This window comes from Oncorhynchus mykiss, chromosome 10 (assembly GCF_013265735.2).
Source record: "Oncorhynchus mykiss isolate Arlee chromosome 10, USDA_OmykA_1.1, whole genome shotgun sequence".
Classification (NCBI taxonomy): domain Eukaryota; kingdom Metazoa; phylum Chordata; class Actinopteri; order Salmoniformes; family Salmonidae; genus Oncorhynchus; species Oncorhynchus mykiss.
The window spans coordinates 26,594,835-26,737,726 of NC_048574.1; the positions used below are offsets into that span (position 1 = coordinate 26,594,835).

Genomic DNA, 142,892 nt, shown 5'->3' on the forward strand with positions numbered 1-142,892 from the left:
CAGCTATCTGTGTACCTAGACTATTGACAAAAGACATGTGAGGAAAACAATCATGGTATTTCGTCTGGTCCATTCTATTTTAGACTTATGAGGTTGGTTGTATTCACAGACATGGGGAGCAGCATCAAAGGATGAGAAGCTTTACAATAAATTGGGTTAACTGGTCTAAATATACAGTTTTTAGCGATAGGCAGGGCATCGTCCACCTAGCAGGATAAACGACCCTGGTGAATGTCTACTTTTAAATTATCCATAGACTATATGGACTATTGTTTTCCCCCATTGACTCCAGAAATGACTGTCTAATGCTATTGTTCCTCTCGTTGTTTCTTCCACACTTTTAGTCAATATCTCTGTGGTGATGGATCACTTATACCAACCACTATTTATTTCACCTTTATTTAACCAGGTAGGCAAGTTGAGAACAAGTTCTCATTTACAATTGCGACCTGTGTAGCAATACCTGTAAACACCCACCTTACACATTCACTGTCGGACCCCCTCACACAGCTGTGGCACCACCATATTCACCACCTTCATCATCCATCAGCACCCTGTCCACACACCTGTTGACCCGATGAACACAAATGAAATGCTCCTGAAACTACTCTTCCTTGATCTCCCTGCTTCTTTCATCTCTTTATCGTCTGGCATCTCTAGGGAGACCTGCATGGGCCGTGTCTCGGGGGCTGGGGAATACATTGCTTTTGTCAGGCTCCATTTCACCTAGCAGCCTGATCTCATAGACTAGCGTAACATAGTAAACATAAATCTGATATAGTGAAATTAGAATGTTACGTTTGGCATGGCTACATAAGACAGAAGGTTACTTAAGGCAAACAATGAAAGGAGGGTGGTTGGTTGGTTGTAACATTCTCTGTTTCATGGAAACATGGCTCACTTGGGATATGTTGTCAGAGTCGGTACAGCCACTGGGTTTCTTCATGCGTCGCACCGACAGAAACAAACATCTCTGGTAAGAAGAAGGGCGGTGGTGTATTCCACATGACTAACGACTCATGGTGTAACAATAGCAACATACAGGAAGTCAAGTCCTTTTGTTCACCTAACCTAGAATTCCTTACAATCAAATTCTGACAGCAGAATTATCTCTGATTATCTCGTCGGCCCTGAAGGAACTTCACTGGACTCTATGTAAACTGGAAACCATATATCCTGAGGCTGCATTTATTGTAGCTGGAGATTTTTAAAACTTTGTAGTTTAATAGCGATTAAATAAATCACTTACTTTTGAAGATCTTCCTCTGTTTGCAATCCAAAGGGTCCCAGCTACAACATGAATGATCGTTTTGTTAGGTAAAATCCTTCTTTATATCCCCAAAAGTCAGTTTAGTTGGCACCATCAATTTCAGTAATACACTTGTTCAACATGCAGACAAAGGAGTCCAAAAAGCTACAGCTAAACTTCGGCCAAACAAGTCTAATGACGTTTCTATTCAATCCTCAGGTACTCTAAAATGTAAATAAACTATAATATTTCATGCGGAAAGTAGTATGTTCAATAGGAATGGAAAATTAGGAAGTGCGCGCCCTCTCCCTCGCGCACCGAAATAATGATTTTGTTCCGGTGCTCTTCTCACGAAAACTCAAAATTCTTGCTTGTTTTTCAAAAAACAAGCCTGAAACCTTGAATAAAGACTGTTGACATCTAGTGGAAGCCATAGGAATTGCAATCTGGGAGACGGATTTACATAGAAACAATTGGTTTCCATTGTAAGAACCTGGGACCCCAAAAAAACATTTTTTTTGCCTGCCATATCAATTCTGTTATAGTCTCAGACATTATTTTAACAGTTTTAGAAACTTAAAAGTGTTTTCTATCTGCATATCCTGGCTTCTGGGCCTGAGTAACAGGCAGTTTACTTTGGGCACATCAGTCAGGCAGAAATTCAGGAAACTGGACCCTATCCCTAACAAGTTTTAACAAAGCTAATTTGAGAACAAGACTACCTAAATTCTACCAGCACATTGACTGTTGTACCTGCTCGAGCAAACACTCGACCACTGCTACTCTAACTTCCATGATGCATACAAGGCCCTCCCCCGCCCTCCCTTTTGAAAATCCAACCACGACTCCATCTGGTTCGTACCGTCCTATAGGCAGAAACTCAAACAGTATGTACCTGTGACTAGAACCATTCAACGCTGGTCTTACCAATCGGAATGCACGCTTCAAGATTGTTTTGATCACGTGGACTGGAAAATGTTCCGGGAAGCCTCAGACAATAACATTGATTTATATGCTTACTCGGTGAGTGAGTTTATTAGGAAGTGCATTGGAGATGTTGTACCCACTGTGACTATTAAAACCTACTCCAACCAGAAACCGTGAACCACCCCATTCAACCATGGAAAGAGGTTGTGGAATATGGCCGAATATAAACAGTGTAGTTATTCCCTCCGCAAGGCAATCAAACAAGTGAAATGTCGGTATAGGGACAAAATGGAGTCGCAATGTTGTATTCTATGTTTGTATTTCTGTGTTTGGCCTGGTATGATTCCCAATCAGAGGCAGCTGTTTATCGTTGTCTCTGATTGAGAACCATACTTAGGCAGCCTGTTTTCCCACTATGATTTGAATGAGTGAATTGCATGAGAATTATGTGGAAATTACGGACTATTACGGACTACAAAAAGAAAACCAGCCACGTCACGAACCCCGACGTCTTGCTTCCTGTCACATCCTGACCTTAGTTCCTTTTTTATGTCTCTGTTTTAGTTTGGTCAGGGCATGAGTTGGGATGGGCATTCTATGTTTTGTATTCTATGTTTGTATTTCTGTGTTTGGCCTGGTATGGTTCCCAATCAGAGGCAGCTGTTTATCGTTGTCTCTGATTGAGAACCATACTTAGGCAGCCTGTTTTCCCACTATGATTTGTGGGTAGTTGCTTTCTGTCTATGTATGTAGTTTACCAGACGGAACTGTTTCGGTTGGTCTTTTGTTACTTTGTATTTTTTGTGTTCAGTTCAGTTGAATAAAATGACGAACACTTACCACGCTGCATATTGGTCCGATCCTTCCTACTCCTCCTCAAAAGAGGAAGGAAACTGTTACACTTCCAGACAAGCTAAACACCTTCTTTGCCCGCTTTGAGGATAATACAGTGACACCGACGCAGCCCGCTACCAAGCACTGCAGCCCCCCCCCCCCCCCCTCTCCTTCTCCGTGGCCGAAGTGAGTAAGACATTTAAACGTGTTAACCCTCACAAGGCTGCTGGCCCAGACGGCATCCCTAGCCGCATCCTCAGAGCATGCGCAGACCAGCTGGCTGGTGTGTTTATGGACATATTCAATCGCTCCCTATCCCAGTCTGCTGTCCCCACATGCTTCATTGTGGCCACCATTGTTCCTGTACCAAAGAAGGTAAAGATAACTGAACAAAATAACTATTGCCCCGTGGCACTCACTTCTGTCATCATGAAGTGCTTTGAGAGACTAGTCAAGGATTATATCGCCTCCACCCTACCTGCCACCCTAGAACCACTTCAATTTGCATACCGCCCCAACAGGTCCACAGACAATGCAATCGCCATCACACTGCACACTGTACTATCCCATCTGGATAGGAAGTTAACATACACATAGTTTGGAGTCATTAAAACTCATTTTTCAACCACTCCACACATTTCCTGTTAACAAACTATAGTTTTGGCAAGTCGGTTAGGACATCTACTTTGTGCATGAATCAAGTCATTTTCCCAACAATTGTTTACAGACAGATTATTTCACTTATAATTCACTGTATCACAATTCCAGTGGGTCAGAAGTTTACATACACTAAGTTGACTGTGCCTTTAAACAGCTTGGAAACAGCTTGTAAAATTCCAGAAAAGGAGGTCATGGCTTTAGAAGCTTCTGATAGGCTAAGTGACATCATTTGAGTCAACTGGAGGTGTACCTGTGGATGTATTTCAAGGCCTACCTTCAAACTCAGCACCCCTTTGCTTGACATCAAGGGTAAATCAAAAGAAATCAGCCAGGACCTCAGAAAAATAATTGTAGACCTCTACATGTCTGGTTCATCCTTGGGAGCAATTTCTAAATGCCTGAAGGTACCACGTTCATCTGTACAAACAATAGTATGCAAGTATAAACAGCATGGGAACACGCAGCCTTCATACCGCTCAGAAAAGAGATGCGTTCTGTCTCCAAGAGATGAATGTACTTTTGTGCAAAAAGTGTAAATCAATCCCAGATCAACAGCAAAGGACCTTGTGAAGATGCTGGAGGTACAAACAGCTACAAAATATCAGCAAGGAAGAAGCCATTGCTCCAAACCGCCATAAAAAAAGCCAGACTATGGTTTGCAACTGCACATGGGAACAAAGATCCCACTTTTTGGAGAAATGTCCTCTGGTCTGATGAAACAATAGAACTGTTTGGCCATAATTACCATCGTTATGTTTGGAGGAAAAAGGGGGCAGCTTGCAAGCCGAAGAACACCCTCCCAACCGTGAAGCACGGGTGTAGCAGCATCATGTTGTGGGGGTGCTTTACTGCAGGAGGGACTGGTGCACTTCACAAAATAGATGGTGTCATGAGGGAGGAAAATTATGTGTATATTGAAGCAACAGCTCAAGACATCAGTCAGGAAGTTAAAGCTTGGTCGCAAATGGGTCTTCCAAATGAACAATGACCCCAAGCATACTTCCAAAGTTGTGGCTAAATGGCTGAAGGACAACAGAGTCAAGGTATTAGAGTGGCCATCACAAAGCCCTGACCTCAATCCTATATGAAATTTGTGGGCAGAACTGAAAAAGTGTGTGCGAGCAAGGAAGCCTACAAACTTTACTCAGTTACACCAGCTCTGTCAGGAGGAATGGGCCAAAATTCACCAAATTTATTGTGGGAAGCTTGTGGAAGGCTACCCAAAACGTTTGACCCAAGTTAAACAATTTAAAGGCAATGCTAGCAAATACTAATTGAGTGTATGTAAACTTCTGACCCACTGGGAATGTGATGAAAGAAAGAAAAGCTGAAATAAATCATTCTCTCTACTATTATTCTGACATTTCACATTCTTAAAATAAAGTAGTGATCCTAATTGACCTAAGACAGGGTATTTTTTACTAGGATTAAATGTTAGTAATTGTGAAAGACTGAGTTCAAATGTATTTGGCTAAGGTGTATGTAAACATCCGACTTCAACTGTATATATTTGAATGGGAAAAGACTGTCACTGGCAGACATGGTTACAGAACCAACAACAATATCCCCTGCTTGTGAAGGAAAGCACATGAGCTAATTATAATACACAAAGTCAGCAAAACAATGAAATCATTCTGTCATTTCCTAAAATTATGAATAAGATACTAATGACATAGGCCTACACCACATGACCAAAAGTATGTGGACACCTGCTCGTCTACGATCTCATTCCAAATTCATGGCGGCTGCTCGGCCATTGAAACCCATTTCATGAAGCTCTCGATGAACACTTATTCTGCTGATGTTGTTTCCAGAGGCCGTTTGGAACTGGCTAGTGAGTGTTGCAACCGAGGACAGACCATTTTCACGCGCTACACGCTTCAGCACTCGGCGGTCCCGCGGCTAAGCTGTTGTTGCTCCTAAATGTTTCCTCTTCACCATAACAATAACAGCACTTACAGTTGACCTGCTCCAGCAGGGTAAAAATTTGACAAACTAACTTGTTGGAAAAGTGACATCCTCAGACGGTGAAACGTTGAAAGTCACTGAGCTATTCAGTAAGAACATTCTACTGCCAATTTTTGGCTATGGAGTTTGCATAGCTGTGTGCTCAATTGTATACACCTGTCAGCAACAGGTGTGGCTGAAATAGCAAAATCCACTCATTTGAAGGGGTTTCCACATACTTTTGAATATACAGTGCCTTGCGAAAGTATTCGGCCCCCTTGAACTTTGCGACCTTTTGCCATATTTCAGGCTTCAAACATAAAGATATAAAACTGTATTTTTTTGTGAAGAATCAACAACAAGTGGGACACAATCATGAAGTGGAACGACATTTATTGGATATTTCAAACTTTTTTAACAAATCAAAAACTGAAAAATTGGGCGTGTAAAATTATTCAGCCCCTTTACTTTCAGTGCAGCAAACTCTCTCCAGAAGTTCAGTGAGGATCTCTGAATGATCCAATGTTGACCTAAATGACTAATGATGATAAATACAATCCACCTGTGTGTAATCAAGTCTCCGTATAAATGCACCTGCACTGTGATAGACTCCGAGCGCAGAGAGCATCATGAAGAACAAGGAACACACCAGGCAGGTCCGAGATACTGTTGTGAAGAAGTTTAAAGCCTGGATTTGGATACAAAAAGATTTCCCAAGCTTCAAACATCCCAAGGAGCACTGTGCAAGCGATAATATTGAAATGGAAGGAGTATCAGACCACTGCAAATATACCAAGACCTGGCCGTCCCTCTAAACTTTCAGCTCATACAAGGAGAAGACTGATCAGAGATGCAGCCAAGAGGCCCATGATCACTCTGGATGAACTGCAGAGATCTACAGCTGAGGTGGGAGACTCTGTCCATAGGACAACAATCAGTCGTATATTGCACAAATCTGGCCTTTATGGAAGAGTGGCAAGAAGAAAGACATTTCTTAAAGATATCCATAAAAAGTGTTGTTTAAAGTTTGCCACAAGCCACCTGGGAGACACACCAAACATGTGGAAGAAGGTGCTCTGGTCAGATGAAACCAAAATTGCCAAACTTTTTGGCAACAATGCAAAACATTATGTTTGGCGTAAAAGCAACACAGCTCATCACCCTGAACACACCATACCCACTGTCAAACATGGTGGTGGCAGCATCATGGTTTGGGCCTGCTTTTCTTCAGCAGGGACAGGGAAGATGGTTAAAATTGATGGGAAGATGGATGGAGCCAAATACAGGACCATTCTGGAAGAAAACCTGATGGAGTCTGCAAAAGACCTGAGACTGGGACGGAGATTTGTCTTCCAACAAGACAATGATCCAAAACATAAAGCAAAATCTACAATGGAATGGTTAAAAAAATAAACATATCCAGGTGTTAGAATGGCCAAGTCAAAGTCCAGACCTGAATCCAATTGAGAATCTGTGGAAAGAACTGAAAACTGCTGTTCACAAATGCTCTCCATCCAACCTCACTGAGCTCGAGCTGTTTTGCAAGGAGGAATGGGAAAAAATGTCAGTCTCTCGATGTGCAAAACTGATAGAGACATACCCCAAGCGTCTTACAGCTGTAATCGCAGCAAAAGGTGGCGCTACAAAGTATTAACTTAAGGGGGCTGAATAATTTTGCACGCCCAATTTTTCAGTTTTTGATTTGTTAAAAAAGTTTGAAATATCCAATAAATGTCGTTCCACTTCATGATTGTGTCCCACTTGTTGTTGATTCTTCACACAAAAATACAGTTTTATATCTTAATGTTTGAAGCCTGAAATATGGCAAAAGGTCGCAAAGTTCAAGGGGGCCGAATACTTTTGCAAGGCACTGTATGGTGTATATAAGCAATATAACAATTGAGATGTACAAACAATGGCATAAGGGAATGATGAGCTGATAAGAGGCATGCTGTAATTTCGAATAAGACATTAATGAGTGAGCTACGATGGACGTCTTGAGATGGTTTGGGATAAGTTGGACCACAGAGTGAAGAAAAAGTAGCCAACAAGTGCTCAGCATGTGTGGGATCTCCTTCAAGACTGTTGGAAAAGCATTCCTCATGAAGCTGGTTGAGAGAATGCCAAGAGCGTGAAAAGCTGTCGTCAAGGCAAATTGTGGCTACTTTGAAGAATCTCAAAACTCAAATATATTTTGATTTGTTTATCACTTTTTGGGTTACTACATGATTCCATATGTGTTATTTCATAGTTTGTATGTCTTCACTATTATTCTACAATGTAGAAAATAGTAAAAATAAAGAAAAACCCTTGAATGAGTAGGTGTGTCCAAACTTTTGACTGGTACTGTGTATACTATTTTATTTTTAGCTAAACAGGTGGGGCTTGAAAAAGGTAACATATCATATGTTCTGCAAATTCGTAAAATATTGTATATTTTGCAAATTCGTAACGAATATCATACAAATTGTAATCACAAATTAATAGACTTCTCAGGTTTACGTAGAGAATAATATGAAATGCTCTAAGACCAGGTTGCCCTTTCCCTCTCCACTCCACTCCCGTCCCCTCCCCTCCACCACACTGGGGAAGCAGGCTGATTTGTGAATTTAACAATTGGTTAAGATCAAGGCAGAAGGCTCCCTTTAACTTCTTTGTCTGGGCCAACTTATCTCCGCCGCTGACCTATAAAATAGATGTGAGGGCCGGCGGTGCGGCGCTCTACTGAGTGCCGACAAACTGACTTTCTCATTTAATGATCTATTCAGCTCTGCCCACTTAGATAAAGATACTCTTGCAAATGAATGTCTTTGCTTCAGGCCATGCCGACTGTGTGTGTGTGTGTGTGTGTGTGTGTGTGTGTGTGTGTGTGTGTGTACAGCCGCACAGGATGCATTAGCTATTAACTGTCTTTATAAATGTGTAACTGATCCTTAGTCATTGGTTGCATATCTCAAAGTGCAGGGTGCTTGGTTATGAAAGTTAATGAGGATAATGTCCCCACACACACACAGAAACATTAAGCCATTTCTGGCCTGATAGCTACTGAGCAGATAATAAAAGTGAAATAATTAAATTCAACATGAGTATGAATATGAATAGAATTAACATGTCAGTGAACCATACACTGACACTGAACCACACACTGACACAGATAAAAGGAAAAGCAGACACAAAACTGACAATATATCAAGGGCTTGACACCCTTCCACAGTCCAGTGTTCATATATCTTGGTAGCAGCAGCCCTCAGCTCAGTTAATGACAAACGCAAGGAGCTCTTATCTGCACATCTTGTAACTTAATCCAAGGTCACAGAGCAATAGTTACACAGAGGATTGCATTAAATCTGGAGAGACACTTCTTGTGTTTTCCAATTACACAGATTCCTCATTGGCTAGACATGGGTTATGGGTCCCCACTCCCTATTTCCCTACATACATGCACTTTGCAAAACAATTGCTGTATTTTTTATGTGATGATTTTAGACATGGTGTGATTGTGACTTGACTAGCCAATTTACTAATTAAATAAATGTAATTATATTTAACACAATTCCGTTGACAATTTTCCATTTGTCTTTAGCAACAACATCACACAGTATCTTCCCTTTCAATTTCTGGTCAATGATTTAGAATGTCTGACAGTACATAATTAGTCATTGGAGATAGTAAATCAGGGTGTGTATAAAGCAACAACAATCATATATGGAACTACAAAACAAACCATGAGGTCAGAGAAGGAAAAAAATGTGACAAGGAGCACTTGTTGCCATACCTACCCCTGGTTTGGTGGGGTAGATAGGTGGAGTTTGTCCTACACCTGAAATATAAGCTGACCTACAGGTAGCCAAGAACTCATTGAAGGAGTTTTCTTCCTTCTCTCTCCTTTTTGTTCTCACAAACTGTCCTAAATATAATTATGCCAAAGTTCAATGTGCATAAGCAAGGGCAATAGAGGAGTGGGGACATTGTGGAACTCTCCAGGAAGGGTATTACAGCAGGTTCATGTTGCAGATTATAACTACTGAGAACAAGTGAAGCCACACACCTGAGAAGGCAATAACACTAAATGTGAGTATACACCTTCCTTGTATTTTTAAGATCTAGAGGGGTAAAAGTAATTTAATGACATAAAACATTCTACAACAAGTGTTGCTGCCCGCTGAGTTAATTTACAACTTCACATAATTGCTTATTAACCCTGGAAAACAATAAGGAAAATAATATTCCTAAACTTTCCGTCACAAGGAGCTCTATTTTTGTACTTGCGGTGTCATGCTAACTGGCAAATAAAGAATCTTAGATTTACAACAATGTAATGGTTTTGCATATAATATTAAAGAGACCCTGTTTGAATGTACAGTGGGGAATACATACAGTATTACACAATATTTAGACATTTGAGGAAATGTTTTTGGCTCAGTGATGTACTATACATATGTCAACATCAGATGGAGGACATATCTAAAAGGTTAGTCACATATGCTCGTTGTGAAATTAGGTGTGTGGAGATATTTTATCAATCTCCTAATTCCTGGATTAAACCAACTAACTACCATAGCTCCAGTGAGAATGTTCTTGTTACTGACATTTGTCCAAATGCCAGTTAATGCTTGAACTATTCCTGAACTGTGTTACCTACTGTGTCCTAGTTTGTTGCCATTGACTAACATTGTTACTTCTTCTTTTTCAGCCTCACTCCTTGCTATGCAAATAGGGTGACAAACTACCAACCAAAGAGAACACACTTAAGACCAAGATGACCACCAAGAAGGCAGATTTCCAGCGGAGGATTGTCTCCAAGGATGGACACAACCAAGTGCGCATTGACAATGTGGAGGGCATGGTAAAGCTCTATCTCCACGACATCTGGACCACGGTGGTGGACATGAAGTGGCGCTACAAGCTCACACTGTTCTCCTCCACCTTCGTCATGACCTGGTTCCTCTTTGGCGTAATCTTCTACTTCATCGGCATGGGCAACGGTGACTTCAAGGGTGAGCTGCTGTCCAACCACACACCGTGCATCATGAATGTTGAGACCCTTACCGGCGCCTTCCTCTTCTCCCTGGAGTCGCAGACCACCATTGGCTACGGTTTCCGCTACATTACCGACGAGTGTCCGCTGGCCATCTTCGTCCTGGTGGTCCAGCTTGTCACCACGGGCCTGGCTGAGATCTTTGTGACCGGGGCCTTCCTGGCCAAGCTGGCACGACCCAAGAAGCGGGCCGAGACTATCAAGTTCAGCCAGTCGGCGGTGATCTGCCGGCACGATGGCAAGCTATGTCTGATGGTGCGTGTGGCCAACATGAGAAAAAGCCTGCTGATCCAGTGCCAGCTGATTGGAAAGCTGCTTTCGCCCAACGTGACCGAGGAGGGCGAGAAGACTCTGATCCACCAGACAGCTGTGGACTTCTACATGGACTCATGCGGGGAGTGCCCCTTCCTAATCCTGCCCCTCACATTCTATCACGTGTTGGATGAGAGCAGCCCGCTGGTGGGGCTGACCGCTGAGAGGTTGCGGACGCGCGACTTTGAGCTGCTGGTCACCCTCAACGCCACCATGGAGTCCACGGCAGCCACGTGTCAGAGCCGCACATCGTTCGTTCCCCAGGAGATCCTGTGGGGCTACGAGTTCAAGCCCGTGCTCTTCAGCACCCCCAGTGGCCGGTATGTGGCCGACTTTAACTTCTTTGACAAGGTGCAGTTAAGCAGCGACCCGACACTCCTCAGCAACAACACAGAGAAGCTGAAACTGGAGGAGGTGTACAAGAAGGAATAATGGAGGACACTAAAACATGTTGGACACACTGGTAAAGAACATGATACACTTTAATGGTTGTTTTACCATAGTTACTGTCTAGAAACAATTTGGAAATACACCCAGCTAGCAAATTTGGTTCCTTGGAAGTTGTGGGAACGTATGTTTTTGGTTTCACATTGGTTATGGGAACGAAGCCATATGTTTCCATAAGTTTAAAGTTTTACCTGTTCTGGGAACATTTATTTTTAGGTTGCAGGAGGTTTTATTAAACCTAGCTTATTTTGTGTTAATGTTTTTGAACTCCAAGCATTTCCTTAAGCATTAATCATGTGAACACATGCATTTTTCATTATGGCACAGCATCAGTGGGATTTGAACCTTCGATCTTCTGTTCTCTATCTATGGAATTAGTCCACTGCGCCATCAAGAAGGAGCTAACATGGCATATGGCATTTTACACATACAAAGCTGTTAATTCTAGTATGCTCATACAGACCTAATTTCAAAGGAAACGAGAACTCATTAAGATCAGACGTGGCCAATTAGTGGCCGCAGCCAACACACCTGAACACACTTAACAAGATACAGGCTAGAGAGAGTTTTGTAGATGCTGAGAACAGAATGTATATGTTTTTAAATATCAATCTTAGAACATTCTCTAAACGTTACAAAAGTTTACTTGAGGATTTGGATAGAATGTATTCTTAACATTCTCTGGACATTTTAAGAACATGACTTTAAATATAACCATGAGGAAGCCTGTAGGAAACATTATACTGAAGTCCTGAAATTCCCACAGAATAACATTGTTTCTTAATGTTCTTGGAACAATTCGATAATGTGACTTTGAACATGACCATGACCACACATTGACTCTGTACCGGTACCCCCTGTATATAGTCTCGCTATTGTTATTTTACTGCTGCTCTTTAATTACTTGTTCCTTTTATTTCTTATTGTTATTAATATTTTTTTTAACTGCATTGTTGTTTAGGGGTTTGTAAGTAAGCATTTCACTTTAAGGTCTACACCTGTTGTATTCGGTGCATCTGACTAATGCAATTTGATTTGATTTGAGGAACTGTAATGCTGAAATACTGAAATTCCCACAGAAGAACGTTGTTTCTTAACATTCTCTGAACTATTTGAGAACATTCCCAATGTCAAACCAGTTGGAGAACGTTTCTAGAACATTACCACCATTAAAATGAAATGTAACCATGTTTGAACTTTTAGGAAACGTTCTGTTAAAGTAATGAAATACCAAGAAAATAAGTTCCTTAAATGTGCTGAGAATGTTCCAAAGAAACTATCTTGCATCAATCCCAGAAAGTTGTGGGAAGGTTGTTTCTAAAATAACCATAGGACAACCACACTCTCAACAAGCTCTAATAACCATATGGTTCTCTGAACGTTATGTGCTAGCTGGGCATAGTACAGAAATATATATGTTTGTATAACTCATAAACCTAATGAGTGAATGCTGACAAATGTACGCAAAAATAAATAATGTACCTGATCAGTGTGCATCTGGTCAGAGTACATTCATGTGCTGTGTACCGTATATTTGGCATATTGTTTGTATTTACAAGCTTTATAATAGGAGTATGTGGACATGCATTCAGAATAAGGACTGCGTCTCAGGTGCTGGTGTTTGTGTAATTGAATTTGTGGCAGTAACTGTTGCTGTATTAGAAACAAATTATGGAGGATTCCAGGAAAACAGAACAAGATGTTGTTACTTTTTATCACGCAAGTTGTATATTTGAATGAATTATACATATTTCACTCAAAAGGTAGATGGGGATATAACAAAACTAGTTTGAGATAATGGCTGTGTAATGCTTAAAAGCTGTGTTCCATCTGTATCTCTGAATAAACCATTGGCTTTCAAGAATATATGATCCATACACCATAATGAGATTGAAGGGATGTTTTATCTATAAACAAGCTCTATAAGATTCCATTACCCCCCATCCCACACTGCTCTACTCCTCATCTCTGTTGTTGTGGCAACACTCAGGGTAGAGCCAAAGGAGGTTTGTCGTTTGGTTGTTGGAACACATCGACTGTGTTGGGTCAAAATAATGGGGGCAATTCCTCTTTATACTGTATGCAGACAGGGCACAATAACACACAATCTGTCACCTTCCGAGACAAGAGAGGACAGCACTTTGGTTGAAGATACTTTATTAGAAATGACACAGTAGAAAATCTATCAAAGTATATCATTTTTATGGTCCCTTTAGTAAACAATCTCAGTATCTCAGTCCTGTTTCTCAGCTTACAAGGCTGGCAGCTTATAAGTGTTCTACCCAAGCCTGCATCCCATAAAATAATACTGAACAGGTCTGAAATGACTTGCCTGGCCGACACAATCAGTTTTATATTAGTATATATAGTTTATGTTGTAAACTGTTTACAGAGCATAAAGTTCAAAGGCCACAACTGCCTTCTTTAGTCTATTTCAATGACTTTTTTGTCACTATATCTATTATAAAAACATTGTCTGTGTCTTTGGCTGGCTGAGATCAACTCGTAGTGTATATATTGCATAAGTTATAAATGTATCATATAAAAAGAAATATAACACTGACTTGTATACTTCAATCTAACAAACGCACAGCGTTCGCGACTCAGAAAAACAATAATACAAAATTGGAACTTTGTAAAATCTCTTCAGCTGAACTGGGAGTTTCTGTGGTAAGTCACTGTGGTCAAGAAAACTCCTCATCCCTTATAAAAAGATTTGAGGTCACACACAACATTTTACGAATCGTGCTTAATTCCAGTTTTTCAAAATTTCCAAAACACAGATGAATTGATTTCAAGGCACTCTCTTTAAGAATAACAGTCAAGTAAAACAATCTTCCCTTTACGTTCAATAATGCCATATGCACTACTATGTAGTATAATAATACTGATAAGACATAAGGCAGTTTATATCCAAAGGAATAATACTTCATTTTTCACATGTTTCAGTGTCTTTCATGATCCGCCGTCCTCTCTGATGTTGCCCCACCTTTGTTCACAAACAGTCTGTGAGTACATGCATGGTCATGTGACATGACCATCTAGCACACATCTACCCAAGGTGTTTCCTGCTGGTGCTTGTTTCACAGTTTACTAAAGCCAAGTTTAGTACTTCTCCCTACTTCCTCTGAAGTACACACTCATCTGCCACACCACACCCCTCTCCACACTTACATCTTACTTATCTTGCCTCATCTTTACAGTCTTTGATATGTTTACTTCATTAAATAAGGTAGTTTAATAGTTTTAAAACATATATAATAAGTAACTGTTCATGCAGCTATTGTATTTTTTGGGGTATATTTAGCGACCTTTATAAAAAGGACATGATCATGTTATATAGTCCACTGATAACTCCCTTTTAATTCTACTCAAAGACTTATCTTTCACTGTTCTCAGAAGCTACATGTCACACAATGCCCTTGCTCATAGTAACGTCCACTATTGCCCTTTTTACATTTACAGTTTTCCCTCCTATATCATCTTATAGCGACATGTCTGTAGCCCTCCTCTTAATCCTTTACAGAACCTTGAGTTCCCTCACCTGCTCATGCCCTAGACTTACACCAGTTACCCTACCTCTACCAAATTTCTTCATTATTGACCCTGCCCCTGTTTTTGTTTGGTTCTGACACTATCCAAACAGAAACCCTTTGTGTTTTCCCGTTTTTCCCGTTTCGTCCTCCAGTTTTAGCATAGCAAGATGCCCTTCCCTTGGCAGGTCTAATAGTACGTGCCCAGGTGGGAGGGCATGTGAGCGCCTGGGTGCCGGGTGTTGGGGTAGATACCTCCAGTGGGAGAGTTCCAGTAGGGGTTGGGGCCAGCAAAGAAGCTGGAGGAGTTGACGGGTAGCGCTTGGGGGTGGGGCGTGACGAAGTTGACCTTCTGCTGGTGTGTATGGTAGGTGCTCATGTAGGACAGATCGGAAGGGTACTTGTACATGGAGGACTCTGGCGGGTGGGGCTGCAGGGCCTGGGCGATGCCGTGGAAGTCAAACTTGTAGGCGTAGCGCTTGCCGTGCACCTTGGTCATGATGTTCTTGTCGTAGTAGTAGCGCAAGGCACGGCTCAGCTTGTCGTAGTTCATGTTGGGCTTGCTCTTCCTCTCGCCCCAGCGCCTCGCCACCTCGTCAGGGTCGGTCATCTTGAACTCGCCATTGGTGCCCTCCCAGGTGATGCAGCCAGAGTTGGTGCTGTCTGACAGGAGCTCCAGCAGGAACTGCCACAACTGTATCTGTCCCGAGCCTGCAGGCAGAAAAGGTGTCAACACAGTTAAAATGACTAATACAGGCCGGGATTCAAACCGCACTACGTCGACGTCGCACTGCACTTCACTTTCAAAGGCAATTCCTTGATGTTCACGATCGCATTCAGGGTAAACGCTGCGGATGTCAGCTCAAGCGTAAATTACCTTTAAAGCTCAAGAGTAGTGCGATGTCGGCGGATTGCGGTTTGTTTGAGTCCCGGCCAACGTCTGGACAGAGACAGGAAGTCAACAGGTGTAACAGTTACTTATACAGTCGGGACAGAGTCAGGGAGTCAATATTGTAACAATTATAATACAGTCTGGACAGAGAAAAGGAATCAGCACGTAATTATGTATAATACAGTCTGGAGAGAGACAGGTGGTCATCACCATAACAACTACATACAGACATGTTACAGTCAAGACCACAACAACAACTTATTGCAACAGTCACCATCATATAAATGGTTCCTTTGTTAATGTATTTCTAAAATCGTACATTTTATCTAATGAAGTGATAATCACTCACACCATCCATAAAACTCACCGGGGTTTGCCAGCCTGCTGCTCGTGGGCCCCAGGATCTGGTAAGGATCTAGGAAAGGAAAAACATTCACATTAGTAGGAGAAAATATTTTATTCAGCTCAATCACCATCTATTTCAGAGTACTGTTCAAGCTAATATCTTACCTAGCTGAGGCCTCTGCTCCTCTGTTTTGGTGACAATGACTGGGGAGGGCTGGGAACCTTGAGGGATAAAGTTCCCAAAATATTAACAGGGGGTTGGTTTCCTTGAGGGCAATGTTCCAAGTGTATACAGTGGAGAAATATATTATTATCTTGAGGTATACAATTTCCTGTTCTCTGATTCTGCCCAGCCTGTTTTGTTTACGTCTAGTCCACAGGCTTGTAAAGATGTACCCTCTTAAATTAATTGTGATGTACGTTGACACATTTCCCAATAGATTAAAAGCAAAGAGAGTGCCATCTTTTGACAAACGACTGATGTACAGGACATTGTGACTCCTTACCTTTGGTGGAAGACACAGCTTGTGTAGGCCATCCAGCTCTTCTGGCTGCTTCATATGCCAGGTCTGTAAAATAACAGTAATGACAAGTCAACCTGCTGCCTGCAGTTATGAACCTTACCCCTAGATGGCCCTATGATAAAAACAAAAACATGATGTGGAAAAGGTGTTGACACCTTTTCTGCCTGCAGGCTTGGGACAGATACAGTGCATTTCAGTGGGTCACCTCATCAGTCTGAGGTGAGAGTGGTTGATTGCCAGAAACGTTCCACAATACAAGGGGCCTAAACACATAGGCACAACTACTGCAGCCTGGATGATTATTTTAAAGGCAGAGGATGCTTGTGTTCAATATAAACAAAATATTATTTTGACGAATGTCTTCTAAACATACCTTTGTATATGAGTATTTTTGTACAATAATCAAAATGTAGTACTTTGTCTGCAAGGTATGTGGTTCCTTGTTTCTCCTTTACCCATGTACCTTGCTCCTCTAAGTGTAATTGGATGTGCTCACAGTAAGCTCTTATGCCTCATCTACATAAACTTGTAGGAGTGATGAATCACCCACCTGGCCTAGTGGAGACTCTGGGGGAGTTGTCAGTGGGATAAACGGGAGTGTTGGGGAAAATAAAACTTGCACCTCCTGTGGAGAGTGAAAGAGAGGATAATTAATGAATTACGTAAATTATTATGTACCCGTAATGTCACAACTTTTCATGACACATTGACTGAACGTTCCATATCCATGTGGGGAGGGATTTCGTGCAGCACATGGGTAATTACAGCACTATGCATCAACGTTAGACTTTAGCACATGCCTTCATCTACGCTCTACAGCCACAATGCATTACTGCACCAGCATACAGTAACTTCTGCACCACATAACAAAAACACATTAGAAATAATAACAACCAGTATCAGATTAGATGACTTGATGCATAATCTGATAATCATATGAATACAAAAAAAGCAGTGTGCATGTACAGTATATAAAAAGTGCACTGTATATACATAGGTGGGCACTGTGTGAGTGTGAGGATACTGTGGTGGCGGGAGCAAAGCCAGAGGTAGAGAAGGGGGGGCAGGGGTCTCCTTACCTGTGTTGCGAGCATGCATTAACCGCGGGGAGTTTTGTAAGGCTTTGTCAACATCATCGGAAGTCAAGTGAGGAAGTGGAGCTGAGAAATAAAACATTCTTTTGAAAAAGAGATGAACCAAAAAAAGAAAACAGCTCAAAACAACCTATGATGTGCAGGGAGTGATGCGTTGGGGGGCGTCAGCCATGATAAACACAGACCTTTAGCGATGCACTAAGGTAAGGGCTGCTCTCAGAACTGCCATAGAGGCAACATTCAACAGGCAAGGAGCAGTACAGGGAGATAGTGGGTAAGGAGAGGGGAAATGGAGTGGGAAAGAGAGAGCGAGAAAGAGAGAGAGCATGTAAGTGTGGAACACATCGCCATAGCGAGAGGGGAGACAGGGAGGGAGGACCAACCCAAATAAACAGTTAATCACTCGTGCCCACATTCGTCTGTGAGAATCCATCGCTTTTCCCAATTTTCCCTCCTCCAGAGTAAATTCGGCGAGCGTGTGTACACACAAGGGGGAAAGAGGAGCAGAAACCATTACCAAAAACAAAAGGAGGAGAGGGCATTCTTCCTTTCCCTCCCATCACTAGTGTTTTTTCCAGTCGAAGAGACCTCAAATTCAAAGCCAGCCACCGTCAGGGTCTGTGAATAGTGTAGGTGTGCCTACCCACTCCCTTCAGACCATTTTACATCTAAAGCCAAACGAAAATAAGTAGGCCTATTGGCAAATCTCTCATCTCAATTTCAAACTGCCCACAGTATTTAAATGAGGGGGTGGGAACTGTTGATTGCACTAAAAGGAATGTATAAGAAAAGGTCATTCAAAAGATTTTGATGAGATGTGTTTCAAGAGAGTTTCAAGCACAGGATTGTGGAATAACACAAACAACAGCCCAGTTCAGAACGTGGTGGTACGCAAATCTAAACTCTGGACTCCTCCAGCTATCTGTCTGTCTGTGTGGTCTGTGTGTCTGGCTATCTTTCTGTTTTGTTCCTCTCTTTCTCCCATCACTTACCTCATCTGTACATCTGTGGCTAAACCCTACCAAAACCAACACTGATATCAAACAAACAAAACCATTAGCAGTCATCATGAGAAGAGTAATGGTTCATTGGAAAGTTGTCTGCACGATCAAATGGAACTTGGACTACCCTATTCTTAGAGAGCAGAGAGAGACAGACTATCAAAGATACACATAATCTCAAGAGTCTGACAAACCTTCTCCAATGACTATAAACAGATACTTATCTTAAGATGGGTGTCAATTAGGACTTTGATGTAGTATATCTACTCCTCTTCAAAAACATCTTAATGATTTTATTATTGTTACACTACTGCCACCATTAATCCTACTACTACTACCCAACTACTACTACTGTCACATCTACTGTTAACAATTTAAAAACGGTGTGTGTGTGTGTGTGTGTGTGTGTGTGTGTGTGTGTGTGTGTGTGTGTGTGTGTGTGTGTGTGTGTGTGTGTGTGTGTGTGTGTGTGTGTGTGTGTGTGTGTGTGTGTGTGTGTGTGTGTGTGTGCGCAAGTGAACGAGCATGTGGATGACATGCACAAAAAACGTGTGTGTGTAGAGGGGAGGTGAGGTGCAGTGGACAGGAAAGCAGGCCTTGGAGCAGTGAGTCATTCAGCCAAAGCAGCAGAAGCAACAGCAACAGGGACTCCTTCACCAGGTTGCATTCTAATCTGTAGTCAAGCAAAATAGCTAAGGCCCTCTGGAGTACGTCAGTGAGAGCTAAGTTTGATTCACACAACACACAGACAGGACTACTGAGGCTCGCTACTGGAAGGCTGCAGGATCTGCCCTTTCCCCTAACTTTAACAAGCAGACACTTTGTTAATGGAACAAGTGTATCATGTATCTCACATTCCCTTTCTCCTTAATAATCTAGGCAAGTCTGGTTTTAGAGAGCCAGAGTGTGTACAGGCTTTGGTTTCAGGTCAAAATTTAAAGCACCTTATGCCTGCTTACCTTATAACCCCCCAGGACAAGTTTCCTACCTTACCCCTGGTATAGAGGTAAAGAATGGACCACCAGACTACAGCAGCCCTTCAGTAGTAGCCCTTTGTAGCATTTCTCTTTACCACCTGCCAACGCATTGTGTTGGTCAGCTGGGGAAAAAGGACAGAAGGCGGGAGCACGGAGAGGGAGGAGAGGAGAGAGGGATCATGAGGAGGAGAAGGAAGATACTAGACTCACTCTCTCTGAGGTAGTGCAGGTGGGAGAGCAGGATGTCTGCATTGTAGCTGAGCGTGAGCCTCTGAAAGTCCTCCTTGCTCATCTTGCACAGGTCCTTGCCGTCCATGTTGTGGAAGAGAGCCACGTCCACGTCCAGCAAGCCATACTCCTTAACTGCCCACTCCAGCCACTGGCGCACATGCTCCGTGGACCAGAGTGTGGGATCTGCAAGGCCATGGACACAACATAGGAAGCGGGATGTGTTAACACTATAGAAGGGGTAAGATGCAGTGAGTAGCAATATTTAACTGGAGCAACTTATCCCACCACAGAGAAAAGAGAATGGAAACTCTCATAGTAAACTCTCACGTTTATACTTACTTATTTTCTTACAGTTCATACTTACTCTCATTCTTTATATGATAATAGTTGAGAATACATTTGCAATGAAACTGGTTTTAACAACCAACATTTTATAAATAAATGTTAATTTGTGCAAATACAGTCCAATTACATGAGTACTGTATTTAGAACGATGACATTCTCTTTTCCAGAGATAAGACCACTGTTACCAAACACACACACACCTAACAAACTTAACAGGATCCAAAAAACAGCTGACAGGTACAGAAACAAACCACACTGTCGTCTGGTCCTCCGTTCCAGCAATATTTAACAGTACCTGTAACTCTGTGTCTGTGTCCCAAATGGCACCCTATTCCCTACATAGTGCACTACTTATGAGCAGAGCCTTATGTGCTCTGGTCAAAAGTAGTGCATCGTATATGGGATAGAGTGCTATTTAGAACGCAGATGTAACCCTAGCTCTCTGAGAACGAGACTACGAGCCTCTAAATATTTTTTTGGGGGGGGCCTGGAAGCCAGAGTACTTACACAGGCTCAGAGAGCAAGGGGCAACGGTAACTCATCCCGCGCTACAGAGACACGAGGCAATGATCAGTTGGGCGAAGGGGAGGCTGGCCAGCACTCGCTCTCCTCAGCCCTCAGGTCTGTCTCAGTGCAATATTGGAGGACTTAACCATCCAAACAATATAGTGGATGTGGCATTAAGCAGTGAATGCACTGTAATGCAGATGGAATTCAGATGGGACAGAAACTATAGAGGGGTGGACCCAAGTACTACATATTATAAACCGGGTGGTTAGAGCCCTGAATGCTGATTGGCTGACATCCGTGGTATATCAGACCATATACCACGGGTATGACAAAATATTTATTTTTACTGCTCTAATTACGTTGATAACCAGTTTATAATAGCAATAAGGCACCTCAGAGGTTTGTGGTATATGGCCAATATACCACGGCTAAGGGCTGTGTCCAGGCACTCCGCGATGCATTGTGCCTAAGAACAGCCCTTAGCTGTGGTATATTGGTCATACAGTATACCACACCCACCAATCAGCATTCAGGGCTCTAACCACCCGTGCCTCATTGCTTAATTATATCATAGGCAATACACTTTTGCATAACGTTTCTGTATTCTCTCCAACAATATATTATCCTATATGGCAGAGATGTTGGGTGGGGCTCTAGGGCCTCTTAAAATGCACTAAGGGGTGCATTGCGCATCATATAGGAACAGATCTGTATGTATTTGAAGTTGAAATGCCCTCCCCAAGTCCCTATACCAAAACATCAGGAATGTGTTTCCTATACGTAGAGCAGAGAAGCCAGTTTAATATTGACCTCCCATTACATTCCGTGGAGCAGTGTGTGGCTATTGTCTCTAAATTAACAGCAAAAACAGGATGTTCTAACATGTCGCGTCATTGTCCTTGTCAGCTTCAGTTGGAGAGGAAGTTGCACTATGCCAGAAAAACTGTGTTGCACAACCTCCAGATAGAGAGTACAGTGCCCCGGGCAGTCAATGGACAGGTTTGTCTTTGGGAAAATGACTCTAAACTACGTTTCTCTATGGTTATTTTCCATTGGATACATTACTGTGGGGTGGCATGAATCCTAGTGGTTAGAGAGTTGGGCCAGTAATCGAAAGGTTTCTGGATCAAATCCCAAAGCTGACAAGGAAAAAAATCTGTTGTTCTGCCACTGAACAAGGCAGTTAACCCACTGTTCCCCGGTTCGCCGTCATTGTAAATAAGAATTTGTTCTTAACTGACTTGCCTAGTTAAATAAAGGTTACACTGTGACAAAGGCTAAGATAGTATCAAGTGTGACCTTTGGTTTGAGCTTCATGTACACTATGGGTCAAATGTTTAAGAATATTCAAGGGTTTTTCTTTATTTTTACTATTTTCTATTTTCATCAAAACTATGAAATAACACATATGGAATCATGTAATGAACAGAAAGATTTGAGATTCTTCAAATAGCCACCCTTTGCCTTGATGACAGCCTTGCATACTCTTGCATTTTCTCAACCAGCTTCATGAGGTAGTCAGTCACCTGGAATGCATTTCAATTAACAGGTGTTAATCTTAAAAGTTAATTTGTGGAATTGATTTACTTCTAATGCGTTTGAGCCAATCAGTAGTGGTGTGACAAGGTAGGGGGGTATATAGAAGATAGCCCTATTTGGTAAAAGACCAAGTCCATATTATGGCAAGAACAGCTAAAATAAGCAAAGATAAAAGGCAGTCCATCATTACTTTAAGACATGAAGATCAGTCAAACGGAAGATTTCAAGAACTTTGAAAGTTTCTACAAGTGCAGTTGCAAAAACCATCAAGCGCTATGATGAAACTGGCTCTAATGAGGACCGCCACAGGAATGGAAGACTCAGAGTTACCTGTGCTGGAGAGGATAAGTTCATTATAGTTACCAGCTTCAGAAATTGCAGCCCAAATAAATGCTTCACAGAGTTCAAGTAACAGACACATCTCAACATCAACTGTTCAGAAGAGACTGTGTGAATCAGGCCTTCATGGTCGAATTGCTGCAAAGTAACAACTACTTAAGGATACCAATAAGAAGAAGAGACTTGCTTGGGCCAAGCAACACAAGCAATGGACATTAGACAGGTGGAAATGTGTCCTTTGGTCTGGAGTTCAAATTGGACATTTTTGGTTCCAACCGCTGTGTCTTTGTGAGACGTGGAGTAGGTGAACGGATGATCTCTGCATGTGTATTTCCCACCGTAAAGCATGGATGAGGAGATGTTATGGTGTGGGGGGTCTTTGCTGGTGACACTCTCTGAGATTTATTTAGAATTCAAGGCACACTTAACCAACATGGCTACCACAGCATTCTGCAGCGATACGCCATCCCATCTGGTTTGGGCTTAGTGGGACTATCATTTGTTTTTCAACAGGACAACGACCCAACACACCTCCAGGCTATGCAAGGGATATTTAACCAAGAAGGAGAGCGATAGAGTGCTGCATCAGATGACCTGACCTCCACAATCCCCCGACCTCAACCAAATTTAAATGGTTTGGGATGAATCGGACCGGAGAGTGAAGGAAAAGCAGCTAACATACGCTCAGCATATGTGGGAAATCCTTCAAGACTGTTAGAAAAGCATTCCAGGTGAAGTTGGTTAATAGAATGCCAAGAGTGTGCAAAGCTGTCATCAAGGAAAAGGGTGGCTATTTGAAGAATCTCAAATATAAAATATATTTTGATTTGTTTAACACTTTTTTGGTTACTACATGATTCCATATCTGTTATTTCATAGTTTTGATGTCTTCACTATTATTCTACAATGTAGAAAATAGTAAAAATAAAGAAAAACCCTTGGATGAGTTGGTGTTCTAAAACTTTTGACCGGTAGTGTAGTTCACAAAAAGTGTAGTCATTAAAACCCCTATGCACGGCCTCTTGGGATACGCAGTGGTTAAGGGCGCTATACTTCAGCTGCACCACCAGAGACTCTGGGTTCGCGCCCAGGCTCTGTCGTAACCGGCCGCGACCAGGAAGTCCGTGGGGCGACGCATAATTGGCCTAACGTCGTCCGGGTTAGGTAGGGTTTGGCCGGTAGGGAATCCTTGTCCTTGCATGACTTTCAACCTTCGTCTCTCCCGAGCCCGTACGGGAGTTGTAGCGATGAGACAAGATAGTAGCTACTAAACAATTGGATACCATGAAATTGGGGAGAAAAAGGGGTAAAATTCACACAAAAAAAGAAAGAAAACCTATGCACATAGGCCAGGATTTTATTTATTTTTGATGCATCAAGAAGTGACTATATAATGCAGATCTATGACTTTATATCAAAGAAAAATATGAAATATTTACTGAAATATTTATGAAGTTAGCACCTAATTTCAAAGGTGCTTTATTTTGGCTATTCTGATACCTCTTTTTACCCAAAAGACACAGCACAGCCTCATGGATGTTCCAGTCAGGATTCAGTGCTGTATTCTAGGTGTGTGTCTTTGAATGGGGAACTGATAAGAATACTTTTCTCCCATTTGGCAGGGACTCACATCCCCCCTCTACCCTGCTCCTTACTCCACCCAGTTGGACCGACACCATAGGAAACCGTCTAGACAAGGAAAAGCACACTCTGCAACAAAACGCTGGGGCTTCTGTGCTGCAGATAACAGGAAGTCTCCCCTTGTGACAGATGAATGTATGTGAGAGACATGAGGTCCCCCAATCGAAAGCAGTGAGTGACTCACATGACTGATTGGGACTGGTATTGAAGGCTCCTTTAACCGCAGAGGACCACGCCCTGCTTCTCATTCTAAAGCAGGTCCTCTTTAGCTATGTTTACATGTGTACATAGGACACATGAGCTCGTGAGCTAGTTCACATCAGACGAGATATCCATTTTTATTATCATCTCAAATGAAGACAGGTGAGTCGACCCAAGGTAATTGAGAAGATCTAACTAAGAGCTTCAGCTGTCTAAAGAAAAGTGTTCTGGTGTTCAAATCACTGTGGTGTCATTTAATGTGTTACGGTGCTCTGTTACCTGCGGGAACAATGACGCGGCGCTCATTGGTGGTCATGTTGGGGGGAGCGATGTGCTTGTCCTCCAGGTAACTGCTGTAAGTGACAGGGGTGCTGCCCTCTCCTCCACTGGACAGCTTCCCGTTCTTCCCCACGCTGCATTCGTCAGGAGAGTTTCTGTCAGGACAAAACACAGAGGGGAGGAGTTGGGTCAGTCACAGGGAGGCGCAGTCATCCACATATGGGCGGAGTCAACCACACCTACAATGCTCATCAAGACTATTGGTTTACCTAACTGGTAACACTACACTGGAACATCTGTTAAAATACTGTTTATAAACCATTAGTAATTTGTTTGTAAATTGTTAGTAAAATGTTGGTTGATGATTATCTATCTGAATCTATGTATTATCCCATGCATTCATGTTGACCCAAAAATCTCCCCATAACATTGCTAGTGTGTGCCTTGATGCTCAAACAGAGGAGACCGTGTAATTGTGATGTCAACTCTCCTCCCACCATAGATTGCGAAACAAAGTATTCTCAGATTTTTCGTATCTACCATTCCAATCCATTATTCTTTCAAATATCCCAGCTATGGCTGCAACTTGTGCCCCACAGCTCTCCTGAAGCCACATTAAAAGACGAATCTCCACTAAAATAAAGTGGAGGGAGGGAGGCGTGCCAGGGGCCCTGGGCCCCATAAGTGACCCCATTCCAAATGACTCTTCTGCCATTATCATAGCTTCTGATTCCCCTGGGGCGCGGCCACCAGATGGGATGGATTACCCATGGAATGTCATATAAATTCATATCAACCTGTTGTGGCCAAGATATGAACCATTTTGGAACCATTTCTTGGAATCTAAGTCATGTGTCAACCAACTGTTGGCCTCTCCTGACCCAGCCTTGATGGAGAATATGTCCTTGCCACGGGTACAGCCCCCAGATGCATGTGATTTGGGAATAGCTGTTTCAAAGTAAAAACACATACAAGTGATTTATTCTCAGATCTGCTGGAGGAGGGATTTTTTAATCCAGTCGTATTTCAATAAGTAACTATTTTATGGCACTTTCATAAAGAGACATTTTATACTTCTTCTGTGAATTAATTGCCTATACTGCTGTTAGTCTCAGACTGTCCATTGACAAAATGTTGATGGCCAATTTATTTTTCCTACAGGATTATTCTAATAACCGGAATGATCCAGTTTCCAGATTGTAATGTTAACATGAGACTTTGAACTGAAATTACCACATTGCTGCAAAGTGGACCACCTTAAATACCTTGTTTTTCACTTGGCAGAAGTTCTGCCTCCCAAAGCGGGTCTCACTTGTGTCCATAAATGTTAGCAACTTGACTGCAGAAACTAGAGACCCCATTCAATGGGGTTCAGAAGGTCAACATAAAAAATCAGGTGAAAGCTTCACTACAAATATTTCCCGTGGAAGACAATAGCCGCTTTCAGCCAAACAGCATAACCTGAGTGATTGCCTTCCTCTTCCCAGAAGATGGAACTCTCATCATTAGGGAATCCATCATTAAGCCATAAAGATATGGTATCTGGATCTACGAGTTGAGCAAGGGGTGAGAGATGTCCAAGGTGTGACTTGTACTGAAAAGTCCCTCGGAATTTGTCTGATTGAAAAACATTCTGGCAGTTTGAGTTTGACAAAACAAATTGAAAAGAACGTCTGGTACTAAGCCAAAATAAAACGTTAAATATGAACAGGAAATTGGGGGGAATCAATGGTCTTATTTACTATCGCGACCCTGTTTTAAGGATCAAAACAAGCCTAGACCAATTAGTTTTATAGACCATTTGCTCATGCACAAATCATACTTTACATGCATTCCCAAAATGTAATGCACAATGCCCATACTTCTACAGTTTTTATCATATTTCATTTCAATCAATATAGAGAGAGCGAGAGAGAGAGAGAAAATAAGCAACAGAATTCATCTTTGCTAATTCAAAATGCATGCTTTTTTCTTGCGTCCCAGTTTCAGAAGAAAAACCAAGTATCTTTTGCAACTGGAGAGGGAGACAACGAGATTTCCTTTATGTAAACAATTTAAGCATGATTGAGGTTAACAGTTTGGGCAGAAGATTATACTACTGCACCCTTCCAAAATGTTATTGTGAAAGTATCTGATGTTCATTTGACTATGGAGAGCTGCCATGTCACCACATGTGCTGTTCGAAAAATATCACAAGAACTGGGGATGTTATCTATTATTTTGAAATGAATTGAGATTGTATTCAAAGGGCGGCGACTGTGGTAAATTTGAGCTAATTAGCCAAAACAAATTAACTATGTTGGGTTAGAATGTCTGACTGAAGATTAACGCAATGGGATCGATGGAAAACTAGTATATCTGTGTTTCTACTGTGGAAGTCTCAGTGTCTGTGTGTAGACACATGCATTTGTATGTGATGCAGCGAAGTGTGCTGCAGTTCAGCCCTGATTAGTGTGTGTGTGTGTGTGTGTGTGTATGTGTGTGTGTGTGTGTGTGTGTGTGTGTGTGTGTGTGTGTGTGTGTGTGTGTGTGTGTGTGTGTGTGTCCGAGCCCATTGGACACAAGTTCACTTACTCTATTGTCTCCCACCCAGTATGAGTCACCATCAGAGGCTTACGGAGGCCAAGCAACTGTAAACTGCTCTCCACTGGGCCCAGACACATGCTAAAACACATTCAACCCTCTATCACTGTAGAGAGAAAGAAAGAGACAGATACAGAGAGGCAAAGACTAGAGACAGATATCAAGATAAGAATGAGCGAGAGAGAGAGAGACATAGCGAGGTAGACAGAAAGAACAAACAATCCAAGGGAATCCTAGCGTAGAGGAGTGCAGGCGTCTCGTCGACCTTGTCTTGAAGCTAACTTGTTCATTGTTCTCCAGGTTTGGGTCAGCTAATTAATCTGCCAAGAGGTTGGGCTCCCGGGCCCACTTCACTTCCCATAAACCCTGCTGCTGCTCACTGAGGGTACTGGGTGGGTGGGGGGGGGGGGGGGGGGGGGGGGGGTGGAGAGGGGCATGGGAGGGGAGGTCCACAAACCCATTAAATCCAGATAATGAGGGTAGCCTCAGGACCCCTGCTAGCCCCCATGTCAACATTCCCCGTAATAATTTCCATCGCTGAGGCTATCTGTCACCCAGCTGTACCCTTACGCAACCTCCCTTTTCTAAAGCTTCAGCCATAAAACCCCCATTGCCATGCCATGTAACACAATCTTTAAGATTATCAACTCTGGAAACTAGGACCAAACTCCTGGGATGTTGGAGTGCTTTGGAACACTCTGGGTTGAGCTTTGGGTCCCCAGATGCTAGCATACACATGGTGTGCGCACACACAGACACACACACACACACACACACCTGTCTTCCCCCCTCCAAACACACACATACATTTATGTGGCAGTACAGTAGGCCTCCCTCTAGTAGCCTAGTGAATGGAGGGGAGGATGGTGGTGTGTGCAGGAGCAGCAGTGTTGTCTGTGTTGATCTCCGCTGTAAATCTTCCTCTGCTCCCTGACTCGTCACTAATTGGAACAATCTTTCCCATGTCTCACAGCCAGATAAATAAGGCCCTCTGCCGGGGTGTCTGTGGGGAGGCCTGCTCCAAAGATGGAGATGGCTGTGTGGTGATTGGAGGGTGGCTAGATGGATGGAGGGGGGGTTCTTGCGCGTGTGAGATGTGTTAGAAATATGAATGCAGTGGCGGTCCTTCTATATTTTTTTGTGGTACAGCTGTTTTGAGTTTGGGTTTCCAACAGCAGCAACTCTGTCTTGGATTGGGTCTCAGGCAGCTTTGCCAGTTTTTTTTCACCCACTGAAAACCTCAGTCAAGTTCCTTGTCTGTTTGGCAAGTAGCTTGGCTGCTGGCTGTTACTGTGTAAGCCAGGCGAGACTCTTTACTATTGATGGGCGTAAACAGCAGACGTCCCTTTAACTGACTCTATACCACCGCATTGAATTTTCTGACCCCGTAATTCAAAATATTTACATTATGACGTTCGATTTCAGGCCGCATCGACCCACTTGTTTAAAGTACATTAATAGAAATGCAGACAATAGACAGGAAATCAGGTCCACAGGCAGCCTGGCTGCAGCCCAGTGCACAGTGGACCCCAGGGTGTAAAGCACTGTGTCACTTCGCCCCTTCTAATGCTAGCACTCTCCAGAGCTCACACGATATGGGCCAGACATATGTAAAAGTGAAGCTAAAAGTGGACTGCTGTACCTGTTGCCGTTGACTTGTCCACTGTTGCACTCCATCTTGATGGTGACGCGGGCGGGCGGCTGGGACAGCCAGTCCTGCTGGTGCACCCTGGGGCTCATCTTGGCCGTCTGGCCGTACTCGCTGGCCGCCGCCGCCGCCATCTCAGCCTTGGCGTGGTGGGGCGTTCCGTAGGTGCACTCGAACAGCGACTGGTCCTCACTCACCACCGACAACGCTTCCTGTACGCAGAAAGAAAGCGCAAAGACATATCCCTCTTAGATTTCTATTACAATCAAAGCTCCATTCACTTGGTTTACAATCAACTGGTTCAGATTCATTAAGTGTGGATTTTGGCATGAACCGAGTATGATTGATTTGTGATCCTAGGGGCTCTGCTCAAATTGCAGGTAATTTGGGACCGGTCTGTGATTTAAACCCTAAGCTCTATGCACATATGTGGTGGATATAACATTAGATTGCAGTCTGATGAATACCTCCTTGTGAGCTCATTGTTTTGTGGGTAAAATGGCAGACAGAATGACCCCTGGAAAACTCACCTGAAAACCAGGCCCCCTCATTATAGAGGGATTACCATGGCCAGTAAAAGTGCTCCAGTTTCATTCACTTCTACCTGGGTTGAATTAGAGCACAGAAGTATACGCTATGATTAAACCAGCTGGGTGTCTACCAGGCTCTATATGATCGACAACATGGGCAAAGAGTACCAATATTAACCAACCTGACCCTCTAAACTACCACATGCTAACCCTCTTGATCATTAACGTTTCACAGGCATTTTGTCCAACTTTTTGTCTTCCTCACAGGACAATTGCTACATCCTGGCATCACAGGTCTGAGGTAAGTTCACCCGGTGCCATCTAGATGGGATAGGCCTCCTAAAGAGTCTGGGTTACTTCCTGTAATTTTTTGGGATGTTTTCCCCTCTATTTATACAGGTTATTCATATTGAAATTAAATATATTTTACATGAGAAATCTGTTAGGTTCCCCTGCTAGCCACTGTCGCCCAAAGCCTGCTTTAAGGGGTTTACACTTTTGATTTCTAATTAAATACTCTGTGCCAATGGCATAAAAAAGTTCAAAATCAACAAACATTTTATTAAGACCCCCAATTTAGCTGTAGAAAGACCTGAGAGTTAAAAAAAAAAATCCAGGTATTCTTTAGGTTATTGGGTTAGGTCAAGGCATTCTAAGCATATTCAGCCATTCTTGGGGGAAATGTAATTTGAGACTCTACTTCAACTTTCATTCCAACATCCATTTGTTGTGATGTCAGGAGACCACAGTGCAGACCACACTCATGATTATCTCATCACTGGGTATACTCCCTGTAACCACAAGGCCTCAGTCAGGTCCCCATGTGTCCTTCATCCAAGAAAGATGGAATCATATGCAATTCAAAACGCTTTTAGGATTTGTACATTTAAAGATTAAAAGCATGTTCTAGCCAAGGAGTTAATTAAATCTTGATTAATCTAGTGTTTATCCTTCATTTATTTCAAAGCCATTCCTGTCTCCTCCCATCAACCTCAAATGAATGGGATCCAACAGTAAAAATCCATTCAACACCAATGACTAACACAAACACATATTTTCCCACAAATGCCATGACATGGCAACCTGTCTCTAATTTTCCCAGTATTGTTCATAAAATCTCTTAGCCAAATCCTGTATTGCTACATATACTTCAGAGGGCTTCCATCTGAGTCTAACACCAACCCTTCTCTTCTCTTTTTCCTCTGAGCTCGTCAGCCCTTCTCAACCTGCCCTCCTCTCTCTCTCTCGTGGAAGGAGTGCCCCTCCAACATCTCGGTGTAAGTGACCCACCCTGATCTCAAATCACTTAGGAGGAAAAGGAAGCTGTGTCGGAAAGCAGATTAATCTAGTGGGGACTGGTCCTCCCTGATATGTCAGCTGCAAACCACATTACAGAGCAGGCTCGGCTCATTGACCGTCATCTGAGAGCGGGTCCAGGGGTTAGAGATAGAGGAGAGCAGAGCATAATATACACGAGGTGACCCCAGCCAGCATGAATAAGGGGCACACACACACAGCTTTTGTTCACCCAATGCAAACAAAACAAAACCACATCCATTCACAGCTAATGTTCAGCCACACAGCTCCATACTTCCTGAGCTTTGATCCTATGGAAAAGACCATAAAGCCAGGAACTGACCAAAAAACAACCAAATGATAGGCCACAAAGAGATCCATCATCAATCACAGCTGGGATTTCTGATAGATGTGTAGCCATTGAGTGCCATTTTAATGCAGCCTGTTTACATTGTGTCCGGGAACAATTTAGAGATTTAAGATTTAGATGTGATCACCCTGTTGCAGGAGAACTTGCCTGAAATGTAGAAAATGCTAAACTTGTACTGTATTTGAGGTTTAAAAAGGCTTCAGAAGTTTGTCATTTCCACTATGAAAATTCAGAGTTGATTTACCCTTATGAAAAATGTATCAACCCCTACAAAAATGTCCACTAATTATAATCCACATAATAATTCACATTTCTTGTTGCTGTAGGACTATTATTTTCCTGCTGTAGCAAACTGGATCAATTTAAGATCCTGCAACTGTAAACACTGGAAACCAGTTATAAAATATTTGGCCATCCTGAAGCCAACAGAAATATGTGACAAAATAACATGACACTAAATACTAGAGTTGGCGATCACAACATAGAGAAGATTCAGATATTCCATAAACACCAAGACAAAATGAAGCAAACATAATTCGCCTTTAGATTTAAACTAAACTAGCTTAGATCACAACAACACAAGAGTCTGGCCAGGTCTCCATCTTGCCCCAACTCAGTACAGTACATTCCTCTAAGGTCCATTATTCCTCTTCTACGGAAAGTGAGAGATAGTTTCACAACCTTAGTGTCATGGTCAAAGAAAATGGGAAGAATGAGGCTGTGCTGAGCCCAGTTTTCCTACCGAACAGTGTCCACCATAGAATAAGTCATATACAGTGCCTTGCGAAAGTATTCGGCCCCCTTGAACTTTGCAACCTTTTGCCACATTTCAGGCTTCAAACATAAATATATAAAACTGTATTTTTTTGTGAAGAATCAACAACAAGTGGGACACAATCATGAAGTGGAACGACATTTATTGGATATTTAAAACTTTTTTAACAAATCAAAAACTGAAAAATTGGGCGTGCAAAATTATTCAGCCCCCTTAAGTTAATACTTTGTAGCGCCACCTTTTGCTGCGATTACAGCTGTAAGTCGCTTGGGGTATGTCTCTATCAGTTTTGCACATCGAGAGACTGAAATTCTTTCCCATTCCTCCTTGCAAAACAGCTCGAGCTCAGTGAGGTTGGATGGAGAGCATTTGTGAACAGCAGTTTTCAGTTCTTTCCACAGATTCTCGATTGGATTCAGGTCCGGACTTTGACTTGGCCATTCTAACACCTGGATATGTTTATTTTTGAACCATTCCATTGTAGATTTTGCTTTATGTTTTGGATCATTGTCTTGTTGGAAGACAAATCTCCGTCCCAGTCTCAGGTCTTTTGCAGACTCCATCAGGTTTTCTTCCAGAATGGTCCTGTATTTGGCTCCATCCATCTTCCCATCAATTTTAACCATCTTCCCTGTCCCTGCTGAAGAAAAGCAGGCCCAAACCATGATGCTGCCACCACCATGTTTGACAGTGGGAATGGTGCGTTCAGGGTGATGAGCTGTGTTGCTTTTACGCCAAACATAACGTTTTGCATTGTTGCCAAAAAGTTCAATTTTGGTTTCATCTGACCAGAGCACCTTCTTCCACATGTTTGGTGTGTCTCCCAGGTGGCTTATGGCAAACTTTAAACAACACTTTTTATGGATATCTTTAAGAAATGGCTTTCTTCTTGCCACTCTTCCATAAAGGCCAGATTTGTGCAATATATGACTGATTGTTGTCCTATGGACAGAGTCTCCCACCTCAGCTGTAGATCTCTGCAGTTCATCCAGAGTGATCATGGGCCTCTTGGCTGCATCTCTGATCAGTCTTCTCCTTGTATGAGCTGAAAGTTTAGAGGGACGGCCAGGTCTTGGTAGATTTGCAGTGGTCTGATACTCCTTCCATTTCAATATTATCGCTTGCACGGTGCTCCTTGGGATGTTTAAAGCTTGGGAAATCTTTTTGTATCCAAATCCGGCTTTAAACTTCTTCACAACAGTATCTCGGACCTGCCTGGTGTGTTCCTTGTTCTTCATGATGCTCTCTGCGCTTTTGACGGACCTCTGAGACTATCACAGTGCAGGTGCATTTATACGGAGACTTGATTACACACAGGTGGATTGTATTTATCATCATTAGTCATTTAGGTCAACATTGGATCATTCAGAGATCCTCACTGAACTTCTGGAGAGAGTTTGCTGCACTGAAAGTAAAGGGGCTGAATAATTTTGCACGCCCAATTTTTCAGTTTTTGATTTGTTAAAAAAGTTTGAAATATCCAATAAATGTCGTTCCACTTCATGATTGTGTCCCACTTGTTGTTGATTCTTCACAAAAAAATACAGTTTTATATCTTTATGTTTGAAGCCTGAAATGTGGCAAAGGGTCGCAAAGTTCAAGGGGGCCGAATACTTTCGCAAGCCACTGTAATGTACACATTCAGGGAGGTCCTCTATGGGAGTGTGTAGTGGAGTTCCAGGGGCTGCAGCATGGCCGTCTGGGTAGGGAAATGAACTGCTGACCAGAGGGCAGCTGGTTCAAATCAGAACTTGAGCCCCTCTGAGGCAGTATAGTAAATTACCCTCCATAAATATTGTGCTTTATAAGTGGAAATTGGTATAGTAAACTTAATTTCACCTCATATAATGTTGTGTATATCACATTTAACAACAGTCAAAATCATGTTAGCCTGAGCTGGTTTACAGTACTTTATGGTGGACATTTTGTCCTAAAAGAATTCTTCCTAAACATGCTCCAGTGTCTCCAGGGTGATTCTGACCTTATAAAGTGACATAGAGAGCCATATTCACAGTGTATGAGTAGCTCTAGTCCTGTACTCCCTCTCAATGGAGCCATTGGACCCATTCATGGAGAATGTCCCAGGCAGCTTTCCCAATGAGACATGGTGTGGTGTGGCTGAAGACAGGAAGCTCCCCTTCTCCCAGCATTTCCTGTGTTTAAAGTTCCTTTTAGGGGGAGGGATATCGGGAGGTGGGGAGCGCATAACAGGAAGTGCTCATCGTTGGCATTTTGATTGTGGCTGAGATTTGGAACACTAATGGAGTTGATGGCCGGATGAAGAGAGGGAGAAATAGAAAGAGGGAGTGGGAGGGAGTTCGCCCTGCAATTTCTACACAGCAGGCCATTGGGCAGTTCACCGCAGGTTGGCGTTTATTTTAGTCTTGTCCTGGAGGCAGAACTGAGCAATTTCCCCTTAGATAGGCCAGCTGCAACATTGGCAATTGTAATAATTTGCTTTTTGGTCTAAAGGGTTAGGGTTAAGGTTAGGTTTGAAATCAGATGTCATGGCTTTGTGGTATGAGAGCTAGTGACCACTTTGCAGGGCTGCCTCCAGAACAAGATGCAGTAACATCAGTAGTGCAGGTTATGGCCTTCAATCGGGGGCAGCCATTCTGGATGTTGTTTTAGCAGCTCCCTCCCTGATTCCACCAATTAAGACCACCTTAATTTTCATTTGGTCAGACAAGCAATATTGGGGTGTCCTACTATGAATTGACAGAGACAAACCTTCCCAGTCCAAAACACAAGATCTGTTATTTTTCAAACAGGAAGAACACCTGTGTTACGTTTCCACGAAAGCCGTTTTGTTAGCATTGAAAAGCAGTCTGATGTGTACATGACTGCTGGAAAACATGTTTTGTTTCGCAATAGGATACCACATAGAGAATGTTTTTGCCTAGTAGAGATCCTATGATGAATAACTTCCAGGGGCCTTGATTTGGCAGTAACACGTGTTATGGAGAAAGAGACGGAGCTTATGTGTGAAACTATAGTACAGGATGAAACTTGGAACGTAAAAAGCCTGGAGAGTTTCAATTTGAAAAATGATGGGTATTTTTATTTCCATAGGTCAGTGACAAAGGTTGGCCAGAGCCTCAGACCTCACAAAGACACAGAGGTTGGTTGGCCACAACTTCCTGGATCCCCCTCTGGTATGTGTATTACACACACATATACACACTATCTGCATTGTTTGCCTCAGTTCTGTCCATAGGCGGGCATGATAAACTGTTTTGTTTGTGTCCTGATATCCTGATGTGGTTGACTCAATGAACTGAATGCTACACTCTTCATTGTGTAATTAATTGTACATTGTATTACGTGTATTTCTATTTTTTTTTAAACACATTTAGGATTAAAGAAGTGGCTATGGACCAGCAAAGTTAACAGGTTGGTCTACCAAGAACATTTATGATTGGTAAGGGATGAGAACTGTTCTCTGATTTTTTTCTCACTTATGTTCTGTGAACATTGCTTTCTAGGTGTGTACTATATACTAGAGGACCCAACTCACTGACCCCAGGTGAACTGTCTAAGATTATAGACTGTCCTCTGGTGCCATAACGTGTCTTCAAGCTGAGAATAGTGTGACTAGTGTAACACTATCAAAACAACATGACGCAGCTTTTCAGTTGGTTGCGTTATGCTCATTTCAGCAAAACTATTCCCCAATCGTCTTGTGCTATTGTGACAGAGACTATCTATGTCAGTTGTTCAGAATACTGTTATAGTCATCCATAATAATCTCAATCAGTTGCAATGAAGTTTACCACCACCAAAGCTGTTCCACAAAAAGCCAGCCAGTGCATCGAGAAGGCGTTTATAAACAGTAGTCACTCTCCTCTCTGCCTGGGACTTCAACTCAACCACGGTCCCAGTGCCACAATATCACGGGTCACAAAGGAGCAAGCTCCCTCGCCAAACATTTGGGTTCTACTTCCAAACTGTACCTGTTTGCATTGAATACCAGCAAGACAGCTGATTATGTAATTATGGCTTCCCTGCTTTTGTTTTATTGCTCACACTGTGATTTGGCTGTAAACATCTTGTGCTGCCACTGGCAGACACAGAGGGTGGACATATTAGACGCCATGTTGAATTAGGTTTGCAGGTGACTGACTCCCTAGCAGGACTCTAAATTAAAACATGTAATGCGTAGCACTGGAGCTCCCAACTTTAAAGTTAGGAGCACAACATAAAATGTAGGAGCACCAGAAAAAATATTTTTGTTATATTGATTGAGATATAGCCTATGAGTTCCAGCTACTTATGAAGCATGTTGTGCCCTAGATTATTTGATTATTATAAAAAGCAAAAAATGCTTTTGTCCTCTGTCCATTGTCTAATTGGTGTTGTTACAGTAACTACACAGGGGTAATTACTTGATAGACTAACACTAGGATAGCCATGTCAAAGTATTAACTATTTACTACTACTAGTTACCATTCATTTTGATTATGATGTTAACATAGGCATAGGCAACAATAACAGTAGCATGATAAAATGTCTTCAGAGAATTTAAACCTCCCATTATTTCAGTTCCTTCAGCACAGGATTGCATTTTTCATTTCAAAGTATAATTTTCGCAGATGGTTCTTTGACAAGACAAATACCTATGATTCAAACCCCCCCCCCCCCCCCCACCCCAAAAAGACCAATACATAAGAATTTCAATTTCTTTTTCTTATTCTTATTCTATTATGTTTCAAAAACATAATAGACGTTAAAATTGGTGCCTCTCCATAATGGATCAAATGTTCAAGAAATGTAAATTCCTGTTTGTTTCATTTGTTTGTAAGACAAGCCAGGTCAAATCAATTCAGCGTCCGAAAGTACGAAATCTCAGATTTTGTCATTAACCCAAAGATTTTTGAAACCGTACAACCCATCCGCATAGGAAAAAGGAAATTTGCAAGGAAATCTTGTCGCACCTCTATGGCAGATGGGTGTTACCCTTCGCCTGCCTGGTCAGTGTTTCTTTAAAGTGCCACGAAAACTAAAACAATGCCCAAGCACTACAGAAAATAACCAATAAAAAGCCAAAACTTTGGCGAAAAAAAAAACATTTTTTACTTACCTTAATGGTGCTGGCCATATTTGTTCAGGACCTCTCAGTCCTGGTAAAATACACTGGTATAAATTCTAATATAATTTTTTTCTGGACAGCAAGCTAGTTGAGGTTCCACTAAGCGGTGTTTGGAGCGGATGAGATTGTGCTAACGTTGGGAAGTGAAGTCAGCCAATAGCAGGAAGAGGTTTCTATTGGTTCTGGCCACCGCAACTCGAAGAAACAGGATATTTGGGAGAGAGGAGATAAGAAGGGCTAAAAACAATGTTGTTATTCTTGATGATGTGTGTTAGTAGTTTTTATTTTTAAGTAAGGAGGGGTAAGGTTGTAGAGGGGAGACTAACTAAAGGCTGATCTAAGAGTAGGTTCTCTACTGAGGCAGGCAGATGTGAAGTGTGTGTGTGTGTGTGTGTGTCACACACATAAACCGGTGACAGGATGCAAATGTCTGATCATACGATCCATACTTGATACGCTTGCCTGCCATGTGCCTCTATAGATGGCTACAGTGAGTACAGCACCAACCTCTCTTGCACAGAGCACTCAACACTGTTAAGATAATTTCACCACTTTAGAAAAAGGGGCATTTCAACATTACTACACTTAAACCATTTTTTAAATCAGGTTTAAGTATATTCCAGTAGAAATTAACCTTTATAAACTCACTTAAATAACAGGTTACATGTATGCGTCAATTTAGTAGGCTACCTGCATAATAAACAGAAAAACTGAATGTCCACACAATGAATGAATATTAATTGAATGGAGAATGAGATGTGAGCAGCCCGGCCCTCCTTTCTTCAGGGGGGTCTGGTTGGGTCTGGATACTAGAGGTGAGAAAGCAGCAAACCTGAGCAGGCCTGATAAGGAGGTGAAGTCAAGGAGAAAGTCAAAGAGAAAGTAAGAGAGGAAATCAGAGCACAGCCTGACATCCTGCTGCCGACCTCTGTCAAAACACACCCGTGACTGACCACCCCTGGTCCTGTACGTTGATTACACGCACACATACAAAAAACACACACACAAACAGGCAGGGGCAGACCCACTGCACTGTGACCTCTGACTTGTGACCACTCTCAGGTGTACAGTTGAACCACAGTTCAGAACAGAAAGCCCTCGAGGTAGTACTCCATTCAACTGACCACTGTGAGGCCCAGGGCCATAGCCAGGGTCAAAAATTCTGTGTCCTTATATGTAGCTAAAGCCGTGAGGTTCACAGTGTTTGTAAACCGATCGTGGCGTGGCATCATATCATTTACACAGAGGAATTATTTTCCAAGATGGCGTAATAGTAGGACGTGTGTGTTTGTCTTTGTCTTATCCAGTGTAAATAGCCGGTCTTTTTCGTATATATCTTCATCTCACTTTCTATCTACGAACTAAATATACTTTCCTGCAACCCGCCTCACCCAATGTGGTACGGATCAGCCTCACCCAGAGCATATCAGACTGCTTCTCTCTACCACATCACCGGATTCCTGCCGCCCTGGATCATTACACCGGATTATCACAGCTAGCTAGCTGCAAACGAGTGACTACTGTTAGCTAACGCCTCTGTCCCGAAGCAAGCACCAGCTAGCCTTAATTTATTTATTTTTATTTCACCTTTACTTAACCAGGTAGGCAAGTCGAGAACAAGTTCTCATTTACAATTGCGACCTGGCCAAGATAACGCAAAGCAGTTTGACACATACAACACAGAGTTACACATGGAGTAAAACAAACAGTCAATAATACAGTAGAAAAATAAGTCTATATACAATGTGAGCAAATGAGGTGAGATAAGGGAGGTAAAGGCAAAAAAGGCCATGGTGGCGAAGTAAATACAATATAGCAAGTAAAACACTGGAATGGTAGATTTGCAGTGGAAGAATGTGCAAAGTAGAGATAGACATAATGGGGTGCAAAGGAGCTAAATAAATAAATACAGTAGGGGGAGAGGTAGTTGTTTGGGCTAAATTATAGATGGGCTATGTACAGGTGCAGTAATCTGTGAGCCGCTCTGTCAGCTGGTGCTTAAAGCTAGTGAGGGAGATAAGTGTTTCCAGTTTCAGAGATTTTTGTAGTTCGTTCCAGTCATTGGCAGCAGAGAACTGGAAGGAGAGGCGGCCAAAGGAAGAATTGGTGTTGGGGGTGATCAGAGAAATATACCTGCTGGAGTGCGTGCTACAGGTGGGTGCTGCTATGGTGACCAGCAAGCTGAGATAAGGGGGGACTTGTAGATGACCTGGAGCCAGTGGGTTTGGCGACCAGTATGAAGCGAGGGCCAGCCAACGAGAGCGTAGAGGTCGCAGTGGTGGGTAGTATATGGGGCTTTGGTGACAAAACAGATGGCACTGTGATAAACTGCATCCAATTTATTGAGTAGAGTATTGGAGGCTATTTTGTAAATGACATCGCTGAAGTCGAGGATCGGTAGGATGGTCAGTTTTACAGCATGAGTGAAGGATGCTTTGTTTTGCGAAATAGGAAGCCAATTCTAGAAATAACTTTGGATTGGAGATGTTTGATGCGAGTCTGGAAGGAGAGTTTAGTCTAACCAGACACCTAGGTATTTGTAGTTGTCCACATATTCTAAGTCAGAACCATCCAGAGTAGTGATGTTGGATGGGCGGGCAGGTGCAGGCAGCGATCGGTTGAAGAGCATGCATTTAGTTTTACTTGTATTTAAGAGCAATTGGATGCCACGAGAGTTGTATGGCATTGAAGCTCATCTGGAGGGTTGATAAGTGTCCAAAGGGACAGAAGTATACAGAATGGGTTTGTCTGCGTAGAGGTGGATCAGAGACTCACCAGCAGCAAGAGCGATATCATTGATGTATACAGAGAAAAGAGTCGGTCCAAGAATTGAACCCTGTGGCACCCCCATAGAGACTGCCAGAGGCCCGGACAACAGGCCCTCCGATTTGACACACTGAACTCTCAGAGAAGTAGTTGGTGAACCAGGTACTACGCACGCCTGTGAAGAGGGAACGCAACAAACACCCTACTACAACTCAACTCCCCGTGAAGTGAAAGAAGTATGGGACTGTAGGTGCGAGTAAAGATGACAAAGGCAGAGAGGAAGGAATTTATTCTGTCACACGGTAATAGGGGGAAAAGGGGCTGGACGGAACCAAAGCAAAGAAAGTAAATCTCAAAGCCCTTTCTCCTACCTTACCTGCCTACCCACTATTTACCTAATTTAGCACCACCTGGTGCCCTTACTAAAATACATAGGGTGGTCCGCCCAGGTCTTACCTAGTGTGCCTAGACAGTGAATATACTACAGGTATATGTATATTTCCGCGGGCCTCTTGCCTAAGCACTCCCTAGTTACCTTCCCCTTCCCCCCTGGGAACAAATGAAACAGAATTTTACAAACAATTTCACAATCAAAAACAGTCCTTTTGTCATAGACATACCTTAGTAGGATCGGCTACAAAATACTGGCAACAAATTATACCACTGCGCAACAACGAAAACAGGACATACTAATCATCTCCCTCTGAGAACAACCAACACATTATATAACCCACAGCCATCAGCCTCCTCTCTCAGCAATCATCTCTCTATAGCACAATCAAACTCTCTCCTGAGCAACAGAACACTTGCTTATATAGCTTCAGAAGGAATTGATAATTGGAGACAGCTGCGTCCTGACGAGGGGGCGGGGTAAGCTCTCCAATCAATGGGGGCCAACCAATCAGCTGCTTGGGGAGAATTCAGGAAGCCTAGGGAAGGTAACATCAGGAGAGGCAATCATTTGAGAAAACAAGGCTATCGAGTCTGCCGATGAGGATGTGGTGATTGACAGAGTCGAAAGCCTTGGCCAGGTCAATGAATACGGATGCACAGTATTGTTTCTTATCGATGGCGGTTAAGATATTGTTTAGGACCTTGAGCATAGCTGAGGTGCACAAATGACCAGCTCTGAAAACCAGATTGCATAGCAGAGAAGGTATGGTGGGATTCGAAATGGTCGGTAATCTGTTTGTTGACTTGGCTTTCGAAGACCTTAGAAAGGCAGGGTAGGATAGATATAGGTCTGTAGCATATAGGTCTGTAGCAGTTTGGGTCAGGAGTGACCGCAGCTGCTTTCCAATCTTTGGGAATCTCAGACGACACGAGAGAGAGTTTGAACAGGCTAATAGGGGTTGCAACAATTTCGGCAGATCATTTTAGAAAGAAAGGGTCCAGATTGTCTAGCCCGGCGGATTTGTAGGGGTCCAGATTTTGCAGCTCTTTCAGAACATCAGCTGACTGGATTTGGGAGAAGGAAAAATGGGGAAGGCTTGGGCGAGTTGCTGTGGGGGGTGCAGTGCTGTTGACCGGGGTAGGGGTAGCCAGGTGGAAAGCATGGCCAGCCGTAGAAAAATGCTTATTTAAATTCTCAATTACAGTGGATTTATCGGTGGTGACAGTATTTCCTATCCTCAGTGCAGTGGGCAGCTGGGAGGAGGTGTTTTTATTCTCCATGGACTTTACAGTGTCCCAGAACCTTTTTGAGTTTGTGTTGCAGGGAGCAAATTTCTGCTTGAAAAAGCTAGCCTTGGCTTTTCTAAATGCCTGTGTATATTGGTTTCTAGCTTCCCTGAAAAGTTGCATATCATGGGGGCTGTTCGATGCTAATGCAGAACGCCATAGGATGGTTTTGTGTTGGTTAAGGGCAGTCAGGTCTGGAGAGAACCAAGGGCTATATCTATTGCTGGTTCTAAATTTCTTGAATGGGGCATGCTTATTTAAGATGGTGAGGAAGGCATTTTTTTTAAATAACCAGGCATCCTCTACTGACGGGATGAGATCAATATCCTTCCAGGATACCCCAGCCAGGCCTTGAGCTAGCCTCGAGCTAGGCCCATATACCAGCTAATTCTTGGGCTACAATACCTTCTTTGCCAATTGGCCTGGACCCTTTATTGTCGACACGGAACCCCACAGATCCATCACGACTGGACTGCCGACGTGATCGCCCGATGTGGTCTTAACAGGCTATTCTGTTACGATGTTGCCGAAAAACCATCTACTATCCCCGGCCCGCTAGCTTTTCTGAGCGCTGTGTCTCCTGCTTGCATAGTGTAGTAGTGACTACTGAACGGCACCCTGACTCACCTATTGCTGCTCTTTTGACCCTATGATCACTCGGCTACACAGCTGATGCCCCCTGGACTGTTTCAATAACACGGTACCTCATTTTGTTTACCTGTCGGCCCCAGCCTCAAACTCAGGTCCTGTATGTACCTAACTGACCCGCTCTGCCCATTCATCGCCATTTACCCATTGTTGTCTTAGCTCTCCTGATCAACACCTGTTATTGCTTTATGTCTCTCTCTAATGTCAATATGTCTAGTCTACTGCTGTCTTGGCTAGTTCTTATTGTTTTATTTCACTGTAGAGCCCTCAGTCCCGCTCAAAATGCCTTAGATGGCTCTTTTGTCCCAACCCACACACATGCGGAGACCTCACCTGGCTTAACTGGTGCCTCTAGAGACGAAATCTCTCTCATCATCACTCAACGCCTAGGTTTACCTCCACTCTACTCACATCCTACCATACCATTGTCTGTACATTATGCCCTGAATCTATTCTACAACGCCCAGAAATCTGCTCCTTTTATTCTCTGTCCCCAACGCACTAGACGACCAGTCCTTATCCTACTCCTCCTCTGTTCCTCTTGTGATGTAGAGGTTAACCCAGGCCCTGTAGCCCCCAGTTCCACTCCTATTCCCCAGGCGCTATCATTTGTTGACTTCTGTAACCGTAAAAGCCTTGGTTTCATGCATGTTAACATCAGAAGCCTCCTCCCTAAGTTTGTTCTATTCACTGCTTTAGCACACTCCGCCAACCCTGATGTCCTTGCCATGTCTGAATCCTGGCTTAGGAAGGCCACCTGTAGAGAGAGCCTGCAGAGTTATGTCATGCTATTCAGGTCTGTGCCCAAATAGTTTGAGCTTCTACTTTTAAAAATCCACCTTTCCAGAAATCAGTCTCTCACTGTTGCAGCTTGTTATAGTTATAGACCCTCAGCACCCCAGCTGTGCACTGGACACCATATGTGAATTAATTGCCCCCCTTTATCTTCAGAGTTTGTACTGTTAGGTGACCTAAACTGGGATATGCTTATCACCCCAGCAGTCCTACAATCTAAGCTAGATGCCCTCAATCTCACCCAAATTATCAAGGAACCTACCAGGTACAACCCTAAATCCGTAAACACGGGCACCCTCATAGATATCATCCTGACCAACCTGCCCTCTAAATACAACTCTGCTGTCTTCAACTAGGATCTCAGCGATCACTGCCTCATTGCCTGAGTCCGTAATGGGTCCCCGGTCAAATGACCAGAGGATCACTGTCAAACGCTCCCTAAAAGAAAAGCAGGCCTTTCTAATCGACCTGGCCCGAGTATCCTGGAAGGATATTGACCTCATTCTGTGAGTAGAGGATGCCTGGTTGTTCTTTAAAAGTGCTTTCCTCACCATCTTAAATAAGCATGCCCCATTCTAAAATGTGAATTAAGAACAGATATAGCCCTTGTTTCACTCCAGACTTGACTGCCCTTGACCAGCACAAAGACATCCTGTGGCGTACTGCATTATCAGTGAATAGCTCCCGGGATATGCAACTTTTCAGGGAAGTCAGGAACCAACATACACAGGCAGTTAGGAAAGCAAAGGCTAGCTTTTTCAAACAAATTAGCATCCTGTAGCACAAACTCCAAAAAGTTATGGGACACTGTAAAGTCCATGGAGAATAAGAGCACCTCCTCCCAGATGCCCACTGCACTGAGGCTAGGAAACACTATCACCACCGATTAATCTACAATAATCGAGAATTTCAATAAGCATTTTCCTACGACTGGCCATGCTTTCCACCTGGCTACGGTCTTCCACCCGCCCGCTCGTCTAGCATTACTCTGGACAGTCCTGACTTAGAATATGTGGACAACTACAAATACCTAGGTGTCTGGTTAGACTGTAAACTCTCCCTCCAACATCTCCAATCCAAAATTAAATCTAGAATTGGCTTCCTATTTTGCAACAAAGCATCCTTCACTCACGCTGCTAAACATACCCTCGTAAAACTGACTATCCTACCGATCCTTGACTTCAGCGATGTAATTTACAAAATAGCCTCCAACACTCTACTCAGCAAATTGGATGTAGTCTATCACAGTTCCATCCGTTTTGTCACCAAAGTCCCATATACTACCCACCACTGCGACCTGTATGCTCTCGTTGGCTGGCCCTTGCTTCATATTCGTTGCCAAACCCACTGGCTCCAGGTGACCTATAAGGCAGGGCTTTACCTAGCAAAGACTTATCTCAGCTCACTGGTCACCATAGCAGCACCCACCTGTAGAACATGCTCCAGCAGGTATATTTCACTGGTCATCCCCAAAGCCAACTCCTCCTTTGGCTGTTTTTCCTTCCAGTTCTCGCTGCCAATGACTGGAACAAATTGCAAAAATCACTGTAGCTGGAGTCTTATATCTCCCTCACTAACTTTAAGCATCAGCTGCCAGAGCAGCTTACACAGCCCATCTGTAAATAGCCCATCCAACTACCTCATCCCCATGTTGTTGTTCTTTTCTCCTTTGCACCCCAGTATCTCTACTTGCATATTCATCTTCTGCACATCTACCACTCCAGTGTTTCATTGATAAATTGTAATTATTTCGCTACTATGGCCTATTTATTGCCTCACCTCCTAATCTTACTACATTTGCACACACTGTATATAGATTTTTCTATTGTGTTATTGACTGTACGTTTGTTAATCCCATGTGTAACTCTGTGTTGTTTGTGTCATACTGCTTTGCTTTATCTTGGCCAGGTCGCAGTTGTAGTATTTTGTACCAAAACCAACAAACATATGATAGCACTTTTAACTTGTGTTACAAGTATTATTGGTGGGTGTGCATTTTTGGAAATGTCTTTTTTACGGTCTATGGGTGTACATTTTGTAAGACTGAAATGTTGCAATTATTTTGCGTATTGTCTTTCAACAGATGATCACAAGATGTACCCAAATAGCATTAAGAAAAACAGGAGGATGTTGTGTTGCTCAAATTGTGCTGGTTTTCACAAGTTTCTGCTGTTTGTTGTTGCATCACCAAATGAAGAAATACTATGAAGTGTGTGAGAATCTCCAACAGCCAAATTAGGCCTACATCTATAGTCTTTCATTTTATTTCAGTTTTCAGTCTCTTTCTCTCTCTTTCTCCCTCCTCCCCCATCCATATCTCCTGTTGTCTGACTGGTTTTATGGCCTCCTGCAGGAAGTCAGTAGGATGTGACCCCTGTTCTCCTCTCACACTAAATCTAGGCCACCCAACAATGCTGACACACACACACATGTACACACGCACACACACACACCTCAACCATCCCAACCCTCCACCTCACCAAATCCCACCCATCCTACCTCTAGTACCCGTCACCCAATACCACCATACCCCCTCACTCCCCTCTTCCATATACATCTCCACCTTATCTCCCTCACCCCATCTCCAGCCTACTCTCCATCCACCCCATTTTCGGCATACCCCCAGTCACCTCCCTGCTCTTGTACCCTCCACCCCATCACCAGCAGTCATGACCTGGAAGTGTTAACTCCACAGGGGGCTGGGAAGCCATGCTTCTCCCTCTCATAAGAATTTCCTGTACTATATGCTCACAGACACAAACACCTTTCTCTGGGACCATCTATAAATACAGCAGCCTCCGACGGTGCTGGGATTCACCCCCTCTAGCCCTGCTCCCCACAACACATCCTCTACTTCAGAAGATCCGGAGGAGGAAGCTCCAGTATAGACTTGTGTGCGTAAAGAGACAGATTGATGGTCTTGGAAAAATGCTTGATGTCACAATTGAATGTCTTGTTGTATGGGGGTTAGTGTGGTGGCAGCTGAACAATAGAGGAAGAGTGTGAGGTGCTTGGTCACATGCTGGGTATTTGTGGATTATGGAGCACTTGGGTACAGGGCTAATACATAATCCCCTATTAACGGCTCCATCTACAGGCAGCTTGGCGAAACAGCACCCAGTACACAGGCAGCGTTCCTAAGATGTGTCTCAATCACAGGAGGTTGGTGGCACCTTAATTGGGGAGGACGGGCTCATGGTAATGACTGGAGCAGAATCAGTGGAATAGTATCAAGCACATGGTTTCTATGTGTTGCTCTGTTTCAGCCATTATTATCAGCCGTGCTCCCCTCAGCAGCCTTCACAAGTCTCAATGGTATGCGTCTCTGAAAAGTCGTCCATGTAAGTAGGTGAGGTAAAAGTGTAGCCTGAGAGAATCATATTTACATTTCAGGCCGTGTTAAGGCTCTAACGATCTACCTTTCTCTCTTTCTCCCTCTATCAATGAATGATTCCCACTCTGAATCAAACTACATAACTTATTCTCTGTTTACCTCCTACTGGAGCTTAATAGGGCTTCTCCTTTGAACGTCATCTGATGTAAACTACTGTAAACAGTGGAAGGTTGCTCTCTAACGTTCAACCTAATGGCCAGGTATGTGTGCCTCTTTTGGCACAGGGATCATAAACTCCATTAACAGTTGGCTGGCTCCTAGAGCGCCACCATCACTGTCTGGGAGCGAAGGGTTGAACAGATCTCAGTCTGTGTGCTGGTAGTCTGCCTGGTGGTCTAGCTGTAATAGCCCTGTGGGGAGGCAGGTTGGTCACGAGAGCGAGAGCAGGAAACCAGCATCCCTCCACCCTCCGACGTACACTACATGCCGGCGGCCACCGGCTTTTATGGAGATACCTACAGCATGGGTAGTAGTACACCTATTGTGATGCTTTATAAGCGTGTTTATGACCTGTCGTTAACATTAGTAAGGCTCCTAAGTGGCGTAACAAATTGTGCATAAACAATGTGCAGGTTAGATTACAGTTCATGCCAAGTATTATAATTCTGGAATGGACGACAGAGTTAATGGCTATATCATGCTAGTCTGCATTGGTTTTCCTATTTACTGCAGTATTACTTCAGCAGCAATCACAATAAAAAGTAAAGACATGCCCTCCCGGGTGGCGCAGTGGTTAAGGGCGCTATACTGCAGCGCCAGCTGTGCCACCAGAGACTCTGGGTTCGCGCCCAGGCTCTGGCAGCGACCGGGAGGTCCGTGGGGCGATGCACAATTGGCCTAGCGTCGTCTGGGTTAGGGAGGGCTTGGCCGGTAGGGATATCCTTGTCTCATCGCGCACCAGCGACTCCTGTGGCGGGCCGGGCACAGTGCACGCTAACCAAGGTTGCACAGTGTGCGGCTGGCTTCCGGGTTGGATGCGAGCTGTGTTAAGAAGCAGTGCCGCTTGGTTGGGTTGTGTATCGGAGGACGCATGACTTTCAACCTTTGTCTCTCCCGAGCCTGTACAGGAGTTGTAGCGATGAGACAAGATAGTAGCTACTAACAATTGGATCCCACAAAATTGGGGAGAAAAAGGGGTAAAAAAAAAACTTTTTGAGCTTTGAGCTCAATGCATGATCTGCACTGTAAAATAAAGTTATCAATATGATTTGCTATTAATATATAAAACAAAACCGATGGGCTATGTATCATTTCATTTCCATATACACAATAAAATATGATGACAAATGAATTCTAACCATTGCACTGTTTCCCTCAGGCCAGCTCTTTCTCGGTTCTTAACCTCAGTAAAACGCTGACTGAGCACGGTCATCCCGCCAGCCCAGAAGTGTTCCTTTTGAAGCTGAAGGAGTGAAAGGGGACATTTAAGGATCACTTACATCTAAACACAGCCTAGCAGTATCCTGCAGCAGCACTGCACAGATGCTCATTTAGCATTCCACAGCCTCCTGTAGCATTGCCTTCATACAGGGGGAGGGAGGGAGAGAGAGAGAGGAGAAAACACCATATGATTTGAATTAATCACCGTGGCCAGACAGTTATATTAAAAATAACATTTTTTCCCCCTGCTTTCGGTCACAATGGTTAGTCTGTTGCTTGACAAAACACTGGCCTGAAGCTGACGGTATAATGGGCTATGGGCGCTTTCTGTTTTTTTTCTGGCAACTCACACAACCGTCATGCGTTTTCTATTTGACAGGATTGGACGACACAGGGAACCAGTCACAGCACAGGCTGTATGGACCCTGCCCCTGAAGTGATAGGATAAGGTTTTAGACACAATACCTTGCAACTCATTCCTAATACAAACAAGGTTTTGTATACAGTAGGTTTGATCGACTGATAATACAACCTTGCGCGTGTCCTTCCACCTACATTGATTTAATAGGAGATATTAAGCCATGGCTATTTCAAAGCTGTCCACTCAAGCTGTACACTCAACGAAAAGCCTGCAACCTGGTTCAGGTTATCAGTCAACCTACAAGGGTATTTACAAACAGAACATGAACTAAAATCATCCACTTGTATTGACTACATCTTTACTAATGCTGCAGAAATCTGCTCTAAAGCAGTATCCACACCCATCGGATGTAGTGATCAAAATATAATAGCCATATCTAGGAAAAACAAAGTTCCAAAGACTGGAACTAAAAGAGTGTATAAGCGATCATAGAAGTGGTTTTGCAATTATTCCTATGTTGTGAAGATGTGAAAAATATTTGTTGGTCTGATGTGTGTAATGAGGAACATCCTGACGCTGCACTTGAAGCATTTATGAAATGTCTTCTTCCGGTTACTGACAGGCATGCGCCCATAAAGAAACTGACTGTTAAAATGGCCAAATCTCCATGGATAGATGATGAATTGAAAAATGTAATGACTGAGAGGGATGAGGCTAAGGGAATGGCAAATAAGTCTGGCAACACAGCAGATTGGCAAACATACTGTACAGTAAATTGATAAATCACGTAAGTAAACAAAAAGAAGAAGAAACTATACTATGGAGCAAAGATATATGACATAAAAAATGATAGTAAAAAGCTCTGGCATACCTTAAATAACTCAGCTTCATCGAGGCTGTTGGCTCATTCATAACAAAGCCCTTTGATATTGTCAACTACTTTAATAACTTTTTTGTTGACAAGATTAAAAAAACTTAGGCATGAAATGCAGACAACAAATGCTGAGCCCTCATGTTCATGCATAACGGACCAAAAAATGACAGACAAGCATTTGAATTATGCAAAGTTAGTGTGGAAGAGGTGAAAAAATTGCTATCTATAAATAAGGACAAACCACCTGGAACCGACAACCTGAATGGTAAATTACTGAGGTTGGTAGCGGAATACTTTGCGACTCCTATTTGCCACATCTTCAATTCAAGCCTAGAAGACGAAGTATGCCCTCAGGCCTGGACGGAGGCAAAGGTCATTCCGCTGAACAAAAATAGCAAAGCACCCTTTAACGCAACAAACGTCATCAAAGTGCACAACAGAACAGTGTACTGTCTACACTCGGTTAGTTGTTTTTATGAAATAGGTTTCATTAAATCGTGTTTATTCATAGTTAAAGTTTGTATTGCTATGGGTTCAGCGATGCGGTCACGACTGGGACCGCAAGTTTGTGTCCCAGATTCCTGTTAAGTAACAGTCAGCTGCTGCCATCATGGAAACGGAGCAGGCTAACGCTAGCAGTGCTAGCCCAACCGTGTTTATATCCACGGCTGGGAACAAATGCTTCAGGTGTGAGATGATTTCCACACAATAAAAAGATGAAGATAAGGTGGAACTGGAAAATGGACAGGGATTTGTCTGCCCTAAATCAGCTTGCATCACCATCAAGCAGCTTAGGGAAGAGATCCTCCGGCTGTTAGCTAGGCTGGGAGAAAAGGATAAACTGCTTTCTAAATACACCGACCATGCTGTAACCCAGGCAAACCGAATCTCAGTTTTAAATGTCTTCTATAGCAAAGCTGTCGATCTGTTCCAATCCAACGGACCGATGTTAAGATCAACGCTGCGGCTCATGGGAGACTGGACACTCGCAAGGTATAGGAGATCAGAGAGGAAGTCTGGCCACCCATCATCTATCCAAGAAGATCCAATTCAGCTATCAAACAGTTTTGCCCCGCTTGAGACGGTCCTACCAGCCACGGGAGTCAGCATGGATCATGGGTGTATACAGTCCCTTCGGAAAGTGTTCAGACCCCTTGACTCTTTCCACATTTTGTTTTGTTACAGCCTTATTCTAAAATGGATTAAATAAATACAAAATCCTCATCAATCTACACACAATACCCCATACATTTTTGCAAATGTACTAAATATAAAAAACAAAATACCTTTACATAAGTATTCAGACCCTTTGCTATGAGACTCGAAATTGAGCTCAGGTGCATCCTGTTTCAATTGATCATCCTTGAGATTTTTCTACAACTTGACTGGAGTCCACCTGTGGTAAAATAAATAAATTGGACATGATTTGGAAAGGCACACACCTGTCTATTTTTAATTTTTATTTCACCTTTATTTAACAAGGTAGGCTAGTTGAGAACAAGTTCTCATTTGCGACCTAGCCATGATAAAGCAAAGCGGGTCGACATATACAACAACACATGGAATAAACAAACATACAGTCAATAATACAGTAGAAAAAGTCCATAAACAGTATGTGCAAATGAGGTATGATAAGGGAGGTAAGGCAATAAATAGGCCATGGTGGCGAAGTAATTGCAATATAGCAATTAAACACTGGAATGTTAGATGTGCAGAATATATATATATATATATATATATATATATATATATATATATATATATATATATATATATATATATATATGTGTGTGTGTATATATATATACAGTGGGGCATGTTCTCCCACTTAAAAAGATGAGAGAGGCCTATAATTGTCATCATAGGTACACTTCAACTGTGACAGACAAAATGAGAAAAAAAATCCAGAAAATCACATTGTATGATTTTCTATGAATTTATTTGCAAATTATGGTGGAAAATAAGCAAAGAGCTGTCAAAGGACACCAGAAACAAAATTGTAGACCTGCACCAGGCTGGGAAGACTGAATCTGCAATAGGTAAGCAGCTTGGTTTGAAGAAATCAACTGTGGGAGCAATTATTAGGAAATGGAAGACATACAAGACCACTGATAATCTCCCTCGATCTGGGGCTCCACGCAAGATCTCACCCGGTGGGGTCAAAATGATCACAAGAATGGTGAGCAAAAATCCCAGAACCACACGGGGGGACCTAGTGAATGACCTGCAGAGAGCTGGGACCAAAGTAACAAAGCCTACCATCAGTAACAGACTACGCCGCCAGGGACTCGAATCATGCAGTTCCAGACGTGTTCCCCTGCTTAAGCCAGTACATGTCCAGGCCCGTCTGAAGTTTGCTAGAGAGCATTTGGATGATCCAGAAGAAAATTGGGAGAATGTCATATGGTCAGATGAAACCAAAATATAACTTTTTGGTGTAAACTCAACTCGTCCTGTTTGGAGGACAAAGAATGCTGAGTTGCATCCAAAGAACACCATACCTACTGTAAAGCATGGGGGTGGAAACATCATGCTTTGGGGCTGTTTTTCTGCAAAGGGACCAGGACGACTGATCCGAGTAAAGGAAAGAATGAATGGGGCCATGTATCGTGAGATTTTGAGTGAAAACTTCCTTCCATCAGCAAGGGCATTGATGATGAAACGTGGCTGGATCTTTCAGCATGACAATGATCCCAAACACACCGCCCGGGCAACGAAGGAGTGGCTTCGTAAGAAGCATTTCAAGGTCCTGGAGTAGCCTAGCCAGTCTCCAGATCTCAACCCCATAGAAAATCTTTGGAGGGAGTTGAACGTCCGTGTTGCCCAGCAACAGCCCCAAAACATCACTGCTCTAGAGGAGATCTGCATGGAGGAATGGGCCAAAATACCAGCAACAGTGTGTGAAAACCTTGTGAAGACTTACAGAAAACGTTTGACCTCTGTTATTGCCAACAAAGGGTATATAACAAAGTATTGAGAAACTTTTGTTATTGACCAAATACTTATTTTCCACCATAATTTGCAAATAAATTCATTAAAAATCCTACAATGTGATTTTCTGGAGAAAAACATTTATCATTTTGTCTGTCATAGTTGAAGTGTACCTATGATGAAAATTACAGGCCTCTCTCATCTTTTTAAGTGGGAGACCTTGCGCAACTGGTGGCTGACTAAATACCTTTTTGCCCCACTGTATATATATATATATATATATATATATATATATATATATATGGAGACTCAGGCTGTAACATAACAAAATGTGGAAAAGGGGAAAGGGTCTGAATACTTTCCGAATGCACTGTACCAACAGCCGGCGGCCGCCCAGTGGCACCCTCCCCCACGGCCACCGCAGTTCAGCAGGTAGCTTCCTCATCAGATTCATGACCACCATCATTGTGGGCAACTGGTGAGAGATTTTGGCCTGCCTATGATCTGTGGACCAACCAAGGTCCACTGTCAACCAGGAGCCCGTGTCCATGACATCAACTCTCTCCTGCCCACGGTTCTGGCCAACTACTCCAATATTGACCTTCGTTTTAGGCAATCTGAGGAACTGAGGGACAACTACAAAAATGTTTTAAACACCCTCGCTAGCACAGGAAAGAGAATAATTTTCTCTGGCCTCCTCCCGTGCTACCGAAGGGGTTCAGAACGTTTTATCAGACTCTTTGCCCCGAACGAGTACCTGAAGAAATGACAGGAATGTCTCTTTTTGTGACAACTTTGATTTGCTGTGGGAGCAACCAGCACTTTTTAAAAGAGACGGGAACACCCTAATCACAGGGGTTCCAGGATTATTCCAGCCACATCGCAAACTGTTTTCGAGACTGACAGACAGGGTCTGGTAGTGCTAGTCTAGTTCTCCCTGTCAGAAAAAGCAACAGAAGACTTGGAAAGCATATCAACTCCTGTAGAAATGGCACTACGGTCATCTCCTACCATTCCGTTAGATTGGAGACATGAAAACATGGCTGTAACATTAATAATTTGGTTGTTATTCCATTGGTTACCTCGAGGCAGATGCCCCAGGGGAATAGTGGCCACACTCATTGAATATGCCGCTTTTAAATGTTAGCGCAATCACTAGTAAAACTGTTCTCATGAAAGACCTCATTACTGAGGTCTTGCATGTTTCTCACTGAAACATGGCTGTCATCAGACTGTAGTGCCACTCTTATTGAAGCCTCCTCCCGGACTACAGCTTTTCATACTAACTGAGAGCATTTTTACTAATGCTCTCAACTGTAAGGAGATTTCGTTTGGCGACAATGGGTCTTTTGAGCATCATGCTATTCTGTTTACATGTCAGGCACCAGTGCTGGCCATAACCCTGTATAGGCCACCAAAGCACTGCCCCACTTTTTTTTACTGATTTATCTTAACTATTGTCTATTATCCTTGAGAACTATGATAAAATCATTGTGTTGGGCGATTTTAATATTCATGTTGACAAAGAGACTGACTCCAAGGCCATTGAATTTATGAATCTTTTGAGCTCTATAGACTCTATCCAACACGTTACTGGGCCCACCCATAACCGCGGCCATTCTCTGGACCTGGTTATTACCAAGGGATTTTCTAGTGACATATCCTTTATTGTTGGTGTAGCTTTTTCTGATCACCACTGTCTATTTTTTACTACCTTGCTACCCATAGCACAGGGTAATACTGCATTATTAAGAAATGCTATCTTACCTCTGAAGTTGCTACAGAATTCATTGAGTGTATGAACAATACTCCACCACCTATTCTGCCTTCCTCTTGTATTGATTTATTTGATAACTTTAATAGCAAATTACGGTCAACCATTGATGCCATAGCTCCAGTAAAGTTGTAAAAGGCCACATCCAAATTGAGGATGAGTGAGGAAACTAATCAATTAAAAATAAATTGCAGATAGGCAGAGTGAAAGTGTAGAAAGTCAAAGTTCCAGGTCCATTGTGATATTCTGAGAGAGCAACTTGGCATATATAACAAGACAATTAGAAATGCCAGACGGGCTCATTTTTCTAACTTGATCACTACTAATCAGAATAATGAGAGAGTGCTCTTCTTGACCATTGATGGCCTGATAAATCCTACCCCCTCAAACCTATGTGAACTTTCCTCCACATCTAAATGTGATGAGTTTGTGGCATATTTCAGAGATAAGATATCCAACCAATTCGGCTGGGTATGAGTCAAGGAAGACCTGATGAAAAGTTTGATGATATGTGCCCTAGTCCACCACGCAAATGCACTATGGATTTATTTTCCCTGTTTCACCATAGCAGTTTTAGTGCAGCTTGCACTTCTTCAGAAGTTAGGAAGAAGGTGGTGGGGATATGATGGAGAAGGCAGGTAGAAGGTTTAAGTTGTGATATCACTTTCCTGAGCAAAGTATTAAATAGAGCCATGACTAAATGGAACTAAATGGAACTGATAAAAGAACATCTTACAGCACATTTTATATTGTATTTTGCATTGTATTATGTATTGCATTATGTATGCAAAATGTGGTTGGATACGACTGTGATATTATGTGGTTGTCTCGCAAAGATGAATGTATTAGCTGTGGGTTGCTCTGGATGGGAGCACCTGCTGAATGGCTAAATTGTAATGTAAATGTAGTGCTATTTGTTTTGTTTGTAATGTAAATGTAGTGCTATTTGATTTGTTGTGTTGTTTCCTGTTTTGACCCCAGGAAGAGTAGCCGCTGCCTTAGCAGTAGCTAATTGGGGATCCTAATAAATACTAAAATACTAAAGCGATTTTTTATATTTTTTTTATGCCCTACATGCTTCAGCACTCGAGGGGTCCCATTCTGTGAGTATGTGAGGCCCTACCACTTTGCAGCTAAGCCGTTGTTGCTCCTAGACATTTGCACTTTACAATAACAGTACTTACAGTTGACCGGGGCAGCTCTAACAAGACAGAAATTTGATGAACTGACTTGTTGGAAAGGTGGCATTCTATGATGGTGCAACGTTGAAAGTCACTGAGCTCTTCAATACGGGCCAATCTACTGCCAATGTGGCACTGTGCTTGATTTTATTCACCGGGTGTGGCCGAAATCGCCAAATCCACTAATTTGAAGGGGTGTCCACATACTTTTGTAGTGTCGATTCTTGAAAGGGAAACATTCTTCTCTACTGGCCAGTCTGGAGTAGATACCTATAAGTCTACCTGTGTTATCACAAGGGCAGAGACCCAGGCAGACTGCCTGCCACGCTGTGATAGATTTCATTTGGCCACACCCAGACCACTGGCACGCTAGCCCTCCATGAGTCACGCCACAAGACTTTCGGGGTCAAGCCACAGAGCAGGAAATCACCGCCAGAAAGAATGTCCATGGCCAGGAGGGGAGAGGGACAGGATTCCTGCCTTCTCGCGTCACTGTGCCAATTTATACTACATACTCAGCCAGGACCAAGTCAACAATAAACAACGGATTTAGTCCTATATTGCGCTGAGCAGGTCATGAAGTATGATATTATAAATATGGTATGATGATGAAAGCATCAATGGTCCATTGTCATGTGTCCATAGATACTTTTATATTCGGTGGCAACCTACGCATAAGCCAAATGTGCAAACAGACAATCAAGTCAAGAATACCAAAAGGTTCAATACATTTGAGGGCATGTCATGTCATGTATTTCTTTATAATTGTGATGTATTATTTTAAGAAATACAATTCCTAAAGACTATACATGTTTATTAATTACTTATAACACCTTTATAAACCCAATATAGACCATACCTGAACAGTAAATGTAACCAAGACATAAGTATTGAGGGAATGATTTGACATTGAAGATCACACTGTAAAAAGCTCCAACATAGGGTGGTGAGCCCTCAAACAAACAATCCTTGCTAGAAGACAAGCAGCAACATAGTGTATCGGCCACAACAAAAAGCCCTTCTTCCCAACCCCAACCAAACCCAACCAGTGGGATTTCCCAGAACCTCCAGTCCAGTCTATCCCTCTAGCTATCTGCTGGGACACTACCAGACACTCCAATAGTAATTTGGCGTGCTGCAACAAGTGGTGCCTTTGAGTGCAACCTGCTGCAGGCTGGCTTCCAGACAGGGCCTCTGCCTTGGTCCATCGCGCCATGCCAGGAATGAAGCACTTAATGGTTTTTAGCTGATTGGGGCCGGCGGGGCCCTGAGACACTACACACAGTGTGCTGAGCACTTGGAACCCTAAGTGGGACAGCATCAGTCATCCTGATTGTGGAAATAAACAATCATTCCTGACTGCTGCTGTTGTTGCTTCTGGTCCTAACAGACTGGCCCAGCCTGTGCTTGTGCCTGTGCCTGAGCCTGGACCCAGAGCCTGCACACTGACCCTAGAGAGACTCGGAGGTTTAATTATGCTCTTCGCATCCATGAAACCAGAAGTTTGTGCTGCCAATTAGGTAGAAAATGACTGGGAAATACTATTGTATGGAGGATGGAATAGCTACATCTAGTTGTTAACGTATAGGATTGCAGTTTATGGTCTAGTTATTCCACTGTGATTGGACAGGACTACGTAATAAATTGAGAATCCTAACTTGAGGCTCACAACTCTCCCATTGACATCATTGAATGATATCCACAAAATGTGAGTTACTCAAGCATATCTGACACTAGGATCTATCCCTGTCTACATTTATTATCATGATAACTTTTTCCATCCATTGACACAAAAACATTCACAGCTACACTGCCTATGCATGCATGGCAGTACAGGCTACATGATAGGATCTATTTCAGAGAAAAAATAATTAGCTCACTGAAGAACCGTGGCATTAATTTGAGACCTTTTATATAGGTGACTGAAAATAGCACAGGAAGCCAGAGATCTGTCTAACAGACCAGAGACTACCTTCCAGGTCTCCCTCTGTCTCACACAGGAACAGATAAAGCAACCTGTGTTCTCTAACCCAGTGCCTTACACAGGACACACAGACTGAGAACCTTCCATGCTTGTATTGATAACGGAGAAGCAAAAGAGTGAGAGAAACAGACAGGGTGAGAGACAAAATATGAGAGAAGAATAAGAAGAGAGATCAGAGAGGAGAAACTGGAAAGCAACTGGGAAGAGGACATGAGGAACAGGACAAGACATGAGAGAAGAAGAAGGAAAAGACATGAGAGAGCAAATAATGAAAGAGTGGGAACAACAAAGTAAACAGGGGAGATTAGTCGAGAGAGCAGAGAAGAGATAAAAAAACAGAATCTAAGAGAGGAGGAGTGTGGGATCGGTTACCTCTGTGCGCTGCAAAGCCTTGTCTGTTTCTCTCTCTGTCTCCAGCTGCCAAGCTGAGCAGCACATCTGGCCTGGCTGCCTTGCTGCCTGCAGCCAGGGCTGTGCACACATGTGAGTGCGTGTGTCAGCGCCTCGGTCACAACTTGGCAACCACTCCGGCCCCGCGCCGAGGCTGCCGGGTAACAAATGACTGAAATATCTACCCAGCTTTGCTCCACATGCCTGGCCTGCACAGAATTTAAACGAACGTGACCAGACCACAAGTTTGCTTCTACCCTATACTCCCCCTCCACAGACTTAAAAAACACACACGACCGAAAAATCCAAATACAGAAAAAAAGAGAGAGAGAGAAAGAGAAAAGGGCTATGGTCGGATCTTCGCACAAATACAATTCTTGAATGCCAGATTTCTTGGAACGGCTGGTGTGGCTTCTGGCCCGCTCCTCTTTGTCGGAGTGTCTGAGTCCCCGCAAAACACAGGATCAACCTTGTAGAAAAAGCCCATGGAGTTGGTGGAATAATCATTTAATTCATGGCCACTTACTCAGCTGGGCCAGGGGCCCTTTAATTAGGTCAGGTGGAAATGTCCGACAGATCTCATCCCCATAAAAGGAGGAAAACGCCATCGCCCGATCTCGCTGCTTTCTCTTCCTTAACTCCGTCTGCTCCAGAAGTTCTCGAAATTGAGCCTAATACAGTGGCCTGAAACGCATAGTTTACAGGGCACATCAGGCCTGCAAGTCACATTATGCTGGCTTGCAAAGTCATGTGTAATTCCTATTGGATTTCAACAAGAGTGGGGATACCCAGCCATTAGAAATTGTATTCACTCACAACCTTAATTCAGAATGACTGCCAGGGTTGGGAAGACTTAAGATATCAAATTGAATCAAAGGGTATTGGTCACATACAGTTTACCAGCTGTTATAGCGGTGCAGCGAAATTATTTGTTACTAGCGCCTAACAATGCAGTCAAATGTCAAACAATAACAATTTTAAGAAAAATACAACACAGAGGCAAGAAATCAATGACGGAGGCACTAATCCAAGTAACAACCCAAATAACACTGTAGCAGTATCAAAATGCAATCAATACAGTGCCTTGCGAAAGTATTCGGCCCCCTTGAACTTTGCGACCTTTTGCCACATTTCAGGCTTCAAACATAAAGATATAAAACTGTATTTTTTTGTGAAGAATCAACAACAAGTGGGACACAATCATGAAGTGGAACGACATTTATTGGATATTTAAAACTTTTTTAACAAATCAAAAACTGAAAAATTGGGCGTGCAAAATTATTCAGCCCCCTTAAGTTAATACTTTGTAGCGCCACCTTTTGCTGCGATTACAGCTGTAAGTCGCTTGGGGTATGTCTCTATCAGTTTTGCACATCGAGAGACTGAAATTTTTTCCCATTCCTCCTTGCAAAACAGCTCGAGCTCAGTGAGGTTGGATGGAGAGCATTTGTGAACAGCAGTTTTCAGTTCTTTCCACAGATTCTCGATTGGATTCAGGTCTGGACTTTGACTTGGCCATTCTAACACCTGGATATGTTTATTTTTTAACCATTCCATTGTAGATTTTGCTATATGTTTTGGATCATTGTCTTGTTGGAAGACAAATCTCCGTCCCAGTCTCAGGTCTTTTGCAGACTCCATCAGGTTTTCTTCCAGAATGGTCCTGTATTTGGCTCCATCCATCTTCCCATCAATTTTAACCATCTTCCCTGTCCCTGCTAAAGAAAAGCAGGCCCAAACCATGATGCTGCCACCACCATGTTTGACAGTGGGGATGGTGTGTTCAGCTGTGTTGCTTTTACGCTAAACATAACGTTTTGCATTGTTGCCAAAAAGTTCAATTTTGGTTTCATCTGACCAGAGCACCTTCTTCCACATGTTTGGTGTGTCTCCCAGGTGGCTTGTGGCAAACTTTAAACAACACTTTTTATGGATATCTTTAAGAAGTGGCTTTCTTCTTGCCACTCTTCCATAAAGGCCAGATTTGTGCAATATACGACTGATTGTTGTCCTATGGACAGAGTCTCCCACCTCAGCTGTAGATCTCTGCAGTTCATCCAGAGTGATCATGGGCCTCTTGGCTGCATCTCTGATCAGTCTTCTCCTTGTATGAGCTGAAAGTTTAGAGGGACGGCCAGGTCTTGGTAGATTTGCAGTGGTCTGATACTCCTTCCATTTCAATATTATCGCTTGCACAGTGCTCCTTGGGATGTTTAAAGCTTGGGAAATATTTTTGTATCCAAATCCGGCTTTAAACTTCTTCACAACAGTATCTCGGTGCCTGGTGTGTTCCTTGTTCTTCATGATGCTCTCTGCGCTTTTAACGGACCTCTGAGACTATCACAGTGCAGGTGCATTTATACGGAGACTTGATTACACACAGGTGGATTGTATTTATCATCATTAGTCATTTAGGTCAACATTGGATCATTCAGAGATCCTCACTGAACTTCTGGAGAGAGTTTGCTGCACTGAAAGTAAAGGGGCTGAATAATTTTCCACGCCCAATTTTTCAGTTTTTGATTTGTTAAAAAAGTTTGAAATATCCAATAAATGTCGTTCTACTTCATGATTGTGTACCACTTGTTGTTGATTCTTCACCAAAAAATACAGTTTTATATCTTTATGTTTGAAGCCTGAAATGTGGCAAAAGGTCGCAAAGTTCAGGGGGCCGAATACTTTCGCATGGCACTGTACATACAGTACCAGTCAAAAGTTTGGACACCTACTCACTCAAGGGTTTTTCTTTATTTTTACTATTTTCTACATTGTAGAATAATAGTTAAGACATCAAAACTATGAAATAACACATATGGAATAATGTAGTAACCAAAAAAGTATATTTTAGATTTTTCAAAGTAGTCACTTTGCACGCTCTTGGCATTCTCTCAACCAGCTTCACCTGGAATGCTTTTCCATCAGCCTTGAAGGAGTTCCCACATACGCTGAGCACTTGTTGGCTGCTTTTCCTTTACTCTGCACTTCAACTCATCCCAAACCATCTCAATTAGCTTGAGGTCGGGTGATTGTGGAGGCCAGGTCATCTGATGCAGCACTCTCCTTCATGGTAAAATAGCCCTTACAAAGCCTTGAGGTGTGTTAGGTCATGTCCTGTTGAAAAACAAATGATAGTCCCACTAAGCGCAAACCAGATGGGATGGCCTATCACTGCAGAATACTGTGATAGCCATGCTGGTTAAGTGTGAATTGAATTGAAGCACCCCCACACCACCTTCTCCATGCTTCACGGTGGGAATCACACATGCGGAGATCATCTGTTCACCTACTCTGCATCTTACAAAGACACGGCGGTTGGACAGGCTGACCAAAGGACAGATTTCCACCGGTCTAATGTCCATTGCTCATGTTTCTTGGCCCAAGCAAGTGTCTTCTTCTTGATGTCCTTTAGTAGTGGTTTCTTTGCAGCAATTCAACCATGATTCACTGAGGCCTGATTAACACAGTCTCCTCTGAACAGTTGATATTGAGAAGTGTCTATTACTTGAACTCTGTGAAGCATTGATTTGGGCTGCAATTTCTGAAACTGGTAACTAACTTATCCTCTGCAGAGGTAACACTGGGTCTTCCTTTCCTTTGGCAGTCCTCATGAGACAGTTTCATCATAGCGCTTGATGGTTTTAGCGACTGCACATGAAGAAACTTTCAAAGTTCTTGAAATTTTCCAGATTGACTAACCTTCATGTCTTAAAGTAATGGAATGTAATTTCTCTTTGCTTATTTGTGCTGTTCTTGCCATGATATGGACTTGGTCTTTTACTAAATAGGACCATCTTCTGTATACCAACCCTACCTTGTCACAACACAACTGATTGGCTCAAATGCATTGAGGAAAGAAATTCCACAAACTAACTATTAACAAGGCACACCTGTTAATTTAAATGCATTCCAGGTGACTACCTCATGAAGCTGGTTGAGAGAATGCCAACAGTGTGCAAAGCTGTCAAAGCAATGGGTGGCTACTTTGAAGAATCTCATATTTGGATTTGTTTAACACTTTTTTAGCTACTACTGTACGTGATTCCATATGTGTTATTTCATTGTTATGTCTTCACTATTATTCTACAATGCAGAAAATAGTAAAAGAAAATCCCTGGAATGAGTTGGTGTGTCCAAACTTTTAGTAGATACAGTGCCTACAGAAAGTTTTCACTCCTTAACTTTTGCCCCATTTTGTTGTTACACAGCCTGAATTTAAAATGGATTAAATTGATATTTTTGTTGTCACTGGCCTACACACAATACCCCATAATGTCAAAGTGGAATAATGTTTTTTGAAATGTTCAAATTAATTAAAAATTCTAAGCTGGCTTGAGTCAATAAGTATTCAACACCTTTGTTATGACAAGCATAAATAAGTTCAGGAGTAAACATTTGCTTAACAAGTCACATAATAAGTTAATATAATAAATAATGTATTCACTCTGTGTGCAATAATAGTGTTTAACATGATTTTTGAATGACTACCTCATCTCTGTACCCCACACATACAATTATCTGTGATATGTAAGGTTGGACCCAGGTGCAGAGATGAGACCAGACGAAGATAAACATAATAATTTACTGAGATACAGTAGCCGCAGGATCACAGTACACTTTTAAAAAATTAAATAAACACTAAATCTCAGCCAGTCAGCCAGTCAGTCAGCCAGTCAGCCAGCCAGCCAGCCAGCCAGCCAGCCAGCCAGCCAGCCAGCCAGCCAGCCAGCCAGCCAGCCAGCCAGCCAGCCAGCCAGCCAGTCAGCCACCACACAGTAAATAATTCAAGCTTCTGCAAAGGACAACAGAAAACACACATTTTTTAACAGGGAAATCATAATGAGTAAATTGGACACACCTGAGTGTCGTTAATGTCTCTAGGACGGTCTCTGCCGCCCTCTGGTGACAGGTGGAACCATGACATAATCTGTAAGATCCCTCAGTCGAGCAGTGCATTTCAAACACATTCAACCAAAAACACCAGGAGGTTTTGCAATGCCTCACAAAGAAGGACACCTATTGGTAGATGGGTAAAAATAAAAAAGCAGACATTGAATACCCCTTTGAGCATGGTAAAGTTATTAATTACACTTTGGATGGCGTCCTTACTAACTCAGTTGCAGGACAGGAAGGAAACCGCTCATGGATTTCACCATGAGGCCAATGGTGACTTTAAACCAGTTACAGAGTTTAATGGTTGTGATAGGAGAAAACTGAGGATTAATCAACAACATTGCAGTTACTAATTGACAGAGATGGCTGCCTCGCTTCGCGTTCCTAGGCAACAATGCAGTATTTTTTTTTTTATGTGTTATTTCTTACATTGTTACCGCAGGAAATCTTAGATTTTATTACAAACAGTCGGGAGGAACTATTGGATATAAGAGCAACGTCAACTCACCAACATTACATCCAGGAAAGACTTTCCCGAAGCGGATCCTCTGTTTGGTCCACCACCCAGGACAATAGATCGAAGCGGATCCTCTGTTTGGTCCACCACCCAGGACAATAGATTGAAGCGGATCCTCTGTTTGGTCCACCATCCAGGACAATAGATCGAAGCGGATCCTCTGTTTGGTCCACCACCCAGGACAATAGATCAAAGCGGATCCTCTGTTTGGTCCACCACCCAGGACAATAGATCGAAGCGGATCCTCTGTTTGGTCCACCACCCAGGACAATAGATCGAAGCGGATCCTCTGTTTGGTCCACCACCCAGGACAATAGATCGAAGCGGATCCTCTGTTTGGTCCACCACTCAGGACAATAGATCAAAGCGGATCCTCTGTTTGGTCCACCACCCAGGACAATAGATCGAAGCGGATCCTCTGTTTGGTCCACCACCCAGGACAATAGATCGGATCCCAGCCGGCGACATAAAACAACGCTGCCGCAGAAGGGTCAGGCTTCTGGTCAGGCTCCATAGAAGGGCACATCGCGCACCGCTCGCGAGCATACTACTCGCCAATGTCCAGTCTCTTGACAACAAGGTAGACGAAATCTGAGCACGGGTTGCCTTCCAGTCAGACATCAGAGACTGTAACGTTCTTTGTTTCACGGAAATGGCTCACTCGAGACACACTATCGGAGTCAGTACAGCCACCTGGTTTCTTCACGCATCGCGCCGACAGAAACAAGCATCTCTCTGGTAAGAAGAAGGCCGGGGGTGTATGCCTTATGATTAACGAGACGTGGTGTGATCATAACAACATACAGGAACTCAAGTCGTTTTGTTCACCTGATTTAGAAATCCTCACAATCAAATGCTGACCGCATTATCTACCAAGGGAATTCTCTTCGATCATAGTCACAGTCATGTATATTCCCCCCCAAGCAGACACATCGATGGCCCTGAACGAACTTCATTTGACTCTATGTAAACTGGAAACTACATATCCTGAGGCTGTATTTATTGTAGCTGGGAATTGTAACAAGGCTAATCTGAAAACAAGGCTCCCTAAATTTTATCAGCTTAACGATTGCGTGACCCTGGCTGGCAAAACCCTGGATCATTGTTATTCTAACTTCCGCGACGCATATAAGGCCCTCCCCCGCCCTCCTTTCGGAAAAGCTGACCACAGCTCCATTTTGTTGCTCCCAGCCTATAGACAGAAACTAAAACAGGAAGCACCCGTGCTCAGGTCTGTTCAACGCTGGTCCGACCAATCGGATTCAACATTTCAAGATTGCTTCGATCACGTGGACTGGGATATGTTCCGCATAGCGTCGAACAACAACATTGATGCATACGCTGATTCGGTGAGCGAGTTTATTAGCAAGTGCATCGGTGATGTTGTACAAACAGAGTCTATTAAAACATTCCCCAACCAGAAACCGTGGATTGATGGCAGCATTCGCGCAAAACTGAAAGCGCGAACCACTGCGTTTAATCAGGGCAAGGTGACCGGAAACATGACCAAATACAAACAGTGTAGCTATTCCCTCCGCAAGGCAATCAAACAAGCTAAGCGTCAGTATACAGACAAAGTAGAGTCACAATTCAAGGGCTCAGACATGAGAGGTATGTGGCAGGGTCTACAGTCAATCACGTACTACAAACGAAAAACTAGCCACATTGCGAACCACGATGTCTTACTCCCAGACAAACTAAACAACTTCTTTGCTCGCTTTGAGGACAATACAGTGCCATTGACACGGCCCGCTACCAAAACCTGCGGGCTCTCCTTCACTGCAGCCAAAGTGTGTAAAACGTTTAAATGTGTTAACCCTCGCAAGGCTGCAGGCCCAGACGGCATCCCAGCCGCGCCCTCAGAGCATGTGCAGACCAGCTGGCTGGTGTGTTTAAGGACATATTCAATATATCCTTTTCCCAGTCTGCTGTTCCCACATGCTTCAAGAGGGACACCATTGTTCCTGTTCCCAAGAAAGCTAGGGTAACTGAGCTCACTTACGTCATCACACTCACTTCCGTTATCATGAAGTGCTTTGAGAGACCAGTCAAGGACCATATCACCTCCACCCTACCTGACACCCAAGACCCACTCCAATTTGCTTACCGCCCCAACAGGTCCACAGACGATGCACTCGCAATCACACTGCACACTGCCCTAACCCATCTGGACAAGAGGAATACCTATGTAAGAATGCTGTTCATCGACTACAGCTCAGCATTTAACACGATAGTACCCTCCAAACTCGTCATTAAGCTCAAGACCCTGGGTCTCAACCCCGCCCTGTGCAACTGGGTCCTGGACTTCCTGACGGGCCGCCCCCCAGGTGGTGAGGGTAGGTAACAACATCTCGACCCGGCTGATCCTCAACACTGGGGCCCCACAAGGGTGCGTTCTGAGCCCTCTCCTGTACTCCCTGTTCACCCATGACTGCGTGGCCATGCACGCCTCCAACTCAAATATCAAGTTTGCAGATGACACTGCAGTGGTAGGCTTGATTACCAACAACGACGAGACGGCCTACAGGGAGGTGAGGGACCTCGGAGTGTGGTGTCAGGAAAATAACCTCACACTCAATGTCAACAAAAAAAAGGAGATGATCGTGGACTTCAGGAAACAGCAGAGGGAGCAGCCCCCTATCCACATCGATGGGACAGTAGTGGAGAGGGTGGAAAGTTTTAAGCTCCTTGGCGTACACATCACAGACAAACTGAAATGGTCCACCCACACAGACAGTGTGGTGAAGAAGGCGCAGCAGCGCCTCTTCAACCTCAGGAGGCTGAAGAAATTTGGCTTGTCACCAAAAACACTCACAAACTTCTACAGATGCACAATCGAGAGCATCCTGTCGGCAACTGCTCCGCCCACAACCGTAAGGCCCAGAGGTAAGTGAGGTCTGCACAACTCATCACCGGGGGCAAACTACCTGCCCTCCTGGACACCTACACCACCCGATGTCACAGGAAGGCCAAAAAGATCATCCAGGACAACAACCACCCGAGCCACTGGCTGTTCACCCCGCTATCATGCAGAAGGCGAGGTCAGTACAGGTGCATCAAAGCGGGGACCGAGAGATTGAAAAACAGCTTCTATCTCAAGGCCATTAGACTGTTAAACAGCCATCACTAACATTGAGTGGCTGCTGACAACATACTGACTCAACTCTAGCCACTTTAATAATGGAAAAATTGATGTAATAAATGTATCACTAGCCACTTTAAACAATGCCACTTTATATAATGTTTACATACCCTACATTACTCATCTCATATGTATATACTGTACTCTATACCATCTACTGCATCTTGCCTATGCCGTTTGGCCATCGCTCATCCATGTATTTTTATGTACATATTCTTATTCATTCCTTTACACTTGTGTGTGTATAAGGTAGTTGTTGTGGAATTCTTAGGTTAGATTACTTGTTAGATATTACTGCATGTTGGGAACTAGAAGCACAAGCATTTCGCAACACTCGCATTAACATCTGCTAACCATGTGTATGCGACAAATACAATTTGATTTGAAAAGAAGGAAGCCTGTAAAGAAAAAAAAATATTCCAAAACATGCATCCTGTATGCAACAAGGCAAAACATGTGTCAAAGCAATTAACTTTTTGTCCTGAATACAAAGTGTTAATGTTGGGGCAAATTCAATCCAAAACATAACGAGTTACAGTTTTGACTTAAATCTACTTTAAATCTCCTGACCCCTCCTGTCTCAGCCTCCAGTATTTATGCTGCAGTAGTTTATGTGTCAGGGGGCTAGGGTCAGTTTGTTATATCTGGAGTACTTATCCTGTCCTATCCGGTGTCCTGTGTGAATTTAAGTATGCTCTCTCTAATTCTCTCTTTCTCTCTTTCTTTCTCTCTCTCGGAGGACCTGAGCCCTAGGACCATGCCTCAGGACTACCTGACATGATGACTCCTTGCTGTCCCCAGTCCACCTGGCCGTGCTGCTGCTCCAGTTTCAACTGTTCTGCCTGTGATTATTATTATTTGACCATGCTGGTCATTTATGAACATTTGAACATCTTGGCCATGTTCTGTTATAATCTCCACCCAGCACAGCCAGAAGAGGACTGGCCACCCCACATAGCCTGGTTCCTCTCTAGGTTTCTTCCTAGGTTTTGGCCTTTCTAGGGAGTTTTTACTAGCCACCGTGCTTCTACACCTGCATTGCTTGCTGTTTGGGGTTTTAGGCTGGGTTTCTGTACAGCACTTTGAGATATCAGCTGATGTACGAAGGGCTTTATAAATAAATTTGATTTAATGATTTGATTTACCACTCTCCATATTTTCAAGAACAGTCGTGACTACATCATATTATAGGTACAGTATGCCTGTAATCGTTAAGGACTGGGGAGTTTTTCAGGATAATAAAGAAACGGAATGGAGCTAAGCACAGGCAAAATCCTAGAGGAAAACTTGGTTCAATCTGCTTTCCACCAGACACTGAGAAATGAATCACCATTCAGCAGGACAATAACCTAAAACACAAAGCCAAATCTACACTGGAGATGCTTACCAAGAAGACAATGAATGTTCCTGAGTAAACGAGTTACAGTTTTGACTTAAATCTACTTGAAAATCTATGGTAAGACCTGATAATGGTTGTGTAACAATTATCAACAACAAATTTGACAGAGCTTGAAAAGAATGATGGGCAAACGTTGCACAATCCAGGTGTGGAAAGCTCGTAGAGACTTACCCAGAAAGACTCACAGCTCTAATCGTTACCAAAGGTTCTTAACAAAGTATTGACCCAGGGGTGTGAAGACTTAAGTAAATTAGATATTTCTGTATTTTATTTTCAAGAAATTAGCAAAAAAAAAGTTTTTACATGTTTTCACTTTGTCATTATGGGATATTTTGGGTCAATGGGTGAGAAAAATAATATTGATTTAATCCATGGCATTGCTGTAACACAACAAAATGTGGAATAAGTCAAGGGGTATGAATACTTTCTGATTTCACTGCATACCTGCATACCTGGGGTCCTGGGTGGTGCAGCAATAGAAATGTTACACTGAAATGGAGACATCTGCAGGTTTCCATACATTTCAATAAACTTTTAGAATTCTGAAGAAGTGTAGATGCCACATCAAGAAGCCCACATTTATTGGATAAGATACTTTATTGGGCATGAATTCTTCCAGGAACCTTAAGAGATAAGGAATAACCATTTAATAACCTTCATTTATTTCAGTGTACTGTCATTCAGCACCATAATGAGGCACAGACCTATGGAGGACATCAAATCACACTTAACTTATACTTATTCATGTCTTCATGTCATTAAGTTGTTACTTGTTATGACCAAATCCTAGGTCATGCATGACAGACTTGTCAAGAGTGTATCTGTGAGGTACAGTACATGTAGACAACGCCGTAGACTGCAATCTGCAGACTCAACAGTCCAAACAAACCAAACAGATGAAATTCTGCTCTAGACCTTTATTACAATGAATAAGTACTCCACCCCCGGGACCACCCTCATAATCACACTGGCGCAATCCACAATGGCCCTATTGCTTCCCCTAAAGACATCTCCTTGTCATCCACTGCTGCACCCTTTATGGATAGCATAATATTGACTCAACGCAATGCATTCACAGATCTAACCTAAAACGGCAAAAGGTGTTGAAATACCTCTACAATAACGTTACAATAGCGTTACACACAGGTGCGAGGGTAATAGGGAGCCCACACCTGCAGACTTTACCACAAAATAAACGTTAACCTCAGGCTTCATTGTCTAATACTGGACCATGAAAAGCTATAATTCTGGACTATTTCCTTTTGGAGCAGTACTCTCTAGGCTGATATGAAACCCTATCCTGTGAAAAAGATCCTTGGGAGACCCCCATCTGGCAGTCCTCTATATTATTGAGGAGAGAAGAGGAATTTAAGGAGATAAAAAAGCGTCTCTGCAGCCAGCTACCACGTAGCAGTAAAATTAACGCCCAGCAGTCACACAGTACACTGTCATGGCTTTACCAGAAGCAGACATAACACTGGTGGAGACAGTTGGCCCACTCTAATCCACTGGTATGGAGAGAGAGGAGGATGATTGGAAAAGCAGTCCAGGTCAATTATTCCCAGAAGAGGCCATGGAGTTACTCACTCACACACATACTGTACATGCATGCACACACACACACACAGTGTAGGTACTGCTTACACACTCTACTTCTCTGCTTTGATACACTTGTGTATATCCTCCATTCACAGTATCGAAATGAATGGAAGAGACTCAGATTCAGTCACAGGATATGTCCAATGTGGTTCGGCAAGTACTCTCTACTAATAAATGAAAAGCAATATTTTCATGGTACAGCTGATCCAATGCAGTATGGCCATGGTTTAGTGTAGAGATGTTGTCTGGACTAATGGACTTACTTTGGTGGGGCCTGCAGGGTCTGTTCCAGTCTGAATCATGACCCCCGGCTGACATCAGAGACACGAGCAGCACACACAGCCTTCTACCTGAGAGAGGGAGAGGTGGGAGGGTGAGAAAGAGATGGGTATATTGTCATTCATTACACATATCTTTGTGTATGTACTGTATTATTGTGTATTATAGGGACTCTTCTAATCATGATGGTAATGGCTTGCATCCCCTAGCTACTGGGGGACAGAACACCCATCGGTTAAAAAGGGTGTCTAGCCTTGGCAGGACCCTCATAGTCGACACACTGCTGAGACCCTGCATGAACGCTAACCCGGGCTTGGGGAAACGACTCTCGACAGAGACCTCCATTTAGAGCGATTTGGCGATCCCCACAGTTCCAGAAATTAACAGCTTGTACGGTCACGACTGACTGTCGCTATGAATGTCAGGCCTGTAAAGGCCTATTGTGTCATAATATGTGGCCCATTAGGGTTAAGCAGTAGGGCTGGAGAGATAGGCACGTCTCCCACTCTCTATGGGCTCTCCTCACCTCTCCTCCGTCCTACAGGACACATCTGGGAGCCATCAGGGAACAGACAGCGAGTGGCCCCGTGGCCACTGGGAGCTGAGCTGGTTGTAATTACTTATTAATCATAGGCTGTGTGTGTGTGTGTGTGTGTGTGTGTGTGTGTGTGTGTGCGTGTGTGTGTGTGTGTGTGTGTGTGTGTGTGTGTGTGTGTGTGTGTGTGTGCGTGTGCGCGCGTGTGTGTAGGAGAAGGAGGTAGGCAGGCTAAGCAGCTTCTGGACAGCTCACACACAATTAATCAAATTCACATAACAATTGCAATATTCACATGTGTAATATTCATATCGCAAGAGATCCATACTGTATCGCATGTAATATTTTGAAACGACACTGCGTGTAACATCCATTTTTATGGATTACTCTGTTTATCGTCTCTCTCGGCATGTACACAACTGGACCGATTTCCTTTTCACTCAGTATTTCCCCGCTATGTTTAATTCAAGAAAGGAGAAGCATACTGTTTCAGGTGATAATTAAACATGTTTTATTTTAGTTGTATTTTAGTATCTTTTACTATCTCTTACTTTCTAGCAAGTCAAGCTAGCTTACACAGAGCAGCTAACCTTAGCACTAGCTAGCTAAAAGCTAGGCTAAGTTGAAGATACTGTTGCTATTATTCAACATTATTATTAAAATGGTAATAATTTCTAGTACCTCATACTATGGTTTGGTAACTCACTGTTCTATTTTCGGACTGAAGACCAAGCAGAGTTTGAAAAAATTCAAAGTATACGCCATCTATTTCCTATGGAGCCTCGGACACAAGGGGGCACTGAGATGCCACTCTGTTGCGGACAGACCCCATTGAAACTAATGACATCCAGAGCAACACAACGAACTGCAAATTTGAGATGTGTAAGGGCGTCCCACTCTCCTCTTGCGGCTGCTCACCCCATACACCAAGCCCTGCCCCCGTAAATCAAGCAGTTCAGTTCCTACTCCACGCTGTTAGATTCACTTTATGTTTGCATGCTGTTCTGTTAGGTCAAATGCAGTCAACAGATTGTTCCAAACAAGAACAATGTTGCTTTGTTCTTTGCTTCTTAATATAAATAATTCTATTTGAATGATTTCAACAGTTCACCCAAGTTTTTTTATCTACAATGAGTGTAAAAATCATTAGGAACACCTTCCTAAACACCTTCCTTTTACCCTCAGAACAGCCTCAATTCCTTGGGGTACGGACTTTCCACAGGGATGGTGGCCCATGTTGACTCCAATGTTTCCCACAAGCTGGCTGGAGGTCCTTTGGGTGGTGGACCATGCTTGATACACATGGGAAACTTTTGAGCATGAAAAACACTGCAGCGTTGCAGTACTTGACACACTCAAGAACTAGTGGGGATAAACAACTCACGTCCTGTTGTAAATCAACGGAGAAGATCCAGGCTTTCCCTCTCCAAATTCACCAATGGAATGTCTTTGTCTCAACAGACCTTTTTCCCGCTGAAACCCGCTAACACTTTAAAAGCTAATACTGGAGAAATATTTTGAACTTAGAACGTGGAGAATGGTCTGAGGTGATCTATAGAACACTAATGTAATTGTGTTTGTTATTTTGTGATGTCATTAAAAATGTTATAAAGGAAATACTGTAACTTGGAAAGTATACCCACTACATATATACAGTTTCCATATTATATGTTGTGCATGTAATATGGAAAATTAGTAAAGTGTTTTTTTAAGAGAGGGATGTGATGTGAGAAGCTATAAGAGATAATTTTTTTCAATAACTTTTCACAGTAAGTAGTCACCGCCCCGGAGTGAGATCAGGGAGCGTGCCAGCCTGCCGGAACCAACCCTTTCAAGCAAAAGGTATAAAGGATGGGTTAAGAAAAAACACATTTGACCAGAAAAATGTGAAGTTATAGCTGCACGTTTATAATGGTTGGAACATTGAATCTCAACATGAGGTGGAGAAGATAAACACACCTCATGGACAATCACTGGTACGGCTGATTAGCTGTCCTAAGTAAAGTATCTTCAAAAGCAAATTTAGGACCATCCTGTTATTCTGCTCAAACCACCGTATTACGCTACATTCATCACCCCACTGGGGAACCATCGATACGGCTGGCTAGCCTATCTTCAAAGAAGCATCTTCAAGAGCAAATGGACAATCAACTCCACGACAAGTCACCGAATACCAGCCCTCTCTCTTTCCCTCTCCATCTCTTCTTTAAAACCTGTTTGGGATAGGGGGCAGCATTGGGAAGTTTGGATGAAAAGCATGCCCAGAGTAAACTGCCTGTTACTCAAGCCCAGAAGCTAGGATATGCATATACAGTGGGGCAAAAAGTATTTAGTCAGCCACCAATTGTGCAAGTTCTCCCACTTAAAAAGATGAGAGAGGCCTGTAATTTTCATCATAGGTACACTTCAACTATGACAGACAAAATGAGGGGAAAAAAATCAGAAAATCACATTGTAGGATTTTTTATGAATTTATTTGCAAATTATGGTGGAAAATAAGTATTTGGTCACCTACAAACAAGCAAGATTTCTGGCTCTCACAGACCTGTAACTTCTTCTTTAAGAGGCTCCTCTGTCCTCCACTTGTTACCCGTATTAATGGCACCTGTTTGAACTTGTTATCAGTATAAAAGACACCTGTCCACAACCTCAAAAAGTCACACTCCAAACTCCACTATGGCCAAGACCAAAGAGCTGTCAAAGGACACCAGAAACAAAATTGTAGACCTGCACCAGGCTGGGAAGACTGAATCTGCAATAGGTAAGCAGCTTGGTTTGAAGAAATCAACTGCACTTCCTAAGGCAGATTGCACTTCCTAAGGCTTCCAGTAGATGTCAACAGTCTTTAGAAGTTGTTTCAGGCTTCTATTGTGAAAGGGAAGAGAATAAGACCACTCAGAGTAAGTGGCTCAGCTGAAAGCCATGAGTTGTTTATCGAGCGTGGCCATGAGCGAGCCGTTGGTTATCTTTCTTTTCTATTGTCAACGCTGTTGTCCGATTGAAATAATATTAAATATTTATGATATAAACATCCTAAGGATTAATTATAGACATCGTTTGACATGTTTCTACGAACTTTAATGGAACTTTTTAGACTTTTCGTCTGGATGTTGTGCAAGCGCTTTGTGCATATGGATTACTTAACTAAACGTGCGAACAAAAAGGAGGTTTTTGGACATAAAGATGAACTTTATCGAACAAAACAAACGTTTATTGTGCAACATGGAGTCCTGTGAGTGCCACAAGATGAAGATCATCAAAGAGTGATTAATTTTAACGCTATTTCTGACTTTGTGACGCCTCTCCTTGCCTGGAAAATGTCTGTATGGTTTTGTGGCTAGGCGCTGTCCTAACATAATCGCATGGTGTGCTTTTGCCATAAAGCCTTTTTGAAATCTAACACAGCGGCTGGATTAACAAGAAGTTAATCATTAAGCCTATGTATAACACTTGTATCTATCATCAATGTTTATGATGAGTATTTCTGTAATTTGATTTGGCTCTCTGCAATTTCACCGGATTTTTGTTTGAGACAATGCATTACTGAACGTAACGCGCCAATTTAAACGGGGAGTTTTGGACATAAAGATTAACTTTATCGAACAAAACAAACATTTATTGTGTAACATGGAGTCCTGGGAGTGCTACCAGATGAGATCATCAAAGGTTAGTGATTCATTTTAACACTATTTCTGACTTTTGTGACACCTCTCCTTAGCTGGAAAATGTCTGTATGGTTTTTGTGGCTAGGCGCTGTCCTAACATAATCGCATGGAGTGCTTTCGCCGTAAAGCCTTTTTGAAATCGGACACTGTGGTTGGATTAACAAGAAGTTTATCTTTAAAATGAGGAATTTTAATTCTGAGATTTCTGTTGTTTGAATTTGGCGCCCTGCAATTTCACTGGCTGTAGGCCACGTGTTCCGCTAGGGCTAGCACCGTTCCCAGAAAGGTTAACAAGAAGCCACGTTGTTGTCATTCTGCTAGGGACCTGTTTTTAGAGTATTACATCTCCAATCAATAAATAGTGCAGAGTGTGTATGTTTATCCTTAGTTCCCATTTAATTAGCTAGTAAATAAATAATTAAACCAATTTGTGTAGTACTGACTCATAAGTAAGGCGCGGGTTTTTGCAGATGCAAGGAGGTTACAACTGTTCAGAATGGTGATATGATACGAGGTTATGATTAATAAATTGACTGTGATAGGTAAAGACCTTTTAGAGTTTAATTCGGGAGATGGTAACTCTTTCAGATCTGTTCTCGTGGTGCCACAGATCCTAATGAGTTAATTGTTACTTGATTAATTGAGTTGGGTAACAATTAAACATAGTTAGTTAATTAGATATATAATTCTTCAAATAAATGTTAAAATCAAGTCACGACAGTGTTCAAAGACACTTAAATATTTTGTCTTGCCCCTCTTTTATCTTGCCCCTCACCCTATGAATGGCACACGTCTTAATTGTCTCAAGGCTTAAAAATCCTTCTTTAACCTGTCTCTGATTGAAGTAGATTTAACAAGTGACATCAATAAGGGATCATAGCTTTCATCTGGATTCACCTGGTCAGTCTATGTCATAGAAAGAGCAGCTTTTCCCAATGTTTTATACACTCAGTGTATATCACAAGTCAAATCGCAATCGCAGCATATTGTGCTACCCTAATGCCACTTACCTCCAACAATTACACTACATGTAGATTATTTCTAGAAAAAAACATCTCGCCCCAAGAGTGAGTGTGTGTGTTTGTGTGGGTGGGGGGGGGGGGGTGGGGGGGCAGGCAGTTTAAGCAGCTCCTAGGTTATTATTTATATAAAAAAACATCTTACCCAAAGAATGTGTGCATCTTTCTTTTTCTTTTTCTGAGGCACACTGGGACAGGCACCAGTGGAGCTTGGATTAAAGGTAGGTGTTGCTACGACGATGGCCTAGAGGCCTGGTGACATCATACCCATTTCGTCCGACCATAGTGGCCTCCCACTCACTCTGTTGCCCTACTGTCTGTAGTACTTTGATACCCTGTGGGGAACCAAAGGCAACCGGAGTGCCGATTTATCATCACACACATATATGCCAAAGCACACACACTTATCATAACAGCACACACTGAGCATGGAGCCACGGCACACAGAGAACACAGAGAACACTCCAACACATTCCAGAACACCCACGAGGACAGCCACCACAGCAAACGTAGCACACACATACACATACACACACACTTACACAATTATATAGTTGGTGATGGCCTATAAGAAACATGATATTGGTATCAGCCAATAATCTCTTTCATAGCAAGTTTTCTGGGCAGAAACTGTAAAGACCTAGTGTTACATTCGACCCAACATTATCTGTCTCTAGTATCGCCCAGAACCGTGCTTAATGATATATTAGCAATGACCATTCAGCCATCATTACAATAGACTCTCACAGTTTTCCTCAAATCTTTCACAGTTTCTCATCTGGACATCTAGGTATTTTGCTCATGATTAGGACGTCTCAATAGACCATGGCACTAAGATTAAAACACATAGTGCCTCTCATTGACTGAGCCTCTAACTCCTTACCCCTCTCATTCTGGTGATGTTTCTAGTGGGGACCCCCAACCGAGAGACACACACACACACACACTCCCCCCCCCCAGCACATGTGGCCCTAGGTTTAGTGAGTGACAGGCAGACCCTGGGGAAAAGTAGTGCTGTGCTGCTACTGCAGCAAGTGGCATGTCATTTCAGCCAGAGCACTTATAATTATCCCGTTTTCTTTGACTAAAATAAAACTTTCCAGAGATTTAAAAACGCCCCAGGCGAGGAAAAGAGTGGCGAGTGACATCACGGCCGAGTAATGGATTTTAAAGTGGCTCAGGTTTAGATTTCTGAGTAAGCACTAAATTGAAAAGGTATGGGGGTAAGAAACGTAACAAGCGGGGGACTGCTTGGTCAACAAATTGACTTGGTTGGTATGGCCTATTTTCCTTAATTTAATACAAATTAAAGGCCGGCCTGACTCTTTAACCAATATATTATCGCTGTTATCTAAATCCATATCAATGTCCACAAAAAGTATGACAACAGCTTTGATAGCTCATTTGTCCTTGACGTCGACGGACATGATAAATCAGCAATGTGGATTAAAAATTCCCAAATTCCCTGAAATGGAGTACCTTATAATATAATTGGTGTATATTTTGATTAGCTGTGGTGCTGCTGATGACACTGTGTGTTGTAAATACAACCTCAGAATCAGCCTGTTATATTAACAACCAAAGCTAAAGGACATGGAGTGCTGGCCATACTGACATCATCTGTCCCAATCCATCTCAGTGGTGCCATCATTAGGTTACAGAGACCACAAACTCCACCATTTAATGTCACATCAGTTGGAAAACAACAGAATGTGCCCGATCACCTCTCCCAGACTCCCACGCAACCTATCTTTGGCTATTTTAAAACCCATTTAAAGGCATTTAGTGAGGAACCCACCCACACTCACATAAAATGCAATTTGCACAACCTAAATAATTTATACTTCCTCTGAAAGAAAGGGAAAAAAGCACAGATCTGGATCAGCGACCTCAAGCATTTTCAGTCATCTGTATCTAATTAATATTTTATCTCATCATACTTCTCTATAATGGCCACAACACCTCAGTGTGTGGCTGTGCTGCATGGCTAACTGACTGTGTTGGTTTGCAGTTAAACAAAACGAAATAATGAATTTCAAACAATGAGATATTGGAGAGTGTGTTGTGAACTACAGTGCCTTGCGAAAGTATTCGGCCCCCTTGAACTTTGCGACCTTTTGCCACATTTCAGGCTTCAAACATAAAGATATTAAACTGTATTTTTTTGTGAAGAATCAACAACAAGTGGGACACAATCATGAAGTGGAACGGAATTTATTGGATATTTCAAACTTTTTTAACAAATCAAAAACTGAAAAATTGGGTGTGCAAAATTATTCAGCCGCTTTACTTTCAGTGCAGCAAACTCTCTCCAGAAGTTTAGTGAGGATCTCTGAATGATCCAATGTTGACCTAAATGACTAATGATGATAAATACAATCCACCTGTGTGTAATCAAGTCTCCGTATAAATGCACCTGCACTGTGATAGTCTTAGAGGTCCGTCAAAAGCGCAGAGAGCATCATGAAGAACAAGGAACACACCAGGCAGGTCCGAGATACTGTTGTGAAGAAGTTTAAAGCCGGATTTGGATACAAAAATATTTCCCAAGCTTTAAACATCCCAAGGAGCACTGTGCAAGCGATAATATTGAAATGGAAGGAGTATCAGACCACTGCAAATATACCAAGACCTGGCCGTCCCTCTAAACTTTCAGCTCATACAAGGAGAAGACTGATCAGAGATGCAGCCAAGAGGCCCATGATCACTCTGGATGAACTGTAGAGATCTACAGCTGAGGTGGGAGACTCTGTCCATAGGACAACAATCAGTCGTATATTGCACAAATCTGGCCTTTATGGAAGAGTGGCAAGAAGAAAACCATTTCTTAAAGATATCCATAAAAAGTGTTGTTTAAAGTTTGCCACAAGCCACCTGGGAGACACACCAAACATGTGGAAGAAGGTGCTCTGGTCAGATGAAACCAAAATTTAACTTTTTGGCAACAATGCAAAACGTTATGTTTGGCGTAAAAGCAACACAGCTCATCACCCTGAACACACCATACCCACTGTCAAACATGGTGGTGGCAGCATCATGGTTTGGGCCTGCTTTTCTTCAGCAGGGACAGGGAAGATGGTTAAAATTGATGGGAAGATGGATGGAGCCAAATACAGGACCATTCTGGAAGAAAACCTGATGGAGTCTGCAAAAGACATGAGACTGGGACGGAGATTTGTCTTCCAACAAGACAATGATCCAAAACATAAAGCAAAATCTACAATGGAATGGTTCAAAAATAAACATATCCAGGTGTTAGAATGGCCAAGTCAAAGTCCAGACCTGAATCCAATCGAGAATCTGTGGAAAGAACTGAAAACTGCTGTTCACAAATGCTCTCCATCCAACCTCACTGAGCTCGAGCTGTTTTGCAAGGAGGAATGGGAAAAAATGTCAGTCTCTCGATGTGCAAAACTGATAGAGACATACCCCAAGCGACTTACAGCTGTAATCGCAGCAAAAGGTGGCGCTACAAAGTATTAACTTAAGGGGCTGAATAATTTTGCACGCCCAATTTTTCAGTTTTTGATTTGTTAAAAAAGTTTGAAATATCCAATAAATGTCGTTCCACTTCATGATTGTGTCCCACTTGTTGTTGATTCTTCACAAAAAAATACAGTTTTATATCTTTATGTTTGAAGCCTGAAATGTGGCAAAAGGTCACAAAGTTCAAGGGGGCCGAATACTTTCGCAAGGCACTGTATGTCTTTGTGAGGTGAACTGTGTCTTTGCATTGAGTACTGCAATAAAACAATACTTATTGAAGGAATACTGTTTCAGCATACTCCAGCACTGCAGGGTAAAGCCACCCAAAGCAGTAGAGTGGGTGGTCTTATCAGCCTTGCTCTAATAGTCCTTAAAGAATTACACTACTTAGCATATTTTCAGCAAATTAGGCACATATGGTTGTGGAGAAAGGTTGGCTCGCACACACAGAGACACGGACAGACACAGACGCAGACACACACACACACAGACACACTTTGGTCTAGCGATTTGCCTGTCAGAAATGTTGCCTCATTGCTCACTGTTGTGCTGTTGTTTTTACCACATGATGAAGGTGCAAAGCTATAAGTGCAAGGCATCAACATAACTTACTTACAAGCGCTATATGAGCACTGTCTAGGAAAAGACACCACCCTAAATGTTTGCTGACAAAATACTACTACAATATTCTTTCGAAAGATACTAGGGCTGGGAATTGCCAGGGACCTCACGATACGATATTATTATGATACTTAGATGCCAATACGATATGCATTGCGATTCAATACTGGGATTTATTGCAATTAAATGTTCTGAACATATTGCTCACCATATGTCTGCTGCAGAGGGACAAGAGAGAGCATGAGAAAACAAGTTTTGATCAGTCATGGAAATAAAAGTTCTGCAATAAAATTTGCTCCCTATTTGAAAAGAAGATGGAGAACAAGTTATGAAAGAAAAATACTGGAGTTTTATTGCAAGTACAGCCAACTACCGCAAAAATAATAATGCGATAGTCAAAACGGTAAGATACATCGTAAAAAAATAATATCCCCATATGTAACTTTAGCGATATTTTTATGTCACTAAAAGATACAGTATATTATTATATAGTATGCCTGTTGATGTCTATATCTGCAGATATAGTCCATGTCATCTATCTCACTTTCCTCAAGGATGGTCTGTCTCCACTTCTATGCTTAGAATAGCACAGGCCTATCTGGTGAACACAACATCTAAACAAATGTATAATGAGCACCAATAACTTTGGGTTCTTTTAGCTTTTCACAGTGCATGGTGAGCGTCATCTCATCTGGCTGCCTGGAGCCATAAAGCATAGCATTCTAACCCCATACATGCCTGTGGCCCTCATGGTCTCTGTGGTACTCTCCACATATAGGCTAAAAACAGAAGGGTAATCCAGTCTTCTCACTCCCTGTGGACCGCTAACACTACGATAAGTTTCACTTAACAAACTAATTCTCTCTTTCAACTATAGGAAAACGACTGCTTGGTAGAACATTTTCAATGATTGGCTTCGTATACATTTCTAATAGAGCTCACCATAAATCCATCCATGCATCCATCCAACCATCTGGCTAGCTTGCTGGCTCTTTGTCTTTGTGTCTGTGTGTTTGTCTGTCATCCTCTGTCTGTCTGTCAGGCTGGCTGTCTGCCTCTGTGTGCATAGCTTCACAGAAATTAAACCAATACACAGACAATCTGGTCATGTACAGAGAATCTGTATCAATTCTATGAGTATAGCTGGGATGGTGGAATTTAAGCCTGGGGTAAAATAACTGCATTCAAGGCTTCATGTAAAGCTGTAACAATATCATTGCTTTGAGTCCACCTATGCATGCGCTGGATATTTCTAGATCAGTGCGGCAAATTATTCAGCCTTCCCAACTAACCACAAACCTCTTTCATTTTAAATGTAACAGTGTCAGTATGCTGCTGAGAGGGAGAAACAAGAAAACAGCATAAATACTTAATACCACTAAAGAGGTATTAAGGTATTATATGTCACATGAAGAAAAGCGTGAACACTGTGACACTTTACATTGAAAAATGGGCTTTGGGAAAACTAATGCAATGTGAATGAATGGCTGATTGAAAATAAGTGCACACACAAATCCACATGCTTTTTGCCATCACATGTCAAATCAAATCTGTGTTTTGAATACAAGAGTCAAGGTGCCTTATGCAGAGTAAAATTCTGCCAAATAAATATACACACATAACCCCAATACAATGACTCATATTGAAGTAAGTTGAGAACATAAACGCTAGGGCTTGGCATTACCAGGGACCTCACGATACAATATCATCACAATACTTAGGTGCCAATTCTATATGTATTGCCACTCAATTCCAAACATATTGCTCACCATATGTCTGCTGCAAAGGGACAAGAGAGAGCCAGGGAAAAATAGTTTTAATCAGTCATAGAAATAAAAGTGCTGAAAAAATTGTTATGATGGAAAAATACTATAGTTTTGGTGCAGGTACAACCAAATAGTGCAAAAATAATATTGTGCTTTTGTCAAAACGACACGATTGATATATCGTCAAAAATACTTTCCCGATATGTAACGGTATCGATTTGTCCCCTCATTACTAATAAACACATGTTTATTAGTATGCATGTATGCATGTGTATATTTATATATTTATTTCTATGGGACAATCAAAAAATGGTACAGGTAAAGGACCACCCTAGTTACGGCTACAATATAATATGGGATATTCTCTCGTATCATTCCCCTTAAGAAACCTGGTTCTCGGGTAGTAGCAGGCGGCTTGATGACAGGCGGCATGTCTTTGTACTTCCCTACCGATCCAATAGAACATGTCCACTACAGAGGAGGGAGAGAGAGAAAGAGAGAGAGACCCTGCTGTGAAAGGAGGTGATTACTTGCAGGTGGGGTGAGCTCTCCTCCTCTCTCTCTCACTCACTCACTCACTCACTCAGTATATTCCAGCAAAGTAGATTACTCATATCTGACTGAACTTTCACTTCTACAGTAAATCAGCTCTGTACATTTCCATGTACTACATTCTCTTCGCTGCCAAATTGTATTTTCCATATGAGTGGAAACCAACTTAATCTCTATGTTGTGATATACCGTACAGTATATGAACTTGTCTGAATAGCCCTGAGTAGGCTGAATAGTCTACATCATTGCAAGCCATTCATCGTTTTGTCTGTGGTCCCAACATTGATTTATTTTACTTGTTTGTCTAGTGGAGACTATTTATACTTCCACTATGAGAATGGTGATGATTATGCTAACAAAGTGTTTCAAATCACAAACTCAAATCACCATCTACACCATACCACTGCTGAAAAACAGGGCCAAAGTAACAATACCTTTACGGAAACTCATTCAAGATGAGTCAATGGGTTGGTTTTGGGGTCTAAACTATTGACATCAACCGCTCATTAAAATGACAGTCAGTGCTGTCATTAAGGTGACCCTCTTGTTTTGCTCCTGCTTTGCAAAACCACATCTCTGTTCACAGTGGGAAAACGTCACACTTCCGCGTTGTCGTGCGGCTGTGCTGTTTGTTGCAACTTGGCTACCTGCCAAACTTTTTGTTTTTTACTTTTAATAATCATGAGTTTTTTTCCTCGCTCAACTTCTTTCATTCAACTTTTTCACCCCGGACGCTTTAGTACCTGAATAACCAGAGCTCAATTCATACAACGCTCTTTATAAAACTACTAAAGGAAAGTGCTTATTTCCAGCGTGTGAGTGTGACTCCAGTTGTTGGCCAGTACATGATGTAACTGTATGTTTTGTATCCCCCACGACTACAGACACCGGGGACATGCCCGACACAACTCTGAGAGGCTGTGTCAAGCACAGCCGGGCCCGGTGTGTAGCTAGGAACGCTAACACGCAGACGGGCCAGTGCGTAGCTAGGAACAGCCGGCGACCTGCCACGGACAACCGACCCAGCCATCACCCGCCCCCCTGCACTTCTCTCTCGCGCTTCACATTCAATGAGAGACAGACAACAACACAGTTGTAGAGGCGCTGGTAAGGGCAATAAAAAATGGTAAGGGCAATAAAATGCAAATTAATTACTTAAAAATCTATGTGATTTTCTGGATTTTTGTTTTAGATTCCGTCTCTCACAGTTGAAGTGTACCTATGATAAAAATTACAGACCTCTAAATGCTTTGTATGTAGGAAAACCTGCTAAATCGGCAGTGTATCAAATACTTGTTCTCCCCACTGTATCTGTACCTGGGGCAAACACTTTTTGTTTTCCTGGGGCAAAAGTTCAGGATATCACCAAGTTGCTCTCCGGGGCTGTGAGTCAGTCACCGGGGGCTGATACTGTTATGGTTCATGTGGGGTTGAATGACATTATGAACGGCAGCTCAGAACATCTGAAGATGGATTTTAAATAAATTATTGGGTCACTACTTGACACCAACAAACGCCCCATAATATCTGGCCCCCCTCTGCCCTCGTGGCATTGAACGGTTCAGCAGACTTTTTATCCCTCTATAACTGGCTATGAGACTATTGCAGCTCTGTGGGTGTAACATTTATTGACAATTTTGATACCTTCTGGAAACAAAGCTTGTATTATAAGGAGGTTGGGACCCACCCAAATCATGTAAGGCTGTGTTGAGACAATGACTATTTAATGACCCAAGCCCAGCTCATTTAATCGCTACCATTGTGTCGCTGAGTTGTAAGAATGCTTCAGCAAATGTACATTATCCCAGGGGTGTTGGAAGACACCATGTAAGTAACCTAATTGATGTCCCTCTTACTGCCTCTGCTGATCCTACACCTATTGTATGCAGTAATCATATGCCTATTAACCAAGGTTATACTGTTAGAACTGAGGTGGTGTGCCCTAGCAGGAAGTTCACTGTGTGCATAAATAACCCGAGCATGTCTACCTCTGCTAAGCTTCCCTGTAAAGAAAGAAAAACAATCAAGCATCCCAGAAAAGTGTTAAAAATAGCCCACATTAACATTTGTTGCTTAAGAAACAAGGTTCATGAAATCAATAATTTGCTAGTAACAGATGACATTCATATTCTGACAATCTCTGAAACTCACTTTGATCTACAGAAATGACCGAAATGCCAAAGGTGGAGGTGTAGCTGTTTAAATTACTGATGATTGGCTGAGAGAAATTGATGATAAAATGATTGTGGGGAGTGTTTTGTTAGACTTCAGTGCTGCTGTTGACATTATCGATCTGTTGCTGGAAAAACACATGTGTTATGGCTTTTTCACCCCCTGCTATATTGTGGATAAAGAGTTACTTGTCTAACAGAACACAGAGAGTGTTGTTTAATGGAAATCCAGGTAGAATCAGGAATTCCCCAGGGCAGCTGTCTAGGCCCCTTACTTTTTAAATATTTACTAACGACGTGCCAGTAAAGCGTCTATGTGTCTATGTATGCGGATGACTCAACACTATACACATCAGCTACCACAGCGACTGAAACGACTGCAACACTTAACAAAGAGCTGCAGTAAGTTTCAGAATGGGTGGCAAGGAATAAGTTAGTCCTAAATATTTCAAAAACTAAAAGCATTGTATTTGAGACAAATCATTCACTAAAGCATAAACCTCAACTAAATATTGTAATATATAATGTAGAAATTGAGCTGTTGAGATGAAGATACTGCTTGGAGTAACCCTGGATTGTAAACTGTCATGGTCAAAAGATGTTGATACAACAGTAGCTAAGATTGGCTGAAGTATGTCCATTATAAAGCGATGCTCTGCCTTTTTATCAACAAGGCAGGTCCTACAGGCCCTAGTTTTGTCGCACCTGGACTGCTGTTCAGTCATGTGATCAGGTGCCACAAAGAGGGACTTAGGAAAATTGCAATTGGCTCAGAACAGGGAAGCACGGCTGGCATTTGGATGTACACAGAGAGCTAACATTAATAATATGCATGTTAATCTCTCCTGGCTCAAAGTGGAGGAGAGATTGACTTCATCACTACTCGTATTTGTGAGAGGTATTAACATGCTGAATGCACCGAGCTGTCTGTTTAGACTACATGGGAGTTTTTCCTAGCCACCGTGCTTCTGCACCTGCATTGCTTGCTGTTTGGGGTTTTAGGCTGGGTTTCTGTACAGCGCTTTGAGATATCAGCTGATGTACGAAGGGCTATATAAATCAATTTGATTTGATTTGGTTTGACTACTAGCACACAGCTAGGACACCCATGTATACCCCACAAGACATGCTACCAGAGGTCTCTTCACAGTCCCCAAGTCCAGAACAGACTATGGGAGGCGCACAGTACTAGATAGAGCCATGACTACATGGAACTCTATTCCACATCAAGTAACTCATGCAAGTAGTAAAATTAGATTTAAAAAACAGATACAAATATGGAACAGCAGGGACTGTGAAGCAACACAAACATAAACACAGACACATGCATGCAAACACACAATACAATACACACTATACACACATGTACACATGGATTTTGTGTTGTCGATATGTGGTAGTAGAGTAGGGGCCTGAGGGCACACACTTAATATGTTGTGAAATCTGTTGTGAATTTATTGTATTGTTGTAAAAAATGTGTAACTGCCTTTATTTTGCTGGACCCCAGGAAGAGTAGCTGCTGCCTTGGCATAATAAATAAAAACACAAATACATATTAAGATGACCATCAGTCCTGTGGTTACTGAGTTGACCGGTAAGCTCAGTGTACACTCGTGTGGTCCAGCAAGTTTACCACGTGATAAAAGGTTTTTAACGGGCGAGGGGCAGCCCATAAAGCACCTCTTTACCATGGTTTACCATGGCCCCCGAGCACGTCACACCCTCGGCACAGCCACTGCCCTCGTAATGGCTCGGGCCCCCTCTTGCAAGTATGCTAGCAATTAGCCACGACGATGTGCTGAGCAGGATATCTAAAATTAGGTTTTACTAACTATAATGGAAGATTTGCGGGATGGTTTCATTTGCAGTCTCTGGGTGAAGAAATTGCAGCTTGCTGAACAAAAACAAAAGCACTGGCCCTGGTTCATGTGGATGGTGAAGCTGGGGTAGAGGGGTACAGGGTAAGGGACGTTGGTGTTGCAAAACAACTGGTGAACATATCGCCATGAGCACAGACAGACTCATACTTGTGCGATGTCTCGCTCACACTTATGCACATACAGGATCACACTGCACTCACACTCAATCATACACACACACGTCACACACACACACGTTTTCAATTAGCCAACCATGCCTGTGCTGTGTCTGTGCAGGGGCAAGTCATTCCTTCCTAGTGGTTCAGCCAGGCCTGGCCTTTATGGCCGTGTACAGAGTCATTCCTCCGCTTTTATACTGTAGCTGCCTGCAATGTGTCACAGTGGCCGGCTGCGACACTGCTGCTCTTCATTTCACACATAAATATACGTGCATGTTCACATTCAAACAGCTACACTGACACACATACAGATATTCACATTGTACTACTGTATGGCTGTGACTCTGAAGATTCTACTGCTCTTTTTCTGTAACATAGCCGTACCTTAATTCACTCTCTTTTGCACACACACACACACAATCACACACACACACACACACACACACACACACACACACACACACACACACACACACACACACACACACACACACACAATACACATACACACACACACACACACACACACACACACACACACACACACACACACACACACACTTGCATGCATGCACACACACAGTACAGACACACACACAGTACAGGATGTGGTGTCAGTGAGGACTAGAAGGCCTTAGACTGCCTTTACTCTGCTCAGCACAAAGATGTGGCGAAGACCCAGCCCACATCACTTCAGCAGAAGAGGACACTTCAAGCTATAATTGTAAGAAATACCGTTTCCATATTCCTATTCTGACAAAAAAAAAAAATAATTCACGTAAGAAACATTTAACATCAACAAGTTTGGCTCATTCTTTAGCCCAATGAAAACGGCCATTACAGTATTTGTTCTGATCTTCGTAATTTAACATTGGCTGCTAAGGCCTGTCTATCCTATTAACCAATTGTTAATCTATACCAGTGATAGAGGACGATAACATCTCCTCTGTATAATGATAGAAAGTGGGTCTCTCTTTCTCTCCCGCTTCTCTCTTTCTCTCTCGCTCTCCCTGTGACATTGAACCAACAACCCTGACAGTAAATGCATTCCCATAACCAGACAGACTCAATCCTTTTATACACACTATCATTACTGTATTTCTAATGTATGAGGACCATCCTGGGCCCCTCTCATGTCCTCTGCACCCTTCCTTTCCACTACTGTGCCACAGCTTGTGGGTGACCAGACAGGCCTGTGGCTGAGGTGAGGAAAGAGCTAGGCTAGACTAAATGATAGAGGGTGTGTTGGGGGGCCAATATGAGTCAAAGCAGCCCCACAGGCAACGAGGACTAAATATCACCACAGCCACACCACACCTCTCAACACTCGCATCACACCTTCCTCACCATCACCAGCCCAACCACTCACTCATATGTTACTCAATATCGAGGTTGGGGCGGCTGGAGCATAACAGGGGTTAGATTGGTTAAGCTGTCTGCCAGGTGCCCTGACAGTGGTGAGTTCTTGGAGTGATTTTTACCTAATTCCACCCCTGGATGGTACACATACATGTAGTATTATGTGTGAAGCTTAAATCATTAATAACCATTGACTGGCTATAACAATTTACATAAACATTTATACAATTTTTTTAAATGCATCGATATGACATTAACCGCAAATTATGATGTCTTTTGTGAATGCTGATGGCTCTGCTTCAATGGATTTTCCATTTGAAGTGGAGGAAATATTTTGGCAGATAAAAGATATCAACACCTCTCACAATGAGTTATTTTAATGGCAGGTAAGAAAAGTAACATATTTGGAATTAGGTGTAAATGAAAAAACGACATTGAATATTTTCCCAACATGTGCACTTTGTTGGATTATTGGATCAGTTCTTTCACACAAAAACAAAGACTATGCTGGGTAAATGTTCAGCCAAAATCGAACTCAGAAGATGTGACAAATGGGCTGGAAAAGACCTGGCAACCCAATGTTAAATGTTGCCTTTGGAATGGTGATCTAAATTTTGATACGATAGAGGAGCAAACCAGATGTTGCAAAAATGATCCCCACCACATAAATCACCAAGACATAAGCTTACAAAACAGCAGTAAATGATTTAATTATGCATAATGGTCAGGAGTGTGTGTGTGTGCGTGCGTGCGTGCGTGTGTGTGTTGTCAAATGGGCTTGAAAGAGCGGCTGATTCCGCATGTGTTTTTCTGCTTCTCATTATGTAAAAATGTATTTGAGTCTTGGGGGTGTGGTTCAATGTGGGTGTGTTATGTTCGCTTTATCGTATCCTGGCAGTTACTGTTGTTTGTCCCTCTTGAGTCGCGGTAGCAACAACATAGCCACTACCACTTCCTCAAAATAGTCCAAATTAATCTAAGATAAATCAAGAAATCTGTAATGAATTTTGCCGAGGAGGTCTTAGTCTCACAATTTTACATCTAGCTGAGGTGTTTGGTGCAGTTTTCTGAAGTAAAAAAATGTGCATGAAAAAGTCAGTGCACTGCAGACAGTATCAAGTCAACAGTATCAAGTCAACTGCTGCTGGCTGCGCTCAGGACTGATTTCTAAAAACGTCTAAAACGTAATCATCAGCAAGCTGTCAAACTATCGTAAATGAAGCACAAGCTGCTACACACTGTTTATCAGTGCCCAAAATCACTAGCTAGCTGTTCCATCTCTGTGTTTGTCAATGAAGCTATCTACTACTAGCTAGCATGCACATTGAGCAGGCAGGCCGGCCACATTAGCTAAATCATCTTATCAAGTCACTGGCAAGTGGTGACGTGTGCTTCAGTGACATTTTGTTGTTACAACTTTCTCATTATCTATTACCAGAGTGTGTGTCTGTCTGGCAGTGTTTCATAGGGAATCATGTTACAAAACAGGTCGTGGCGGGTCACAAGATGCTCGCGAATGGTTTTTGAAATTTGGAATATTGACAAGTGGCAGTTGGGATGCAAGTGCGCATAGGATCAATTCTCATTTTGCCCAAAACAGTGGCTTGGGAGCCAAGTGTTCTTTCCAGGGGTGGATTGGCCATCTGGCAATTCTGGTAAATGCTAGATGGGCTGGACCATTTTTTTGTTGGGTGGGCTGTTTGAAATTGACACACACAAAAATATGTTTTATTTAAAAATAAAACATTGAAAAAGTGACATGGCCGGCGGCCCATGGGCCTGTTAGGATTTTTTTTTTAAGATTTTGAGCAATTCTCTGTTATACTAATCTATAATTAGCCTTTGGCTGATCAGTGGACAATGGCTGGCTCACCTATCGTTTTCTGATAGAATGAGCTGATGTCACGCAAACTCACATTCAAATTCAAATGCGGCATCAGCAAAGAGACCTAGTTCGTCTCTGTCATCAGTTAGACAGCCAAGATCATAGATCGTAAAAAACTGAAAGTGTGTCTTCAAATGTTTTGGGCAGATAAAACCATGATTTGGTCAAACAGTAAAGTGCAATATCCTCCTGTAATGAAGGTGTCTGCTCTGCCCCTGATCCTGTGCCCTTGCTGGGACCTGCTGCTGTGATGAGCTTTGGAAGCTTCATCCCTTGTCCCTGCCGATGAGAGGAGGGTCTCGGCTTTCTGTGGGTATAATTTATATTTCTTAACTCTCAATATTCAGTTCAATAGCAACTATTTTACAACCAAGTAATTTGATATTTGAGATATGGAGCGGCACGTGTGAGGGTATAGGCCTATAGGTCTCGTGGGTAGTAGCCTGCAACTAAAAAAAAATGTTTTTATGACATTACGTTTACTGTTGGATGAATACTTGGCTACGCGCAGTGGGTTTTATTTTTAGAGTTAGCTGTCTATTTAAAGTGTTTTGAGTTGTTAAAACCAAAATGAATAAGCCTATGATATTAGTTAGTGCGCATAAAGATGTATGTAATTCATCTATATTGAACAAAACAAAACATTCTGGAAATTCTGGAGTTCTATTTTGACAGTAAAATATAGCAACTATAGTCTAATTGTCAACCTAAAATTCATGACAATCCCTGGATTAGGTTGCACATCAAAATAATAATAATAATTTATTCCTGCTTGGACGTATTAGATGAAACAACTTATTTCTTGAATACCTCAGCAGTCAATTTATTATACTTATAATACTTAAGAAAGACTGTGAATGACTTTATAAGATGATTAGTCATAATTTGGGATCCGTCCATGATTACTCCTGATTTGGGGGGGGGGGGTGAGTTGGCGGAGCGCACAGTGGGCTGGTGTGAATAAAATGTCTGAGGTGGAATTATTCAGCATAAAATGCTGAATTCTTGTCCGCCCCTTGTTCTTTCAACATAACAGTAGGCTATAGGGCCCCTCGGCCGCTAGGGGGCCTGACCTAAAAAAGGAACTCAGTCAGGGGTCTCAACTTACTGTTGAGAGTTATAAAAGTAGAATAGCCAAGGTGCAATTTTTTTGATAGCTAGGTAAGGTAATCTAGCATTGACCACCAGGGGGCCCCATTGATTTTGTTAGTCACTCGCTCAGATATCATATGAACATGGCATAAGTCATGGTAAAATGTGTAGAATTGCAGGAAATTTGTTTTAAACTGGAAAAGTTTCTCACCGCGCCAAGGCAAAATGTGTAGAACTGCAGGAAATTAGCTTTAAACCTGAAACTATTTATCCTCCTCATGACAAAATGTGTAGAATTGTAGGAAATTATCTTTACCATTGCAAAACAAATGATACACTGCCAAGAGGGGGGGGGGGGGGGGGGGCACTAAAATGTTTTGCCTGAGAGGTGGGGGAGCCTCCCAACCAAATCTTGCTTAGTGCACCCTAAAGCATATGGGCTCCCTGGCGATATGTTGTCTTATGTAAACAAGTCAGAGTCAGAGGTGCTGCGTTTTGGGCAGGTCTGTCTCACTGTCTGGAGGTTCGCTGATATGATTGGATAGAGCGCAATCCTCGCAGCTGTACAATGCCGTGTTATTGGGCAAGTGAGCATGATTGTAATTCAAGCCCAACCCTCATGTAAGTCATGACAACATCAGTCAGAACTCTGTTTTGGAATATACTGACTTTATTACCAAAATTATCCTACTTATACTGTTTAGTCAATTTTGGCACTGGAATAAATGTTTCTGACAAATATCAATGTTTTCAACCAGAGAAGTTGCTTTTTGGGTCGTTCCATGAAAAGAGTGCCTTTTGCGTCCCTTTGATATTGTGGAAATTGTGTACCAATATTGCATTTGAAAAGACTGTTATATTAAATGAAGTGCCTTTTACTATAGACCACATGGAGAATTCAATAAATCAGATTTTTTTTCTATGAATAAAGACTTGCTTAGGTGCTAAAATTCAGCATTTTGACATGTCCTTCTGTGCACCCTCTGTGACTTCTAGGAAGATTCACTTAACCCAAAATGTTTAACCCACTTAACCCCAAAATCACCATCATTGTAAAGCCCTAGTTATTTTGTTGCTTTGACAAAGTAATTTCAGAAGATTATTACTTATTTAATATATTAATTTATTTACATTTGTCCCTCATTTTAAGGTCCACCCTCTTACGTGACCTGAACTGTAATTTTAATACGGTGAAACTATTCCTTTTTAAATATGTTTTGCAAAAGAACATTGAACATGTAGTAGTCAAATCATAGAGTAAAAGCAGGTGAGCTAGTTCTACCCTTTTGGTGGTTTATAAGCGGTTGATAACATTTTTAAATCACTGTGTAGATTTAATTCTAAATTGATTTAATTATTTGTGATTCGGCACTGAAAGCTTAGTTACAAAAGGTGTGTCAATACTATATTGTGTTCATTATAAAAGTAGCTGATTAACTGAACTCATTATTGAACAGGTAAATTAAAGATGTAATTGTCTTAATGTGTAATGTCTATGGTTGGAGCATGGTTGGATCAAGCCCATTCCAAGATTAAGCAAGGCCCTTTCCTTCAATCCAGGATAAATATAGATCAATTAACAGAGAGCATGAGACTAATATTTAAGAGTCTCAGACTAACACTAAAGAAAAGTATTATTATTCATTTATCCTGGTAGATTATTGAGAACATTGTCTTTTACAATAATGACCTGGCCAAGAGTGTGCAGTGATATACTGAATCAATGTCAATAGCGACAGTGGTTTAAGTCGCTTTGGAGAAAAGTGTCAGCAAAATGACAATAGTTTCTGTATAGTAGGCCACAGGATACTTATAAAGTCAGCAGAAAACAATAGTAGAAAATTATACAAAATAGAAGTAAAAAAGATAGGGCCTACACATGTAAACACAGAGGTAAGAAGGCAAAACAACAAAAAGGACGGCTGTGGGATAAAACAGTAAGTGGTGAACAATCATTCATATTGTTGATAAAAAATTATACACTATTAGCTCACAATTACCATAACCACAACACAACAACTTTTGTCAGTATTGCATCACCCATTTCTATAATTTCTTTCCTTCTTTCCTGTGCTTTGTAATGGTTTGATTAAAAGGTCTGCCATAAATGTAGCCTTCTCATCCGGGAGTGACCAAAATATCCTACCTGTCAACTGTCACTCACGGACCATCACTTCAGAGCATCATGCATCATCATTGAGAATACTCAATGCAACCCCTTCCTTCAGTTCACAAAAACTTTTTCATAAAAAATTTGTGATAGCAAACATAATAATTTAATCATTGATATTAAACAGCTAGCTTCCAGCTCAGCTTCGGCGCAAAGCGACATGTCCTAATACATCAACTTTCTTTGTAAAAGCTTTCATAATAACGCTTGGACTTACGGTTTGGTCGTGAAACGTCGAATCGTTGTCAGTGAGAAAAACTAAAGCTGCCACGATGTTTCAATGAACTGCTCTTCAATGCAACCAAACTGCATCTACTACTAAGTATTGGAGAATGGAGGCAAGTCACACACAAAACACAACTGCGCACGAGAGAGAAAGAGAGAGAGCGAGAGAGAGAGAAAGAGACAGAGAGAGATTGGATGGATGGATGGGGGAGGGAGAGAGTTGGTCGGCAGCTAGAGTCGTAACTGAGGAGTAAAATACATGTGACAGAGCTAATTGACTTTAATGATAAAGGAATTGTGTCAAATTGCTAACTCTCCAGGCTTAAAGAATCCCCCTCACGATGTGAGGTCAAGCATCAGGTTCCTGGTGAGAGGTCTCCTTTATTAAAACAGTAGTGTCTCTTAGAGCAGAGATGTGGTAGAAATGATAATCAGCAGTAAAAGCAAGATACATTCAAAGGCCCAATGATAAGACATGACCACAAAATTATTTGTAATAATTTATGTAAATGTCAGTGACTTACATATAAAAAAAAACATTTTAATGCATTTTTGCATACTGACATGCATGGCTTTTGTCATTGAAATAACCACAATTATTGATAGGCCTACAAATAATGATTTGTCAAACATTGAAAAACATGGTAATAATGGTAATAATCACAAATCTTACATTATGCAAGAACACACTATAATAATAATCATTTTTGTAATATCCACTTCAGCGCTCTGTTTTCAAGGTTTAAGGTTTCAAAGGGAAAATACTTTTGTGTTTTTATTTGCAAAACAATACCATTCTGCAGAACAAACTGGCCTTTGGTGACAGTTTTGGACAGGGTCTAGCACACAGAAGTCTGCTTGTGACAGAGGGGTGTTTTCAATGAAAGCTAAGTTATTTTAGCTCCAGACATGTTTACATTTCTGTGGTTTAGTCTCTAACTTTCCCTCTTTCCCTCTTTTTTCCCTCTCTCATTTCAGAATGGTGCACCACGAGTGAAGGCTCAATCCCCTCTGCACCCAGACATTCCTTCAGTCTGCCAGAAAATGAAGAGGAGGGAAAAAAAGGTAGAATATGAAAGAAACACACACACACACACGCACGCACACACACACACACACACATACGCGCACACACGCACACACACACACATGGACCCCCAGGTCTGGGTCAGGGGAGATGCAATGGGCACTAAGGGCCCCGTCCTCCCCCTCTTCCCCTCACCCCACCTCTGTTTGAACACCCTGAATCATTCTGATCCCTATACTTGTTGCTTGTGCAAAAACAACTTATGGCAATTGTCTATATTTTCTTAGATGCTCTATAATCATTTGCATTATCAAAATGGGAGACACCAGAGGAATCTAATGGTCATCTAAAGAGCACTTTTACTCCGAAAAGATCCACCCACCAATAATGTACCAGGATAGTTCAATATTGAATAATGTAGTACACTTAGTGTACAAAACATTAGGAACATATTGCTAATATTGAGTTGCACCCCCATTTGCCCTCAGAACAGCCTCCATTTGTCAGGGCATGGACTCTACAAGGTATAGAAAGCGTTCCACAGGGGTGCTTGCCCATGTTGACTCCAATGCTTCCCACAGTTGTGTCAAGATGGCTGGATGTCCACCGTTGGGTGGTGGACCATTCTTGATACACATGGGAATCTGTTGAGCGTGAAAAACCCAGCCTCATTGCAGTTCTTAGTACACTCAAAACAGTGCGGCTGGCACCTACTACCATACCTCGTTCAAAGGCACTTAAATATTTTGTCTTGCCCATTCACCCTCTAAATGGCACACATTCACACATTCACAATCCATGTCTCAATTTTCTCAAGGCTTAAAAATCCTTCTTATTGAAGTGGAGAGGTGACATCAATAAGGGATCATAGCTTTCACCTGGATTCACTTGGTCAGTCTACAAAATATAATGGAAAGAACATGTTTTGTACACTCAGTGTATATTGTAATCTGATATTAGGGCATGACTGCACATTATTTAAATACAGTACTTTCAATTACTTGTGGTGCATTTGTTTGAGCTTGACCGGCAGACAAGATGGTCAAAGGCGGAATTAATACTTTTGGGACTATTCTATTGGTTCCATTGTGCTGAGAAAGCTAAATCAAGTGCACCTGACATATTTAAAAGCATTTTACATCAATTTGCCCCAGGCCTGCAATGCATCCAGGTAAGGTGTGCTTGATACACGTATGTGCCCTTCCTTCAAGTATCTATTGTCCCAGTAAGTCAGTAAACAGAATATTGGCAGACTGAGCCAGGATTTACTTTCTTGTGACAGCCAAGCAGAGGTCGTTCCACTTTAGTCAATTCATGGAAACAAACATCAATCCTTATGTACAGTACACAAAGAATGCAGACATAGAATTCTTCCCTCTAAACAAACAAAATTGAAATATTTAGGGAATTAAAATCCTCCCCTAGATAGCTTGAGGCACACAGAGCACAGTGGTGCAGAATTGACAACTACCAGATGGCAAAATGAACACTGGCTATCTGAAAAAGTACCCAGATGGCTCAATGGCACTTTGCTGTCTGAGATAGTTTTGCTGTACCTGTGTAGAAAAGTTAGTTCACAGAGCTAGCCTACTGTGATGTGTATTCTTGCCTGCAACTTATAGGCTTTAGCTCAGAGAGCTAACAGTACTGATTGACAATGACAACCCATGTACAATGTCTTTTTGGATAAACCAGCAGGACCCTTGGTCTGAGCTCTTTTGGGTTGAATGAAGACAATCAAATGATCTGTTGAATGAGAAAAAAAACAGTTGATCTGTTGTCATTCATCACCATATCTGCTTCATCCCCCCATTAAACATCTATGCTCAATGGAATATTAACCATTGTCTTGTCATCAGGAAAAGTTCAAATAAACCAAGCATGAATGTTGCTGACATTATTGCACTTTCTGTCATTTTTCAGTAGCTATGTCATCTGTAGATACTTTGAGGTTGTAGAGCCTAATGGTCCAGTGGTTAGTGTTGAGTGATAGGGACCTGGGCTAGACTGTCCCGTGTAAAAGGGGGTCTGTGTGACCCCGCCATGGCACCCGAGACACGCCACTCTCGCCGCTCCTAGATGACACGTGTGGTGTGTGAGGAGAGAGCGACAACACTGCCACATCTGGCCTGCCACAATGTGTTTCACATCCCTCTCTCCCCCCAAATAGGGAGAGGGAGAGGGCGAGAGAAGGAGTGGGGGGCAGAGAACCGAACCTCCCGGCTTCTTGGTGTTTTGTGTAGAGTCCGTTCTGTGTAGAATCTGTTTTCAAGAGGGAGGGAGGGAGGGAGGGAGGGAGGGAGGGAGGGAGGGGAGAAAAAGAGCAACGTTGAGTCTAGACAGTGGAGGTTGGGATTGAAATCTGGAAGCCATTGACTCCAGCTCGGTGCTCGGGGTTGCCTCTCTCTCTGCAGAAAGGGATCGCATTTCACTGCCTAATTACACATGAAAAATGGTCACATCATTTTTTCACTTTGCTTCTTGTTTTTTTTACACACAAAACTGGGTGGGGGAGGCTGGCTCTGAATAAGCTGTTGTGCCCAGATCATGTTTTGGGATATCAGTATTAGTATAGTTAGAGGCTGAATTGTGTGTCCATTGTCAATAGCCTTTTTTAAAATAACTGTTTATGCTGTATGGATATATTGTTATCTCTGGATACATTTAATGTAAATGTTTAATGTACACTCCAGTGTGTCAAATCATACAAGCCCCTAGACAAAGCCATCTAAACTGTAATGTGGTATTTTTGCAATTGAAGACTAGTTCAGTATTATGATTTTAGCAAATTTTAATCAAATGATTGCATAAATAAGTATGAATAAATGTGTGAACCGGTATGTACATTTCAGCCATAAAATTAAGCGGAGTAATTGGACTGAAAACCTCAGCTCATTTCAATTTTTTTCTGGTATACATTTGCAAAGTCTATTTTTAGTTGATTTCGACCAACAGAGGGAGGTATAGCCAAGCAAATAAACCCCAGCCAATAAAAACAAATGGGTGCATGTACTTTTCACAGAACTGCCAATCGAATGGAGATGTAGAAATGGGTCACTCTATCACAGACTGATGATGTCAGTAATAACAAAAGTTTTATATGGACAGATGACCAGGTTGATTTAGTGTCAAGATTCAAATGTATTTGGTACTCTACCTTTTACAATGCCCATTAGGCTTACATTCATTCCACAGATTGAGCCTTGGGCTCAGGTGAGTCTCTGTGTTTCTGTGGACCAGTGGATCTTAAAGAGAACTAGGCTAGTGCTCGTCAGGGGAGATATTTAGTAAGGAGAGGAACATTTGATTCCAACATACAGTAGCTAAATCATGACCACATGTACTACACAATGGTTTTAATGGTACACAGTGGCACCAATCCTTCCAGGAGTCGATATGGTAACAGTGACTGCCTCTTAAGTGTGAAACGCTTCAGTAAAACTTCAAAAAAAGAGGAAACGTTACTATACAATGAGTATCAGCTTCAACATGTGCCATTCTCTATGGAAAAGCCATCATGCACTCAGGACTGAAAAAAGACTCCAGTGAAAATACAATAATGCAAACTCCTATTTTGGTATGCCGCGCAGTCATCTGCTGAGAGGCTCTCTGTCGGTGAGTGGCAGTGTTCTGAGCGAAGCAGCAGATCGACTATGGGAGATGATTTTATGGAGGAATTTCTCATGGTGGGTTCACTCCAGGGGGGCCTGACGGTGGGGCAGGGATCTGTCCATCCAGATGCCTGAGCACATTTCACTGCTGTGTGTGCACTGTACTCAGCTTTTATTTCTGTTGAACTTGGACGCTCAATCGTTCAGGCTTTGCGAATACTCCAAGAAAAGAAAAGAAGAAAACTTGATGAGTCATGCAAAATAAAATGGTGAGGCCAAAACAAAGACGTGAAAAAGAAAAACACTGAAAAGAAAGTAGCATCACTCAGGGTGTGATGTGTTGGTCATGTTAGAACGTGTCATGATTTTGTAGGATAAGCTTATCTGGGAAACACATAGAATGTCTTATTTATAGAACGCCATTAAATACATTGCCCTCTTGTTAGACATTATGTGAACCAAACAATGAAGATGAGTGATGGGTCGTGATGGTTGGTCGTGAGTATGAGAAACCTTTCATTGCCACTGTTTTTGTAGTCTTTCCCAACATCCATAACTGACCAGGGCGGAGGCCAGCGTTCACAAGAGAATTTGATTCACGGTTCCAAGATAACTGTTGCCACATGCTGTTCTTTATATCAATCAGTGATAGGCTCCAGATCTGCAGTAGATTAATTGGCAGCCAGGTATCAACATCCTTAAACAAACTATTTTCAAAGCAGGTCTATGTCCTGTCAGCAGTCAGCACACACCCATCCCTAGTTCTTTCTCCATCTCATTTCCCTCCTCTCTCTCTCCTCCATACCTTTCTCTCCTTCATCTCTCTTTCCCCCTTATCTCTATCTCCCTCATCGCTCTCTCTTTCATCTCTCTACCTCTCTTTTCACATTTAGCACTGAAACAGACAGAGAAGGAGTTGGGAGTTGCTTAGCAACAGTAGATGCAATGAGTGCAATCATGTTTTGCAGACCCGGGCAACTTGCCCTGCGACCCAACAATGTTTTCAATAGGGCAGATTCATATTTTCATTGGTTGAACGATGTTACATAAAAATGAGTGCTTTACATAATTTCTCATTGTCATCTGACCTCTCATGGCTGTTTCAACACAGGGCTGCTGTCCATTGAAATTAAGCAATAGTCATTGGGATCATCATCTTCATCATACTGTATGTATGAATTAACAGGTTGATTTCAATACAAGAGAAAAGGGGAAACGGAGCATGGCGTCCTTCAGTGAGGTTTTATGTCTATAATATAAGCAGTGGCAGGTAGTCTAGTGGTTAAGAGTATTGGACCAGTAACCGAAAGGTTGCTGGTTTGAATCCCAAACTGACTAGGTGAAAGGTCTGTCGTTCTGCCCTTGAACAAGGCAGTTAACCCCCAACAACTGCGCTGTGGATGTTGATTAAGGCAGCCCCAATGCATTTTTCTGAGTCAGATGGGTTGGGTTAAATGCGGTAGACACATTTTGGATACATACATTCAGTTGTGCAACTGTTATCCCCTTTCCCTAATTGCTCTAGATAAGACTGTCTGCTAAATGGCGTAAATGTTATATCAAGGTAGACATTCTAAGGGTTAGTACTGTGCTCCACAACTTTTGTAGATCAGCAATTAATTTCAAGGCTGTGCCAGCATTCTGAAATGATTTCCTTTTATTCTTTCCTGGTTTTTTATGTAAGTGTGATTTTTAAAGGTGGTCACTGCAGGCTTACAGACCTCATAATAAGAAGAAATACCTCAATCTCACTAAGACACAAATGGCAACACTTTATTTGAGCCCTCTGTTATGTTCAATGAAGGCTACCAAAGTCTGGCCCTCTACTATTCTACTACCTGAAACTTGGGTACAATTCCAAAGATGAACCCCATCCTCCAAATGGATTGAAAAATGTCAAAGCATTCCACACATAGAGGTAGAACTGACTAAACACCTGATATACTTTATGTTGATGAAAATGGTCCATGGCCTGTAGAACCATGCTAGATACTGCATGTGTCCAACAGACTGGCATGTACAAATACTACATGATTCAAAATAATTACAGCAAATGTTGAGGTTAATTGTTACAAATCAAAACACAACCTTCTCAACCAAGCTTGGACATTGAAACTTTACTAATCTAAAGCTTCTCTCCCAAGGGTTTCATTTAAAGACGTCCTCCAGCGATTTTTAAACGTTTATTGTTGAAAAGCGATATCCCAAGTATAAATACAGTAAATTACACACACTAAAGGGTAAAAAAAACATGTTATCATCAAAAAACTTCAAGGTGAAGGGCATTCAAAGAGTTGGTCTGATGGGAATTTCTGATGTCATCGGTCTCCCCTTTGCTTGAGGAACAATAGAGGAGCAATAGAGAACATAAGAGCAAAGCCCCACCAATCACAACGAGGTTTACTAAATTCCACACCTCCGGAAGAGTTCTCAACTACATTTGACTGAAAGTAGTGGGGAGGGCACTTTTTACAATATGGATACACCCTATTCACTGATTCACTTGTAGCAGGGGGTCTATACCTACCGTCTTTCTCGTGGTCGGGGTGAGAATAAAGGGTGACACTTCATCACACACTGTACATCTCTCTATTCTCCAGGCATTGTCCCCCACAGTTGTGTGTCTGGGAGGATGTCAATATAATTTACACTGTATCATTTAGGGATGGAGGTATCCACTCATGCAGACATGATGGGAAATGCTGTGATATACAGATGTTAAAACTTCTTATGGCTGCAAGGGGCAGTATTGAATAGCTTGGATGAAAGGTGCCCAAAGTAAACTGCCTGCTCCTCAGTCCCATTTGCTAATATATGCATAGTATTGTTAGTATTGGATTTTAAACACTCTGAAGTTTCTAAAACTGTTTCAATGATGTCTGTGAGTATAACAGAACTCACATGGCAGGCAAAAACCTGAGAAGAAATCCAAACAGGAAGTGGGAAATCTGAGGTTGGTCGAGTTTCAACCCAGCCCCTATTGAATACACAGTGGGATATGGATAAAGTTGCACTTCCTAGGGCTTCCACTAGATGTCAACCGTCTTTAGAAACTTGAATGAGGCTTCTACTGTGTTGTGGAGCCGGATGGGAGCTCTTTGAGTCAGTGGTCTGGCAGAGAGCCAGGTCCTGGTCATGCGCATTTGACATGATAGCGACCTGCGTTCCATGGCTTCTCTACAGACATAGGAATTCTCCGGTTGGAACTTTATTGAAGATTTATGATAACAACATCCTAAAGATTGATTCTATACTTAGTTTAACAAGTTTCTTCGACCTGTAATATAACTTTTTGAAGTTTTCGTCCGACGTTCAGATGGACATACATGAGCGTTTGGATTTGTGTACTAAACGTGCTAACAAAAGTAGCTACTTGGACATAAATAATGGACATTATCGAACAAATCAAGCATTTATTGTGGAACTAGGATTCCTGGGAGTGCATTCTGATGAAGATTGTCAAAGGTAAGGGAATATTTATAATGTGATTTCTGATTTCTGTTGACTCCAACATGGCGGATAATTTTATTTATTTTCTGAGCGCCGTCTCAGATTATTGCATGGTTTGATTTTTCCGTAAAGTTTTTTTTAAAATCTGACACAGCGGTTGCATTAAGGAGAGGTATATGTATATTTCCATGTCTAACAATTGTATTTATCGACATTTATAATGAGTATTTCTGTCAAATTATGTGGCTCTCTGCAATATCACCGGATGTTTTTGGAACTAGTGAACGTAACGCGCCAATGTATACTGAGATTTTTTTTATATAAATATGAACTTTATCAAACAAAACATACATGTATTTTGTAACATGAAGTCCTATGAGTGTCATCTGATGAAGATCATCAGAGGTTAGTGATTCATTTTATCTCTATTTGTGCTTTTTGTGACTCCTCTCTTTGGCTGGAAAAATGGCTGTGCTTTTCTGTGAGTTGGTGGTCACCTAACATAATCATTTGTGGTGCTTTCGCTGTAAAGCCTATTTGAAATCGGACACTGTAGTGGGATTAACAACAATATTACCTTTAAAAGGGTATAAGATGTATGTTTGAGGAATTTTAATTATGAGATTTCTGTTGTTTTGAATTTGGCGCCCTGCACTTTCACTGACTATTGTCATATCGATCCTGTTAACGGGATTGCAGCCCTAGGAAGTTTTAAATAGACCAACACAAAATAATTAGGCCATACTTAATGTTCTTGTTCTATAACTTCCTGATCTTTCTTTGGCCCATGTTTTGGATCTAGGCTGAAACATATCAGTGAACAAAAATATTGCTGTTGATTAATTGATTGATTGATATCCTTGAGGAAACTTTTCTCATCTTTTTTATTTATTCTCAAGTGGCACTGCCTTTGAAACCTCAAAGTATAAGATTGACAGGGCCATTCCACAATTGGCTAATATGAATTACTGAGCTGAGTGTGTTTTCGATCAGCATTCATCCCTGACAATATTTCTGGATAAGTGCGTCAGAGTTGCTTGGCTTCTGCACGTTTTCAGCGTTAATAAATGTTTTATTTTGACAGAACTGCAACACTGTTTACATCCGGTAAAGCGCGTTGAATATGTTCCACTATGATCATTTTCCATTGCTTACTACACGCTCCTCCCACTGAGCTACATAGCGCGCTATGAAAACAGCAAAAAAAAAGCTGCACTTCCTCATTGCCTAGATACACTCGTCAAGCACACACGAAGAAACAAGGCTGTGCATTGTTTTGATTTTATACTGGTCAGTGTATCTGGGAGGTACAAAACTCAAATACAGCATAGGCTTGCGCACATACAACACTGAATAGGATAAATATTCAATATCGAAAAGGAATACAATTTAACGTTACACTGTTGCTGTTTTGAAGAACAGCCGATCAATTCAACAGGTAGGTCCCTGATTTGTGTCTCTTCTCTCGTTCTTTGATCTATTCCCAGACAATGTGCCATTTGACTCTGTACTGCTTTCCTGAATAGTTTGTTTCTGTTCTACATGACATTTGCGATAATTGTTTCTGGTGGAATAATAACCAACGGTAAATCCCATTCCATGCCTTGTGGTCTATGCGACATATTATTTAAATTAGGGTAATGATTAATTTATCACTGATATTAAATATATCTTTACGAATTATTCAACATGGCTGTGTCAATAGAATCACTATTGAATGTGTGGCCGCTAATCTAATATGAAGGACCCCCCCACCCCCCACCACCATGAGGGGCCTTGAGTCATTTCGGGACCGATTAAACTTGTGACCAATGAGAGAATTATGCAATATTTCTGTCTCAGACATTCGTGATGTCATAATGATAGTGTGTGTGTGTAATTGTTGGCCTAATGTAAAACATATATATTTTTAACATGTTTAAGTAATTCCACAAACTAGCCAAATCAATAGCCTATTTATTCAATTGTGTTCAGGTTGCTTTGGAAAGTGTGCCAATGCATTAGGATATTGAATTCAATGTGCAGGTTTTATTTATATAATGTACTAACACAATTTAGGACTATGTGCTCGGTATAAAATAAGACATTGTAATATACTCATATTTATACATTGCATATTTTGTTGTTGCTATTTAGGAGAACAGTTGATCTATAGGTTGCATGTGAATTCATTGTCATTGTAGAGAAACGTATTACAACCCTCAGAGACAGATACAGTATCATACAAATTTCCATTCAGTTTGATGTCATTACTGATGTGTATTAGTGTTGCTCATAAAGTTTCTCTCTGTAATTTACCTGAAGATTACTGATGTGTGACCTCAGCATGGACAAAGTGGCCCCCTTGTCCACTGGCTATCGCTCCAGCCTCAAGGTGAGACTTCACAAGGCTGTGCCACTAATGTAGTAGATAAGTAGGAAAATCACATACATCGTAGTGCTGGAGATGGGGTTGTGTATAGTAGAGATAGGACCACTGTATCACAACTGATTCTGCAAGGCTGGATCAAAATCCTGCACACCCAATAGCTCTCCAGGACTGGAATTGGAGCACCATTCACTCAAGGCTATTGGGGAGTTAAGAAAGCACGGATTCCAAACATCAAATATCAGCAGAGATGTATTTTTAAATCCTGTGTGTTGCAGCACACTTGAGTCTGCTATTCTTCTCCCCATAACTTTAACCATAAAATAATAAATGAAAAGAAAGAGGACAAAGCCAGGCATATTAAATGTGAAGATAATTGGGAAGCTGATGGAGGAGAGGCTCCCAGTCTTTCCACCTTCTCTACGGCCACTAACTCAATTGGTCCCCTTGGTAACTAGCAAGAAAAAAGGCTCTCGAGACATTGAGGGACCTGTTTGTACAAGCCTATTAAACAGTTTATGGATAAAAAAGGATGATGTTTTGTGGGGAGTTATTTGAATAAAAAAATCATTGTGCCTTACAGTATTAGACAGGCGCACAAATGGCACTTTAGCATACATCTTTACTATAGATGTCCTAATCATTTGTTAAGGTTTCATGTGCGGCTTGGTTGTATAACGTCATAAGAAGTCTCATCAGCATCTGTAAAATGCTGAGATGGGTACAGTGCAGATTCAAGCAGAGCTCATCTTAAAAGGGCTTGTTTTTACCTAATAGAATTGTGAAGAAGAGCTTGGTTTGTCTAACCTGATTTGAAGAGGGGGAACGAGAGAGAGTGAAAAGGGAGAGAGAAGGATAGGGGGAGGAGGGGGTAGAGTTTTTTTCTCTCAAAAAGCAAAAGCCTACGCTGTGTTATAAACCCTCAGAGCTAAACTGCTGCCAGCTGCATCAAGGGGAGTTTCTAGTTCTGCTACGGAACAGGAAGGCTATGTATGGTCATCCTCTCCCAGCGGTTCAGGGCCAGGCTTAGCTTGGAGAATGAGAAAGGCCTGATGTGTTTGACTAATGATGACAGATTGGCTCTACTGAAAGGGAGTGCCCACATACAGAGTTGTTTCTGTCAATACTTTTGCCTGCTCTGTTATCTTTTGTCTTTTATCTCACTTTGTGACTCTGTCTAAAGAAGTGAATAAGGTATTTCCTAAATGATTCATAGTATCTGTGAGTGATCGGGTGTTGGTCATCCGTTCAGGACGATGCTTGTCTCACCTAATATATCCAATTATGTAGACATACAGTAGAATGGGGCTTTCTCAAATCATCAGGCAAAATACATGTTTTGTGTCTTTTAATTTAAACTAACAGTATGTTGTTTTTTATGTGTTGGTCCTCCACAGCGGCAGGTAGCGTTTGACCTTTTTGAAGATCCCATGTCTCTGTTCTCGGGATACTTCCTCCCCTCAGACGATGATCAGTCTTTTCAGGAGGTGCCCTCTGGCCTCAACTGTGTCTCACATGGTACGCCACCACCACAACCTACCAATGAGTGCCACATCACTCTAGCCCTCTACTTTACACCAAAACACTTTCATAACACCAATACCAACTAATCACCCCAGGCCAAAGTTAGACCAAACTCTATTAGGAAGATTATTTGCGAGACATGAGGTGACAAAGTTAACAATGTAGTGATTGCTGGCATACAAACTGTTTTCATTAATGATTAACAGAAAAACAGGTGTTTATTTGTGGTTAACAATTATCCATAACCCAAACTTTGTTAATCAATCTCATCCGGTTGCATGGCAGCTTAAATTGTCTGAACCCTAATTTAGATTTTTTTTGAAGGCCCAATGCAGCTGGGGTTTTTTTCAATCTCAATATTAAATCATTACTGGGTAACAATGAGGTACCTTACTGTAATTGTTTTGAATTAAAATGAAACAAAAATAGCTTCTTTGCAAAGAGCAATTTCTCAAGCAAGAATTTAGCTGGGAGTGGTCTGAGTGGGGAGGGGAAACTGAAAACTAGCTTTTATTGGCAGAGTGGTTTGGACCTCTTTCTTATTGGTCTATTAACTAATTAAACACCTGGTGATGTCACCAGGCATGCCAAAACTACATCCTACCTAAACAGACTGACATTTTAGGCGATCTTTTCAAACAGCTCTTGCACTAAAAGGGCATCGTCATAATTTTCAAAATTTCACAGTATTATTCTAACCTCATAGTGTGTAAATGTATATAAAACACAGGGAAATCATAGTTTTGGCTGCACTGGGCCTTTAAATTGAACTTTATTTCTGAGTTTGTATATGTATGAGTAGTGTTTTAAGGCTGTTGTTACTGTGCACAAAACAGAGTAGTGTACAGCCAATTCGGAGCTGAATCAACTATGAACAGTATTAGGATGTGACATACTGTACAGTGTTCATTCTTGTTTGCATTGACAGACCTGCCTATTGTGTTGAGATCACACCAACTTGTGGTTTGTGTTGCGCAATGGAGGTTATTATACAGATCACTATGCTGAGAGCTTTGCCATTTCTAAAAGGCCATTGTTCTTATAGCATTGACAGTAAACCCTACTCATATATGTGTAATCACATACGCAGGCACAAAGGATATGCGCGTTTTTTACTGATTTGGGTCTTTAAACAATTATCACACTGTTAAAGCAATGTTATTACATAAGAAAGGTCTAGAAAGGTTGATTAATAGAGTAATCAAACATTTGTTTTTGTAAACTCTCCAGACATGGGCCCTTGCTCTGTTCCACTTTTGACCCCGTGCAGTAAGGCAGTGATGAGTCAGGCCTTGAAGGACAGCTTCAGTGGCTTCTCCAAGGTCCAATGCTGCTGTGGCATCTCCAACAGTGAGTCACTTTCTACACCTGCTCAGTCTCATTGTCCTCCCTTTTTCTTCATTTCTGTTGAAATGTTTTCTACAAGGATGACAATTTGCTAATTTCCTAGCTAATTTTGAACTGGTTTGGAAGTCAGTCATTTTTGGGTTCATTTCGAAAGCTTTGCACTCACTCCAGCTTCCACAATAGATTAACTCCTGATTCTTACTCGTTAACACCATGTTTGTATGACATTTTCCCACTTATTGAGTGTTTAAGTATTTTTCTTTTCTTCGCCTCTTTAAAGGACAGGTTCACCTTTTTTAACCAAATCTCTATTTTTGATGTAAATAGCATGTTATAGAAGTATCCAGACACTTTCTTTGCGATTTCACTTGGTTTGGAGAAAGAGACCTCCCCACCAGCAATAGACTTCCTCATTGCTCATTCTGCAATATGGGGGCCACAGATAAACATGAACAAAGGCTCCAAAAACACCCAAATATCGCCTTTTAGAAATGGCAAAGCTCTCAGCATAGTGATGCAGGTCTTTAGATGTTATACACATGAAATTGTGTAATTCCGAACTTTATACACAACTTTATATTCCATTTTATTGGACTCAGGCGATACTTTTCCATGTGCGAGCATGCACATGCTTTCTCATTTCTCGTGTCACCACAATGGGAACCAAAAAATACATAAATGCACGCACACAGAAAAGTATCGCCCGTTTCGAAAATGACTTATTTGTTCATGTTTATCCATACTGCAGAACAAGCAATAATGAAGTATATTGCTGGTGTGGTAAGTTTCTCAAAACCAAGTGAAATCGGGAAAAAAAAACTGTGTCTGGACTATTCTATAACATGCCATTTACATCAAAAATTGAGATTTGGTAAAACATTTTGCCTGTCCCTTAATCATTCAAAAGTAAGCCTAGTTAAGTAAAATCAAGTCAAAGACTGGTGGATTTTGGTGACGTTTCCATGGAATTGTGAATGAACTTTTTAGTCATTTAAAATGGCTGTATATTAATATATTAATATTTTTTCTTTCTCGCTTTCACAGACCCCCATAAGTGGACCAAGCAGCACGTGATGCAGTGGCTCCACTGGGCAGCCAGTGAGTTCAGCCTGGCCAACGTCCACTTCTTTAAGTTTGACATGAACGGCCAGGAGCTGTGTGACCTGGGCAAGGAGAGCTTCCTGGACCTGGCCCCAGACTTTGTGGGCGACATCCTGTGGGAGCACCTGGACCAGATGATGAAAGGTAACAGTGGAATTTTTTAGTCAGATGGTATTTGTGTGGAAGGAAGATGGGGGAAAGAATAGGTGGAGTCGTCAGTTTTTTTTTGTATTCAGGTGGAAAGGGTTTCTTTATTCTGTAGAATTACTGTACCCTTTGGCTAAATGATACACTCTAAAAATCAAATAACAATATTTCTGACGGTTCCTGACTTTATCCTCCGTTTTCTTCCAGAATGTCAAGAGAGAGAAGAATCCAAAAGCCTCAGCAGTGTTGTGCCCTCAGTAACCAACTGGATGAGCTCTGTCGGTGAGTGTCCATTAGAAAAACATACTGAGCACCAGAGGGTTCAAATCCAAGTAAACATCAGATAGACAAAACAGTTTGACTTCAGCTTCATTTGAACAGAAGCCTTAAAGGCCCAATTCAGCCATTTAAAAAAATATCAAATAATTTCTGGCTAACAATTAAGTACTTTACTGTGATTGTTTTAAATTAAAATGGTCAAAAGGAAACTGTCTGGGAGTGGTCTGATTTGGGAGGGGAAAGAGAGAGAGGTTAGAAACGTTCTTATTAGCCTATTAACTAATTTACTGTCTAGTGATATCACTATTCCAACCTCAGTGTGGAAATATATATAAAACATAGAAAAATCACGCTTTTGACCGCACTGGGCCTTTAAGCTGTCCAAAGAGGTCTCTGAGGTCTCTGATGAGATGAGCTAAGTGGGCATATGTTCTTCTTTACAGGCTTCAGTCTGGAGGAGACCCAGTGTGCCCTGCAGGTGCCTGACAACAGCGGTAGTCTGCTGAGAGAACTGTTTGAGACTGCGGACAAGACTACCCTGCTGACCCGAGATCAGGAGTTCTCCATGTTCTCTAAGCCCCAACTGAGAACGGTCAATGTCAGCTACATCAGGAGCAACCCAGACGCAGGGCAACTCTGCAAAGCCTGTGAGTAGGCCAACTCACTGTTGTCTAGAAGCTATTAATCAATGTTAATTCATTAGTGTTCATTTTCCAAGGGAACACATGTAAGCGATTCCCAACAGATATTTGAATTCAGTGATATTTCCTTAACTTGATTCAGTTTCAGTTGAACTAACCATCTCTGTGCTTTGTTTATCTACAGTCTCGTCCCAGGACCAGAGTTTGTGTTCATTGGAGAGCATGGACAGCTTTGAGGGGCCAGAGTCCATGCTGCAATCCTGGGGTAGCCAGTCTTCCCTGGCGGACAACCAGAGGGTGCCGTCCCACGACAGCTTTGAGGACGAGTGCAACAGCAGCACCCTGAGCCTGGGGAATCAGGGCCTATCCTTCAAGGACTACGTCCAGGAGAGGAACGAGCCTGTGGAACTGGGAAAGCCTGTCATACCTGCTGCCGTGCTGGCTGGCTTCACTGGTGAGTTTATGAACCCGCTGACACAGTCAAACCCAGCTCATCTTGAATGAAATACTATCTATCTCTCTGTCAACCCCAGTTTCAATTCCAGTTCAAAACAGTACACTACAGTTGTGTATACACAAACTATGCCTTTTGATCGCCGTCTGACTCCTATGCCTTTTTTTTCCTCTCAACAGGAAGCGGTCCTATCCAGCTGTGGCAGTTCTTGCTGGAGCTCCTGACTGATAAGAGTTGTCAGGCCATCATCAGCTGGACCGGAGACGGCTGGGAGTTCAAACTCACTGACCCAGATGAGGTGAGTGTCAATTGGCCTCATACAAAATGTGTATTGTTGTTGTGTTGTGGAGGAGATAGCCACAATGGTTTACAGTAGGTGTGTACCGAGTACTCTGACAAAAAGAGTATCGCAACGGATATGGAGAATTTTCGGAATGCGATTATGACAAGTATTTTTTGTAATTAAAATAGTAATTGTCAGCTGCCAGCACGCATCTCTCTGTCCCTCAAAAAGTGTGAAGCCCTTTATGCTCTAAATAACTATTGGCTAGTTCTTCCATCTGTAAGAAACAAGCAGGGTATCGTTTGAGCCTGCTGCAACGATTGGATTAGAAAAAGCCGTTCTCCCGCTGCACTTATTTCCCCAGACAGACATACGGAGCGCTCCGTCTCTCTCACTCATCTCAGGGCACATTACACCACTTCTACAAACATTGTGTGTGAATCAGAATTGCTAGTGATTGTTGTTCTAGCTATCAATCTAGTTATATTAGTTATACTTTGCTGAGGACATATGTTTGTTTTTGTTTGTGTACTTACTGAGTAGCTTAAATAAATATGAATACAAATACGAGTATGACGAGATTGGCAACACCGCTAGTTTACAGGACTAAAAAAGTCTTCAACATAAGAGCCATCAGAAGACATCAAGATGTAGTGTAAGAATCTGTTGTCCATTGGTGTTTATCATTCTCTCCTTCCTCTTCCAGGTGGCTCGACGCTGGGGCCGCAGGAAGAACAAGCCCAAGATGAACTACGAGAAGCTGAGCCGTGGCCTGCGATACTACTACGACAAGAACATCATCCACAAGACCTCGGGCAAGCGATACGTCTACCGCTTCGTCTGTGACCTGCAGAATCTTCTGGGCTACTCGGCCGAAGAGCTCCACATCATGCTAGGGGTCCAGCCTGACACTGAGGATTGAACCAACTGGTGTTTTATCGAAAGGGAAGGGGTTGGCGATGTAGCCAGTGGGGCTTCACTACCCCAACTTAGCAAAAGTTGCTAATGTTACAGGCCATCTGAAAGTAATTTCTGGTCATTGAACAGGTGGTTGATGTCCACTGATAGTGGCTACACTGGTGGGCAGACAGTGAGCATCTCTAATTTGGAGAGGCAGCTCATGTCTCGGCGCTTGCGCCATCAATGTGCATCGTTGTGCAAGCTTTGGTTGAGAGGGGTGCCAGTATTTAAATCAAGCATTCCCTCTGGGTGAAAGTGTTATTGTGCAAGTTGTAATGGATCAGCTCTGTATCCATCTGCAAAGCGGAGAGCTGTTAATTGCACAGATGACAATGGTGATCAATGTAACATAGCTGATTTTTTCATTCTTGCTTTATACTCAGCAAGTATGGTGTTTACGGAGTCTGAGCAGTGGACATTTAGACTTACTGTGAAAGATCTTGAGGTTACCAAACAAGAATGCTTTTGAGGTGGCGGATCCAGCGCCTGAAATAGGAGTTTTGATGGAGAATGTATTCATGATTTTATGGAGTAGCTAAGATTGCCTTTACTGTTGTGCTTTTACTAATGCATTGTCCTGCTGACAAGCTTGCAGCGCAACTGGAATACCAGTCATTGTGGCTATTGCATTTCTCCTCTATCAAAAAGGAAATAATTTAATTATTGTTCTATAAATATGAATATTTTGTCATGTTTGGCGAGTTATACACAATTCACATGTGAATATGGCTTTAAAGGTTGAATGTAACGGTGTAGCAGCTATCAGAATTTATTTTTGGAGCAGGTTTATCAGGGATACATTTGTGAATTGATTGTTTATTTATTTTTATGTGACCAAAGCGACATGTGGATGTATATGGTTTATTCTAAACTATAGTTGCATTTTGTTGTATGTTTTTATGTTCTGCACCAAAGTCCCTGTGTATATATTATATTGGTACTACTGTACCTGTTATAAATACGATGAATATTCACTGTGTATTTTACTGAAGAAGATAAAGCAGCCTTTTTGAAGTTGTTGTACAGATGACAGACACACAAAAAATGGCATCATTTTGGCTACGATCTTATTCCTTCCTAGCCCATGTGTGTTTATGCTGTTCTCTTAATCATTTTAGTCGTCTTCTATTAATTGATATTGTATAACACAATGAAAAGTAAGATCATCTTAAGAATTCTGTTGTTGAAATCTTAATAAAATAGAACATTTTGAACTGACATGTGAAGCAACAGGGTTATTGTATATTGTTTGATAATAGAATGTTGGTCTTGCTACAACATCTAAGCTCTGAATATATCATTGGCAGCGCGACATGTTGTGCTGTTTGCTGTAACTAAAGATGTGCATGTCATCGGCATGCCAAAGACCTGTGTAACTTATTCATCAGAATTACTTTACTTAAATGACTTTGTCAGCATTTCAGTGGTTTTTAAATGGAAAATGGCTTTGACATTTTAATAAAAGCTTTATTTTTATATGGTATTGTTTCTTTTATTGACTTTTGGTAGCTTAATATAAGGAGGGGTAGCTAATTAAAGAGCCATGGTTTTTAAAGAACACTTAGTTGAGTACCAAAATGTGTGGGAGTTTCTTAAGCCCTTAGGATAAAAATCTGTCACACCAAGAATTAAGAAGTGATTTTTTTAAGTTGCCAAAGTACTGGGTTTTTTCTTTGTTTCAATGGGTATATATTGTCAATCCACAGCTAGTCTCAATGCACATTAGACCATTGAACATTTTATCTTACCGGATACAACTTCCATCTCCAGCACCTTTGCCATTTACAAAAATGCCATGCAATGTACGGTATGAATTTCTCACCAGTGCATAGTCTTATGAAATACATTGCCTCATAGTGTATGTGTGCAGGATTTTTTAATTGTTTAAATTTATTTAACGTTTCTTTAACTAGGCAAGTCAGTTAAGAACAAATGATAGTTTACAATGACGGCCTACACCGGCCAAACCCAGACAACGCTGAGTCAATTGCGCGCCACGATATGGGACTCCCAATCACGTCCGGTTGTGATACAGCCTGGATTCAAACCAGGGTGTCTGTAGTGACGCCTCTAGCACTGAGATGCAGTGCCTTAGACCACTGTGCCACTCAGGAGCCCAACAATGATCAAACACCTACTGTATGTAAGCCCATGGATAAGCTTAGGAAGGTTAGACTTTTCATTGTGAAGCTCGCAATATTCAAGGCTGGGGAATGACACACTTTATTATATTTATGCACTATAGTCATGTTGTCTTTTGTATATCATTATCAGTCATTTATAGCTAATGATCAATAGGTGACCGTATAACCGTGCAACCAACGGTTATGGATGAAGACCATCATAAATAACCGCCATAACCGTTTTAAAATTATAGAAGAAGAAACGTGTGGAACTGTTGACTGAAGACGGGATGATATTTGTGAATTTGAGTCCGTTTCTGCCGTAACATGGACTCTTAATAATTCCTGAAACAAGCAAAGGAATCTTCAGTTGCCTAAGCAACGCACCCCACAATGCAGCAGCAGCTCACTATTTATATGGCATCAATAGCTGCAGGAATGAAGGAGGAGAAAATGTGCACAAAAAAAAACAGAATTTGAACAGTTATTAGTACGGTGACCGTGGTCATTTGGCTGGCCAATTACCGTCATCCAAAAATCCTTAATCATCACAGCCCTATGCGTTGATTGACCCAGGAAAAAACACCCACGTAAAAGGATACATTCCAAAGAGAAGGTGCATAACGATGGAGGAATTCAGATATGACGTCATTGTTTTAAGTACTACCCACAGAGTTCTTAAACTACGGTGTGTGACATGTTCAATGTGCCAGTAAATCATCAATGTTCCAGTAAATCATCAATGTTCCAGTAAATCATCAATGTTTCAGTAAATCAACACAATCTCCTTTTTTGGTTTTTCAAATTGCTGCGTCTTGGAGCTAGAATTTGGATCATGTATAGAGAGCAATGTACAACACGGCGAACTTAGCAAACGATGCCTTTTTTGGTAAGTACATGGGGGCCGACATCTTTATGCACTTTCGGCGTAGTTGAGGCTGTCGAGGAGAGAACAGCTCATAATAATGGCTGGAACATAATAATATCATGATTATTAATCGAAATATGAAATAGTCACGTGAAGCTCTAGCTACATGAGACGTGCTGCCTCTTTCCTTTTGAGAGCATGTGGAGTGAGATCTCTCACATATCTGATATGTCCAGACAGCTCCCCAGTCCCGGCTCTGTACACAACTGTACACAACACACTCTCCACACACAGCCCAGCGAGTCTCCGACAGCTGTGTCAACATGGCCTCCACTGGGCCCTGTCGTAGTCCAGGGTATTCACCTACATGACTCAAAGACTAGCTGTCAACATCTGTCTCCGCAATAAAGTGTGTGTGTCTGTGCCTGCGTGCGTGATTACACATATATGAGTAGGGTTTACTGTCAATGCTATAAGAACAATGAGCTCTATCTGTTTAATAACCTCTATTGAGCAACACAAACCACAAGTTGGTGTGATCGCAACACAATAGGCAGGTCTGTCAATGCAAACAAGAATGAACTATGCCACTGCCCTATACTGTTCATAGTTGATCCAGCTCCAAATTGTTTGTAGACTACTCTGTTTTGTGCACACTAACAACAGCCTTAAAACACTTCTCATACATATTCAAACTCAGAAACAACATTTAATTTAAAGGCCCGGTGCAGCCAAAACTGTGATTTCCCTGTGTTTTATATATATTTCCACACTGAGGTTGGAATAATACTGTGAAATGATAATAATTCCCTTTTAGTGTAAGAGCTGTTTGAAAAGATCGCCTGATAGTTCAGCCTGTTTTGGTGGGATGGAATTTTGGCTTTCCAGGTGACATTAGACAGTCGTAGATAGTCATAGCAAAATTCTTGCTTGAGAAATTGCTTTTTGTTAAGAAGCTATTTTGGTTTCTTTTTTACACAGTAAGGTACTAAATTGTAACCCAGAAATGTTTTGGTATTGAGATATAAACGGCTGCAATGGAGTGTTGCAAAATAAGTGTTGCAAAATAAATTGAGAAATCTATGTTATTTAATTATTGCACCCACACTGCTTGCGCGCGCCAACGAGCGTCTGCAACACCAAGGGCTAAAATATTTCTGACGCAGATCGCGCTGCATTCCTGCCTCCCCCATCTCCTCATTGGTTTATAGAAGCAGGTACACACGTGCCATCTCCTCATTGGTTATACCCATGTGGGTGACTGAAAGACTAACGAGGTCAGTGCAGTAATGCACCTAATTTATGAAAGTTGCCAATCGCAATATAAAGTCAAGAGAAGAAAAAGCCTGGATGGAAGAGAGATGACTAGAAACGATTCGGTTGACCGTTTTATGTGTGGATTAATTGGCGGAGTAGAGGACCTTGTGCATTTCAGGTAAAATAACAACTCAATGTTTATATCCCAGGACAAATTAGCTAGCAACGGGAAGCTAGCTAAATAGGACAAATTAGCTAGCAAGTGCAAGCTAACTAGCTAAATTGCCATAAATGTTTAATGCTTTTCGACCTGTCCCCAAATTAATGTAATTGGTTCAGAGTTTGTTTTGATATTTTAACCTGCATGTTGTGATCGCGTTTGGTGTGGGGGCACAATTTTAATTTATGCACGATGGCACAAGATGCTGCAAGTGCGCAGCCATTTGGGTTCCGTGTTTAAGAACAGTAACTAAAGGATTGTAACTAAACGTACAGTTGCTTGACTGATCATACCTCTTAGGATTTTTATGTTGAGTTAACAAAATACATGCCATAAGAATTACAATACTATATTTCTGATCATTTCCACAAACTCTCCCACATCTTATAGTCTTACAAATAATATTGGTAAAAGATAGTGAGATAATACTGCTAAGGAAATGAAAAATGAACATAGTGTTTACTGGAAGCAGTAACCTCCATATGACAGACTCAACTCAAGTGCTGCTACAGTAGCAGCACCCACACACAACCTTAACCTAACATGCTGCAGCTATTGTGTTGATCCTGCAGTCTAAGATGAACACATGACTTTCTCTCTGCATTGTGTGCCTGACATAACATATAATACACACTCATCTTTTGTGGAACATGGTGTTCTACAGTGAAGGGCAACAGAAGTGTACAGAACATGGTTCCTAAGGAATGAGTGGAGGAAGCAGAGTATGTGAGTGCAGTTGAGAGTTTAGAAAATCCTGCTCATCGCTCACAGCGGGCGCTCCATGTCCTTTCCAACCGCTCTGGTAAAAACGGCTCCTCACTGCTCCATGATGACAACGGTATAGGGAGGAGGTCAGAGACCTGACAGTGTGGTGCCAGGAAAACAACCCCTTCATCAAGACAAAGGTGATCGTGGCCTACAGGAAAAGGAGGGCCAAGAACGCCCCCATTCACAATGACAGGGCTATAGTGGAGCAGGTCGAGAGCTTCAAGTTCGTTGGTGTCCACATCACCAAACAAACTATCATGTTCCAAACTAGAGGTCCACCGATTAATCGGAATGCCCGATTATTTGGGGCCGATTTAAAGTTTTCATAACAATCATAAATCTGTATTTTTGGGCGCCAATTTGCCGATTTTAAAAAACAAACAATGTTATACCTTCATTTAACTCGGCAAGTCAGTTAAGAACACATTCTTATTTTCAATGACGGCCTAGGAACGGTGGGTTAACTGCCTTGTTCAGAGGCAGAATGACCTTGTCAGCTCGGGGGATCCAATCTTGCAGCCTTACAGTGAACTAGTCCAACGCAATAACGACCTGCCTCTCTCTCGTTGCACTCCACAAGGAGACTGCCTGTTACGCGAATGCAGTAAGCCAAGGTAAGTTGCTAGCTAGCATTACACTTATCTTATAAAAAAACAATCATAATCATAATCACTAGCGTGTCCTGCGTTGCATATAATCTGACTGAGCATACAAGTATCTAAGTATCTGACTGAGTGGTGGTAGGCAGAAGCAGGCGTGTAAACATTCATTCAAACAGCACTTTTGTGCGTTTTGCCAGCAGCTCTTCCTTGTGCGTCAAGCATTGGGCTGTTTATGACTTCAAGCCTACCAACTCCCGAGATGAGGCTCGTGTAACCGAAGTGAAATGGCTAGCTAGTTAGCGCGCACTAATTGTCGTTGTGTTGCTGGTTCGAGCCCAGGGAGGAGCGAGGAGAGGGACAGAAGCTATACTGTTACACTGGCAATACTAAAGTGCCTATAAGAACATCCAATAGTCAAAGGTTAATGAAATACAAATGGTATAGAAGGAAATAGTCCTATAATTCATATAATAACTACAACCTAAAACTTCTTACCTGGGAATATTGAAGACTCATGTTAACAGGAACCACCAGCTTTCATATGTTCTCATGTTCTGAGCAAGGAACTGAAACATTAGCTTTCTTACATAGCACATATTGCACTTTTACTTTCTTCTCCAACACTTTGTTTTTACATTATTTAAACCAAATTTAACATGTTTCATTGTTTACTTGAGGCTTAATTGATTTTATTGATGTATTATATTAAGTGAAAATAAGTGTTCATTCAGTATTGTTATAATTGTCATTATTACAAATATATATTTTTTAAATTGGCAGATTAATTGGTATCGGCTTTTTTTGTCCTCCAATAATCGGTATCTGTATTGGCGTTGAAAAATCATAATCGGTCGACCTCTAGTCCAAACATACCAAGACAGTTGTGAAGAGGGCACAACAATACCTATTCCCCCTCAGGAGACTGAAAATATTTGGCATTGGTCCTCAGATCCTCAAAAGTTCTACAGCTGCACCATCAAGAGCACTGACTGGTTGCATCACCGCCTGGTATGGCAACTGCTCGGCATCTGACCGCAAGGCGCTACAGAGGGAACGGCCCAGCGTACGGCCCAGTACATCACTGGGGCCAAGCTTCCTGCCATCCAGGACCTCTATACCCGGCGGTGTCAGAGGAAGGCCCTAAAAATTGTAAAATAATCTTAGGGGCCTTCCTCGGGAGCCTATAGCAGTACACAAGTATACTACAATTGCATGCTGGGCCGGGCATGCCATGAGCTCGTGACTTGGAACGCTACTGGAGCGAAATTGGATCAAGCGAGAAGGCTGACATTCCAGCATTTAGGAAACTCGCTCTGAGCTCCAGTGAAATCGGACATGGTCCATTCCTAGTTCCGCTCCAGCTCTGCTCACATACTCTGGAAGGAAGTAGTAGCATATATGGTTTGAAGGAGTACAGGTCTGTCATCTACAAGCAGTTATTACTGAAGCAACTGCTGCTTCACCTTCTGTAATGTGATTCATGCTCATGTTCAGATAGTGAACTGTCAATTGAAATTGGCTGATGCCTGCAGCTCTGAGTATGTCCTCAAGTAAGTAACCTATAGTAACCTATACAGTGCATTCGGGATAGTATTCAGACCCCTTGAATTCCACGCCCCTTGAATTTTCGACATTTTGTTATGTTACAGCCTTCTTCTGAAATGGATTAAATCGTTTTTCCCCTCCTCAATCTACACACCATACCCCACAATGACAAAGCAAAAACAGGTTAAGAAATTTTTGCAGATTTGTTAAAAATAAGTAACTGAAATATCACATTTACATAAGTATTCAGACCATTTATTCAGTACTTAGTTGAAGCACCTTTGGCAGCGATTACTGCCTCGAGTCTTCTTGGGTATGACGCTACAAGCTTGGTACCCCTGTATTTGGGGAGTTTATCCCATTATTCTCTGCAGATCCAGATTCTCTGCTTCACGTGACGTGACGCTTGGTATTCAGGCCAAATACTTCAATCTTGGTTTCATCAGACCTTAGAATCTTGTTCTACTCCAAGCTGGCTGTCATGTGCCTTTTACTGAGGAGTGGCTTCCGTCTGGCCACCCTACCATAAAGGCCTGATTGGTGGAGTGCTGCAGAGATGGTTGTCCTTCTAGAAGGTTCTCAAATCTCCATAGAGGAACTCTGGAGCTTTGTCAGAGGGACCATCGGGTTCTTGGTCACCTCCCTGACCAAGTCCCTTCTCCCTTCGCCCTTCTCCCCCGATTGCTGTTATTATATAACAGTGTTAGTTAACATTTGACAAATGCTCGGACAGTATGCTTTTTAAAAAGGGGTGTTTTTGAGTTTCTACCTCATGTCTCAATTGCTCTACAAATATGAATGGAACCAGCATGCCTGTTTCTACCACATGGCAAATTCAAACAAGCCACCGGAGGATTCCACTGCGTACTCCAATAACACTGTAATAGCCTTTTTCTGGAAATCCTTTTCATATCTGGACTGTTACCATCAATGGGCAGCACAATTGATTATTCATGGACTGTGACAATAGGCTTTACAACACACCAGATAGCACAATCTTAAATATCCCTTTATTACCCTCTACTATCTTTGATAACGGAATCTTAGGAAACATTGACACAATGAGTAAGCCTACCTACAATGAGCATATGGAATTGTCAGACGTTTACTCACGGACTATGTTTTTGCCTCAGGGAGAGATGACAGACAGATAATACAACACACACATACCATGTAAAGAAAGGTGCGTTACTGTACCCTACAGTAGGACACTTCATCACCTTCATTACGCACAGCTACAATTCTCATGCAAAACATGTTATGGCATGGCAGACATGCTACAACATAATATGCTAGTTAGACAAAGAAAAATGCTCACAAACACAGTAAAAACTCCCTCTGATCAAACAGTGCTGTGTACTGTACTAAACTGTGTGCTGTGTTGTTTTCAGGGCACCCGGCGGCTGTTCAGTTCCAGGAACAGAGTTATGGGAGGCTCAGCTAGCCAGTTGCATCTGCAAGTCATTTCCTGAGAAACTGCCCCTGGCACTGCCATGGACGTCACACCCTAAATGAGAATAAGGCAATGTGCTGCTGGCCTCCAATCAATAGAGGTTGGAGCAGATCCCCAGCCACACACCACCCGCTTGCACTTGTTCACTCATGTACACTCAGAGACAATCTCCCCACCTCAAACATTCAAAGATTTACATACAGAAAAAATACTCTGTCCCACTCCAATGCACACTTTGGTACTAAAAAACACAGAGAAATATATACACATACGTCAGGGTTTCCTAAACTTTTTTGGCCCACGACCCCATTTTAATATCTGAAAATTTGTGCGGACCCAACCATGTAAACAAAAAATGGTGTAATTAACAGCCAATGTTTCGTTTTTTTCGTTGGGGCTATGGCAGTCAATTGCAAAACATTCTAACAGAATTTCTGATTGTATTCTCAACTCACCATCATCTGACATCATTTATTTTATCTCACAACCACTAATGAGATGGGTGTGCTTGATGCATGTTGAAGTTACCTGCTGCACATCTCAAAGTTCTGCTCTCAGCTCTTTTGCTACCAGTTGTTCTCGGTGTATCAAATCAAATCAAACTTTATTTGTCACATGCGCCGAATACAGCAAGTGTAGACCTTACTGTGAAATGCGTACTTACAAGCCCTTAACCAACAGTGCAGTTCAAGGAGAGTTATGAAAATATTTACCAAATAAACTAAAGTATAAGATAATAAAAAGTAACACAATAGCATAACAATAACGAGGCTATATACAGGGGGTACCTGTACCGAGTCAGTGTGCGGAGGTACAGGTTAGTTGAGGTAATTTGTACATGTAGGTAGGGGTGAAGTGACTATGCATAGATAATAAACAGCGAGTAACAGCAGTGTCCAAAACAAATGGAAACAAATGGTATCCATTATAGCTCAGTACGTTCATACAATGTGTTCATCTGGCAGAGGGAGATACATTCATAACTAGAGTGCAGAGGCCGGCCTGCCGTCCTGTGATAGATGGAGCCCCATCTGTGCAAAAGGCCACCATTCGATCCCATGGAATCTGTTTATCGTCAATATAGCCACGCAGCGCACTGAACATCCCCTGTGCCGATTCATGCTCGGGAATCGTGAGACTGAACAATATGTCTTTGTGAATTGCATTCCCCGACATGTAACAAACAAAAGTCAATGCATCTCTCGGGCCTCACAACTAACGTCCATTTGGAGAGCATAAGGTAGGGAGTTTTTGAGTTGTTCGGTCAGTTTCCTCTTGATACCTAGCTAAAGCATCAATTATTAGTTTGGCAGTTTATCTGACAAAGGTATTTCAAGTTTCAAGCTTTAATGTCACATGCACAAGTACAGTGAAATGCCTTTCTCGCAAACTCAAAACCCAACAGTAGCGATGTATTACTGGAAAAAAACACACGAGAAATAAGATGAGAAAATATGAAATGCTGTAGTGATGGAGGTAGATACTGTATGTACTAGAGGTTGACCGATTAATCGTAATGGCCGATTAATTAGGGCCGATTTCAAGTTTTCATAACAATTGGAAATCGGTATTTTTGGGTGCCGATTTGCCAATTTTATACCTTCATTTAACTCGGCAAGTCAGTTAAGAACACATTCTTATTTTCAATACGGCCTAGGAACGGTGGATTAACTGCCTTGTTCAGGGGTGTCAGCTCGGGGGAGCCAATCTTGCAGCCTTACAGTTAACTAGTCCAACGCAATAACGACCTGCCTCTCTCTCGTTGCACTCCACAAGGAGACTGCCTGTTACGCAAATGCAGTAAGCCAAGGTAAGTTGCTAGCTAGCATTAAACTTATCTAATAAAAAACAATGAATCATAATCACTAGTTAACTACACATGGTTGATGATATTACTAGATATTATCTAGCGTGTCCTGCGTTGCATATAATCTGACTGAGCATACAAGTATCTAAGTATCTGACTGAGCGGTGGTAGGCAGAAGCAGGCTCGTAAACATTCATTCAAACAGCACTTTCGTGGATTTTGCCAGCAGCTCTTCGTTGTGCGTCAATCATTGCGCTGTTTATGACTTCAAGCCTATCAACTCCCGAGATGAGGCTGGTGTAACCGAAGTGAAATGGCTAGCTAGTTAGTGCGTGCTAATAGCGTTTCAAACGTCACTCGCTCTGAGCCTTGCAGTGGTTGTTTCCTTTGCTCTGCATGGGTAATGTTGCTTCGATGGTTGCTGTTGTCGTTGTGTTGCTGGTTCGAGCCCAGGGAGGAGCGAGGAGAGGGACGGAAGCTATACTGTTACACTGGCAATACTAAAGTGCCTATAAGAACATCCAATAGTCAAAGGTTAATGAAATAGAAATGGTATAGAGGAAAATAGTCCTATAATTCCTATAATAACTACAACCTAAAACTTCTTACCTGGGAATATTGAAGACTCATGTTAAAAGGAACCACCAGCTTTCATGTGGTCTCATGTCTCACTGAAACAATAGCTTTCTTACATGGCACATATTGCACTTTTACTTTCTTCTCCAACACTTTGTTTTTGCATTATTTAAACCAAATTGAACATGTTTCAGTATTTACTTGAGGCTAAATTGATTTTATTGATGTATTATATTAAGTTAAAATAAGTGTTCATTCAGTATTGTTGTAATCAGCCGATTAATCGGTATCGGCTTTTAAGGTTCTCCAATAATCGGTATCGGCTTTGAAAAATCAAAATCGGTCGACTTCTAGTATGTACACACTGGCACTAGAGGTATGAGGAAGTGCCATATATTGTAGTTGTAGATTACGTTCAGACCACAACTTCCACAAAGCAAAACCCACTGCTTTCAGTTGTTTACGTTGTTATGGAGTGGGCTGGCATGTCGGTTGGGTAGGTGTGCTTTATCTTAGAATATGGAATGCAAGCAGTAACTGAGGATATCTGGAAGACATTACATAAGTCAGCACTGTCTTTACAGAGAGCTACACATTATGGGGGAAAACGGCACTACATTGCAGCCTGAGTCAGAGGTACTTTTACACAAGTGCTTTCCCTGGAGTGGAGCTCTCTGGAGGCTGGTTGGAGGAGCTATAGGAGGATGGGATTGTTGCAATGGATGGAATGGAATAAACAGAACGGTGTCAAATATGTGGTTTCCATACGTTTGATACTGTTCCATTTATTCCATTCTATCCATTACAATGATCCTGTCCTCCTATAGCTCCTCCCACCAGCCTCTTCTGATGCAGACATTTACAAAAATGAAAAAGGATGTATTATTTATGTGGACTTCAACAGAAGGTCTCCCAGTGTCACCCTTTAGGCCATCCTTACCACGTATCAGCATTGAAGGAAATATGAAAATGTCCAATTTAGTGCTCAGAAAAATTAGTTGCTTGAAAGTGGTTTCTTAAAAACTTGACAAGAAACATATACCCTAATATTTACAAAATGTATAATTTTCTTGGATCTTAAAATGTCTCTTCATGTCCATTCAAGTTTAAGTTGGCTGTAGAAGTAAACCTTGCATTGCTCTGGTATTTTTCCTATTTACAGTTACAGATTTCCTCCATTAGTTCCAGACAGTGACACATAATAGCTAGCTTATGCAAGAGTTTCCTTGGTCCTTAGCTCTCTGGTAGCTTTGACTCCTTTATCATGGTTTCCTTAGTCCTTAGCTCTCTGGTAGCTTTGACTCCTTTATCATGGTGTCCTTAGAACTTCAGATTGAACCAATAGAATTCCTGATGCACTTTTATATTTGTTGGTTAATAGACAGTGTCCTCACACCTACAGTGTATATTACACATTGTAAGGAAACATTATTTTATCACACATTCACTTTAGTTACACAAATAGATCACCAAAAATATAGTTTCATAGCAGCAATGTGCATCAACCCCTGCAATTTCCATATGAATGTAACATTTTATCTACATATTATTTTGGTGTTCCTTTTTGTCTGTGCTTAAAATCATTGTGACACTACATCGTAGCCTACACAGTAGCTCTAACCAAAACACTATGAGTAGTCAGGTTGTCAGAAACCAAAAACCTCTCCCTATCATCAGACTGGGCTGTGACATCTGGCTTCTATGGTAACCATCCCCAGTGTTAATTTAGAGGTTCATTAAAATGCTCAAGGGAATCATTACAACATGGTTTTATTACACAGGCAAAGCATGGCCTACAAACAAGAGGAAATTGGCTTTAGGCTTACCCTGGGAAACATACTATACCTTTCATAGACTCATCAGTCACCATACTCATTATCATATCTCTCTCATTAGTTGAATAGTATGATAGTAGAGCATTAGGTGATGGCACGTTTACACAGTGCCTGTCAAACATACCATGCTGTCAGTTTCATGTGTTCTTACAGATTTATGTGGTCATTAGAGAATGACGGGTAGTCATTGTAGCTGTCACGGTCAGCCTCATGTCACTCTTACAATGAAGGCACTGTAAAGGAGTTGATATGGAAGCACACAGCACACTTCAAACTGAATGATAAATACATATCACATGTTGCGTTCCACAAGGTTCGATTTTGGGTCCGGTTCTGTCCAGTTTATATACAGCATGTTACCCCGTGGCAGCGTTATTAGAAAGCACACCATTAATTTCCACTGCTACGCAGACAATACACAACTTTTCATTTGTGTCACCAGAGGATTTCAGCTCCACTGATAAATTATTAGACTGTATTAGTGATTTAAATACTTGGATTGCACATAACTTCCTCCAGCTTAATAAGACAAGACCGAGGTACTTGTTGGAGCCAAAGCACAGGGAGAGAATCTGGCCGCACATATTAATTCACGGGCAATAAAGATAAAACACCAGGAAAAAAACCTAGGTGTTATTTTAAATTATGAACTCAATTTGGCATTACACACTAGGAATGTGACCAAAATAGCTTTATACCACCAGAGGAACATTGCCACGGTGCGGCCGTTTCTCTCTCAGGCTGATACAGAGAGACTCATCCATGCTTTTATTACTATCAGGCTTGCCTAATGCGCTTCTGTCTGGCCTACCCAAGAAAGCCATTGGTCAACTGCAAAACATACAGAATGCTGCAGCACAAGTACTGGCTAGCACCCCCCTCGGGTTCATGCCGTGGGGGAGATCTTTGTGGGCTATACTCAGCCTTGTCTCAGGGTAGTAAGTTGGTGGTTTGAAGATATCCCTCTAGTGGTGTGGGGGCTGTGCTTTGGCAAAGTGGGTGGGGTTGTATCCTGCCTGGTTGGCCCTGTCCGGGGGTATCATTGGACAGGGCCACAGTATCTCCCGCCCCCTACTGTCTCAGCCTCCAGTATATATTCTGCAATAGTTTATGTGTCGGGGGGCTAGGGTCAGTCTGCTATATCTGGAGTATTTATCCTGTCTTATCCAGTGTCCTGTGTGAATTTAAGTATGCTCCCTCTAATTCTCTCCCTCCCCTCCCGGAGGACCTCTCTCCCCTCTAGGACTTCCTGGCCCGATGACACCTTGCTGTCCCCAATCCACCTGGTCGTGCTGCTGCTCCAGTTTCAACTGTTCTGCCTGCAGCTATGGAACCCTGACCTGTTCACCGGACGAGCTACATTGTCCCGGGCCTGCTGTTTTTGACTCTCTCTCTACTGCACCTGCTGTCACTAACTCTGAATGCTCGGCTATGAAAAGCCAATTGACATTTACTCCTGAGGTGCTGACCTGTTGCACCCACTACAACCACTGTGATTATTATTATTATTTGACCATGCTGGTCATCTATGAACGTTTGAACATCTTGGCCATGTACTGTTATAATCTCAACCCGGCACAGCCAGAAGAGGACTGACCGCCCCTCAGAGCCTGGTTCCTCTCTAGGTTTCTTCCTAGGTTCCTGCCTTTCTCTGGAGTTTTTCCTAGCCACCGTGCTTCTACACCTGCATTGCTTGGTGTTTGGGGTTTTAGGCTGGGTTTCTGTATAGCACTTTGTGATAACAGCTGATGTAAAAAGGGCTTTATAAATACATTTGATTGGTGGTAGTAGAGGGAAGGGGACAGAGGAGAGTGGAAGATGATAGAGGGACGGGACAGAGGAGAGTGGAAGATGGTAGAGGGAAGGGACAGAGGAGAGTGGAATATGGTAGAGGGAAGGGACAGAGGAGCAAGGGAGATGGAGGGAAAGGGACAGAGGAGAGTGGGAGGTGGTAGAGGGAAGGGGACAGAGGAGAGTGGGAGGTGGTAGAGGGAAGGGGACAGAGGAGAGTGGGAGGTGGTAGACAGAGGGAAGGGGACAGAGAAGAGTGGGAGGTGGTAGAGGGAAGGGGACAGAGGAGAGTGGGAGGTGGTAGACAGAGGGAAGGGGACAGAGGAGAGTGGGAGGTGGTAGACAGAGGGAAGGGGACAGAGGAGAGTGGGAGGTGGTAGACAGAGGGAAGGGGACAGAGGAGAGTGGGAGGTGGTAGACAGAGGGAAGGGGACAGAGGAGAGTGGGAGGTGGTAGACAGAGGGAAGGGGACAGAGGAGAGGGAAGTGGTAGAGGGATGGGGACAGAGGAGAGTGGGAGATGGTAGAGGGAAGGGGACAGAGGAGAGTGGGAGGTGGTAGAGAGAGGGAAGGGGACAGAGGAGAGTGGGAGATGGTAGAGGGAAGGGGACAGAGGAGAGTGGGAGATGGTAGAGGGATGGGGACAGAGGAGAGTGGGAGGTGGTAGACAGAGGGAAGGGGACAGAGGAGAGTGGGAGATGGTAGACAGAGGGAAGGGGACAGAGGAGAGTGGGAGATGGTAGACAGAGGGAAGGGGACAGAGGAGAGTGGGAGATGGTAGAGGGAAGGGGACAGAGGAGAGGGAAGTGGTAGAGGGATGGGGACATTGGAGAGTGGGAGGTGGTAGACAGAGGGATGGGGACAGAGGAGAGTGGGAGATGGTAGACAGAGGGAAGGGGACAGAGGAGAGTGGGAGATGGTATAGGGAAGGGGACAGAGGAGAGTGGGAGGTGGTAGACAGAGGGAAGGGGACAGAGGAGAGTGGGAGATGGTAGACAGAGGGAAGGGGACAGAGGAGAGTGGGAGGTGGTAGAGGGAAGGGGACAGAGGAGAGTGGGAGGTGGTAGAGGGAAGGGGACAGAGGAGAGTGGGAGGTGGTAGAGGGATGGGGACAGAGGAGAGTGGGAGATGGTAGAGGGATGGGGACAGAGGAGAGTGGGAGATGGTAGAGGGAAGGGGACAGAGGAGAGTGGGATGTGGTAGAGGGAAGGGGACAGAGGAGAGTGGGAGGTGGTAGAGGGATGGGGACAGAGGAGAGTGGGAGGTGGTAGAGGGAAGGGGACAGAGGAGAGTGGGAGGTGGTAGAGGGAAGGGGACAGAGGAGAGTGGGAGGTGGTAGAGGGATGGGGACAGAGGAGAGTGGGATATGGTAGAGGGATGGGGACAGAGGAGAGTGGGAGATGGTAGAGGGAAGGGGACAGAGGAGAGTGGGAGGTGGTAGACAGAGGGAAGGGAACAGAGGAGAGTGGGAGGTGGTAGAGGGATGGGGACAGAGGAGAGTGGGAGATGGTAGAGGGAAGGGGACAGAGGAGAGTGGGAGATGGTATAGGGAAGGGGACAGAGGAGAGTGGGAGATGGTAGAGGGATGGGGACAGAGGAGAGTGGGAGATGGTAGAGGGATGGGGACAGAGGAGAGTGGGAGGTGGTAGAGGGATGGGGACAGAGGAGAGTGGGAGATGGTAGATGGAAGGGGACAGAGGAGAGTGGGAGATGGTATAGGGAAGGGGACAGAGGAGAGTGGGAGATGGTAGAGGGATGGGGACAGAGGAGAGTGGGAGATGGTATAGGGAAGGGGACAGAGGAGAGTGGGAGGTAGTAGAGGGAAGGTGGACAGAGGAGAGTGGGAGATGGTATAGGGAAGGGGACAGAGGAGAGTGGGAGATGGTATAGGGAAGGGGACAGAGGAGAGTGGGAGGTAGTAGAGGGAAGGTGGACAGAGGAGATTGGGAGATGGTAGAGGGAAGGGGACAGAGGAGAGTGGGAGATGGTAGAGGGATGGGGACAGAGGAGAGTGGGAGGTGGTAGAGGGAAGGGGACAGAGGAGAGTGGGAGGTGGTAGAGGGATGGGGACAGAGGAGAGTGGGAGGTGGTAGAGGGAAGGGGACAGAGGAGAGTGGGAGGTAGTAGAGGGAAGGTGGACAGAGGAGAGGGAGGTGGTAGATAGAGGGAAGGAGACAGAGGCGAGGGGTTGGTTTGGTGGAACCGCATTAGAGCTGTCAAATCCACAAGCTGCTCCTGGCATTACACTTAAAGCAGACACTGCCATTGGCTATATGGAGTCGCGTAAAAGAGAAATCCCATGCAGCCTTTTTTATAAGTTTGAACACTGGAATGTGAGATGTAATCTTCACCTCTATTAGGCTGATATAAATGCTCATTATTAAGTTTAATTGTTTTTTATTTGAGTGTCATTATTTCTATTTATAAACTGGGTGTTTTGAGGCCTGAATGCTGATTGGTGGTTTGAGGCCTGACGCTGATTGGCTGACAGCCATGGTATATCAAACCGTTTCCACGGGTATGACAAAACAGCCATTTTTTCTGCTCTAATTACATTGGTAAACAGTTTATAATAGCAATAAGGCACCTCGGGGGTTGTGATATATGGCCAGTATACCACAGCTAAGGGGAGTGTCCAGGCACTCCGTGTTGCGTCGTGCATAAGAACAGCCCTTAGCCATGGTACATTGGCCATATACCACACCCCCTCTGGCCATATTGCATAGATAGCCTACATTTTCTTGTTCTATACTTCTAACTCGACTGAGACCAATGTGACTTCGTGGCAATGATCAAGAGCAGCTGCTCAACTATTTGACAGCTCCAACGCAGTTACACCTCCCACAGTGGAAAAACATCAGCAATGCAGATTTCGGCTGTCGGCGGTTAGCACTTGATCTGATTGAATCTATGCCTTAGTCAAAGTGAAAGGAGAGAGGCCCTAAATTTCTTAGGTATTTGGAACCTTGGGCAGACTATGCATGCTGCCCCCACACTGACGCCTCCGCCAGTGCTAACTTGTGGGAGGTTTATCGCCCCATATCTGATCAGAGCAAATTAGGCTTGGCTGTTTGTTTAAAGTGGCAGCCTGCCAGCTGTCTTTGACAGTAGAGGCCAAGACAAAACAGTAGTGCAAAGGCTTCTCTGTGTCAAGGTAGGTCTGTGCCTGGAAGTGGGAAGTATTCCACCCACTTCCACTTCCGGTAAGTGAGCCCTCCACCCTAAGGCTGGAGGCGGAGTCTGCATCAACACTCCAATCACACTGCAGGCTCTCAAACACAATGTATTCAGGGGGCTCAAACAGAGAGGGTGCAGGTTTATTCCATAACATGTTAACTCCAACATTTCACCAACTTGCTTTTCTCTAATTCAAGGCATCTGTAATGACCCTTGACACTGTGGAATGTTTGTTTCTACATTAACCACACAGGAGTGGTAAAATTCAGGCAAGCTGAATCATGGACTCATGATGAGGATACGAGAGCAGACGTGCTTTTCAGATGATGAAAAGAGCTTAATGATCTGGGTAAATATATTAATAACGGGATGTGGCGACACTTCTGGTAGGGGGACATCACACCTTCTGAAACAGGCAGACCTACACCCTTGTTGTCATCCACAACCCATAGCATTTGAGGGAACGGACTGAGGAGATTTTCTCACTCCTCAGCACTATGGAAAAGAGGGGGCAGTAGGTTGCCAGCTTGATGGCTTGGTTGATGTGAAGGGGTGATAAAACCTTAGGCAAAAAAGCTGGAATGGGTCATAAGGTCACACCTAGGTCGTCTGTCTCTATGAGTCCTGTAGGCAGACAGGACTCATAGACAGTGTGTGGAGATCACTTACACATTTTGCTGACGAAAGAGCTAAGAGGAAAGCTGTTTTCAAAGACACCCATTTTATGTCCGGCTCTTCCGTATGCTTGTATAAGCCGCCAACACTAGTGGCAGATCCCAGGATGTCGTGCCCTGGGGGGATGCAGCCGCTGGATACCTTGTAAGAATTGGCAGATGAGGTAGTAGGCCCCTGACGATTTACAATCGATGTGGAAATGGTTTGCCGATATGGCTGAGGCATACACCTGTCTAATAGTGACTGAAGGAAGCTCAGTATGACAGGCATTGAGAAAGACAAAGGGTCTTCTGCCCTGGTAAAGCACCATTCAGTAAACACTTTCCAGTGATCCGCATACATCATCCTGGTTGATGGGGTCTGGCGTTCAGTAACGTCTCGATAATAGCATGATCGCATCACAGCCGACCGGTAAAGGGTCTGGCTCTTCAGAGGCCACACCCATAGCCGTAGTTGGTCTGGACTCGGATGCCATATCCTGCCGTCCAACTGTGAGAGCAGGTCCTATCTGTGAGGGAGCTGCCATGGTTCTCCCTCCAGAAGACTGAGGAGGGTTGGAAACCAGGGTCTCGCTGGCCATCTGGGGGCTACAAGCAGCAGCCTGTGCTGAGCCTGAGCGACACTGTGCAGCGTTGCTAAGATAAGGGCGGTTGGGAGGTAAGCATATAGTAGGCCCCCTGGCCATGTGTGGGCTAAGGCATCCATGCCCAGGGGGCTGTTTGTCTCTGCCAGAGAGAACCAGAGGGAGCAGTGGGATGTTTGCTGAGGCAAACAGGTCCACATGTGCTGTTCCAAACCGCTGCCATATCAAGAAATCTGCTACCTCGTTCCCCTTGCCTAGGCGATGAATGGCTCTTAGGGAGGCCAGATGTGGTAGGGCCCATGTCAGAAGTAATTGGGCCACCTGTAGGGACCTCATTCCCCCTTGATGGTTGATGTAGAACACTGTCAATTTATTGTCTGATTGTATTTGTACGTGTTTGTTTGAGAACAGGCAGAAAGTGTTTCAGGGCTAGGTAAACTGTCTGAAATTCTAGCAGGTTGACGTGCTCATTCCTCCAGCTGGGGCACCACTCTCCACATACAGTCCTGTATTGTCACACTGCTCTTCAGCCTGTTAGTGAAACATTGTTCGTCACTACTTCCTGCCTTGACAGACAGCAAGGACACTTGTAGTCAGATAGGTTCTCTTCCTCCACGGTTGCAGTGTCACGACTTCCGCCAAAGTCGGTTCCTTTCCTTGTTCGGGTGGCGGTCGACGTCACCGGCTATCTAGCCATCGCCGATCCACCTTTCATTTTTCCATTTGTTTTCCTACACACCTGGTTTCAATTCCCTCGGTATTAGACGTGTATATAACCCTCTGTTCCCCCCCATGTCTGTGTGTGGAATTGTTTGTTGTTTCGTGTATGTGCACGCTAGACTGGTTTGCGCTGGGTTATGTCAACCCATATTGTGTTTAATGTTCTTAGTGCTGTGTGTTTTTGTTCGCAGAAATAAAAGGCTCCTTTGGCTACCCAACTTCGGCTCTCCTGCGCCTGACTCCCTTACAGCCTGTTACGCATACATAACAGAATTCCACACCCGACCCTGGAGTCAGCAGGAGCAGGTACCCCGGTTAAAGGAGTCGAGGAGCCGCGATGGACCGCGTCGTTCAGACCATGGATCCCTGGGAGAGACAGAGAGTCCATCCAGCGCCTCCACCAGCACAACAGGGGTAACCACTACTCGTCCATCCTGTACCCGGTCCCAGTGGGATGCGTCTCGCCCTTCCCAGGGAGTATGATGGGACGGCGGCACGGTGCCAAAGTTTCCTGCTACAGCTGGACATAAACCTGGGTACCGTTTACTCGGCTCCCTCAGGAAGGGAAGGGGGTCACGAGGAGAGAATCAGTCTCTTCCTCATTGACTCTCCTGCAATTCCCGTGGTACTAGGACTTCCCTGGTTAGCTCGTCATGACCCCACCATTTCATGGCAACAGAGGGCTCTCACAGGGTGGTCACGAGAGTGCTCAGGGAGGTGTTTAGGGGTTTCCATTGGTGCTACTACGGTGGAAGGTCCTGACCAGGTCTCATTCCCCCTGAATATGCCGATTTGGCTCTCGGCGACTCAATTACCAACCCATCGACGGGGAGATTGTGCGATAAATCTCCTGGTAGACGCCGCACTTCCCAGGAGTCACATGTATCCCCTTTCACAGGCGGAGACTGCGACTATGGAAACATATGTCTCCAAATCCCTGTGTCAGGGGTGAATTCGGTCCTCCGCTTCACCCGCCTGCTCGAGTTTATTTTTTGTGAAGAAGAAGGAGGGAGGTCTGCACCCGTGTATTGACTATAGAGTTCTAAATCAGATCACGGTGAGGTACAATTTGAGTCAATGCACAGGGGGCGCTTCTTCACCAAACTAGATCTCAGTAGCGCTTACAACCTGGTGCGTATCCGGGAGGGAGACGAGTGGAAGACGGCGTTCAGTACAACCGCAGGGCATTATGAGTTGTACGGGTTGATGAATGCTCCATCAGTCTTCCAAGCCTTTTGTAGACGAGATTTTCAGGGACCTGCACGGGCAGGGTGTAGTGGGGTTGATGACATTCTGATATACTCCGCTACACGCGCATGTGTCCCTGGTGCGCAGGGTGCTTGGTCGACTGTTGGAGCATGACCTGTACGTCAAGGCTGAGAAATGACTGTTCTTCCAACAGTCCGCCTCCTTCCTAGGGTACCGCATTTCCACCTCGGGGGTGGAGATGGAGAGTGACCGCATTTCAGCCATACGTAATTTGCCGACTCCTACCATGGTAAAGGAGGTGCAGCGGTTGCTAGGGTTTGCCAATTACTACCGGAGGGTTATCCAGGGTTTTGGTCAGGTAGCAGCTCCCATTACCTCACTGCTGAAGGGGGGACTGGTGCGTTTGCAGTGGTCGGCTGAGGCGGACAGGGCTTTTGGTCACCTGAGGGCTCTATTTACATCGGCTCCCGGGCTGGCCCATCCTGATCCTTCTTTGGCGTTCATAGTGGAGGTGGACGCGTCCGAGGCTGGGATAGGAGCCGTGCTCTCTCAGTGCTCGGGTACGCCACCGAAGCTCTGCCCCTGTGCCTTCTTCTCGAGGACGCTCAGCCCGGCAGAGCGAAACTATGACTTGGGGGACTGGGAGCTGTTGCCTGTCATCAGTGCTCTGAAGGAGTGGAGATATTGGAAAGAGGGGGCTAAACACCCTTTTATCATCTGGACTGACCACCGCAATCTGGAGTACATCCGGGCAGCGAGGAGACTGAACCTCGCCAGGCAAGGTGGGCCATGTTTTTCACCCGTTTTGTTTTCACCCTTTTGTACAGACCAGGTTCCCAGAACATGAAGGCAGACGCACTGTTCTGGCTGTATGACACAGAGGAGCGGCCCATGGATCCCACCCCCATACTCCCGGCCTCCTGCTTGGTGGCACCGGTAGTGTGGGAGCTGGATGTGGACATTGAGCAGGCGTTACGTGCAGAGCCCGCTCCCCTCCAGTGTCCCGCTGGGCGTCTGTACGTTCCGTCTGCTGTCCGTGACCGGCTGATCTATTGGGCCCACACGTCACCTTCCTCTGGTTATCCAGGCATCGGTCGGACGGTGCGCTGTCTAAGTAGGAAGTACTGGTGGCCCACTTTGGCTAAGGATGTGAGGGTTTATGTTTCCTCTTGCTCGGTTTGCGCACAGAGTAAGGCTCCTAGGCACCTGCCCAGAGGTAAGTTACACCCCTTACCCGTTCCACAACGGCCATGGTCGCACCTGTCGATCGATTTCCTGACCGATCTCCCACATCACAGGGAAACACCACGATCCTGGTTGTTGTGGATCATTTCTCTATGTCCTGCCGTCTCCTTCCTCTGCCCGGTCTCCCTACGGCCCTACAGACTACAGATGCCTTGTTTACGCACGTCTTCCGGCACTACGGGGTGCCTGAGAACATAGAGTCTGATTGGGGGCCCCAGTTCACTTTGAGCGTCTGGAGGGCATTCATGGAACATCTGGGGGTCTTGATCAGCCTTACCTCGGGTTTTCACCCTGAGAGTGACGTGCAGGTGGAGAGAGTTAATCAGGATGTGGGTAGGTTTCTGCGGTCTTATTACCATGACCGGGGAGTGGGCAGCGTTTGTGCCCTGGCAGCAATGGCCAGGAACTCGCTTCCCCACTCCTCCACTAAACCCTCCCCCTTCCAGTGTGTACTGGGGTACCAGCCGGTTCTGGCTCCTTGGCATCAGAGTCAGACCGAAGCTCCTGCGGTGGACGACTGGTTCCGGCGCGTGGAGGAGACATGGGACGCCACCCATGCTCACCTTCAGTGCGCCATGATGCGCCAGAAAGCCAGTGCAGACCGTCACCGCAGTGAGGCCCCAGTGTTTGCACTGAGGGACCAGGTCTGGCTCTCGACCCGAAACCTGCCCCTCCGCCTGCCCTGCTGGTCTGCAGTTTGTGGGGCCGCTCAAAGTCCTGACGAGACTGAATGAGGTGTGTTACAGGTTACAGCTCCCCCCGATTACCGTATTAACCCCTCGTTCCATGTGTCTCTCCTCAGGCCGGTGGTGGCTGGTCCGCTCCATACTGGATTCGAGGCATCGGGCGAGGGGCCTTCAGTACCTCGTGGAGTGGGAGGGGTACGGTCCAGAGGAGAGATGCTGGGTTCCAGTGGAGGACGTGTTGAACCCTTCAATGCTGCGGGAGTTCCAACTTCTCCGTCTGGACCGCCCTGCACCTCGCCCTCCGGGTCGTCCCAGAGGCCCGTGTAGGCGCGCGGCCGGGGGGGGGGGTGTACTGCCGAAGTCGGTTCCTCTCCTTGTTCGGGCGTCATTCGGCGGTCGACGTCACCGGCTATCTAGCCATCGCCGATCCACCTTTCATTTTTCCAGTTGTCTTGTTTTCCTACACACCTGGTTTCAATTCCCTCGGTATTAGACGTGTATATAACCCTCTGTTTCCCCCCATGTTTGCGTGTGGAATTGTTTGTTGTTTCGTGTATGTGCACGCTAGACTGGTTTGCGCTGGGTTATGTCAACCCATATTGTGTTTAATGTTCTTAGTGCTGTGTGTTTTTGTTCGCAGAAATAAAAGGCTCCTTTGGCTACCCAACTTCGGCTCTCCTGCGCCTGACTCCCTTACAGCCTGTTACGCATACATAACATGCAGAGTAGAGTAGCACGCCCTTGTCACTCGAATGGTGGTGTTTCTGGATCCTGCTTGGCGTCCAAGTGGAGGATGTTGAACCACACCTGTAGTGGTCTTAAAGACAGCAGGCCTAACGCAGGTCGCTGCGAGCATGCCCATCCGTTGTTGGAATGTTTGTACCTTCACCAACGCGTTCAACTGGAATTGTTGCAGGAGAAGAAGAATGCTGTCCACGCACTGAGGGGTTAAACACACTCTCATCGTGCGGGAGTAAAGAGTCATGCCAATAAAGGTGACCTTTTGGCTTGGTGTGAAGGTCCTCTTTTTGTTGTTTACGGTAAGACCTAGCGCGATGACGTAGGTGAGCCAGGGTGGAGCAGATTAGCCAGTCATCGAGGTAAAGAAGGATCTTGATCCCTGTAGGTGAAGGAAGCTCAGGGCTGCACCTGCACACATCTTGTGAAGACACAAAGTGCCAGAGAGAGGCCGAAGGGTAATACCGCAAACTGCTATGCCTGGCCTTGGAAGGTGAACGACGACCATCCGCAACTTGTGAAAGGGGAGAACTTTTAGGAAAACATTGAACCATTTTAAATCCAGAACTGGGCAGAAGCTTCCATCTTTGCCTCCTTCTTTCCTCATAACCAATAAATAGGTTGAGTAATAGCCATCTTGCTGTTCTGATGCTTTTACTCAAGGGATCACGCCCTTCTCCAGGAGAGACAATCTCCTTTCGGAGGGTGCAATCTTTCAGTGGTTCTGTGACAGAGTTCATTCTGACCCTTGAGAATGGTGGGGGTTGGCGTCGGAACTGCAGCCTGTACCCTTGTGAGAGGGTCATCACCACCCATGGATCTGAGGAGTGAGATGCCCAGTAGGTCAGGTGCTGACTCAAGTTGTTTTCTACATACGATGGCCCACAGCTAGCGGTCCGGGTACCGCTGGGAGCTTTTTCAGCATCTCTCTAGAATCATCAGACATGGGACTTGAGCGGGCCAGACCTGGCAACGAGTCACAACTCTGCCCGTTACCTTAGTTAATCAGTGGCCCGGCACTGAGGTCTGGGGCAGCGGGCATCATCCTTCAGGGTTTCATCTGGGGAGAGCATCATCTCTGCTATGCATCCATCCACCTTAAGCATATGTTCCACCCTGGGTTTCCATTAGTCGGCAATTGACATCTTTTGGACTATACATTTATTTTAAAGCCGATAAATAAAACTGTTGCCGGCCAAAATGACCGGTAGAATTTTTCTTGCATAATTTAGAGGGATTAAATTGGCTTGTGTGTATTTTTGTTAGTCATCATCTATCTTATTTATCCAACACAACTACACTGAACAAAAATATAAACACAACATGCAACAATTTAACAGATTTTACAGTTAATATATAGAAATCAGTCAATTGAAATAAATGAATTAGGCCCTAATCTATAGATTTCACATCACTGGGAATACAGATATGAATCGGTTGGTCACAGATACCTTAAAAACAGGTTAGGGTATGGATCAGAAAACCAGTCAGTGTCTGGTGTGACCACTATTTGCCTCATGCAGCGTGACACATCTCCTTGGCATAGAGTTGATCAGGCTGTGTATTGTGGCCTGTTGTCCCAGTCCTCTTCAATGGCTGTGCAAAGTTGCTGGATATTAGCGACAACTGGAACACGCTTTCGTACACGTCGATACAGAGCATCCCAAACAAGTTCAATGGGTGACATGTCTGTTGAATATGCAGGCCATGGTACAACTGGGACATTTTCAGCTTCCAGGAATTGTGTACAGATCCTTGTGACATGGGGCCATGCATTATCATGCTGAAACACGAGGTGAGGGTGGCAGATGAATGGCACGACAATGGGCCTCAGGATCTCATCACGATATCTCTGTGCATTCAAATTGCCATCGATAAATTGTGTTCGTTGTCCGTAGCTTATGCCTGCCCATGTCATAACCCCACCTCCACCATGGAGCACTCTGTTCACAACCTTGACATCAGCAAACTGCTCACCCACATGATACAGTCAGGTCAAGACCCCAGTGAGGACGACGAGCACGCAGATGAGCTTCCCTGAGATGGTTTATGACAGTCTGTGCAGAAATTCTTTGGTTTGCAAACCCACAGTTTCATCTGCTATCCGGGTGGCTCGTGTCAGACGATCCCGCAGGTGAAGTAGCCGGATGTGGAAGTCCTGGGCTGGCATGGTTACACGTGGTTTGGGTTGTGAGGCCGGTTGGACATACTGCCAAATTCTCTAAAACAACGTTGGAGGTGGCTTATGGTAGAGAAATTAACATTCAATTCTTTGGCAACAGCTCTGGTGTACATTCCCGCAGTCAGCATGCGAATTGAACGCTCCCTCAAAACTTGAGACATCTATGGCATTGTGTTGTGTGAGAAAACTGCACATATTAGTGGCCTTTTATTGTCCCCAGCACACGGTGCACCTGTGTAATGATCATGCTGTTTAATCGGCTTCTTGATATGCCCCGGATTATCTTGGCAAATGAGAAATGCTCAAGAACAGGGATGTAAACACATTTGTGCACAACATTTGAGAGAAATAAGCTTTTTGTGCGTATGGAAAATTTCTGGGACCTTTTATTTCAGCTCATGAAACATGGGACCAACCCTTTACATGTTGCGTTTATATTTTTGTTCAGTACAGTACATCATACATACACAGCATACAGAGCCTATTTTGAGTGGGATTTATTCTGCAGCTCCTCAGCTGGTTGCTGCTGGAGCAAAACATGCTTTTATAAGCCCATTCATTGCGCAACAATTATAAATGCAATCCGTGTTAAAAATAGTTTTGGTGCACAGTTAAAATTAGCTACTATTTCTATTTCTCAACTGGTAATTGAAGCGCCTCCCATTTGGTATTTGGTATTTTATTAGGATCCCCATCAGCTGTTGCAAAAGCAGTAGCTACTCTTCCTGGGGTCCACATGAAACATGACATAATACAGAACCTTGATAGACAAGAACAAAACTACATCAATAAATAAGTAAATAAATGGCACACGTAGCCTATACATCAATACCAATACATACACACAAACTATCTAGGTCAAATAGGGGAGAGGCGTTGTGCCGTGAGGTATTTGTAACGACGTTCGTCTGTAGGAGGAGAAGCGGACCAAAAAGCAGCGTGGTGGTTATTCATGTTCTTTAATGGAAAACTGAACGATACATGAAATAACTCAAATCTACAAAACAACAAACGGAACGTGAAAACCTATACAGCCTATCCTGTGACAACAAACACAGTGACAGGAACAATCACCCACAAACACACAGTGAAACCCAGGCTACCTAAGTATGATTCTCAATCAGAGACAACTATTGACACCTGCCTCTGATTGAGAACCATACTAGGCCGAAAACATAGAAATGCCCCAAAACATAGAAAAACAAACATAGACTGCCCACCCAACTCACGCCCTGACCATACTAAATAAATACAAAACAACGGAAATAGAGGTCAGAACGTGACAGTACCCCCCCCCAAAGGTGCGGACTCCGGCCGCAAAACCTTGACCTATAGGGGAGGGTCTGGGTGGGCGTCTGTCCGCGGTGGCGGCTCTGGCGCGGGACGCGGACCCCACTTCACCATTGTCTTAGTCCGCCTTATTGTCCGCCTCCGTGGCTCTCTCACCATGGCCACCCTTCTCAATGACCCCACTGGACAGAGGGGCTGCTTGGGACAGAGGGGCAGCTCGGGACAGAGGTGAAGCAGCTGCTCGGGACAGAGGGACAACTGCTCGGGACAGAGGGGCGGCAGCAGCTTGGGACAGAGGGGCGATAGCAGCTCGGGACAGAGGGACGGCAGCAGCTCGGGACAGAGGGACGGCAGCAGCTCGGGACAGAGGGACGGCAGCAGCTCGGGACAGAGGGGCGGCAGCAGCTCGGGACAGAGGGGCGGCAGCTGCTCGGGACAGAGGGGCGGCAGCTGCTCGGGCGGCCCCTGGCTGACTGGCGGCCCCTGGCTTACTGGCGGCCCCTGGCTGACTGACGGCACTGGCGGCCCCTGGCGCACTGGCGGCCCCTGGCTGACTGGCGGCACTGGCGGCCCCTGGCTGACTGGCGGCACTGGCGGCCCCTGGCTGACGGGCGGCACTGGCGGCCCCTGGCTGACGGGCGGCACTGGCGGCCCCTGGCTGACGGGCGGCACTGGCGGCCCCTGGCTGACGGGCGGCACTGGCGGCTCCGGGCAGACGGGCGGCACTGGCGGCTCCGGGCAGACGGGCGGCACTGGCGGCGCTGGGCAGACGGGCGGCACTGGCGGCGCTGGGCAGACGGGCGGCACTGGCGGCGCTGGGCAGACGGGCGGCACTGGCGGCGCTGGGCAGACGGGCGGCACTGGAGAGGAGGAAGGCTCTGGAAGCACCGGACTGAGTAGCTCTTGTAGCGCCGAACAGGCGGGAGACTCCAGCAGCGCTGGACAGGAGGAAGGCTCTGGTAGCGCCGGAGAGGCGGGAGACTCCGGCAGCGCTGGAGAGGAGGGAGCCCCTGTAAGGATGGGCCGGAGAGACAGCCTGGTACGGGGGGCTGCCACCGGAGGGCTGGTGCGTGGAGGTGGTGACGGATAGACCGGGCCGTGCAGGCGCACTGGAGCTCTTGAGCACCGAGCCTGCCCAACCTTACCCGGTTGAATGGTCCCGGTCGCCCTGCCAGTGCGGCGAGGTGGAATAGCCCGCACTGGGCTATGCAGGCGAACCGGGGACACCGTGCGCAAGGCTGGTGCCATGTAAGCCGGCCCAAGGAGACGCACTGGAGACCAGATGCGTAGAGCCGGCTTCATGGCACTTGGCTCGATACCCACTCTAGCCCGGCCGATACGCGGAGCTGGAATGTACCGCACCGGGCTGTGCACCCGCACTGGGGACACCGTGCGCTCCACAGCATAACACGGTGCCTGCCCGGTCTCTCTAGCCCCCCGGTAACCACAGGAAGTTGGCTCAGGTCTCCTACCTGCCGTAGCCATACTCCCTGTTAGCCCCCCCCCCCCCCCCCAAGAAATTTTTGGGGCTGACTCTCGGGCTTCCATCCGCTCTGCCGTGCTAGTTCCTCATAGTGCCGCCTCTCTGCTTTTGCTGCCTCCAGCTCGGCCTTGGGGCGGCAATATTCTCCTGGCTCTGCCCAGGGTCCTTTCCCGTCTAGAATCTCCTCCCAAGTCCATCTCTCCAAGTAGTGCAGCCTCTCCCACTGCTGCTTTTGCTGCTGCTGCTGTTGCTCCTCCTGCTGCTGCTTTTGCTGCTGCTGCTGTTGCTCCTGCTGCACCAGTCGCTTCTCCTGCTGCTGCTGTTGCTGCTGCCTCTGTTTACCACGCCGCTTGGTCCTTGGTGGGTGGGCGATTCTGTAACGACGTTCGTCTGTAGGAGGAGAAGCAGACCAAAAAGCAGCGTGGTGGTTATTCATGTTCTTTAATGGAAAACTGAACGATACATGAAATAACTCAAATCTACAAAACAACAAACGGAACGTGAAAACCTATACAGCCTATCCTGTGACAACAAACACAGTGACAGGAACAATCACCCACAAACACACAGTGAAACCCAGGCTACCTAAGTATGATTCTCAATCAGAGACAACTATTGACACCTGCCTCTGATTGAGAACCATACTAGGCCGAAAACATAGAAATGCCCCAAAACATAGAAAAACAAACATAGACTGCCCACCCAACTCACGCCCTGACCATACTAAATAAATACAAAACAACGGAAATAGAGGTCAGAACGTGACAGTATTGCTTTATCTGTTTTTATTTATTCCGGTTTGCTGTTTATTTGAGCAATATGAGATGGAACGGAGTTCCATGCAATAATGGCTCTATGTAATACTGTACGTTTTCTTGAATTTGTTTTGAATTTGGGGACTGTAAAAAGACCCCTGGTGGCATGTCTGGTAGGGTAAGTGTGTGTGTCAGAGCTGTGTGTAAGTTGACGATGCAAACAACTTGGGATGTTCAACAAATGAATGTTTCGTATAAAAATAAGAAGTGATGCAGTCAGTCTCTCCTCAACTCTTAGCCAAGAGAGACTGGCATGCATAGTATTTATATCAGTCCTCTGATTACAATGAAGAGCAAGATGTGCCGCTCTGTTCTGGGCCAGCTGCAGCTTAACTAGGTCTTTCCTTGCAGCACTTGACCACATGACTGGACAATCAAAATAAGACAAAATTAGAGCCTGCAGGACTTGCTTTTAAGAATGTGGTGTCAAAAAAGCAGAGCATCTCTTTATTACGGACAGACCTCTCCCCATCTTTAGAACCATTGAATCTATATGTTTCGACCATGACAGTTTACAATCCAAGTTAACACCAAGTAATTTTGTCTCCTCAACTTGTTCAACAGCCACACCATTCATTACTAGATTCAGCTGATGTCTAGAACTTTGAGAATTATTTGTGCCAAATACAATGCTCCTTAGTTTTAGAGATGTTCAGGACCACTCTTTGTTAAGTGTTTCAGTGACTTCATTAGCTGTGGTTGTAGATGCGTATATGGTTGAATCATCAGCATACATGGACACACAAGCTTTGTTTAGTGCCAGTGGTCATTGGTAAAAATAGAAAAGAGTAGAGGGCCTAGAGAGCTACCCTGTGGAACCACCACACTTTACATGTTTGACATTGGGGAAGCTTCCATTAAAGAAAACCCTTTGAGTCCTATTAGATAGATAGCTCTGAATCCATGATATGGCAGAGGTTGAAAAGCCATAACACATACAGTACCAGTCAGAAGTTTGGACACACCTACTCATTCAAGCGTTTTTTCTTTATTTTGACTATTTTCTACATTGTAGAGTAATAGTGAAGACATCAAAACTATGAAATAACACATGGAATAATGTAGTAACTAAAAAAGTGTTAAACAAATCAAAATATATTTTATATTTGAGATTCTTCAAAGTAGCCACCCTTTGCCTTGATGACAGCTTTGCACACACTTGGCATTCTCTCAACCAGCTTCATGAGGTAGTCACCTGGAATGCATTTAAATTAACAGGTGTGCCTTTTTTTAAAGTTCATTTGTGGAATTTCTTTCCTTCTTAATGCGTTTGAGCCAATCAGTTGTGTTGTTACAAGATAGGGGTGGTATTCAGAAGATAGCCTTATTTGGTAAAAGACCAAGTCCATATTATGGCAAGAACAGCTCAAATGAGCAAAGAGAAACAACAGTCCATCATTACTGCAGTCGCAAAAACCATCAAGGGCTATGATAAAACTAGCTCTCATGAGGACCGCCACAGGAAAGGAAGACCCAGAGTTACCTCTGCTGCAGAGTTCATTAGAATTAACTGCACCTCAGATTGCAGCCCAAATAAATTCTTCACAGAGTTCAAGTAACAGACTCATCTCAACATCAACTGTTCAGAGGAGACTGAGTGAATCAGGCCTTCATTTAAAATATATATTTTTTACCATAATTTTATCAGGTAAGTTGACTGAGAACACTTTCTCATTTACAGCAACGACCTGGAAATAGTTACAGGGGAGAGGAGGGGGATGAATGAGCCAATTGTAAACTGGGGATTATTAGGTGACCGTGATGGTTTTGAGGGCCAGATTGGGAATTTAGCCAGGACACCGGGGATAACACCCATAGTCTTACGATAAGTGCCATGGGATCTTTTAATGACCTCAGACAGCACCCTACACAGGGCAGTGTCCCCAATCACTGCCCTGGGGCATTGGGATATTTGTTTTAGACCAGAGGAAAGAGTGCCTCCTACTGGCCCTCCAATGTATGAGTATTTATGTGAAATGCCCACGAATGGCCATCGTTTGGTAAGCCAAGCTGACGACACATAGTGGCAGCTTGGTTGAGTTGGTAAGCTAGCTAGCTTGTAGCGTTTTAGTAATACCAGGGGAGAGGGATGCCTGGGTGAGGCAGTCCGAATCTCACATGGTATAGCTGGCTAGGCTAACAATCTTCCTAGACGGCGTGCGTGCTGAGACACTGTTATCTAGGGAAAGTGACCTGTTCGAGTTTTAAATGGTCGAAGGATGACTAGTGCCCGGTGGCCTCGATAATGGCAGTGGAGGATATCTTGACATTGTTAGCACCAGAGTATGGTGGCCAACACACACACTACCTGGTGGACTAATCCTGGACCTATATACTAGGCGGTGTCAGACGAAGGCCCCAAAATTGACAAAGACTCCAGTCACCCAAGTCATAGACTGTTCTCTCTGCTACCACACAGAAAGCAGTACCGGAATGTCAAGTCTAGGTTCAAAAGGCTCCTTAACAGCTTCTAACCCCAAGCCATAAATAATCAAACAATTAATCAAATAGTCACCTGGACTATCCCCCCCCCCCCCCCCCCCCCTTTGTATTTACACTGCTGCTACTAGCTGTTTATTAACAAAGGCATAGTCACTTTACCCTTACCTACATGTACAAATTACCTCGACTAACCTGTACCCCAGCACATTGACTCGGTACCTTACCACCTGTATATAGCCTCATTGTTGTTGTACTGTGTTATTCGTTTTTATTTATTTTTTACTTTCGTTTATTTAGTCAAAACATTTCTTAACTCTATTTTCTTAAAACTGCATTATTGGTTAAGGGCTTGTAAGTAAGTATTTCACTGTAAGGTCTACTACACCTGCTGTATTCGGCGCATATGACAAATAACATTTGATTTGATTCAAATCAGCACAAGACAAGGAAGCCCGATATCCTCCGATATAAAAGGGATAGGTAGGAGAGAGCTGTCACAGCCTTGGAGGGCGAATTTCACACTCCGACCCAAAGGTCACAGGCTGTTGGTTACAGACTGACAGTATACACAATAGCTTTAGATTACCCAACCGGTACCTGGGAAGACCAATCAGAAAAACAGGAGCCGCAGAGCAATCGGCTAAGCTAACTTTGCTAGAAGAAATAGGAGACAGTGCATGGTTTTACATGAACCGTGGGGCACGTCCTAGCACGCTGTCACGTCACCGGTGTGACTTTGTTGTTATTATTACTCGACCTGCGCAGAGGGATATAATCCATACTTTCAACTGTACTGACAATTATATTTTGGGTTCTGATGGGGTATGACAGTTGAGCTAAGCTCATGAGGCATTTCTAAGTTAAATTCTTCAAGAATTACTGGGTATACATTACATAATTCATTTAAAAGTCAAAAATATATATCTAGCAATCACAGATTGCTCCTTTAAAGACCAAACTCCCACAATGAAAACAAGTGATAAGCAAAATTTGAACAGATTTGTCAACTCCATATTTAATTTATTACGTCAAGTCATTTTGACGGCTTGAGCATTTCATAGTATCCATTTGTAAAACCCAGCAAAAACAACAAGGTGAAAAATGTGTAATGTTTAAGAATTACGCATTATCAAAAGTTTCTGTGGTTGCCATGAGTGAAACACAGTAACAGTGATGATACAGACCGTCTCACACATAATGTACCACTATCAGCATGAAACACCCGGGGAGTGCACGTGTCATCTTCTGATTGCTTCACCATTTCAAAATGTTCTCACTTGCACTTGTTGGCGTTGCCAAATTTCAACGACTCCCACTTATTCGCAACATTATCAACATCACCATTCGCAACATCAACAACCTCACCATAAAGAGGAAATGGCTACTGTATGATGGATTAGGCAGCCCCATTATTGCATTACAACTGGTAAGCCCTTGTCCCATTAAGAAATAACTGTGTGTTCTTATGAGTTTTCTGTAGCTAATATACAGAGCAGGATATAACAAACATTTGCTTGATGAACATTGTGCTGCTGGGGCCAGTTGACTCACCCGGAAGTGGAGATGTGCACATTTCAGATTAAATGAAAAATTTGCAGAAATACCTAGACAAGATTCCCTTGAACACAGCTCAAGCCAAATCTCAAAGCTCTGATTCATATGTACACATTCTCTGTACTTCTCTCTTTGTGTTGGAAGATGTGCTGAGTGTGCACATTGAACTGAACAATTTGTACATTGTGGTTTACAGGGAAGCTTATATGACGCATGGCGGCAGCATACCATCAATGATTCAAAGTGAAACCGCAGCACAAAAGGAGGCGCATATTTTGACGTCATATAGCAATATAGATATGAAAGAAACCAAGTCATCACAGTCTCATTCAG

The 142,892-nt window shown here is 43.2% G+C and overlaps 3 protein-coding genes across 9 annotated transcripts; 2 read left to right on the forward strand and 1 right to left on the reverse strand.

The window, feature by feature from the left end:
• Window positions 1-8,533: 8,533 nt before the first annotated feature.
• Window positions 8,534-13,278, forward strand: LOC110533561 (ATP-sensitive inward rectifier potassium channel 15). 2 transcript variants are annotated; one of them, XM_021617898.2, is made up of 2 exons: window positions 8,534-9,688; window positions 10,311-13,278. In XM_021617898.2, the coding sequence occupies exon 2, from the start codon at window positions 10,377-10,379 to the stop codon at window positions 11,397-11,399; it is 1,023 nt and encodes a 340-aa protein (XP_021473573.1). In that variant the 5' UTR covers window positions 8,534-9,688; window positions 10,311-10,376; the 3' UTR covers window positions 11,400-13,278. The 2 variants fall into 2 exon arrangements, with proteins under 2 accessions (XP_021473573.1, XP_021473574.1); XM_021617899.2 differs by lacking the exon at window positions 8,534-9,688 and adding an exon at window positions 9,695-10,088.
• A 276-nt stretch (window positions 13,279-13,554) lies between these two features.
• On the reverse strand, window positions 13,555-91,867 carry LOC110533560 (ETS transcription factor ERG). 6 transcript variants are annotated; one of them, XM_021617894.2, is made up of 12 exons: window positions 91,717-91,867; window positions 69,125-69,211; window positions 29,091-29,308; window positions 24,866-25,020; window positions 19,991-20,194; window positions 17,788-17,868; window positions 17,259-17,333; window positions 16,691-16,753; window positions 16,350-16,406; window positions 16,207-16,254; window positions 15,825-15,887; window positions 13,555-15,658 (listed from the first exon to the last, which is right to left on the reverse strand). In XM_021617894.2, exons 2-12 carry the CDS (start codon window positions 69,161-69,163, stop codon window positions 15,138-15,140), a joined length of 1,524 nt encoding a protein of 507 aa, XP_021473569.2. In that variant the 5' UTR covers window positions 69,164-69,211; window positions 91,717-91,867; the 3' UTR covers window positions 13,555-15,137. The 6 variants fall into 6 exon arrangements, with proteins under 6 accessions (XP_021473569.2, XP_021473571.2, XP_021473572.2 ...); XM_021617896.2 differs by lacking the exon at window positions 15,825-15,887; XM_021617897.2 differs by lacking the exon at window positions 17,788-17,868 and having other exon boundaries at window positions 91,717-91,866.
• Window positions 91,868-101,030: 9,163 nt separating this feature from the next.
• On the forward strand, window positions 101,031-110,392 carry LOC110533562 (protein C-ets-2). The gene is made up of 10 exons (XM_021617900.2): window positions 101,031-101,250; window positions 102,117-102,186; window positions 103,578-103,698; window positions 104,935-105,054; window positions 106,096-106,296; window positions 106,507-106,581; window positions 107,022-107,225; window positions 107,404-107,673; window positions 107,853-107,971; window positions 108,663-110,392. The coding sequence occupies exons 2-10, from the start codon at window positions 102,124-102,126 to the stop codon at window positions 108,876-108,878; spliced, it is 1,389 nt and encodes a 462-aa protein (XP_021473575.2). The 5' UTR covers window positions 101,031-101,250; window positions 102,117-102,123; the 3' UTR covers window positions 108,879-110,392.
• Window positions 110,393-142,892: the final 32,500 nt, after the last annotated feature.

What these genes read in the sequence shown, in the direction of transcription:
- LOC110533560 (XM_021617894.2), bottom strand. Translation starts at nt 69,163, where the DNA reads ATGATTCAGACTGGAACAGACCCTGCAGGCCCCACCAAA. An exon ending in ACCCTGCAGGCCCCACCAAA is followed by an intron (nt 29,309 to 69,124) that starts GTAAGTCCATTA and finishes TTCTGCGTACAG; the next exon opens with GAAGCGTTGTCGGTGGTGAG. An exon ending in AGCTGTGTCTTCCACCAAAG is followed by an intron (nt 16,407 to 16,690) that starts GTAAGGAGTCAC and finishes TTATCCCTCAAG; the next exon opens with GTTCCCAGCCCTCCCCAGTC.
- LOC110533562 (XM_021617900.2), top strand. Translation starts at nt 102,124, where the DNA reads ATGTGTGACCTCAGCATGGACAAAGTGGCCCCCTTGTCCACTGGCTAT. An exon ending in CCTGGACCAGATGATGAAAG is followed by an intron (nt 106,297 to 106,506) that starts GTAACAGTGGAA and finishes GTTTTCTTCCAG; the next exon opens with AATGTCAAGAGAGAGAAGAA. An exon ending in AACTCACTGACCCAGATGAG is followed by an intron (nt 107,972 to 108,662) that starts GTGAGTGTCAAT and finishes TTCCTCTTCCAG; the next exon opens with GTGGCTCGACGCTGGGGCCG.
- LOC110533561 (XM_021617898.2), top strand. Translation starts at nt 10,377, where the DNA reads ATGACCACCAAGAAGGCAGATTTCCAGCGGAGGATTGTCTCCAAGGAT.